The 144,179-nt window shown below is 39.8% G+C and overlaps 4 protein-coding genes and 1 pseudogene across 5 annotated transcripts; 2 read left to right on the top strand and 3 right to left on the bottom strand.

Moving 5' to 3' along the window:
• Positions 1 to 5,465: 5,465 nt before the first annotated feature.
• LOC142840051 (uncharacterized) lies at positions 5,466 to 44,380 on the bottom strand. The gene is made up of 7 exons (XM_075956531.1): positions 44,249 to 44,380; positions 39,573 to 39,680; positions 37,103 to 37,226; positions 36,852 to 36,912; positions 33,838 to 35,615; positions 33,718 to 33,758; positions 5,466 to 5,747 (listed from the first exon to the last, which is right to left on the bottom strand). The coding sequence occupies exons 1-7, from the start codon at positions 44,378 to 44,380 to the stop codon at positions 5,466 to 5,468; spliced, it is 2,526 nt and encodes an 841-aa protein (XP_075812646.1).
• A 4,815-nt stretch (positions 44,381 to 49,195) lies between these two features.
• Positions 49,196 to 54,286, top strand: LOC142840049 (uncharacterized). Its single transcript, XM_075956530.1, is given in 5 exon segments — positions 49,196 to 49,249; positions 51,254 to 51,380; positions 51,575 to 51,646; positions 52,091 to 52,102; positions 52,689 to 54,286. Coding segments are annotated over 5 exon segments (1,863 nt in total).
• A 26,923-nt stretch (positions 54,287 to 81,209) lies between these two features.
• Positions 81,210 to 84,090, bottom strand: LOC142839999 (uncharacterized). Of its 2 annotated transcripts, none has more exons than XM_075956452.1 (3): positions 84,057 to 84,090; positions 83,807 to 83,867; positions 81,210 to 82,659 (listed from the first exon to the last, which is right to left on the bottom strand). In XM_075956452.1, exons 1-3 carry the CDS (start codon positions 84,088 to 84,090, stop codon positions 81,210 to 81,212), a joined length of 1,545 nt encoding a protein of 514 aa, XP_075812567.1. The 2 variants fall into 2 exon arrangements, with proteins under 2 accessions (XP_075812567.1, XP_075812568.1); XM_075956453.1 differs by having other exon boundaries at positions 81,210 to 82,575.
• A 10,857-nt stretch (positions 84,091 to 94,947) lies between these two features.
• On the bottom strand, positions 94,948 to 112,757 carry LOC142840048 (uncharacterized). Its single transcript, XM_075956529.1, has 6 exons — positions 112,613 to 112,757; positions 112,365 to 112,425; positions 109,568 to 111,045; positions 96,781 to 97,000; positions 96,408 to 96,557; positions 94,948 to 95,194 (listed from the first exon to the last, which is right to left on the bottom strand). Exons 1-6 carry the CDS (start codon positions 112,755 to 112,757, stop codon positions 94,948 to 94,950), a joined length of 2,301 nt encoding a protein of 766 aa, XP_075812644.1.
• Positions 112,758 to 115,488: 2,731 nt separating this feature from the next.
• On the top strand, positions 115,489 to 120,039 carry LOC142840047 (polyadenylate-binding protein 2 pseudogene; annotated as a pseudogene).
• Positions 120,040 to 144,179: the final 24,140 nt, after the last annotated feature.

Raw genomic sequence — 144,179 nt, 5'->3', positions numbered from 1 at the left:
CTTTAGCTGCTGTGGCAGCAACAGCTGTGGCTGCCGATATCATGGGATGGGTAGATGGGTAGACGAGTAGAGGAACAATCCTTGGCACTCAGACCACCGCAGCCAGCTCCTCAGGAAACCAGAAACTCTTCAGTTGACAAGCCAGAATCTCTTTGATCTCTCGGCTCCGTCCTGTCTTCAGGCTTCTGGACAGGAAAATCCACAGCACGCACTAGCCGCTCAGGTACCCATATTGGATTGTCAGCATCCTGCGGGAAAACACAAACAGCCCCTCTTCCCCACACCAGTACAGGATCTGGACCATGCCAGGTGCCATCTGATAGATTCTTCCATTTGACATGAGGCATCCCGGAAGAATCTTGCCGCCAATGCCTGTCAGCGGCGGTATGAGATTGAGCATCAACAGTCAAAAAATTTAAAATGTATAAAATAAAAGATAAATGATCTCTGGGGGTGGAACCATATACCCCCTTTTTTGTTTTATGAAAATAGGCTTTGAGCGTATTATGCGCTCGCTCCACTACAGCTTGTCCTTGAGGATTATAAGGTATTCCCGTTTTGTGCGAAATAGAAAACTCAGAGCAAAATTTAGCAAAGCTAGTATAGGCTGGTCCATTATCAGTCTTAACAGTTTTAGGAACTCCCATGTAGGCAAATGCCTGGAGACAATGACTTTTAACATCCCGTAATCTTTCTCCTGTGTGAGCTGAGGCAAAAATGAGCTGAGAATATGAATCTACGGTTACGTGAACATATTGCATGCGCCCAAAAGAAGGAACATGGATCACATTCATTTGCCATAAATGATTAGGGGCAAGCCCACGAGGATTGACTCCCAAATGGGGAACAGTTAAAAGTTCTGTACACAGAGAGCACTATTTAACAATATTAGTTACTTGCTCTCGAGATATCTTAAAATGAAATCTTAAAGATCCAGCATTGAGATGAAAACGATTATGAGCTTTTTCTGCAGCTTCATAAGATTCCTGACTCACTACATAAATTTGATGAGTAAGCTGATCAGCCAAAGCGTTTCCCTCACTCAAAGGACCAGGGAGGTCAGTATGAGCCCGCAAATGCCCTACGTAAATGGGTACAGATCGTGCCCAAAGCAAAGTTTGAATAGCCAATAACTGCATCTGGACTCGAGATACAGAGGCAACATAAGCTGCAGTTTCCAGTGGTGCAAGAATTTTGCTTATATACTGACTGTCAGTAAAAAGGTTAAATGGAATATCAGCATATTTCTCTAGGGCCATCTGGACAGCAACCAATTCAGCCACCTGAGCAGAGTTAGTATTAACAGACTGAATATCAAAATCAGGAGGGGAGGCTACCACAGCTCTCCCAGTGGAAGATCCATCAGTAAACACATTTCGTGCCCCTGCCAGAGGCTGCAAAGAAATAATTTTAGGGAAACATACCGGATGATTTTTAAAGAAGGTGACTAACTCATCAGAAGGATAATGACTGTCTAACATGCAGGGATTAGTGCATAAAAGTAAAGTCCAATCTTCAGCAAAATTTTGCAACCAAATGCTGCCTGGGCATATGGTGTAATAACCTCATCAGGTAAAATTCCAAAAGTTTGCAAACTAAGCTTATATCCTTTCTGAATAACACGTAGCACAGCTGATGGGTATGAGATAACAATTTTTACAGGTGACACATGTTCATGCACCCACAGGATGTGTCCTTGCTGCCAAAAAAACTCCAGTAGGACTATGCTTGGAGGGTGAAATTATCAACAGCAGTGGCTGACTATAGTCAATATAATTAATATGAGCAGAGGCAAGATTTTCTTCGATTAAAGTAATACATTGCTTTGCTTGAGGTGTTAACTCACGAAAGGAGGTTGGGTCTGGATTCCCCTGCAGAATGTCAAAAAAGTGGTTTTAAGTCTCCAGTAGGAATTCCCAGACTGGGCCGGACCCAAGTCAGGTCCCCAAGCAACTTTTAAAAATAATTCAAAGTTTGTAGTTTATCTAGGCGAAGAGTAACTTTCTGTGGTTTTACTCCTGTCTGCAACAGCTGATGCCCCAAGTATTGATATGGAAACTGTTGTTGTACTTTTTCAGAAGCAATAACTAACCCAGCATGTGCTAGGCATTCTTGCAAGTCAGCAAAAGCCTCAAGGACTATTTCTGTGTCCTGTCCATCTAATAGGATGTCATGCAAATAATGACTTATATACAGTTGAGAATATACCTTATAGGGGCAATAACCTGTACCACAAACATTTGGCAAATTACAGAACTATTGGCCATACCCTGGGGCAATGTTACCCATTGGTAGCACTTGTATGGTTCTTTGAAATTTATAGATGGTACACTGAAAGCAAATTTATCAGAGTCTTTTGGATGCAAGGGAATGGTGAAAAAACAATCCTTCAGGTCAATAACTAAAAGATGATATCCTGCAGGAATACCTACAGGCTGAGGCAACCCAGGTTGAGTTGCCCCCATAATTTCCATGCAATCATTTACTGCTCTAATATCTTGCAATAACCTCCATTTACCAGACTTTTTCTTAATACTAAAGATAGGGGTATTCCTGGGAGAAGTGGATGGCACTATGTGTCCTGCTTCTAGCTGTTCCTGGACTAGAGTACGAGCAGCCTGTAATTTCTCCTTACTCAGGGGCCATTGTTCTATCCAAACAGGCTTTTCAGTTTTCCATTTTATAGGAATGCTTTCTGGCTGCTCTGCAATGGCCCCTAGGAAAAGTTTCCTAACCCTGCACTCTGTTCAGGTGACTGTTGTATTATTTTCTTGTCTGCTAAAATCTTCACATCCCCCTGCAGATTTTTGCCCAAACCCTGACCAGGGACAAAGCCCTGCTTCGATAGCATACGCTGCACAGGTTCTGTGGTCAGAACTGCTCCCATAGCTTGCAAAACATCTCTTCCCCACAAATTAAGAGGAAGGTGTTCCGGGACAAATGGTTTAAAAATGCCCTTATGGCCTTCTTTGTCCTCCCAATCTAAATATTGAGTACTGCACTCTGGAGAACTAGCCGTTCCTACTCCCTTCAAGGTCGTTGAGGCTGGCTGTAGAGGCCAGGCTGCAGGCCAGTGCTTTTTAGCAATCACTGAAGAATCAGCCTCTGTATCAGGAAGGCCTTGGAACCTTTTCCCATTTACTGTTAAAGTGAGGGTGGGGCGGTTCTCTAAACTAGAAACCCAAAAAGCTCCAGGGGATCCTGTGGAGCCAAATCCCTTGTCCCCTCGTTCTTGTTTAAAGAAAGGATTAGTAGAGAGAAACATGGGCAAACGCACTAATTGAGCTATTCTCGCTCCTTGAGGGATGACAAGGACTCCCATACCAGCTTCAATCATAATTTTAATTTCTCCAGTATAATCACAGTCTATAATTTCTGGTAAAATTTTGATTCCTTTGAGCGCAGAACTACTTCTACCCAAAATTATACCTACTGAACACTCTGGGATAGGTCCAAATACTCCAGTGCCCAAGGCCTGCACACCCATTTGTGGGGTCAATAGTGCTCAGGCGGAGGTACAGAGATCTAGTCCAGCACTTCCTCAGGTGCCTCGTACAAGGTTATTCTGGGGGAAACCTGCTTCAGCATTTTTGCCTGCCGTCTTTTTTGCAATTTTCCTATATTTTACCTCTCCATAACAAGTAATCTCCCCCTGAAAGACAAGCCCTGCAAAGCTGCATCCAGTCACTGGGTATAAGGTTGAGTTCTGCAAAGGATTCCAATAAAGCTACAGTGAAAGGAGCATGAGCTCCATAGTCCACAACTGTTTCTTTTAACTGCTTAATATCCTTAAAGGCCAGAGGGTTATGCTGCCTGGCCCTCCGTCCCTGCTGATCAATGTTTTCCACAACAGGATAAATCTGCTTCTCTCCACTTAGATTATTTAACCTGTCCCGGATCTCTCGGGTTTCTGCCTCTAAGTCCATAGGGGCAGAAGCAGTAGTGCAAGGATTTTGCGGAGGAGGTCTCATGGAGACATCTCCGTTTGCTTCCTTCCTTTCCTCTTTTTCTAACTTCCTTTTTATCAGTGCGATCTCCTTTTCTAAAATTTCTTCTTCTTCTTCTTCTTCTTCTTCTTCTTCTTCTTCTTCTTCTTCTTCTTCTTCTTCTTCTTCTATATCCTTTCTATTACTTCCTGTTCCTATAACTTCCTGTTCCTCAAAACTCTTAATAGAACTCACAGATTCTACTCCCCGAATCTCCTCAAGGGTTTTGTTTACACTCTCTAATTGCTCTTTCACTTTAACATCATCACTGAGAAGAGCATCTCTGACCAAGAGCCATAGTGAAAATATCGCCATGGGGAATTCTTGTGGCCCTCGCTCTTTCAGTGCATTTTGAAGATCAGCCTTTACCTGCTCCCAATCAGTAATATTAAAACCCCCTGATGTAGGAACCAGGGACTAAACTCTGTCTTAATAATCTCTTGTGCTTTCTCAACTTTAATACCGGTGCCTTTATTTTCCAAAAGACCTAACAACTGGCCTGTTAACCGGCCCTTTAACAATGGAACAGAATAACTTGCACCCATAACCAATTCACCCTCGCGGCACAATTTCTAAGCTGCTGGCCAGCCTTCCCGAGGGCGACCTCTCAGGGATCTCTACTTCTCGATCTCGCAGATGGGTCTAGTTGCCGATGATCATCCCAGCGGGGCCTCCAATTGTAACATCCGATTTGGTGTTACACCCTCGGTACAGTTCGCGCGCCACTGTACCGAATGTGAGTCGGGCAAGGGCCGGGAGGTTGAAAAGAAGACACGTAGAGACCAGGGTCATTCGAAAGGTGAGCAGCTGAGTACCACTTTATTCAGCCTTTGGGAAGTCCTCATCTACCTAACTGCAGCACAAGGATCTCCCCCCAGGCAGGTGGGAAATTACCATATTAACAATGGAGTGAATGCCCTGCAGCTAACCACCAGATGGGGCAGGCATAGCACAGAAACACACAGGAAGCTTAGTTAGTTGATCATAAACTGTCCCCGCGAATGCAGCACAGAAATAAGGGAGACCAGGGCACTACAGGCCTGCAACTGAGCGAAGGGGAAATGCTTGGGAAGTCATTTTCATCTTTCCCCTGTCCCAGCATAGATGCTGAGTACTGAAGTTTTCAGGGCTAGGGCCCGACCAGCTGGGCTCCTCAGGAACAAAGTGCTTCCTCTGGGGGAGGAGGAGGAAGAAGTCTGTCCTGTTCTGCTGGATATCAGGAAGAACCAGAGGTGCCTGGATTCTGGGTTTCTTTTGCTCCAGTACAGGAAAGAGAGAAGACAAAGGGCTTGGGGAGGGGCAGCCATCACCTCTTCCAGTGGTGAGGCTGCTTTCGGAATCAGGGAAACTGATGATGGCTAGGGGGCCCGGTGCCAGGTTCTGAATTCCTGCAGGTGGATTTTAACAAAGACAAACTGACATACAAAAACACAAAATACAATGAGACAGACATAAACTCAAAACCAGAAGTTGGTGCTCTCACCACCACTCTGGTGGAGAACTGAAAAAACACAAGAACAAAAAGACAGACATAGACTCAAAATCAGAAGCAGCGCGGCAACAAACTGATATTAACCTGGAAGGGAGTGGGCGATAAGGGCCACACTCCCTAGAAACTAAGATGACCTGGTCGCTCCTAGTTTCACAAATTGCCAGTGAAGCGTCCTCCACGGCTGGGCCAGGGAATGTTCCCGGACACGTCTGTCCCAAAGCCTGGTCCCCTTCAAATACTAGCCCTGCGCAGGTACAATGCTCAAGGTACTAATTCACAATTACACAGAAACAGAAACACAATACACAAACAGACAGACATAAAAATGAGCTCATTGCTTTATACCTCCAACTGGGTTTAGAGTGTGTCTGGCAGCGACTCGATTCCCGGTCAGGGAACCAAACGTTGGACTCTAGCATCCAAACACCGAGAAGGAGTCGCCCCCAGAGACCATCTCACATACCACAGCCAATGCAAAAGCATGAGGATTTTATTAATTCTGTCATGACAGGGTCCCCCAGCATTCGGGAAGCCGAGGGACCGAACCAAAACTTACATATATGGGTAATTGTTCAGGAACTGAGTACGTGCGAGTGTAGCTGTTACGTCCTTGGTTCTCAGGGGAGGAGGGGAAGCACTATGGCACAGAGGCTGAGAGGATTCAGAATTGTCAAAAATGGCTTCAGGATTGTCTTAAAGTCTTACATTATAAATTACATTATTTGTTTTATTTATTCTTTTTTGAGACAAGGTCTTATGCTTTGCCTGGTCTGGAACTCACTAGGTCAGTGTGCCTCTTTGGTATGGGAAGTCCCTTTGTATATGTGTTGCTTATGATGGTTAATGAATAAAGAAGCTGCTTTCAGCCAATGACTTAACAGAATGTAGCCAGACTGGAAAAGCTATATAGAGAAAGTAGGCATAATCAGAAGAGAAGCCTTGTAGCCACCACAGGAGAAAGACACCACCAAGCGGTGGTATTAAAGGCTTATGCCACTATACTCAGCTATGAATTACATCCTTTAAGATATGTGGCAAATATTTCTGTATCTTTTGTAAAGACACCTAAGCACAGTGTCTCTCTCTATTTAGTACCTAATCTTCTGTGTACACACTTCCCCCTCAATGTCTCTTTGGCTTTTGCTGAAATATTTTCCTGTAGTGTAACCAAGGATTCAATATTACCCAAGTGGTGGTTCCTAAATAGGGCTCTTCCCAAGGCATTTGTAGCAATTCTGGACTGGATCTGCCACTGAAGTTGATACAGAGGTGAAAGGGAAGTTACCAGGGCTCAGAGACATCTTCTGAGCATGCATGAGTCAGGGCTGGCATCAGTCTGGCTATGCTACTTTTAATTCAATCTCTGACAGGATATTATCTTCCCTTACACACTTAGTGTATCAGCTTTTCTTGATCTTGTGCATATTGTTAAATAAAGAGTTGGAGGGGTAATAAATCAATATGAACCTCTTACACAGTAATTGGAAAACAGGGTCCTTAAACATGAGATCGGTTAATCCTTCACTGGCAGCACTAGGAATCTAGTTTAAGAAAAATTGAAGGGCACAGCTATATCATGGTGGTGCCTACCTATAATCCTAGCACTTAGGAGACAGAAACAGGGAGATCAGAAGTTAAAGGCACTCCTCAAACACAAAGCAAGCTTAAGATCAGCCAGGGAAACATGAGACACATTCACACGCACATACATGCGCAGGTGCACATTCACACACACAAGAATAAAAGAAAAATATGCAGCACTCGAGAGGCAGAGGCAGGCAGATGTCTGTGAGTTCGAGAACAGCCTGGGCTACAAGAGCTAGTTCCAGGACAGACTCCAAAGCTACAGAGAAACCCTGTCCTGAAAAACCAAAAAAAAAAAAAAGAAAAATCTGGTACAGTTATGATTAATATGTACAAATTCTACTTACAGGACAAAATACATTAATCCAAGTTAGAAAAAAATTGCAAACTTGATGCTCAAGTAGAACAGAAATGTTTAAATAAATTTCTGTGGAGTAAAATGGTGAAATGCAAAAGATAGAAAACATTTTTAAAGAAATATTGGATTATAGGAAATTATCATGATGTAATCAATGGGAGGGGAAATATGCAGAGCATAAAATATTGCATTAACTTCTGACGAATCTTATTTTTTTTTAATTATTGTCCTATGGATATATGTTTAGGTCTAGAAAATTCTGGAAAATTGTGGTGAGATACTAATACTTGCTTCCTTTCAGGGCAATGTGGTTACAGATAACTACTCTTCTTTTCACCTTTTTAGTAACGTTAGATATTTCTAAATAAATATGACCTTGAACCAAAAAAATGATGGTATTCTTTTTAAGAAGGCAGGGGACACCTTGTTCCAAACAGATGGGCTCCATGAGGGTGTAAGTGATGGAGATGGTGATGCAAGCTCAGCCATGTGGGAAGATAGACAGAGAGGGTCAAAAATAAAAGTATGAAATATTGACAGGGATGAATAAAATAGTTGGGAGAAGGACATATGTGGGATAGAATATGGGATTTACCTATACTATTAGCCATCCTAGAAAAGGGTGAGGAAGAGGGAAGACTGTGGGCTTCAGGAGATTTCTTGGATGGGTAGAGATGCTACTGCCATCTACTGTGGTGCAAAAAATATGTGCAACACAGGTAGCCTGTGCTGGCGAACTCCTGCAGTCAATAGCCTTTAAGATACCTGCCCACCTTGGGCATCATCTCATGTACTATAAATGCAGACAAAGCCTCTTGGCTGTTGGATTTGGTTCCCATTCCCATTGCTCACAGAAGACTCTGGACTAGTATTCTTTCTGTTAGTTTATTTCCAGATGAGTAAACCTTTGTTATCTCTGTTCTGGACTATTTAGGAACTCTTTGTACAACAACAAATTGGTGACCATATGGCCGGAATCCTCACTATTGCTGGGTCTCTCCTGCAGCCTTCTCCCACCACACACAGCTGAACTACTTCTCTGCAACTTAACCACCTCCCCTCTGGCACACACCTGTGCACCATTGTGTTGGCCTCCTGGAAGACAACTTTACAATTTCCTTCTTCCTATGCCCAAGTGGCTTAGTCCTTCCTACTAAGTGGCTGACTTACTGCTGCTTGTGGCTTTTGGCTGAAACTCCTGTGCAGCTTCCAGCTTCTCTGGCTTCTGCCAACCCTACTCTGATTAGGCTGAGCTCTGACTCTGGGAGGAGGGGCTTCTCCAGCTTGCATTTTAGATCAGCAAATGCCTGACACAAGCTTTGTTCTGTAATCTCATGGCTCAAAGCTGTCTGCAAGCTCTATGTTCCTTGATGGTCTACCCAAAACAAATCTGTATGGGGATGTGCTGTTCTTAAGTAATTAACTAAATTTTGTTGTGTTTTGTTTTTTTTAAAGATTGATAGAGCATTGTATTTTTTATTTTTTTATATTTATTGATTGATTGATTTAAATTTTCTACCGCCTCCCATCCTTCCATTTCCCTCCCACTCCCTCTCCCCCTCTCTCTCCAGTCCTAAGAGAAGTCAGGATGCCCTTTCTTGTGGGAAGACCAAGGCCCCCCTCTCCATTCTAGGAAGGTGTGCATCCAAATAGACTAGGCTCACAAAAAGCCAGTACATGCAGTAGAATCAAAATCCAGTGTCATCATTGGCTTCTCAATCCACCCTCATTGTCAGCCACATCCAGAGAGTCTGGTTTGATAACATGCTTGTCCAGACCCAGTCCAGCTGGCCTTGGTGAGCTCCCACTCGATCAGTTCCAGAGTCTCCGTGGGTGGACGCACCCCCCTTGGTCCTACCTTCCTTTCTTATATTCTCCCTCCTTCTGCTCTTCATCTGTGCTTTGGCGACTCAGTCCAGTGCTCCAATGTGGGTCTCTGTCTCTATCTCCATCCATCACCCGATGAAGGTTCTATGATGATATTCAAGATATTCATCAGTGTGGCTATAGGACAAGGCCAGTTCAGGCACCCTTTCCTCTACTAATCAAGGACGTAGCTACGGACATTCCCTTGGACACCTGGGAAGCCCTCTAGAGCCAAGTCTCTTGCCAACCCTAAAATGGCTCCCTTAATTAAGATATCTTCTTCCCTGATCCCATATCCACCCTTCCTCCATCTAAACCCTCCCAGTCCCCCAAAATCTCTCCATACTCCCTTTTTCCCTTCTTTCTTCCCCTCTCCCCATCCATCAACTCCAACCCCTTCCCCATGCTCCCAACTTTTGCCTCGTGATCTTGTCTGCTTCCAATTATTAGGAAAATCTATATGTTTTTCTTTGGGTTCACCGTGTTATTTAGCTTCTCTAGGATCATGAACTATAGGCTCAATGACCTTTGTTCATGACTAGAATCCACTAATGAGGTAGTACATACCATATTCATCTTTTTGGGTCCTCTCACCACATAATAATCAAAACACTAAACATACAGAGTAAAGAAAGAATATTAAGAGCTGTAAAGGAGGGGGTTGGAGAGATGGCTCAGTGGTTAAGAGCATGGCCTGCTCTTCCAAAGGTCCTGAGTTCAATTCCCAGCAAATACATGGTGGCTCAGAACCATCTGTAAAGAGGTCTGACACCCTCTTCTGGCCTTCAGGTATACAGGCAGAATATTGTATACATAATAAATAAATAGTTTTTTTTTTTTAAAAAAAAAGAGCTGTAAAGGAAAAAGGCCATGTACCACTTAAGGCAGACCTATCAGAATTACACCTGACTTCTCATTGAAAACAATAAAAGCCAGAAGGTCACTGTCAAGATTTATGCAGACATTAAGAGACCACAGATGCCAGCCCAGACTACTATACCCAGTAAAACTTTCAATAACCATAGAAGGACAAAACAAGATATTCCAGGACAAAACTAGATTTAACCAGTACCTAGCCACAAACTCAGCCATACACAAAATACTAAAAGGAAAACTGAAGAAAGTTAGGTTAACCAACAAAAGCACAGAAAATTGATGGTCTCATAGCAGTAAATCCAAAAGAAGGGAAAAAGGCACGAATTAACATCACCAACAATGAATACTAAATTAATAGGAGATAGCAATCACTGGTCATTAATAACTCTTAATATAATGGAATCAACACACCTATATAAAGACACAGGCAAACACAATGGATACAAATTCAGAATCCATTCTCCTCCTGCATAAAAGAAACACATCTCAACCTCAAAGACAGACATTGTCTCAGAGTAAAGGGTTGGAAAAAGTATTCAATCAAATTGACCTAAGAAACAAGTGGCTGTAGATATCCTAATATCTAACAAGATAGACTTCAAGCTAAAATTGATCAGAAGAGACAAGAAGGTTATTTCATATTAGTCATAAGAAAAATCTATCAAGAGAAATCTCATTACTGAACATCAATGTCCCAAATATAAGGCCACGCTCATATGTAAAAGAAACACTTCTAAAGCTTAAAACATACATAAAACCCCACATACTAATAGTGGAAACTTCAATGTTCCCCTCTCACTACTGGACAGGTCATTCAGACAAAAAAGTAACAGAGAAATAAGGTATCTAACAGATGTTATGACTCAAATGTACTTAACAGACTTTTATAGAATATTCCTTTTAAACAGAAAAGAATATATTTTCTTCTCCATACCTGCTGGAACTTACTCAAAAATCAACCACATACTCAGTAACAAAACAAACCTCAACAAATACAAAAAAAAAATCAGAATACCCCTATGTACTTTATCAGATCATCATGGTTAAAAACTAGAAGTCAACAGCAATACTAATTTCATCAAATCCACAAACATGGAAATTAAACAATGCTAACCAGAATCATCAATGGGTCAAGGAAGAAAAAAAAGAAGAAATTAAAGAATTTCTAAAATTCAATGAAAATGACCACACAACATATCCAAATTTATGGGACACAATGAAAGTAGTGTTAAGAGAAAAGTTCATAGCACTAAATGCCTACATATAGAGGACAGAAAAATCCCACATTAGTGAATTAACAAAACCTTTGAAAACTTTTGAACAAAAAGTAGTAAACTCACCTAAGAAATTAAGACAGCAGGAAAAATCAAATTAAGAGCTGAAATCAACAAAATAGAAACAGAAAAAAACAATACAAAGAATCACTGAAACAAAGAGTAGGTTCTTATAGAAAATCAGCAAAATAGACAAAACTTTATCCAAATTAACCAAAAGGCAGAGAGAAAATATGCAAATGAACAAAATCAGAAATGAAAAGGGGGGCAGAACAACAGACATGGAGGAAATACAGAGAATCATCAGGTCATATTTTGAAAACTCCACAAAATTGGAAAACTTAAATGAATGGACAACTTTCTGGATAAATATCACTTACCAAAATTAAATCAAGACCAGATAAACAAATTTAACACACCTATAACTGCTGAATAAATAGAAACAGCCATCAAAAGACTCCCAACCAAAAAAAGCCCAGGACCAGATGGTTTCATCTCAGAATTCTACAAGACTTTCACAGAAGAACTAATACCAATACTCCTTGAATTATTTCACATAATAGAAACAGAAGGAACAATGCCAAACCCCTTTTTTGAGGCTACAATTACCCTGACACTCAAACCACAGAAAGACATTATAAAGAAAATTACAGACCAATCTCACTTGTGAACATTGATCCAAAAATACAAATAAAAAAAACAAAAAAACTGGCAAATCAAGTCCAAGAACACATCAGATCATTCATCCACTGTGATCAAGTTGGCTACATCCAAGAGATGCAAGAATGGTTCAACATACAAAAATCTCTCAGCATAATCCACCATATAAACGAACTGAAAAATAAAAACCACATGATCATCTCATTAGATAACGAAAAAGCATTAGATAAAATACAACATACCTTCATGATATAAGGAATATACCTAAACATAATAAATGCAATACTCAGCAAGCCAACAGCCAACATGAAACTAAATGTAGAGAAACACCCAGCAATTCCATTGAAATCAAGAACAAGACAAGATTGTCCACTCTCTTCATATCTATTCAATATAGTTCTTGAGGTTTTAGGTAGGGCAATAAGACACCATAAGGAGATCAAGGGACTACAAATCAGAAAAGAAAAAGCCAAATGCTCACTGTTTGTTGATGGCATGATAGTTTAAATAAGCGATCCCAAAATTCTACCAAGGAACTTCTACAACTCATAAACATTTTCAGCAATGTGGCATGATCCCGGATCAGAAAAAAAAAAAAAACAATATCTCTCCTATACAAAGATAATAAAAGGGCTGGAAAAGAAATCAGAGAAACAACACCCTTCACAATAACCAAGAGTAGAATAAAATATTTCGAAGTAACTCTAACCAAACAAGTGGAAGACTTGTATAACAAGAACTTTGAATCTTTGAAGAAAGAAATTAAGAAGAAAACAGAAAGTGGAAAGATCTCCCATACTTTATGCTAGGCAAAATAAACATAGTAAAAATGGCAATCTTACTACAAAAGCACTCTACAGATTGAATGCACTGCCCATCAAAATCCCAGAAAAATTCTTCACAGACCTCGAAAGAACGGTACTCAATTTCACATGGAAAAGAAAATATCCCAGGATAGCCAAAACAATCCTGTGCAATAAAAGAACTTGGGGAGGCATCACAATTCCTGACTTCAAACTTTACTACAGAGCTACAATACTGAAAACAGCCTGATATTGGCAAAAGAACAGACAGAAGATGAATGAACCAAATCAAAGAACCAGATATTAATCCATACACCTTTGAACACCTGATTTCTGACAAAGCAAAAAATATCAAATGGAAAAAAGAAAGCATATTTAACAAATGATGCTGGAATGACTGGATATCAACATGTAGAAGAATAAAAATAGACCCATACCTATCACCATGCACAAAACTCAACTCCAAATGGATCAAAGACCTCAACATGGAGCCAGCCTCATTGAAATTAATAGAAGAGAAAGTGGGAAGTACACATGAACACAAGGGCACAGGAGACCACTTCCTAAATATAACCCCAGCATCACAGACACTGAAAGAAACAATTAATAAATTAGACCTCCTGAAACTGAAAATCTTCTGTAAAGCAAAGGAGATGGTCAACAGGACAAAACAACAGCCTACAGAATGGGAAAAGATCATCACTAACCCCACATCAGAGGTCTGATCTCCAAAGTAGACAAAGAACTCAAGAAATGGGTCGTCAAAAGAACAAATAATCTAATTTTAAAAAATGGAGCACAGACCTAAACAGAGAACTCGCAACAGAGGAATCTAAAAGGGCTGAAAGACACTTAAGGAAATGTTCAACATCTTTAGTCATCAGAGAATTGCAAAACAACTCTGAGATTCTGTCTTATACCAGTAAGAATGGCCAAGATCAGAAACACTGATCACAGCTTATGCTGGAGAGATTGTGGGGAAAAGGGAACACTTCTGCATTGCTGGTGGGAATTCAAGGGGTACAACCTCTTTGGATATCAGTGTTGCGATTTCACAGAAAAGTAGGAAACAACTTTCCTCAAGACCCAATAATACCACTTTTGGGTATATAACCAAAGGATGCTCAAAAATGCACAAGGACATGTGCTCAACTATGTTCATAGCAGCTTTGTTTGTCATAGCCAGAACCTGGAAACAACCTAAATGTTCTTTGACCAAAGAATGGATAAGGAAAATGTGGTACATTTACACAATGGAGTACTACACAGCAAAAAAAATGACAGCTTGAATATTGCAGGAAAATGGATATAGCTAGAAAATATTATTTTGAGTGAGGTAACCAAGACACAGAAAGAAAACTGACACATATACTCACTTATAGGTGGTTTTTAAAAATAAAGGAAAGAAAACTAGCCTACAAACCACAATCCCAGAGAACTTAGACAACAATGAGGACATTAGGAGGGACTTACATAGATATAATGTACATGGGAAATAGAGAAAGACAGGATCTCCTGACTAAATTGGCAGCATAGGGACAATGGGGGAGTGTTAAAGGGGGTACGGAAAAGACAGAAAGGGGAGTAAAGTGAAATGTAGAACTCAAAAAATTCAATAAAAAAATACATTCCTAAAAATGTCATTTGGTCATAAAAATATTAGAAAACCCATTAGCCCAGACAATGAGAGCAACAATGAATAAATGGCACCGCCAGAAACTGAGAAGCTTCTGTAAAGCAAATGATACTCTCATTAAGACAAAAAGGCATCCTACTGAATGGGAGAAGATTTCACCAACCCCATATTAGACAAAGGACTGATCTCCAAAATATATAATGAACGCAAGAAACTAGACACTAGCCGGGCGATGGTGGCGCATGCCTTTAATCCCAGCACTCGGGAGGCAGAGGCAGCCAGATCTCTGTGAGTTCAAGACCAGCCTGGTCTACAGAGCTAGTTCCAGGACAGGCTCCAAATCCACAGAGAAATCCTGTCTCGAAAAACCAAAAAACAAAAAAAAAAAACCTAGACACTAAAATTCTAATTAACCCAATTTAAAAATGGGGAGCTGAATTGAACAGAGAATTCTCAACAGAAGAAGTTCAAAAGGCCAAAAGACACTTAAGGTCATGTTCAACTTCCTTAGTGATCATGGAAATGCAAATCAAAAAACTTTGAGATACTATCTTACACCTGTCAGAATGGCTAAAATCAAAAACATCAATGATAGCCTTTGCTTGAAAAGATGTGGAGTAAGGGAATGCTCACTCATCCACTGCTGGTGGGAATGCAAACGTGTGACACCATTTTGGAAATCAGTGTGGTGGTTTCTCAGGAAATTCAGAATCAACCTACCTCAGGATCCAGCAATACCACTCTTGGGAATATATCCAAGAGATGCCCAATCATGCTACAAAAGCATTTGTTCGACTATGTTTATAGCAGCACAGTTTGTAATAACTAGAACCTGGAAATAACCTTGATGCCCCTCAATGGAAGAATGGATAAAATGTGAAATATATATATATGAGTACTACTTAGTGGGAAAAAAATGACATCTTGAATTTTGCATGCAAATGGATGGAAATAGAAAACACTATCCTGAGTGAGATAACCCAGACCCAAAAACATGAATTTGGTACGTACTCTCTCATTTGTGGACTCTAGTCATAAACAAAGGATACTAAGCCTATAATTCACAAGCCTAGAGAAGCCAAATAACAAGGTGAACCCAAAGAAAAACACATATAAGTCCTCCTGGAAATTGGAAGCAAAAAAGATTTCCAGGCAATAGTTGTGAGCATGGGGCTGGGGGTAGGGGTGGGGGTGAAGTTGGCAGAAGGGGAAAGGGGAAGAGAGAAGGGAGAAGGGAAGGACTGGCAAGAGCTTGGGGGAGGGGGAGGATGGAGATGGAGGAAGGGCCCATATAGGAGCAGGGAAGAAGATAACTACATTAAGGAATGCATTTTAGGGTTGGCAAGAGACTTGCCTCTAGAGGAGGTCCCAGGTGTTCATGGGGATGTCCCCAGCTAGGTCCTTGGACAGCAGAGGCAAAGGTGCCTGAACTGTCCTTGCCCCACTATCACACTGATGTGAGATCAGACTATCACATTGATCTCGAATATCACCATAGAATCTTCCTTTGGCCACGATGGATGGAGATAGAGACAGAGACCCTCATCAGAACAACGGACTGAGCTCCCAAGGTCCAGTTGAAGGGCAGAAGGAGGGAGAACATGAGCAAAGAAGTCAGGACCTCGAGGGTTTGGTCCACCCACTGAGACAGTGTGCCTGTTCTAATGGGAGCTCACCAAATCCATGTGGACCGGGTATGAATGAGCACGTGATCAAACCGGACTCTCTGAATGTGGCTGACAATGGGGGCTGACTGAGAAGCCATTGTTAAAGGCACTGGGACTTGTTTTATGGCATATTCTGGCTTTTTGGGACCCTAGTCTATTTGGATGCACAGCTCCCTAGGCCTGGATGTCGGGGGGGGGGGGCCTTGGACTTCCCACAAGACAGGGTTCCCTGCCCTCTCTCAAGCAGGGAGAGGGAGGGAGGAGGTAGATTGGGGAGTGGGAAGGGATTTGCTGCAGCCTCTAAGCCATGGCTTGCACTGTTCTCACTATCTGGAATATTTTCATTTTTCCTACACTTGTAGTTGATCTGTCTCTTCTGGTTCTGTTTGCACACACCACATGCTTTCTGTCTCAGGAAGGGGGCAGCTACTGACCTATAAGCCTGTGAGTGAGCCCACCCCCAGAGAGATAATCTGTTAGGTTCTTTGTATGGGCTACAGCTTTAGATGTCTCCTTTGTGTTTACATCTCTACTTCAGAATCAGAAATGGTTTTAGAATTAGACAGTGTCAATCCTTCTCTAAATCCAAGCAGAACGTTAAAAGAATAACTCTAAACTTCTGTCTCATATCAATAGCCTTCTGCTATGGGACAGAAAGAAGATAGATTTTAAAGGAACATTTTACTTTCCTTCATGCCCATTTTGTCTATATCTTATATTTCACTAAAAATATGTCTACATGAATAATATTTACATTTTCAACAATGAACAGCTTCCAAGAAGAAGACATTGGCGCTCCACAATGTCTCTACCTGATTGATATGAAAGCATGATGCTAATAGCACTATGAGACCGACTTATGGGTACAAGCTGCAGATATGGTGCACCTTCTTACAATGTTCTGGCCACAATTCCAAATAAGAACTTCAGAACAACCCTATCAAATACTTAGAAATCATTTTACTTTTATAATATCACATAGAAAGAACATCTGGAAGCAATTCTAGAAGATGCCATCCCCTCTCCCAACAAAGGTTGTTTTCATTGTCAGGGACAACATTTAAGAGTTGATTATTACTCATATAGGGTTGGGTGAAATTATGTATACCCAGAGATCTCAAAAAAAGATGGAAAATTGAATGGGATAATAGGTAGATTACTTACTCACACTACTAATAATAGTTTGTAATAGAAGGAATAGTTGTGAACTATTATTTTTGGATAATTTACATTGGTATAGACTTTTCTTTGATACAAATTCAAATTATACTTATCATATAGAATATTTCTATTTTTGTTTAGAATGTTTGTAACACCTATGCAAAGTTATTTTCTCAGATTGTATCTATGCATGATTCTACCTGTTTAAAACATTTTGTTTATTGACACAATTTTATGAGATATTTATCATATTGCATTATATAATTCTACCTCTGATCAAGATACTTATACATGGTTTATATTTTGATATCATTTTCCTGCTTTACTGCATAGCTGGTTAAAGATTTTTTATATTCTGATAGGAAGTCTTAATGTTCAACATTGTAATGAGACTTTAGTTGATTGCTCAGGCAGTCAGTCGTCTCTGTCATCTACTACACTTTTTGCGGGCTGCTGGACTTAACTACCTGCCTACTCAAGTAATATTAATGCTCTTCTCAGGCCTTTGATGGGGCTGAAGATAAGATAATCATACTTACTAATCATCCTCTTGTGATCTAGCCCAGCCATTCCTACAAGACATGAATTCCTTAGGATAAAATGCTTATCAAAACATTAGTATATATTCCTTCCTTACTATTGATTATGCTTATAACTCTAACTTTATATTTGACATATGTTTCTTGTATACATAGTTTTTTTTTTTTTGGTTTTTTCGAGACAGGGTTTCTCTGTGGCTTTGGAGCCTGTCCTGGAACTAGCTCTGTAGACCAGGCTGGTCTCAAACTCACTTAGATCCGACTGCCTCTGCCTCTGCCTCCCGAGTGCTGGGATTAAAGGCGTGCGCCAACACCACGCGGCTTGTATACATAGTTTTGTATTGAGTTTGGAATTTTTTTTTCTTTCTTTTTATTTTTGGTTTTTCGATACAGGGTTTCTCTGTAGCTTTGGAGCCTGTCCTGGAAATAGCTCTTGTAGACCAGGCTGACCTCGAACTCACAGAGATCCCCCTGCCTCTGCCTCCCAAGTGCTGGGATTAAAGGCCTGCGCCACCACCACCCTGCCAAGTTTGGAATTTCTTATTTAAGCAAAAGGGTTAGGTGCTGGGAGAGCTTCTTCAGTCAATAGCCTGTAAGATACCACTCCACTTGGGCATGGTCTCATACATTATAAATCAATCTGTAAACTGTGTGGTCACTTTCTTCAATTCAGCTCTTGATTCTGGCTGCTAGATTCATTGGATACAACATCCGTTGCCCTGGGACTGGAGATATGGCTCAGTGGTTAAGAGCACTGACTGCTCTTCCAGAGGACCTGGGTTCAATTCCCAGCACCCACATGGTAGCTCACAACTGTCTGAAGATCCAGTTGCAGGGGATCTGACACCTTCACACATAAAAATAAAGTTAAATAAACCATAAAAATATTTTTTTTAAAAAAAAATCCATTGCCCTGTAGGTGCTCATCTGACCTATAAAAGCCCAAGATATTCTTATACTCTAACTTGGTATTTTCAAAAGTTAACGATTCAATTAGTACTCACATAGTTCAGGGTCTGTCACTCTGACTTGTACAACCTTCAAAATTCATAATAAAAACATGAACTCAGTGTTTAATGGTGAATTTAGAATGAATGCAGCTATATTAAGTAAAATCAAACACTTCTCTCTCTCATGTGTGTGTGATCATAGGTTTGGAAACATGGGGAGATATGGCATACACCTTCAATTTTCTTTTGGAAAATATGTGTGGATTGCTTTTACTTAAATGTCACAAATCAGTTTGCCTTGGAAAGAGGAATTATTTTATTCAGCTACAAAATTAAGCATATTTCAGCTATTCATTTTGTCCTTTGTATAATTCACCCATGAACTGCTGTTTACCAAGGATTTTTTAACTATCTTTTATTCAACTACTCTCCCTTCCAGTCCCCTTTCCCTTTCCCATGATCCACACGTTCCCAATTTACTAAGATCTTGTCTTTGTCTAAGTCTATATAGAATAGATTTATGTATATCTCTTTGTTTCCATTTTGTTGTCTATGTCCTTTGAGAATTGTAGACTGGTTGTCCTCTGTTTTATATTTAAATGCCACTTAGGAGTGAGTACATTTATATTTTTCTTTCTGGGTCTGGGTTAACTCACTCTTATCTTTTCTAGATCCAAAAATTTGCCCATAAATTTGAAGATGTAATTGTCTTTATCCATGTTAATTTCTTTGTCCATTCTTCAGTGGAAGGGATGTTTTTAGGTTCTGGCTGTGAACAAATAATATTGCTGTGAACATAGTTGACCACTAGTCCTTGTAGTATGCCTGAGTATCCACTAGGTACCTATCAAAAATGGTATTGCTGGGTTTTAAGATAGGTTGTTTCCTAATTTTCTTACTTTATAATTTTTGGTTTTCCAAGACACGGTTTCTCTGTAGATTTGGAGCCTGTCCTGGAACTAGCTCTTGTAGACCAGGCTGGCCTTGAAGTCAGAGGGGCCTGTCTCCGCCTCCCAAGTGCAGGGATTAAAGGCATGCCTCACAACCAGGCAGTTGGCTTTCTAATTTTCTGAGAAAACACCATATCAAAGTGGCTGACTCAGTTTGCACCCCCATCAGCAATGGAGGAGTGTTCCCTTAACCCCACATCCTGTCCAGTGTAAGTTGTCACCAATGTTTTTTATTTTGCCTATTATTACAGATATGAGGGAATTTTAGAGTTGTTCTGATTTTCATTTCTCTAATCGCTAAGGAGTTTGGAAATATCACTAATCTCTCAGTAATTTTAGATTTATAAGTTGAAAGTTGTTTATGTCTGTACTCCATTTAATATTGGATTATTTATTCTTTTGATGACTATTTCTTTTATTTCTTTATGTTTTAAAGATCAGTCCTCTGTCCAATGTGGGGTAGGTGAAGATCTTTTCCCATACTATAGGCTGCCTTTTTTGTATTTCTGATCATGTCTTTGGTTCACAGAAACTTTTGTTTCAAAAGGTCTCATTTATTAATTATTTCTCTCAGTGTCTGTGCTGCTGGGGTTATAATTTGAAAGTGGTCTCTTTTGCCAGTGTGTTCAAGTATACTTCCTATGTCTTTTATGTGGTTTAGGCTGTTTGGCTTTATGTTATGGTCTTTGATCCTTTTGGACTTGAGTTTTATTCATGATGATAGATGTGGATCTACTTTCATTCTTCCCCACATTGATATTCACTTGTGCCAGCATCATGTTAAATATGCTTTCTTTTTCCATCATATATTTTTTTGTTCTTTGACAAAATTCAGGTGTTGTAGGTGAGTGGATTGATATCCGATTCTTAGAATCAGTTCCATTGGTCCTCCTGTCTGTTTTTGTGCCAATACCAGGCTCTTTTCAGTACTGTAGCTCTGTAGTAGATTTAAGTCAGGGAATGTTATGACTCCAGAAATTATTTTTTGCATACAGTTGTTTTGCATATCCTGCATTTTTTTTTGCTTTACTATATGAAGTTGAGTATTTTTATTTTGAGGTCTGTGAAGAATTTTTCTGATGTTTACATGGGAATGGCATTGAACCTGTAGATTGTTTTTGGAAAGGTTTTCATTTTTACTATCTTGATTTCTACCTAACAGGGGCAAGGGACATCTTCCCATTCTCCGGTGTCTTCTTCAGTTGTTTTCTTCAAAGTTTTAATGTTCATTTCCTACAGTACTTTCACTTTTTTAGTAAGTGATTCCATAATATTTTATATTATTTCTGCCTATGGTTAACGGTGATAATTCCATAATATATTAATTCTAGCCAACTTTTTCAAAAAATATTCCTTGTAACCACCTTCTATCTACCTTCCTGATGACCATTCCCAATCTTCTGATAAACATAATTATACCCCAATTTCTAAGGTAGCTTTTAAACAAAACATACAAGTAAACGTATGAGAGATTTGACTCTTCAAGCCTCTCGTATTTCAGTTAATGGTATCCTTTGGGCTTAAAAACATCATTGAATTTTATGATTTTATGGTTCTGGTTTGAGAGCCAAATTGGGTTTCTTTCACAGGCCGTTTTTTAATGTTTTGGCTGTCTTCAGGGACATTTTTTTTTTACCTAGTTCTAGATTCAGAGATAAAGTGCTTTTCTTTGGCTCTGGTTTCAGGCCCAATGTTAGAATACCCTTGCTGTAACCCATAATACTTCATAAAAGGTTTTATGAAATACAATCCTGGTTTAAAATAGAATAAATAGAGGTATCATGATGCTTAAACAGATTGTGGACAGTATCAAATTTTTCTCTACACAATAGCTGCTTTTAGTTAACTGACTGTAAGTGGCTTAAGATCTTAAAGAATAATTTAAAATGAGCCCCTAGCTTTTTCCTCAGGTCCAAAAGATTATGATAATATGCACAAGCTTTATCAGATTGATTACACACAAAGTCTTACCCTCATAAGAAGCACAAAACAATATGACACTGAATTAGTTTATAGAGTTTCACTACAGTATGATGTTTTCTCATGTTTTTGAAGAATAAAGACATTAACTTCAGACTTTCTCCACAGGTAGGCTCATATTATGTATTTGGAGATGATTCAAGGAGCTGCCGGCCACAGCTGGCCTCAAATGGGGCCAAGGAAGATCCTCTATTAATCAATGACCTTCCTCCATCATTTCCCCTTTATCTGTTTAAACAAGTAGGAAAAGCTTTCACTTTAACATGGTAAAATTACATATAACAAAACAGTTACAATTTAGAATTACAATATTTACATCTATTTTATCTTTATCATAACTAAGGAATACTAAAACTATTCTTCAATTCCATCAAAGACTCCAGAAAGATACAATATTAGCTGGACGGTGAGAAATAAGCAACTTAGAAAACTCTAGAAATCACAGAGACATCTCACTTTCTGGACAGTCACCCAAAGTTCCTCTGTAAAGTTGGGGCATCCATCTTCGGCCTACAGTGCCATAGTTTCCAGCAGACATTTCAATGAAGCAGGAAATTTCAAAGGCAGTTCAGTCACTATCTGCTGTGTCCTGCAGAATGTCTCACAGACTCTTTCATGAATCAGGAACTCCGAATGATCATCTCACCTTTAGGCAAGTTCAGCAGTCCTCTCTCTGAGGATTTTCTGTGTCCAGTTTATGCAGTAGTCCAGGCAAGAGCAGTTTCTTGCCCAAATGGCTATCAAACTCCATAAGGAACCTCTTCGATGCCCATCTTCCTCTTGAAGCAGCTGATGTTGCCAGGAGCAGATGTGTCTCATTGCCATGCAAAACCCTAAGTTATTAAAATATTTTAAATGCCATATGCTGCAGTCTTTGAAAGATATGAAGAATGCCTATCTAAAATATATCTATGCACATCTAAAAAATCTAACATGACTACAAACTTGACTATTATAGATGAATATCTATTAATAACCTATATACATTACATTTTTAAATAAACTACACAATCACAATACCTTAATCAATATCAGAAATATATACACACATAACAAAATTGACCTTAAATTAGTATCAGTAAAGCAAGATTCATTTCAATCCAAATTATTTATATCTATATTATATCACCCTTTATATGTAAAAGAATATTTATAAACAATATTTGGGAATATGGACGTAGTTATTTCTCTCCAAACTGATTCCTGCTGTAAAGGGGTGCTGTTAGTCAGGTCTTTGAGGGTATAACCTGTGTGCTAGATTTGTCTCAGTTTGCAGATAAGTAATTTTCTGAAGGTGTTCACAGCAACCTTTCAGAAGGGCGCAGTCTATTATACCATATTAGAATAGAAGCAATCCATATGGTCTAATCCTGTGAAAACAAAAGAAGAATCTCTTTTCCAAAGTATCATATCCTTAGATCCAAATTCTGAAGTCAAGGTATTTTCAAAATATCTATCTTGGATGAGTTCAGCAGCATTTATAAACAAATACCTTTGAGCAGATGTTGGTCTTTCCTCACCATTAAAACAATTCAAAGAGCACAATAGCATAGAGTATCAAGATTCTCTGTGTATTTTCCATCTTTGAGCGGTTTTACTTTAACCTCTATTTCATTTATTTTTACTTTTATTTTATATTCTCTGTATATCTTTGTCCTGGAATAACTCTGTAGAGAAGGCTGTCCTTGAACTCTCAGAGATCTGCCTGTCTCTGCCTCCCAGGCATTGGGATTAAAGGTGTGTGCTACCACACCTTGAAGTCACAGAAGTCAATCTCCCTAGGCCTCCCAAGTGTTGGGATTAAAGGTGTGTACTACCAAAACCAAACACTCTCTTTCCTTTTTGTTTTTTACTTTAAGAACTTTAACTTTTAGCCTGCATATATTCTTAACACACTGTAAATCATTTAAAGGTTTTCTTTGTTTTTGAATCTCTCTTTACTATATATCTCCCTCTTTTTTTCTGACCACACAAGCTTTTAAACTACTGAGCAATATGGGCAGGATTAAAGCCGCGGCATTGGCGGCTAGATCCAGCCTTAGCTTTCAGCTTAACGGTGAAGGTACCAGCTTTAGCCATGTTTATTGCCACAAGTCTAAGGCGTTTCAAGGTCCCTGCCAGCAAGCAAGCTGGACCATTCTGCTCCCAGACCACACTCAATCAACTGCCTGCTTTAAGAGTCAGAGTCTGCCCTGGCAGGACAGCTCAGAACAGGGCATTTTAAAATGGCACTTTATTCCTGCTACTGCTGAAAACAAACAAGCATTCAGTTGGCTTTTATCAACACCATTTAAGTGTTTCTTGGCAGGATCTCTTAAGAGATGCAGGGTTTTGCAGCTAAAGCTCAGTCAGGAAGCCTCTCTTAGATGAGAGTGCTTGCTTGCCTCTAGCAAGCAGAGCAGAATGAGAAATTGCTGCTACCAAGAAAACATGCTTTACTCTATTCTTTCCCACGCTTTTTGTGGAAGCAGTTGTCCACATCGGCACCATTCTGTTGAAGGACCTTCGGGCCGCTTCCTGAAACCCAGCTCCCGGGTGCCTAGCTAGCTTATGCCCAAAAATAACAACACACAAATTGTATAAATGAAAACACTGCGTGGCCCATTATATCTAGCCTCTTCTAGGCTAAATCTCACATATTAATTTAGCCCATTTCTAATCTGTGTAGCAGCAAGAGGTGCGCTTACCGGGAAAGATTCAGCATGTCTGCCCTGGTGGCAGGCTGCATCGCATTTTCCCCGGACAGGAGAGGAAAAGACGTCGGCTTCACTTCCCTCTCCCTCCCGGCATTCTGTTCTGTCTACTTCAGCCACCTAAGGGCTGGCCTATCAACTGGGCAAGGCAGTTTCTTGATTAACCAATGACCTTCCTCCACCTACCACAAATTCCATTCATTAATATCTTTACAGTAGGTGCTATATTATGCCTTTCAAGAGTACAGGAGTTCTGTTCTGTAAAGGCCTTACCACACTGATTTCACTCCTAAGGTTTCTTTCTAGCATGCATTCTTTTATGAATGTGAACACTGTTTTCATATTCAAAGGTCTTAACACACTGATTGGATTCATAGGGTTTCTATCCAGTATGTGATCTTTTATGCCTTTGAAGTTGACTATAATATGCAAAGGCCTTGCCACACTGATTGCATTCATAGGGTTTCTCTTCAGTGTGTATTGTTTTATGTATTTGAAGACCACGAAGTTGGGTAAATGCCTTACCAACCTGATTACATTCATAGGGTTTCTCTCCAGTTATGTGTTCTTTTATGCAATTGAAGATGACTATGACTTGCAAAGGCCTTGCCACACTGATTACATTCATAGGGTTTCTCTCCAGTATGTGTTCTTTTATGCAATTGAAGGGAACTATGACGTGTAAATGCCTTACTGCACTGATTACATTCATGGGGTTTCTCTCCAGTATGTGTTCTTTTATGCAATGTAAGAGAACTATGACTTGCAAAGGCCTTACCACACTTATTACATTCATGGGGTTTCTCTCCAGTATGTGTTCTCTTATGCAATTGAAGATGACTACGATGTGCAAAGGCCTTACCACACTGATTACATTCATAGGGTGAAGGTGTAAGTCACAAACAATGCCACACCAATTTGGGATTATGATTAATAGGGTGATATTTATTTAAAGGGGAAAAACTTACAGATCACTGTCCCATGCAACAGCCCTCTACGCGACCAGGAGTCTAGTCGCCGGCGGAGCAGGAAGTGAAGAGAGAGAGGAGAGGGAAGTGGCCGCTTTTGTAAAGGGAGAGAGACCACGCCCCAAGGGGCTGGTATCTCAGCGGCGATAGGCTGGAGGAGTGGGAGGACCTCCCGCAACACCTCCCCCTTCTGTTTAAATAAGAGAGTTCTAAACCTACTATGAAATTATATACAATAAGTACAAATATCCTATTCTAACTAGCTTAGGTCTTGTATAATAAATAACTTGGCCAAGTCATGAGAGAAAGTAATTACATTTATATAGTCTTCAACCCCATCAAAGATCTGAGAAGGGAAATAATGTTACCTGGGTAATTAGGAAGTTCAGTAAAACAACTTCCAAAACATGCAACAAATCACAGAGACAACTAGCTACCTAGGCAATCACCCAAAGTCACATTAGCAGCGTTGAAGCAACGAACTTTGGCTAAGGCCTAACATAACTGACACACCATTTTCAAAGGCAAGCAACTTTCAAAACTATCTTACCCTGTCTTGGCAGGATAAGACAGCCCTGTTTTATCCATTGATGCATGCTCTGTATCTTTGTCAGTGGTTGAGGTATGGGCATTTCTTTGCCCCAAGGCCAGTTCTGCCAAAAAGAAATGCTCCAGGTGGAGTGTCTTTGGTGCTCAACATTCTCTCGGGAATAGAGTGGTGTTGCCAGGAGCAATTGTGTCTCACTACCACAAAACTCTGAGTTAGATTAATGGCCATTTTCTACAGCTCTTTGAAGAAGTTGAAGATTATCTATCTATACTGAGTATAATCTCTATATATCTAAAGAACCTGATTAGTCTAATTATAAATGACAAACTTAGATGACTATTAGTCTATATAATTCTCAATATCTATCTAACTTAAAGGCTAAGACAATAGGGCTGGAGAGATGGCTCAGTGGCTAAGAGCATTGCCTGCTCTTCCAAAGGTCTTGAGTTCAATTCCCAGCAACCACATGGTGGCTCACAACCATCTGTAATGAGGTCTGGTGCCCTCTTCTGGCCTGCAGACATACACACGGACAGAATATTGTATACATAATAAATAAATAAATATTAAAAAAAAGAAATGAGCTCTCCCTTTAAAAAAAAAAAGACTAAGACAATAAACGACTGTGAAACAAATGAGGACAATGACCTCCAAATATAAACAATGTACAAATATACATTGCAGTAGGTAAATGTATATCAATACACAAACATTATATAAGTATCTTAATCAGAGGTAGAAATGTACACTGCAATATGGTAAATATATACAATACAATATATGTCAATACATAAAAAATGTTTTAAACAGAGGTAGAAACATGAATGCATACAATAGTCAATACAATTTAACTTTGTATCAATATACAAGAATCTATATCAATATATTTGTCTAACAACAGTAACTCACAATTACAAATCTATTATCCCATCATCCCTCTTTTTTTTTTTCAAAATGATCCCTGAGCTTATAAAATTCCTCCCCCAACTCTCAATCGTATACTAATTATAATCAACCCCTAAATGATGCCCCTAAACCCAAGGGCAAACTTTACTGGGAGAGGGGACGTCGTCCTCTAAAATTACTTCCAGCTGTCATAGGGGCGACGTTCTTTCTGGGGGATCCTGTGAAAGTAAAATGATGGTTAAATTTCAAGATCAATGTCTTTTAAAATTGCCAATAGACTCTGAGTATTTTGTGCAGGTCTGGCCAAAATGTTGTATAAGATGTGCACCATTTCAGCTAACCAAGTTGGAACTGTCTTGTGCAGCTGGTATCCAAAGCAGGTCTTGTTGTAGCGCTATCAGTATCATGACGTCATATCAACCAGGTGGAGTTGTTGTTATGGGGCCCCATCTTCTTCCTGGAAACTTCAAATGTCACTTCAGGAAAAACTCATTGTTCATTATGAAAAACTTAAGCATTAATCATATAGACATATATATATATATATATATTCAATGAAAGACATGATAGATATATTCAATGAAAAGTATGATAGATATGAAGAAAAGCAAAGATGTTTTCTTTTTTTTTTCAAATATTTATTTATTATGTATACAATATTCTGTCTGTGTGTATGCCTGAAGGCCAGAAGAGGGCGCCAGACCTCTTTACAGATGGTTGTGAGCCACCATGTGGTTGCTGGGAATTGAACTCAGGACCTTTGGAAGAGCAGGCAATGCTCTTAACCACTGAGCCATCTCTCCAGCCCCGCAAACATGTTTTCTAAACTCATATTTCTTTCTGTCCCATATCATGGCTCTTGACATGAGACAGAAACTCCAGAAACTCTGGGTTTTTCTCTTACTAACAGGCTTGGAATTGGAGAAGGACTGAGCCAGAGTCCAACTTCAAAACCAGCTTTATAAATTTAGAAATATGGTTTAATATTACTTACACAACCCTTTCGGTTTTCTTGATATTTCCTATTGGGCAGGTATTTTTCCATCTGTCAGTATCCAAATATCCAGGGTCCCTTGAATTTTTCAAAGATGAGTGTTTTCCTGTGGAGATAAGAACAGAACCCTGCCCCCATTCTATATGTTTTTCTTACCATCTGTATGAATATCATCATTGTAGATAAGTTGTCATTTCTCCTTTCCAAGAGGTTTCTCCTCTTCAAATCAAAACTTTATTAATTTTGATGGTATCCACAATTTTTCTTCTCCTGTGGAAACAAGAGCAAAACCCCTTCCCCAACGTAGCACATCTCCTGGCTTCCACTGAGAGGTCAGCACATCTTTGAAATAAATCGGTTGATTTAGTTCAGCAGACTTTTCCATTATCCAATGTCTTTCTGCTGCTGTCGTTCCTTTCTCACTAGCGTTGAGAAAATTCAAGGTTAATAAAGCATTATGTAATCTATTTCTGGGGGTATTTTCAGTCCCTTTCTGTTTGTTCAGCATATCCTTTATAGTACGATTTGATCTTTCTATAACTGCCTGACCTGTAGGATTGTTTGGTATACCTGTAATGTGTTTTATATTATAATAATCAAAAAAGCATTTCATTTTCTTAGATACATATGCTGGACCATTATCTGTCTTTATTTGTGCAGGTATACCCATGATGGCCATAACTTCCAATAAATGTGTGATTACTGAATCAGCCTTTTCTGAGCTCAGGGCAGTAGCCCATTGAAAACCTGAATACGTGTCTATGGTGTGGTGTACATATTTTAATTTACCAAATTCCATAAAGTGGAACACATCCATCTGCCAGATTTCATTTCTCTTAGTACCCTTTGGGTTACTCCCTGCAGGCAACGGTGTTTGATTATAGAAAGAACAAGTAGGACATCTCTTTATAATGTCCTTAGCTTGTTGCCAAGTAATGGAAAATTCTTTCTTTAGGCCTTTACTATTGACATGATGCTTCTTATGAAATTCTGAGGCCTGCAACACACTTCCAATCAATAATTGATCAATCTCAGCATTGCCTTGGGCTAGAGGACCAGGCAGACCTGTATGGGACCGGATGTGTGTTATGTACATCGGACAAAGTCTGTTCCTGATTATGTCTTGTACCTGGATAAACAATGAAGTCAACTCTGTGTCATCTGGTATAAATTCAGCTGTCTCAATATGCAAGATAACTCTTTCTGCATATTGTGAATCTGTAACTATATTAAGAGGTTCTTTAAAATCCCTTAGCACCATAAGAATGGCATATAATTCTGCCTTCTGGACAGAATTATAAGGGCTTTGTTCCACCTTACCCAATTCATCTGACTTGTAACCTGCTTTCCCTGATTTATTTGCATCAGTATAGAAAGTACGGGCTCCAGTTATTGGAGCATCACGTACAATTCTAGGAAGAATCCAAGAAGTTCTTTTTATGAGGTTAAGTCTACCACTTTTGGGATAGTTGCTATTAATTTCTCCCAAAAAATTAGCACAAGCTCTTTGCCACGGTTCATTGTCTTCCCATAACTTTTTTATTTCTTCAGTAGTAAAAGGCACTATAATTTCTGCTGGGTCTATACCTGCTAGTTGACGAAGTCTCAGCTTACCTTTTATAATTAATTCAGAGACTTTTTCCACATAAGTTTTTAATTTTTTACTTGGTTTATTAGGTATAAATATCCACTCTAAAATAATATCTTCCCTCTGCATTAGAATCCCTGTAGGAGAAATTCTGGAAGGCAATATGACTAGGATGCAGCTAAGATTTGGGTTTACCCTGTCCACATGTGCCTCCTGTAATTTTTCCTCAATCATTGTCAGTTCCTTTTCTGCTTCAGCTGTCAGTTCTCTTGGACTATTCAAATCTTTATTACCATCTAAGGTTTTGTTTAAATGAACTATTAGATCAGGTGTTATCCCAACAGCTGGTCGTAGACTGGAAATGTCTCCTAGCAATCTTTGGAAGTCATTAAGAGTCTTTAAGCGGTCTCTCCTAATTTGTGCCTTTTGCGTTTTAATTTTCTCTAACCCTATTCTGTAACCTAGGTAATTAATAGAATTTCCTCTTTGAATCTTTTCAGGGGCAATTTGTAATCCCCACCTAGGCAAGACTTTCTTTACTTCTTCAAACATCCTTTCTAAAGTATCTTTATTTGAATCAGATAACAAAATGTCATCCATGTAATGATAAATGATGGACTTGGGGAATTGTTTACGAATTATTTCCAATGGCTTACTTACAAAATATTGGCACAGTGTAGGACTATTGAGCATACCCTGTGGGAGGACAGTCCACTGATATCTCTTATTAGGCTGAGAATTATTATAAGTAGGCACAGTGAAGGCAAATTTTTCTCTATCCTTTTCTTGTAACGGTATAGTGAAAAAACAATCTTTCAAATCAATAACTATAAGAGGCCATCCTTTTGGTAACAGAGAAGGCAAAGGAATTCCAGACTGTAGTGGGCCCATAGGTTGAATTACTTTGTTGACAGCTCTTAGATCTGTCACCATTCTCCATTTACCAGATTTCTTTTTTACAACAAACACAGGAGAATTCCAAGGGCTGGTTGATTCTTCAATATGGTGAGCATCTAGTTGCTCTTGCACCAGCTGTTCCAATGCCTGTAGTTTATCTTCAGCTAGAGGCCACTGTTTGATCCATATTGGCTTCTCAGTTAGCCATTTTAAAGGTAGGGCTGTTGGTACCTCTAAAGGTTTGGTATTTGCTGTATGTTCTTGTACAGCCTGAATGGCTGGTGACCTTTTTCCATAGTACCTCATCATATCCTTCACCGAATTATGAATTCCTGGAAATACAGGAATGTTAATCTGGGTATTCCATTGCTGTAGCAGGTCACGGCCCCATAAATTTATGGCAATATTGGCTATATATGGCCTTAGTCTTCCTATTTGCCCTTCGGGCCCTATGCATTCAACCCATCTTGTGCTTTGTTTTACACGAGATAGGGTTCCAATTCCTAGGAACTGAACATCTACCTCTTGAAGAGGCCAATTCGGATGCCAAGATTCTGGGGTAATGATACTTACATCCGCACCTGTGTCTAATAAGCCTTCAATAAAAGTGCCATTTATACAGACTCTTAGCTTTGGTCTTTGATCATTAATAGAAGTCTGCCAAAATATACGTTTACTCTGTCCTACTGGGTTTTTTGACTCATCCTCCACACGTAATTCATCATTTAGACCAGTATTACTTTTTACAGCAGAAATTGGAGCTTTTAATTTTCTTGGTGAGGCACGTTCTCCACTGTGACTGGGAATGACTGGGCCACTGTTGGCTTGGGGGCCTGCGAGAGGCCCCCCATGGAGTTTCCCGATGATATCGGATTGCCCCGTCTATCTGTTGTTGACCTACATTCGTTGGACCAATGCCTGCCTTTACCACATCTCCTACATATACCTGAAGGCCGAGGTCTCCTATTTTTGTCATTCCCAGAAGAGATATTATTCCTAGAAATTCTTTGCCTGCAATCCCTTTGTAAATGTCCTAATTTACCACAATTAAAACACCTGGCAGTTTGATGTCTCCTCATTGCTTTGGAAATCACTTCTCCTACCCAAGATTCATCATTATAGCTAAACGTCTCAACATTCATCGTATGCTGAATCCATTCATCCATAGGTGCTGATGTAGACTTTAAAGGCCCAATTATCTTTTTGCATTCTATGTTTGCATTCTCAAAAGCTAGAGATTCAAGAAGTATTCGTCTAGATTCTGGGTCTGTTACCCCTATGTCCAGAGCCTTAATCAATCTTTGCAAAAAGTCAATAAAGGGTTCTCTCTGTCCCTGCCTAATTCTGGTATATGATTCAACCCTTTTTGCTGGATCTTGTATCCTATTCAAAGCATTTAAAGGTGCTTGGTGACATAGACACAGTACTTCATCATCATAAAGAGCTTGGACCTGTGGATCAGCATATTCTCCTGCACCAAGAATTTGATCTTGGGACACCTCAATACCTTTTGCTCTTCCTTGCTGTTCCATATGTTTGGATTCTTCTCTGAAATAAATTCCAAACATCAAGGAAGGTCCCTTATCTAAAACTGCAGACACTAACTGATGGAAATCATGGGGGATAGCTCTAGCATTAGAAGCCCAAGTCTTTATCATTTCCTTTACATATGCATTGTGCAAGCCAAAATTAACAACAGCTTGCTTAATTTCTTTCAGATCATTCATTGCTATTGGTGTCCATCTAGCTTCTCTGACTCCCTTTGAGCCTTTAGAAGTTGACGCTTTGTCAGAATCAAGTATAGGGTATGTCGCTAGAACCCTGGGTAAGCCAGTTCTAATAGCTGGTGGAGGCATTGTATCCTGTCCTTGTGCCTCCTTACTCTGTTCACCAGCTGCAATAATTTCTCCAATCTTTTCAAATCTTTTTATCATTGTCTCTCTTAAATCCTGAATCTCTTGACCTGTATATATTTCCAGTGATTTCACTGAGGTATCAATTTTTTGGTCCCCATTCTGCACCTGTGATTCCAAAGCTTTAATTTTTTCCTTCAAAGATAACATGTCCTCCTTAGACTTTTCTTGTATATCATGTAGATTCCCATCTTGGAGGTACATTCTGTCTGTTACCTTATCAAAACTTTGTGATAAACTCTGAAGGTCAAATTCAATAGCCTGAACCCTTTCAGGTAACTTTCTAATACCCTTGGATATGGAATCAATTTTGTCTGTCATAGTATCCACTTGTTCAGATAACCTCTGATTTTCAATAATTTTAATCCTGTCAATTAGTTGTTCATTATTAGTTCGTAAAGATTCTATCATTCTTAGGAGTGCCATATTCATCCTTAATGATAGAATATGGAAAAGAAAACTGAAGCCTAGTAACAAGCAAATTAAGGTATTCCCATAATCATATAGACCTCGTATGATGTAATTCATTGTATTAGTAAATACAAAATTACTAATCCATTGTATTAGTGAAAACAAAGCAGTAAAATTTGCGTTAGAAACGAAAATTGCCATATTACCTATTGTCCAGCAGGTGGCGCTGTTTCAGAATCGCGATGAAAACATGGTCCTGTTTCAGTGCCTTAGTAGATGTTAAAAACTGGAAAACACAAGTTTCTCAACAAAGTAAATGTAATTAAATCAATTCCAGAGATGGAACCAGAAACCCAGAATCCAGGGGTAGAGAAGAGCAATCTGGAAGCTGCTTATGCCTCCACGTGACAGAGTCACCCTGAGGGGTTGCAGCTTTCAGCAACCGCGTGCTCTGGTTCGTGCCACTTTAAGAGCTGTGCTTGCAAGGGAGATTTAAAAACAACTCAGAAAAGAGCAAACCATGGGAGGCCAAGGCCGCCACTGCAAGGCACAGGTAGCGGCTGAGGAAGCAAGGGCTCCCGCCAAGCCGAACTTGCGGCCGCCAAGCCGAACTTGCGGCCGCCAAGCAGAACTCGCGGCTGCGAGCCGTGAGAGGTTCTAAAACCAAACGTTGGGTGCCAAAATGAAGGTGTAAGTCACAAACAATGCCACACCAATTTGGGATTATGATTAATAGGGTGATATTTATTTAAAGGGGAAAAACTTACAGATCACTGTCCCAGGCAACAGCCCTCTACGCGACCAGGAGTCTAGTCGCCGGCGGAGCAGGAAGTGAAGAGAGAGAGGAGAGGGAAGTGGCCGCTTTTTTAAAGGGAGAGAAACCACGCACCAAGGGGCTGGTATCTCAGCGGCGATAGGCTAGAGGAGTGGGAGGACCTCCCGCAACAATAGGGTTTCTCTCCAGTATGTGTTCTTTTATGCAATTGAAGAGAACTATGACGTGTAAATGCCTTACCACACTGATTACATTCATGGGGTTTCTCTCCAGTATGTGTTCTTTTATGCAATTTAAGGGAACTATGATGTGCAAAGGCCTTACCACACTGATTACATTCATAGGGTTTCTCTCCAGTATGTGTTCTTTTATGTCTTTGAAAAGCACTGTTGTAAACAAAGGCCTTAGAACACTGATTACATTCATAGGGTTTCTCTCCAGTATGTGTTCTTTTATGCACTTGAAGATGACTACGTTGTGCAAAGGCCTTACCACACTGATTACATTCATGGGGTTTCTCTCCAGTATGTGTTCTTTTATGCACTTGAAGATGACTATGAATTGCAAAGGCCTTACCACACTGATTACATTCATAGGGTTTCTCTCCAGTATGTGTTCTTTTATGCACTTGAAGATGACTATGACTTGCAAAGGCCTTACCACACTGATTACATTCATAGGGTTTCTCTCCAGTATGTGTTCTTTTATGCACTTGAAGATGACTATGACTTGCAAAGGCCTTACCACACTGATTACATTCATAGGGTTTCTCTCCAGTATGTGTTCTTTTATGCAATTGAAGGGAACTATGATGTGTAAATGCCTTACCGCACTGATTACATTCATGGGGTTTCTCTCCAGTATGTGTTCTTTTATGCAATTGAAGGGAACTATGACGTGCAAAGGCCTTACCACACTGATTACATTCATAGGGTTTCTCTCCAGTATGTGTTCTTTTATGCACTTGAAGATGACTACGTTGTGCAAAGGCCTTACCACACTGATTACATTCATGGGGTTTCTCTCCAGTATGTTTTCTCTTATGCAATTGAAGATGACTATGATGTGCAAAGGCCTTATCACACTGATTACATTCATAGGGTTTCTCTCCAGTATGTGTTCCTTTATGTTTTTGAAGAGCACTATTCTCAGCAAAGGCCTTAGCACACTCATTACATTCAAAGGGTTTCTCTCCAGTATGTGTTCCTTTATGAGTTTGAAAAGCACTGTTGTAAGCAAAGGCCTTAGAACACTGATTACATTCATAGGGTTTCTCTCCAGTATGTGTTTTTTTATGCACTTGAAGATGACTACGTTGTGCAAAGGCCTTACAACACTGATTACATTCATGGGGTTTCTCTCCAGTATGTGTTCTTTTATGCACTTGAAGATGACTATGAATTGCAAAGGCCTTACCACACTGATTACATTCATAGGGTTTCTCTCCAGTATGTGTTCTTTTATGCACTTGAAGATGACTATGACTTGCAAAGGCCTTACCACACTGATTACATTCATAGGGTTTCTCCAAAGTATGTGTTCTTTTATGCAATTGAAGGGAACTATGATGTGTAAATGCCTTACCGCACTGATTACATTCATGGGGTTTCTCTCCAGTATGTGTTCTTTTATGCAATTGAAGGGAACTATGACGTGCAAAGGCCTTACCACACTGATTACATTCATAGGGTTTCTCTCCAGTATGTGTTCTTTTATGCACTTGAAGATGACTACGTTGTGCAAAGGCCTTACCACACTGATTACATTCATGGGGTTTCTCTCCAGTATGTTTTCTCTTATGCAATTGAAGATGACTATGATGTGCAAAGGCCTTCCCACACTGATTACATTCATAGGGTTTCTCTCCAGTATGTGTTCCTTTATGTTTTTGAAGAGCACTATTCTCAGCAAAGGCCTTAGCACACTGATTACATTCAAAGGGTTTCTCTCCAGTATGTGTTCCTTTATGAGTTTGAAGAACACTGGATTGAGTAAAGTCTTTACCACACTGATTATATTCATAGGGTTTCTCTCCAGTAGGTGTTCTTTTATGCCTTTGAAGATGATTGTGATGAAGAAAGGTTTTATCACATTGCTTAATTTTCGAGCCTTTTTCTCCGGTAAGTGTTTTTTCATTCCTTAGAAGATGAGTGTTATAACTCAAGGCTTTAGCACAGTGAGAATATACGGAAAACGCGGCTCCAGTTTGATTTCTTTCAATCCTGCAAGGATAATTTACGCATGTTAAAGTTTCACCACATTCAATGGACTGTGAAACCTCATATCTATAGGAATTAACTTCACATTTTTTCCAATTGTAAAAAGGAATCAAACATTATGGTTCTATATCTTTGTTTTAAATCATGTTTTGTTCACCCATTAGGGGTCATTTTGCATCTCAAAAAATATTTGTGATGATAATTTCCTTTGTGCCATGGTTTACCTTTTCATCTATACCTATATTTTTCTATTAAATTTTTTACATTTTTGAAGAGAACTGCATACACTGAGTGCTTTACCAACTTTACTACATTTATAAATTTTACTATATCGTGAATCATTATACATTTGCTAAGTGAACTAAGACACCTAAAAGTATTTGCACAGACCTAGAACTCATGGTGGTTTTTTCATAATGTATGTTTAAGTATTAACAATGATGGTAGAAAATGAATTAACGTTGTATTCTTGTATCAAATTCAACAAGTATACTCTACATAGGAACTACATTTTATCTTCTTAATTGTTCTTAAGGAGAGGTATGCTAAATATTTGCATATCCCTATGCTCATACTCTTGTGTCAAGAGTAACATATGATATATATAGGAAAGGAAGAATAGTCAATAAAAGATTTCCACATTGAATCCTCACGGTTTGACTTTCTGTTCCTCAGAGGCTTGTGGTATAGGTATTAAGGTTTCTCCACAACACCTGCCCCTTGATCCTTGACTCCAACAGCTGCTTTCATTAAACTTAACACAGTCACAAAAACTATATGAGTAATACAAGACTTACTTACCATGGGCTATTGATTTAGTAGAAAGGTTTGCAGCTATATTCATCATCACTGAAATGTGTATACATTTTCTGTCATGAGTAACAAGAAACAAAAGGACTGGCAGATGTATAATCTAGCTCTCATGATTAATGCTAAAATCTGTTTAGTCATTGCTTCCCAGAATTTTTCTTAAATGAATGCCTTGCAAATGCAATTCATATACAGGAAATTGAGTTATATGGATTTGTGAGAATTTATTAACCATCAATTCATTTGAAGCTGTGCTTATTTACACTGTTGTTTTGTTTAAAAGTGTCATAACACATTACAAACTCATCAGAGGCACATTGTTATAAACTTGCATAAGAAAATTACCTTACATGCCTTCTACACCATTGACGATGTTTTTCAGTGTTATGGTCTTCCCAAATGTATCCTAAAATATAGTACCAGAATATGTATGTTATAGTATTTAACATTGTGAAATAATTAGCTTATTATCCTAAGAACTATGACTGTGTTGTTCACCTCATTCTCCTTCTTTCTAAATCAAATTACAGAACAACAACATAAACCAAGGAAGAGTTGTCTCCATATTTTGAAACATGAAAGAAATTTATTTTTACCAATAGTAGTGAGGTTCCTGTAGGTCTCGAGCATCACATCTTTGTAGAGATTCTTCTGGGAAGCATCCAGCAAATCCCACTCTTCCTTACTGAAGTTGATATGCACATCATCATAGGTCACTGCCTTCAAAAATATACCACACGTGTGTACAATGTAAGCATGACAGTGGCAACATTGGAATGCATACTTCTTTGAAAGTACAGTTGTATGATGCTGGTGTTACCCACTCTTATTCCATGACATAGACAGTCACTTTAGAATGATATTTAAAAGGAGAGTCAATTCTTTTATTTCTGTACCCTTTGTACCACCTTATAAGAGAAATATCTATGCATAGGGAGAGAAAAACAGAAAAGATCAACAGTACATTGTATGCATGAGAATATTGTACAAAAAAAACTACTGGCTACAGAAAGGAAGAATAGATGGACAAACTGGGTGTATTGAAGTATTGTGCCTTTAACCACAACACTCAGAAAACAGAGGTGGGAATATTTGTCTCTGAGTTGAATGCCAGTCAAGTCTAAGCAATCAGGTCCAGGAGAGGTGGAAATACACATTGAGACCCTGTTTCCATTGCAAACCGGAATGAAACAAACAATGGGATACAAAGAACTGAAAGACTTTTATTGAACTTTCCACAAAGAATTGTTTTCACTCCAGTTAATGACTCAGAATACTCAGGCAGTATTAATGTTATGAATACATGGCATCTTGGCAATCAGAGTGATGCCCTCTGTCAATTTTTAAAATTCAAGAAATTATGAAGCTCAGCACAGCAGTATATACTTGACATAAAAAATACCTACATTCTAGCACCATCATCCAATAACATAAAAACAAATAGAGCCAGGAATGATGCCTCCCTTTAGTTACAGGAATTGAGAGCCACACAGTTACTCAGATAAACAAACGAAACAATTAAAACAGCAGGTTACCAAACTTCAGAGGTCTGAATAACAACTGTTTCTGCTATATTTTATGTGATTTACAGATCGAGCCTATAATGATGTTAAAAGCATTTCAGTATAAGTAGGAAGCTGGCTGATTAATGTCAAGCACAACACAGTAGATTATTTATTTTTTTTATTTTTTGGTTTTTTCCAGACAGGGTTCCTCTGTGGCTTTGGAGCCTGTCCTGAAGCAAGCTCGGTAGACCAGGCTGGTCTCGAACTCACAGAGATCTGCCTGCCTCTGCCTCCCGAGTCCTGGGATTAAAGGTGTGCGCCACCATCGCCCAGCTAACACAGTAGATTTAAATGTCAGGAAATTACTTGAGGGTATTGAGATTCATTGGATACAATGAGAAATTTCATATAGAAAGGCTTATTCTCCTACTAAGGATCCACAGATAATTGAGAGAAAACGACTATGGAGAGAAACTTGTTCAAATACATGATCTTTTCTGGGAGGTGCACGCCTTTAATCCCAGCAGTCAGGAGGCAGAGGCAGGGGGATCTCTGTGAGTTCCAGAACTGCCTGGTCTACAGAGCTAGTTCCAGGACAGGCTCCAAAGCCACAGAGAAACCTTGTCTCAAAAAAAACTAAAAAAATAAATAATAATAATAATAAAATAAATAAATAAAAATAAAATAAAATTTATTTTGTCCTACATGGATTATGGTCCAAGATGCGAATTATGCTCTATCTACCTGCCGAACACAATGCACTCCTTTGTCCCCTTGACCTAAGCTTCACTGGATCACACCTTTGCAGCTAGTGGCAGGATTACATTAAAAGCATTCTAATCATGCATCGCTAGAAGATCAATATCATCATTTCCTACCAGTTCCTAAACTATTTGTAATCTTTAGAACACAAATCTGAAATTGGAATGCAATACTGACAACTTCTGGAATCTAGAGCTTCAGTTTTCTAATCTCTCTTCCCACTGCACACCAAGAGCAGTGTCCTTGTGTGTACTCTGAACAATCAGCATCATATCCTGAATTTCCAGAGTCTCCCCTGCCCCAATAAATTCATATACAGGGAGGCTCAGAGGATAAGGGCCACTGCCAACATGAACCACATGGATCAACATAACTACAGTCTTGCTCATGATCAGTCCAAGTCATAGCAGAAATGACAGTTCAACAGCTCTGAACACCCAACACTCACCACGGTATAGCTTGTGATCTTCCTTACTACTCCTTACACCAGAGGCAGAAGAGAATCATGGAAAGAACCCACAAACTGTCTGCCACTAGTACTCCTGATTTCTAACCCTTCCCAGAATTCCTCACAGGCTAGGGCTACCCAGCTGGGCCTCACAATATGAGCAGCTCCTCTATCAGAGATCAAATGACTCAGACAGAACAGTCCTTCCAGTTCTGCGCTGCCAGCCCAGCAGACAGGGACCTAGTTTAGAAAGACTGTATTTAGTACACCTTATTCTACTCTCCTACACCACATCCTGTTTCTCATCCAAAGCACAGGGTCCTTTCTGTGCACATTCCATTGCACACTCACTTTCCAGTGCAGCCATCCCACTGCCTCAGAAATGGCAAATCCGGCAGACATACACAGGTCACATTCATAAAGTAAACACTGTTCCTGTGTAATGTGTTTATTTTGTAACTGTTGTTAGACAAAAACAGACCATGAATTAGAAAACAATCAGGATCATGTTAGGGCTTGGAGGGAGCAAAGACAATGTGAATATGTTGTACTTTTAATCTTAAAAATTATTTTGAAAAGTTGAAACAGACTTTATGACCCTGTGCTCCAGAGACTAGGGATTTGTATTAGAGCACAATATATATTTCTCATGTATTTTCCCTAAAGATGAAGATCTTATTCCAGAAAAGTAATGGTCCTGTTAAGCAGGGACACAACATTTTACCCAGATCATCTATTTTGGATAACTACTGTAAATATCACACATTAGGTTTCAAGATAAGGTCAGTCCATACACAGATTGCCATTGTCTGTGGACTGCTAACAATGGTCAATCAGGATAACAATACAGCATCACAATTGACTACCTGATTCCACATAAGTAATCTCAGTGGAAAGAGGAAAGCTCTCACCCTCAGGCTAACCTCTCACTTCCTGTACTGTGTCTGCACCAGCTACAAAGTTGGTCAATGAGTTCAATTCTTATAACAATCCCTCTAGATTTCTATGTTCCCTGTAAAAGTCAGAAAGATCAACAGACTTTTAACTGCTCTATTTTTCTTTCTAACTGACTAGTGAAGGACAAACCTGGAAGGAGTTGCGGGACTGTCCTCCCAGAACTGGGCAGCAGAGGCAGAATTAGGTGTTCAAAATAATTCTCAATTTTTTTTTCGAGATAGTGTTTCTCTGTAGATTTGGTGACTATCCTGGAACTAGCTCTTGTAGACCAGGCTGGCCTCGTACTCCCGGAGATCTGCCTGCCTCTGCCTCCCAAGGGCTGGTATTAAAGGTGTGCGCCACCACCGACTGGCAAAATAATTCTCAATTACACAGCATGAGGCAAGCCTAAAGTATAGGAGACATTGATCTATATAGAAATCAACATACCTTGAAAGAAATGAAATGAAACTATTAATGACTTAGAAACTTTGGATAACAGAAACAAATAGAGATAAGAGCAGCAATACACTTAAGGAAAGTATTTGAGCCGGGCTAAGAGCAGCAATACACTTAAGGAAAGTATTTGAGCCGGGCAGTAATGTCGCACGCCTTTAATCCCAGCACTCGGGAGGCAGAGGCAGGCGGATCTCTGTGTGTCTGAGGCTTGCCTGGTCTACAAGAACTAGTACCAGGACAGGAACCAAAAGCTATGGAGAAACCCTGTCCGGAAAATCCAAAAAAAAAAAAAAAGAAAAGAAAAAGAAAAAAAGAAAGTATTTGAAAATGATACCAAAAAGTGATTTTTAAAGTGATCATAATGCACTTTTAGATGGGCTGTGTGACTCAGGCCTTTAATCCCAGCACTCAGGAAGCAGAAGCAGGCAGATCATTATTACTTTGAGGCCCACCTGGTCTACAAGATCTAGTTCTAGGACAGGCTCCAAAACTACAAAAAATCCTTTCTCAAAAAACCCAAAAAAGTACACTTTTAAGATTAAATAATATTTTCTATATTGACTTTAAAAAAGAGTAGGCTCTTCCCTAAGAGAGGGGATGTCATTAACAAGAGATAGATTGATGGTGCCGAAATACACATGTTGACTTTTGAGATCTGTAACCTGACACACAGAGTTAGGAAATGGCCTGTTTTGCAAATATCCAAGTAGACATAACTCTGTCAAGCAAGATTGATCATACCAAAAGCAATCTACAAATTGAATACAATGCTCATCAAAATCCCAGAAAAATTCTTCAAAGACTTCAAAAGAATGGTATTCAAATTCATATGAAAAAAACAAAAAACAAAAAAACACCCAGGAAAGCCAAAACAATCCTATACAATAAAAGACCTTCTGGAAGCATCACAATCCCTGACTTCAATCTTTACTACAGAGCTACAATACTGAAAACAGCCTGGTATTGCTGTAAGAACAGACAGGTGGAACAATGGAACCAAACAGAAGACCCAGATATCAACCCACACATCTTTGATCACCTGATTTTTGACAGGGAACCAAAAAAATATCAAATGGAAAAAAAGAAAGCATATTTAACAAGTGGTGCTGGCATAACTCGATATCAACATGTAGAAAAATGAAAATAGACCCATATCTATCACCATTCACAAAACTCAAGTCCAAATGGATCAAAGAACTCAACATGAAGCCAGCCACACTGAAACTTATAGAAGAGAAAGTGGGAAGTACACTTGAAGGCAATGGCACAGGGAAACACTTCCTAAATATAACCCCAGCAGCACAGACACTGAGAGAAACAATTAAATGGGACCTTCTGAAACTGAAAAGCTTCTGTAAATCAAAGGACATGGTCAACAAGACAAAATGACAGTGTACAGAATAGGAAAAGATCATCACTAACCCCACATCAGTCAGAGGTTTGATCTTTAAAATATACAAGGAACTCAAGAAATTGGACATCAAAAGAACACATCATTCAAGAAAAAATGGAGTAAAGACCTAAACAGAGAACAAAACAGAGGAATCTAAAATGGCTGAAAGACACTTAAGGAAATATTCAATATCCTTAGTTATCAGAGAAATGCAAATCAAAACAACTCTGAGACTATAACTGACACCTGAATATATGGCCAAGATCAAAAATACTGATGACAACTTATGCTGGAGAGGTTGTGGGGAAAAGGGAACATTTCTGCATTGCTGGTATGAATGCAAGCTGGTACAGCCCCTTTAGATATCAGTGTGGCAATATCTCAGAAAATTAGGAAACTACTTTTCTCACGACCCAGTAACACCACTTTGGGGTATATATCCAAAGGATGCTCAATCGTGCCACAAGGACATGTGCTCAACTATGTTCATAGCAGCTTTGTTTGTCCTAGCCAAAACCTGAAAACAACCTAAATGCTGCTCAACTGAAGAATGGATAAGAAAAATGTGGTACATTTACACCATGGAGTGCTACACAGCAGAAAAAATGATGACATCTTGAAATTTGCAGGGAAATGGATGGAACTTGCAAACATTATCTTGCATGAGGTAACCCAGACCCAAAAAGACAATTATCACATGTACTCACTCATAAGTGGTTTTAAAGCACAAAGCAAAGAAAGCCACCCTACAGACCACAAATCCCAGATCTTAGACAAAAATGAGGATGCTAAGAGAGACTTACAGAGCTCTAATCTACATGGGAAGTATAAAGTATAAAAAGACAAAATCTCCTGAGTAAACTGGGTGCATGCGGACCATGGGAGAGGGTTGAAGTGGGGAGGGAAAGGCAGGGAGTGAAGCAAAGAAAATTGTAGAGCTTAATAAATACCAATAAAAAAATCGATCATATCTGCAGAGGATAGTTGTCTAATTGCAAATTCAATGTTCCTTCAGTCAAGATAACCTTCCTAATCTGGACACCCACACAATCTGGTCTGTGTTCATTTACATGACATGAATTTACACATGCTGGGCAATTACAAACCTCTCCTGCTACCACAGTCAGGCGCTTTTTCATAGTGGTGGCTCCAACAGCTGATTGCCTATGCTGTGCCCCCTGCAGTGCACACAATAATCTATTCTTCCTATTGTGATCTGAGGACAGAAGAACTGCTCCATATGCAAATCCTTTTCCTGCTACAGCATTGGGCAGTCAACTACATGCCTCAAATGCATTATTTATTTACTGTTTTTTTTTTCTTTGAGACAAGGTATCTCTGTAGCTTTGATGACTGTCCTGGCTCTGTAGCTCTTGTAGACCAGCCTGGCTTCAGACTCACAGAGATCTGCATACATCTGCTCCCAAGTGCTTGGATTAAAGGCATGCATCACCACTGCCCAGCAAATACATAATTTTAATACTGTGAATTGGTACAGTCACTTAAGAACTTTGAGGGTGTAATATAGAGGACACTCAAGGTTGCCTAGGATAGCAACAAAGATGGACCAAATCTACCTGAGTCAACATAACAGAAGTTGACTCAGAAGCAATATTTCTATCAGTACAAAAATGCAGCTCTTCTAGAATTAATATGCCTTCCCAAGGAGAAATCACATCACACACTTAGGAGATTAAAAAGAAAAGTATCTTTAACGATGTTATGCATTGATCTCTGTCCAATGCTCAAGGGACAGAGGTTAGATAGATTGTGCATTCAATATATGCTGTTAGTCATAAGTATCCCTTAGGATAATGGTCCAGATTATACTCTGAACAATTGAAATAGAAACAGGAAACTTGCCAGTCAAAATATATAGGCAAAAATATTCTCAGAATATTTTCCTAAGTATGCCCGTGTTCTTTTACAGCAGGTCATTCTTCACTGACAGGGTTCTAAAAGCTCATTCCAGGATTGGCTCAAAAGCTTCAGAGAAACTTGAAAAACCAAAAAAAAAATGAAAAAAGAAAAATAGCCTCTTGCCAGGTGGTGGTGGCTTATACCTTTAATCCCAAGACACAGGGAGAAGAACCCTGTGCCTCTCTGTGAGTTCAAACCTAGCCTAGTCTATTACTTCCTAGGGGGAAATGAAAGAATTACATGATGTCAGCAGAAACTATGATACAATGTGACAAATTTAGGGAGAGGCTAGTCCAACAATTCTACACAAAGGGTATACCGGATATTTTTTGAACTCTTTGCTACGTCCAGAATGGCCTTGGTACTGAGAACCATAGCTCCATATGGTGGGAAACGTTGAGTTGTCAAGATCTGAAGTAACCCCTCCACAAAGGCCTGGGCACCAGACCATTATGGGCTCTCCAATGCACAGTGCTGGTTTTAGAGAAAGAGCTCTGTTTTAGTATCAATACATCAGGTCCTTAGGGAAACTAACAGGCTTATGTCCCAGGCTGTTACTAGGTCAGCAAGAATGTCCCTCCTCCCTGCCTGAGGTCCTAAAGGAAAGCCTTGATTGATCAGGCGAGTCATTCACACGACAGTGTTTTACATTTCAAATATATGTAACCGGTAATATTGCTCTTCTGACAGAACTATGCCTCTCTCAAAAAGAAAACTGGAACTTTATGGCATGCCAGGTCTTAAGGTTGATTGTGACCTGTAATGTTCCTTGAGCAGCTTGTTAACAGGTCTATTCTTTGATAATTGGGTGGGTCTAGTGATTTTTTTTATTTTTTATTTTTTTTGGTTTTTCAAGACAGGGTTAATCTGTGGCTTTGGAGCCTGTTCTGGAATTAGCTCTTATAGATCAGGCTGGCCTTGAACTCACAGAAATCAACCGGCCTCTGCCTCAAGAGTATTGGAATTAAAGGTGTGCACCACAACCACCCAGCAGTGACTTTTTATTTTTAACTCAGTGGTGGCTTCTTTGAAATGGTTTGAGTCAAATATCTGGACAATCCTGATAAACAATGTATACCTGGGTATTCTAATCTCTACCAGCCCTCATTAGCATAGACTCACAGTTTGGCTGTTTAGACGCATTTCTCCCTCTGATAAATTCTACTTTGTGAGACTTAATTATTTTTTAAGCATTGGTCAATCTGTTGTATCACCAATTCTACTCTTCTACATTATGACACAGTAGTGGAGAGCTACACGACATGTGAGATGCCTTTGATAACGTCCACAAATTTAAATATAAATTCAGATTATATTTAAAGCTTAAATGCAAAGTGCTCGATATTGAGAAGATACTGGAGAAACGAGGCTTCTCTGAGTTTGGCAACTTGTTTCCGTGAATGCAGGAACCCTGTTGAAGTTGACTAGGAAGGTGTTTGTACACGCACCTTCCTGCTCCCAATACTCTAAGCAGATGAAGCCACAGAGCAAAGTTATTCAGAGGCCTGCCCCTAGGTCCAGGAGTTAGCAGGGACCATGAGGGACTTCACAATACAGGCAATATGGCGGCAGGTTCCCACCCAGACCCATGGAGGTAACACCATAGTATTTTCTGCACCTCGCCCTCTGCTCCTCCCCATCAGGAGACAGCATTCCCTCACTCACCATGTTGTGCTTCTCCATTTTCCCAAAGTTCTCAGCTCATCGTCTCCCTGCAACAGCAACTGCACCCGAGAACAGGAATCCACTGGCGCCAGCTCCTCTTCAAAGCCAAAACTGAAGGCGGCTGCCTGGAAGAGACCTGCACTGCTTCTGACTGGCAGGTCATCTGGAGTGCTGATTGGCTAGTGAGTCCTGAGTGGCTAGAGCACCACCCATAGGGGTACAGTGTGCTTAAAGAGACAGAATACTGGCTCCTGTCCATTCCACTCACCCCAACAGAGAACTTCTCCATATCTGAGAACATATGCATTTTAATAGCACTGGCCCCTGGCTACTAAAGTAATCAATGTCATCTTCTTGCACTCCTAGGAACTTCCCTTTTTCTTCCAGCACACTGTGCGACTTGTACGGTGCACTGTGCTAGGCGGGTGGAGCAATTTCCTGTCCCACAGTTGTAAGGATGCCTATAATACTAACAACTAAAGAGAGTTTTAAAGTTACAAAATGAAATATTTGTTCTGTGGTCAGGACCTCACCCACAGCATATTTAGGTGGGATCCTAGAGGAGAAACACTTGGTTCCCAGTTTGCATGGGCTCCCCTGTCCTGAGTCCCAACATGGGATCAACCACTAGAGGGCGCTGTACTTAATAAAATGATGGATATTTTGATTTGTTTTCATTTCACCTAATTGAACTTCTATGTGCTAGCAGAGTTGCGCAATCTTAGGATTTTTTTTCTTACCAAGAAGGAAGCACAGAACACACAACAAACACTCTTAGGAGTTTATTAGAGGGGGCATGCAGAGACCTGGGAAGTTAGTGTTCAGAGACAGGGAGGAGGATGGCTCATCCAGCTTTTTAAAGCTTCCTGGTGCATGCACACAGGGGTTGACATGGCTCCATCATATGCAGATGATGGGGCTCATGCAAGCGGGCAAGGGTTTAGCTGAGTCATACGTGGTTTATGCAGGAGGGAATCTTTAACATCCCCAGGTGACTGAGGGCTTGTGTGCCCCTGCATGACCCCTAGAACCTAGAAGTACCAACCATATGTGGCTTAATCCATTGCAGTGACCACCTTACCAAGTGATGGGAAATGCCCATCATGAGCTGAATATTACTGGATCTATCAAGTTATAATGTAGGACATTTACAGCTACAACCAGTTATCAAATGGAAGTGCTATATTAGAGATCAGGACCAAGTAGGTCATGAAGACACAAGGAAGATACATGAAGAAATGGCCAACTTCCAAAGGTTTCTACTCCTGTTACTATGCCTTCTGCTGTCAAGCATACACCTATGGTCTATTCCCTATGATTGGTTGAATGAGGAAGAGATGACTAGGTAGTGGGATTTTCTGAGTTTGAGACCAGTCTGGCATACAGAATCAGTTCCACAATTACACAGAAAAATCCGGTCTTGAAATCACCAAAAAAAAAAAAAATCTGGAATCAAACAATAACTATGACCCAACTTCAATCAGCATCTTACATTCTAGCAGCAGCAATCACATATAAAGTATTTTGAAGAAAAAAAGTCTCGTTTTGCCTCTGTGCTTTGGCTCTGGCTACCAAGTTCATTCCTGTACTAGCATTAGTGCCTACGTCATTGTAATTTTGGTGAATACTTAAAATGAGCTGAGAAGTCAAGCTTTGTGGGCTGAACAACTACTGGATTCTTCAATTGATCTTAGAGAAAAGGCTGAGAAGCAATCTATTGGATTCTTCAATTGCCATTGGTAAGCAGCTGTTCTTAAGTTACCTGGACCACAGCTTGTAAGATATTCTAATAAGCTCACTTTTTACATCAATGGTGAGAATCATTCTACCTGTCCTGTTCATGTAGAGAATCTTGAATACTGCAGCTGTATATTTTATTCACCTGACTATGGAGGAAGATGTGCTGGCTGACAATAGTGCTCATTAAGACATTCTTTCTAGCTCCATTATTCTCTTCATATTCAAATTTCCATGAACACTACCCTTTTTATAATTATTCATTCGCCTGGAGTTTGCTTCGAATTTAAGGAAAAAAATCCATAAACAATGGAGTCATCATCCAGCTTTCCGATGGGGGAAAGACCAATCATCTTGAGACCTGGTTCCTGCTTTTCTCCTTCCTGTTGTGTAAAATCCCCGTGAAAACCATGTAAAAAGTACCTTCCGTTCATCTGATCTCAGAGTGAAGCCACAGAACAAATATTTCATTTTGTAATTTTATTTTTATTTATTTATTTTTTGTTTTTTCGAGACAGGGTTTCTCTGTGGTTTTGGAGCCTGTCCTGGAACTGGCTCTTGTAGACCAGGCTGGTCTCGAACTCACAAAAATCTGCCTGCCTCTGCCTCCAGAGTGCTGGGAAAAAAGGCGTGCGCCACCACCGCCCGGCAGGAAGCTACTTCTTTCAAAACCTTCTACACTTGTAGTCCAAGCTTGTTAGTGTCCTTCACAAATAAGAAATCACACCTTTCAGCATCACCCCATGTGTTGCTCTTGGAAACAAGAAAGAATCAAAATTTAAGATCATGAATTTTTAGTTTATGGTCACAGTTTGTCATTGTTGCAGGCATCTATGTTATGCAGAGTTAGAAGCCCAGTGAGGAGACTGTGAGAGTTCATTGCATGGAGCTCTGAGGATTGAAGCCTGGCGTTGTTGGTTGTTTTCTTTTACTTCTTTCTCCATTGAGAACCTGCTACCCATTTATCAAATAAATCTCACCCATGGAGGCTTATTTTTTTTTGTTTTTTGTTTTTTGTTTGTTTGTTTGTTTTTTGGTTTTTCGAGACAGGGTTTCTCTGTGGTTTTTGAGCCTGTCCTGGAACTAGCTCTGTAGACCAGGCTGGTCTTGAACTCACAGAAATCCGCCTGCTCTGCCTCCCGAGTGCTGGGATTAAAGGCGTGCGCCACCACCTCCCTGCTGGCTTGTATTTTCTTATAAATGACTGACCTTGCTTTGCTTTGGCTTCTTTCAAGGATGGTTATTTTTAACTTAATTTTTTCTTTCTATCTTTTCACTCTGGCCTTCATCTTTCTCTATTCTGTATTCCCTTCTTTATTTCTGACTCCATGGTTTGCTCTGTAGGTAGGTGAATGTCTCCTGTTGTTCACTCCTTTTCTTGCCTCGTCTTCCCTTTTTTCCTTCCAGAGTTCTCCTTTCTTTTATTCTCTTTGGCTGCCAGCCCTCTCTATGCTTTCTTGTCATTCTCTTGGTCATTCAGTTCTTTTCCATATAAACCAGGTATTTTAGATAGGCAAAGTATCACAACTTCACAGAGCGAAACCTAATGCAGCATAAAAATGGCAGCACTTCTTTGCATCATTAAATCAAAAGTTCTACAGCATGAACAAGTACAACACAATTAGAAATGTTATTTCACAACACACTGGGTTGCATTTTGAGCCCAAAGATGTTAAGATACCTAAGTTATGACACAACTTCCATGGAGACCTAGCTGATCATAGTGAGTGGAAGTTACCAAAGAGAGAAATGCATGAGAAGTTGCAAGAATAGGGCCATTTAAGTCATTTGAAACTGAAGCCATACATCTGACAAGAGAGCTACAGGATTTGATTTTTATCCTGCTCTGCTCCTGTCTCTTGCCATGGTCCGATCTTCCCTCACTGTGTCTCCATTTTTCTCTTTTGGAATGTTAATGGTATTTTGTGCCATTCTATATTGGCAATATGTAACTAGTTTTCATATTTTACAAGATGTTACTGTCAAGAGACAGAAGCTTCTCAGCTTCAGGATGTGCCATTTATTATCTGCGCTACTGTGGTTTTACGAAGGAAGTGGTCTACTGTGCCCATGTATCACAGGCTACTTCCCACTTTCTCTTCTATCAGGTTCAGTGTGTTCAGATTGATATTGAGATCTTTAATCCATTGGGACTTGAGTTTTGTTAATGGTGACAAACATGGATCTCTTTTTATTCTTCTACAGGTTGTCATCCAGTTATGCCAACACCATTTGTTAAAGATGCTTTCTTTCTTCCATTGTATAATTTTAGCTTCTTTGTCAAAAATCAGGTGTTCATAGGTTTGTGGGTTAATATCTGTGTCTTCAATTCAATTCCATTGGTCAACGTCTCTGTTTTTATGCCAATGCCACGCTTATTTTGTTTTTGTTTTGTTTTTTCAAAACAGGGTTTCACTGTAGCTTTGGGGCCTGTCCTGGAACTAACTCTTGTAGACTAGGCTCATCTTGAACTCACAGAGATCCACCTGCCCTGCCTCCCAAGTGCTGGGATTAAAGGCATATGCTACCAGCACCCAGCCAATACCAAGTTTTTTTCATTGCTGTAGAGTTTGATGTTAGGAGGGTCATGCCTCTGGAAGTTCCTTTATTGTATAGGATTGTATTGGCTATCCTGGGCTTTTTGATTTTCCATATAATGTTGATTATTGTTCTATCAAGATCTGTGAAGAATTTTGTTGGGATTTTGATAGAGATTGCACTGAATCTATAGATTGCCTTTGGTAGAAATGCCATTTTACTATGTTCATCCTACCAATCCAAGAGCATGGGAGATCCTTCCATTTTCTGGTCTCCTCTTCAATTTCTTTTTTGGAAGACTTAAAGTTTTTGTCAAATAGATCTTTCACTTCCTTGGTTAGAGTTACCCCAAGATATTTTATGCTATTTGTGGCTATCGGTAAAGGTGATATTTCTCTGATTTCCCTCTCCAGTTCTTTATCTTTGTGTATAGGAGGGCTACTGATTTTTTTTAAGTTGATCTTGTATCCTGCCACATAACTTAACGTATTTATTAGCTGTAGACATTCTCTGGTAGAGTTTTGGGGGTCACTAATGTACACTATCATATCATCTGCAAATAACGAAACTTTAACTTCTTCCTTTCCAATTTGAATCCCCTTGATCTCCTCATGTTGTCTTATTGTTATTGCTAGAACTTCAAGCACCACATTGAAGAGATATGATGAGCGTGAACAGCCTTGTCTTGATCCTGATTTTAGTGGAATGGCTTTGATTTTCTCTCCATTTAATTTGATGTTAGCTGTCAGCTTGCTGCATATTGCTTTTATTATATTCAGATATGATCCTTGTATCCCTCTTCTCTCCAAGACCTTTATCCTCAGTATGGGAGCAGGGCCTCTTGCCTGGCTCCAAGGCCCTCACAGAGAAAAAGTCCATGCATCATTCTTTGTAGGAACTTCAGTAAACATCTCTGAATTCTTTGATTTGTTCTTTCATTGATTTTATTCAATGGATACAGTGTCTTAATGTATACTTCCACCTGTCCTGAACATGATTCTATAGACTTGGCTGACATTCAAATCAGAGGAAAATATACCCACCTCTGCTTCTGAAATTCTGAGTTTAAAGGCCTGAGTCAATACACTCAGTTTGTCTACTGTATTTTTTTTGTGATTAGTATTTCTTCATACAATTTTCTCATGGGCACTATGTCCTATTGATCTATTTCCTTTGTCGCTCTATTAATAGTTCTTTTGTGAGGTGGTATCCCATTCAAAGGGTACAGAAATGACAGAGGTGACTCTCCTATTCAATTTCCTTCTAAAGTGATTGTCTGTGTCTTTGAAAAATATCAGAATTTTATGACTATACAGTCAAAGAAGTATACATTTACAATGTTGTCACCATCATGCTTTCTATACATGTGACTGAAATATTTTAGAGGGCAGTGACCTATGATGATGTGCATATCAACTTCACTCGGGAAGAGTGGAATTTGCTGGATCCTTCCCAGAAGAATCTCTACAAAGATGTGATGCTGGAGACCTACAGGAACTTCAGTACTATAGGTAAAAATGAATTTTCTTCATGTTTCAAAATAAGGGGATAATTTTTTTTGTTTAATGTTGTTCTTCTGTAATTTGATTTAGAAAGAATGAGTTGAATAAAGCAGTCATAAGTTCTAAGGGTCCCTTGAGATAACAGCTTAAATATTGCATAATTTTCAATAACTTAACATATATTTTCTGGTATTATATTTTAGAATGCATTTGGGAAGACCATAATAGTGAAGAACATTGTCAATTTTCTAGAAGACATGAAAGGTAATTTTCATGTGCAAGCTGATAACAGATATTACTTTTTAAGGCATAGCACCATGAGAGCTTTGTTGTAGATCTGCAAATAAATTTCTTTTTGCTACTCATAATACAAAAGTATACACATTGAAGTGATGATAAGTATATCTGCAAAATTTTGTACTAAACCAATAGCCCATAGTAAATCTTGTATTCCTTGTACACTTCTTGTGACTGTGCTAAGTTTAGTGAGAGAAGCAGTTAGAGTTGAATCATTGGCAGTTGTTCTGCAGAAACCTTGATATCTATACCATAAGTCTGTGAGGAACAGCAAGTTCCCTTAGAACTCCACGTGAAAATATTTTATTTGAAATTCTTCTTTACTATGTATACCATAGGTTCCTCTTGATACAAGAATATGAGCATAGGGATATAGAGAGATGTAGCATCACACACTCTAAGAATAATTAGATAACTGATAGTCCCCAGATGGAGTATACTTGTTGAATTGGATTAAATTATACAATTAATTGGTTTTCCACCATCACTGTTAATATATGAACAAACTCTCACTGCAAGAAGCCCTATGAGTTCTAGAACTGTGCAAATACTGTTGGGTGTCCTAGTTCACATAGCATATGTAATATGATTCACAGTATAGGAGAATTCATGAATGTTAAAGCTCTGAGTTTATCCAGTTCTCTTCACCTTTGTGTAAAATATCATAGAGAAAAAAGTTTCTGTGACTATAAAAAGGTAAGCCATAAAAGAAAGGCATTTGCCATTGGAGGTATCTTTCAAGTTGCAAAGCAGTGCCTAATCAAAGAGCAAAGCATGAGTTTAGACAGACTTACAAAAACATAGTATGATTCCTCCTTATAATTGGAACATATTATAAAATTCATAGAAATGTGTAGGCACAACAGTGTATTGAATGTGGTAAAGCTTTTACATGTGCCAATTATTCTTACAGGAGTGAGAGAATTCAAACTGGAGAGAAAACTTCAGTAAATTTTCAACGTGGTAAATTCTTGACATATGACAAGCAACTTAAATGGAATGAAAGAACACAAACTGGAGAGAAACCCTATGAATGTAATCAGTGTGGGAAGTCCTTTGCACAGCATAATGCTCTTCAATACCATGGAAGAACACATACTGGAGAAAAACCCTATGAATATAATGAGTGTGGTAAAGCCTTTGCAGCTCAAAGTACTCTTAAAAACCATAAAAGAACACATACTGGAGAGAAATCCTCTGAATGTAATGAGTGTGGTAAGGCCTTTGCAGCTCACGGCACTCTTCAAAACCATAAAACAACACATACAGGAGAGAAACTGTATGAATGTAATCAGTGTGGCAAGGCCTTTGCAGTTCACAGTAATCTTCAAAACCATAAAAGAACACATACTAGAGAAAAACCCTATGAATGTAATGAGTGTGGTAAGGCCTTTGCAGCTTACGGCACTCTTCAAAACCATAAAAGAACACATAGTGGAGAGAAACCCTATGAATGTAATCAGTGTGGGAAGGCCTTTGCACAATGCAGTAATCTTCAAAAGCATAAAAGAACACATACTGGAGAGAAACCCTATGAATGTAATCAGTGTGGTAAGGCCTTTGCATTTCACAGTAATCTAAAAAGCCATAAAAGAACACATACTGGAGAGAAACCCTATGAATGTAATGAGTGTGGTAAGGCCTTTGCAGCTCACGGCACTCTTCAAAACCATAAAACAACACATACAGGAGAGAAACTGTATGAATGTAATCAGTGTGGCAAGGCCTTTGCAGTTCACAGTAATCTTCAAAACCATAAAAGAACACATACTAGAGAAAAACCCTATTAATGTAATGAGTGTGGTAAGGCCTTTGCAGCTCACGGCACTCTTCAAAACCATAAAAGAACATATAGTGGAGAGAAACCCTATGAATGTAATCAGTGTGGGAAGGCCTTTGCACAATGCAGTAATCTTCAAAAGCATAAAAGAACACATACTGGAGAGAAACCCTATGAATGTAATCAGTGTGGTAAAGCCTTTGCATTTCACAGTAATCTAAAAAGCCATAAAAGAACACATACTGGAGAGAAACCCTATGAATGTAATGAGTGTGGTAAGGCCTTTGCAGCTCACGGCACTCTTCAAAACCATAAAAGAACACATACAGGAGAGAAACTGTATGAATGTAATCAGTGTGGCAATGCCTTTGCAGTTCACAGTAATCTTCAAAGCCATAAAAGAACACATACTGGAGAAAAACCCTATAAATGTAAAGAGTGTGGGAAGGCCTTTGCATCCCACAATAATCTTCAGAACCATAAAAGAACACATACTGGAGAGAAACCCTTTGAATGTAATGAGTGTGGGAAGGCCTTTGCAGCTCATCGTACTCTTCAAGTACATAAAAGAACACATACTGGAGAGAAACCCTATGAATGTAATGAATGTGGTAAGGCTTTTTCACAGTACATTATTCTTCAATGCCATAAAAGAACACATACTGGAGAAAAACCATATGTATGTAATCAGTGTGGCAAGGCCTTTGCATCTCACAGTAATTTTCAAAACCATAAAAGAACACATACTGGAGAGAAACCCTATGAATGTAATCAGTGTGGAAAGGCATTTGCAGCTCGCAGTACTCTTAAAAGGCATAAAATATCTCACTCTAGATAGAAACTCTTTGAACTTAATCAGTGTGGTAAGAGCATAGCACAGCTCAGTCATTTTCAAAGGCATAAAAGAACAGACAAAAAAGAGAAACCCGATGGATGTATTTCATGTGGTAAAGCACAGTACTCTTCAAAGGCTTAAAAGAACAAGAAACGGGATGAAATCAGCATGATAAAGCCTTTTCATGTCTTATTCATCTTCAAATGCATATATGTACACCTACAGGATAGAAACCGTAAATGGAATCTATGTGGTTAATCCTTTGTCACAATAATCTCCCAATACATTAAGCAATCCATCCTGGAAAGAAACTATGAATTTAATGAGTACACTCTTCAAAAAGATTTTTTAAAAATCATACTGCAGTGAAATTCTCTGAATATGTCCATTATGGCAATGTTTTGTACTCTATACAGGAGTAAACCTTTTTGTGTATACATCTGATAAAGCTTGTGCAAATTACAATATCCTTTGATTACCTAAAGAAGAACCTAAGGGCTTATTCTAAATTATGTTTTAAGATTCTTACAGTCAGCTAACTAACAACATTCATTCTGTAGAAAAAAAAATTAATAGTGTCAATGATCTGTTCAATATGATACCTCTTTATTTTGTTTGCAACAGCAAACTAATGAACAAAAGCTAATTCTTGAATTTATGAAATCCTATGGGTAGGAGAAAAGGCTAGTCAAACACATCCTGATCCAGAAATGAGATCTAAAATAAAACATGTTATCTCTGAATCTAGAACTGGTTATGAAAACAATATCACCCTGAAAACAGAACCAAAAAGATAAAAAGGGCCAGTGAAGAAAACACACTTTTGCTCTCAATCCAGAGCCAAAGAAACACACTCTTCCCTTGTTCAACTGAGCACCAAAGCAACCAATCTCTGAGCACAGAATTCTGCCCATGTCTCAGCTTGTTCAAACTCAGGGACTGAAATCTGACAAATTTCCACCTTCAAAATCTCCTTAGATCTGGTTTTAAGAAGCCCTGTATGATTCATATTGCTCATTCAGTTAGCAGCTGTTTCTTTCCACCCTGGCAGAGGCAGTCACTCTCTTCCCTCCCAAATAAATATCCTGACTGAGGTTTCTGTGAAGAACTTCTTTCACTGAAATGGATCAGAAACTCCCTAGTAGAGTTGAATTGAGACATAATTGATACTTCTACTTGAAAGTCACTTAGCCCAGAGGAGCACAGCAGCAATGGACACCTCTTTTGAGGCACTACGTTAGGGGAGTGGAGCAGATCAGTAACAGGCATTTCTGCTGGGAAACTCTCTTAGAAGAATGGAGCAGATCCCAGCTTTGATGGCTCTCTCTCAGAGAGGAACATCATTGCCTCATCTAGTGTGGTGCCCTTCTCTTCACAACTGTAGGTGTTTCCTGACTTCAGGGAGTAAGGGTACCTTTCCCTTCAGAACTGTAACTCTTGAGTTGTGAATTTGAATGATAATGTAACTTTTTAGATTTTATAATTCTTCAATTGCAAGACCTAAGTAATTAAGGTATAAGGATTTATGGATGGGTACTTGGGTCTTTTGTTTTGTTTTTCAAGACAAGGTTTCTTTGTAGCTTTGAGCCTATCCTGGAACTAACTAGTGTTGTAAATGTTTTAAATTCTATTTAGCTCACTTTTAAGTCTGAGGTAGGAACAAACTCAGAATGAAGAAGTTCATATTCATGAAAAAAATGTTAATGGCTTTAAACATCACAGATTTCTTTAGCTTCAAGAAAAATAATTTTTCATCATAGCCTTGCAAGAAGTAAATTACATACCATGTTCATTCAAAACTGATAGAGGAGATAATTGCATTGTGGTTTCTATTTTTAAGCATTTGAGGTAGTCACTAGAGTGTGCTGTACGTGTGGCAAATCCATTTAGTAAAGTTTAATTTGTAGACTTTATATTCCTTCTATGACTTTTTTCATCTTCTGTTGTGCCTGTACCTTGTGATAGGTATTTCTGCTGTAATGTATGTAATGGAGCCCTTATCATATAATTTTTCTCAATGGTTATTGAAATATCAGGCCACATTAAGCATACTTTCACAAAACAGTGGTGACTTATCCTTCTGGTTTGATTTTTTTCTTTTCACAAGTATTTCATTGAAATTTTGTTGTTTGATATCCATCTTATCTTGGATATCAGTAATGATTCAGGGATACATTTGAACTCATGAGTACAAGTCCAAGGGTAGATGATGAACTACCAATGTGCTGTTTTTTCAAGAGAATTTAACAATGTTAATTTAAAATGACTGATAAAAATTATAAGAAACATTAAATACCCAATGTGTGTATTCAAAGAAGTATTTTCATTTATCTGATATGGATGTAATAATTTATAAGAATCAGCAAACATCTGTGTATGTAATTCCATAGCTTGAGGTTCTATAGGAATTGAGGTAAGATTTCTAGTCTTGCTCCCAACAGTGCTTTCCCACTGAACCATTTCAGTGGTGCTCAAATCCCATTTGAATAAATATTACACTAGTAAAATATGTTCATTTTGAGGAGTAGACATTTATTTATAAAACTTTTTCAGAACCAAAATTATACACCAGGAAATTGCCTCATTTAGTAAAGATCATTGCTGCTAAGTCTGATGACCTGGGATCTATCTCTGGGTTATGCACAATACCTTTACAAGTTTTCTCATATTTCTTTACTTTAGCAGTTACCCATAGACACTCCTCCAACAGCTCATTCACTCATGAATAATTTTTAAACCCAAAGAAGTGCCATTGAGGTCATTTTTAGGCAAATATCTCCATAGGTTTAATCACTAGAATTCACAAAGTGGAAGTAGATGATAGACCCCTGTTAGCTTTCCTGTCAGTGCTACATACACATCATGGCACAGGTGTATTCACACAAACACACTCCAAACAATTTTATTTATTTTTTTATTTTATTTTATGTTATTTTTTTTTTTTCGTTTTTTGAGACAGGGGTTCTCAGTGGTTTGGAGCCTGTCCCGAAACTAGCTCTTATAGACCAGGCTGGTCTCGAACTCACGGAGATCTGCCTGCCTCTACCTCCTGAGTGCTGGGATTAAAGGCCTGCGCCACCACCATCTGGCTCCAAACAATTTTAAACAGATGGAATTAACAATGCAAAGAAAGTAACAAATTACTGAGACCATATGAAATAATTTGGCCATTTAAATTATAGAACTGCAAGAAACATTGCTATTCATCAAAACAAAGATGCTCCATTTTATATCTTATTATTTCTTTCTCTGATTCAATTCAATTAAAATTTAAATTCAGTGCATTTAAAAAAAATTTCAACTGGACATAGAATTGTATGGCTATAATTACAACACACAGCAGTGTGGGCTGGGCTGATCTCAGTGAGGCCAGCATATTCCCCAAAATAAATTCCTGGCATCCATGGCTATGTGGAGGTAACCTGTCTTAGAAATAAAAAAAACCCTTAAATTATGGATCTCATGTTCATAAAATATGAGTGGTCCTTGGTTGGCCAGGAAGTACAACCACCTTGTTTTCATTTTTTGGTGGCACCAACTATTGGTGACAGTAAAAATAAAATCACTTGTATGCTTGCACATAACAAATTTCTCTTATCCCGACTTTTGTTTATAGACCACAATTAACCATCATGCACTTAACTAATTCATCATTCTGAACTATCAATCAATCAGATACAATTAAAAACGGGAGATAGAGCATTCCACAGTAGAAGTCAGCAAACATATCTTTGGCTCCAGAACTTTGTGGTAAATTTTTATAGGGTCTAGTGTGTGGTAATCAAGTAGATCAGTGGTACTGACTAAGAAAGGGCATTTCTGGGAAGGAGTTGGAGGTAATTCCCAGTAATGCTGCCCAGAAATTATTCAAGATGCCGTCATGTTGAATAACAGACCAGACATGGGCTGGAGCCACAAACAAATGCATGACCTTGATACCTGTGGCTGTCTGTCATAGAGAATTAAATCAGGGCTCCACACATTTTTTTGATTTACAGAAATACAGGGAAAGTGGCCAGCAGGTGTATGACCTGAGCCCTCAGGTCAGATAGAGAAAGAAGACACACAAATAGTAAACTTAGGGTCTCTTAAGAGAGCTGCTTGATTTGTTGCTAATGCTGAGTCATGAAGCCCTTGGTTGAAGGAGGCAAGCTTCTGGTCACTGCTAACAAGCATAGCCCACCAAAGAAAAGGCAGTTACAAAGACGTTGCATTTGACTATGTTTTTGGGTGTTCAGAATTTTTTCCATATTATTTCAGATTTTTTGTGAAAGTTTTGGCTACACATTGGAATGCCATTTGTGAACAGACTTTTTTTCCTAACTAGCAGCTCAAGATTACCAAACAGAGGCTTTTAAGATTTTAAGAATTGAAAATGTTTACCCAAAGATCATAGTTATTACTAGCCTGCTCTTACATTTTAAGTTAACCCATATTCCCCATTTAGTGTCTTCCACTGGTAGAACATTTATCAGCATGGCACATTCATGTCTTCCTCCCTCTGCCTCATGCCCAGCTTCTGGCCAGTCAGTGTTTTTTTAAACCCATTTGAGTGACAAATCATTGGAGTACACAAGAGAATTATTCCAACATAGATGTTACTTAGAAATGGGATTTAGTTTACCAAAAACCTTGGTACTCATGGAACTGTGACTTCATTTTTATGTAAAACCAACTCAATGGCTGGGAAAGTTCATGTTACAAATATAAATAAGCATACACAAACATTTAGAAAGCTACACAAAGTTAGTATTGATTTGTATGTATATTTGTAGGTGCAAGTGTATATCTGTGTGGAGATGTATGTATGTGTATGATTCTGTATGTGTGTATGATGAGGAAGCTCTATTAAACAATCATGCCTAGTTAAGACATGGCTACCTGGAATCCAGGGACTTACCAGGTGCTCACTCTCTGCATATTTCTCACCGACACAGAGGATGTTGGACTCCCCATTCTTCTGGTGTGAGTTTCCCATTGTAACCATTAAAAATATAATTGTTATCCTTAAGCTGGCCTGGTTATTTCTCATATCGAGCTAATTCACAACATGCATGTTTATATGTGTGGAATACAAGAGAAAATCTGGTGTTATTCCTCTGATTTTCCCAAACTTATTTGTTATTTCTTTTGAGATAGAGTCTCTGATTACTCTGTGACTTTCCAAGTAGACTAGGCTAGCTGGCCAACAAGCCCTATGTAGCCAATATTCTCTGTGTCCCAGTACAGTATTAAAAGTCCTTGTGACCATACTTTTTTTTTCTTTTTCTCTTCAGCATGGATTCTGGGCCTCAAATTGATTTCCTTAAGCTTACAAGGCAGGCTCACCTGTCTTCTCATCCCCACACAACTTCAGGTTTTTTGTCCTCTCTCTTTGGTTTTGCTTTAGTTTTTTGAAACATTTTCATGTAGCCATGACTAGGTGCCTTTAAACACACTTATAATACCAGTGTTTATGAGACTGAGGCAAGATGTTGATAAACTTGATGTCAGCCTGTGCTACACTGTATGACCCAGTACCAAGTAAATAAATAGATACTACTCATTAGTATTGCCCTCTTCAGTGTCTCCTCAGTCCAGCATCAGGAGTGCCATTTTAGTTACCAATTAAGATTGCATCAATCTGCTGCCTGACATCCATAAATGGCTCCGCATTCCTCTCGAGATGATGAAGATGCTCATCAGCAGGGCCTCACTGCTGTCTGCCTGACTCCCTAGCTCCCAGTTTCTCCCCACTCTTTCATAGTCAATGCAATAAATAACCAAATGTGTCTTTCAATCTTACCGATACTCAGGATGTGACATATCAAACCATGAGCCTCATGGTAAAATATAAAATAATGGAAATGGGTTAATTTAAGATGCAAGTACTAGGTTGGAATAAACCTGAGCTGTTGGCAAAATAGTGTTGTAATTAACAATGTTTTATGTGATTATTCAGGTTTGGGTGGTCAGGAAACACAAGTGCACTCTCCGTTTACACATCATCCACACCATAGTGAGCTAGGCCTGAGCTCTAACAGTGGTCTGCTGTTGTGGAATATTATTTTCACTGTGTAAAGGTGTGCTACAATTTTCTACTACTTTGTAAAATGATGCAAACATGATACAGTTTTTGATTAAAGGGGATTAACCCGGGGGCAAGGGGCTTTACAGCAATCAATGGACAAGACGTTGTAGGGAGAAGCTAAGAGTAGCAAGTGTTCTTAAGCGGGCTGAGTAGAAGGACAGCACATTTCGGAAGGAGCACGCAATGAGAACATATTAGGTTGCTATTCAATGTCTTTGAATACTTCACCTCAACTTTTAAGACCTGTGTTCTATAGAAGGATAGAGACTTAGATATGTATTTCCTTACTCGCTTTCATAGCATCCCCTATCTCATGTCTCTATGAGTGTGAGGCTGGAGACCAAGGGACAAACTGCTGCTGGTAAATGTGGAGTTGCAATCATGGGTTGAGACAGCAGTTGCTTGAGGTACAGTCACTGGATTAAATGCAAAACATCAGTCTGGGGAACTGGAGAGATGGTTCAGAGGTTAAGAGCACTGACTGCTCTTCCGGAGGTCCTGAGTTCAATTCCCAGCGGAGACATGGTGGCTCACAACTATCTGTAATAAGACTGGTGCCCTCATATGGCTAGCAAGGAGACAGACAGAACACTGCATACACAATAAATAAATAAATAAATCTTAAAAAAAGAAAACAAAAATCAATTAAAAAATTGCAAACTTGATGCTCAAGTAGAACAGAAATGTTTAAATAAATTTCTGTGGAGTACAATGTTGAAATGCAACAGATAGAAAACATTTTTAAAGAAATATTGGATTCTTGGAAATTATCATGATGTAATCAATGGGAGGGGAAATATGCAGACCATAAAACATTGTATTAACTTTGGTCCTAATCTTATTTTTTTAATTATTATCCTATGGATATATGTTAAGTCTAGAAAATTCTGGAAAATTGTGCTGAGATACTAATAGTTGCTTCCTTTCTGGGCAATGGTTACAGATAACTACTCTTCTTTTCACCCTTTTAGTAATGTTAGATATTTCTAAATAAATATGACCTTGGACCAGAGAAATGATGGTATTCTTTTTAAGAAGGCAGGGGACACCTTGTTCCAAACAGATGGGCTCCATGAGGGTGTAAGTGATGGAGATGGTGATGCAAGCTCAGCCATGTGGGAAGACAGAGAGAGAGGGTCAAAAATAAAAGTAGGAAATACAGACAGGGATGAATAAAATAGTTGGGAGAAGGACATATGTGGGATAGAATATGGGATTTACCTATACTATTTGCCATCCTAGAAAAGGGTGAGGAAGAGGGAAGACTGTGGGCTTCAGGAGATTTCTTGGATGGGTAGAGATGCTACTGCCATCTACTGTGGTGCAAAAAATATGTGCAACACAGGTAGCCTGTGCTGGGGAACTCCTGCAGTCAATAGCCTTTAAGATACCTGCCCACCTTGGGCATCATCTCATGTACGATAAATACAGACAAAGCCTCTTGGCTGTTGGATTTGGTTCCCATTCCCATTGCTCACAGAAGACTCTGGACTAGTATTCTTTCTGTTAGTTTATTTCCAGATGAGTAAACCTTTGTTATCTCTGTTCTGGACTATTTAGGAACTCTTTGTACAACAACAAATTGGTGACCATATGGCCAGAATCCTCACTATTGCTGGGTGTCTCCTGCAGCCTTCTCCCACCACACACAGCTGAACTACTTCTCTGCAACTTAACCACCTCCCCTCTGGCACACACCTGTGCACCACTGTGTTGGCCTCCTGGAAGACAACTTTACAATTTCCTTCTTCCTATGCCCATGTGGCTTAGTCCTTCCTACTAAGTGGCTGACTTACTGCTGCTTGTGGCTTTTGGCTGAAACTCCTGTGCAGCTTCCAGCTTCTCTGGCTTCTGCCAACCCTACTCTGATTAGGCTGAGCTCTGACTCTGGGAGGAGAGGCGGCTCCAGCTTGCATTTTAGATCAGCAAATGCCTGACACAAGCTTTGTTCTTTAACCTCATGGCTCAAAGCTGTCTGCAAGCTCTATGTTCCTTGATAGTCTGCCCAAAACAAACCTGTATGGGGATGTGCTATTCTTAAGTAATTAACTAAATTTTGTTGTGTTTTGTTTTTTGTAAAGATTGATAGAGCATTGTATTTTTTATTTTTTTAAATTTATTGATTGATTGATTTAAATTTTCTACCTCCTCCCATCCTTCCATTTCCCTCCCACTCCCTCTCCCCCTCTCTCTCCAGTCCTCAGAGAAGTCAGGATGCCCTTTCTTGTGGGAAGCCCAAGGACCCCCTCTCCATTCTAGGAAGGTGTGCATCCAAACAGACTAGGCTCCGAAAAATCCAGGACATGCAGTAGAATCAAAATCCAGTGTCATCATTGGCTTCTCAGTCCACCCTCATTGTCAGCCACATCCAGAAAGTCTGGTTTGATAACATGCTTGTCCAGACCCAGTCCAGCTGGCCTTGGTGAGCTCCCACTCGATCAGTTCCAGAGTCTCCGTGGGTGGACGCACCCCCCTTGGTCCTACCTTCCTTTCTTATATTCTCCCTCCTTCTGCTCTTCATCTGTGCTTTGGCGACTCAGTCCAGTGCTCCAATGTGGGTCTCTGTCTCTATCTCCATCCATCACCCGATGAAGGTTCTATGATGATATTCAAGATATTCATCAGTGTGGCTATAGGACAAGGCCAGTTCAGGCACCCTTTCCTCTACTGATCAAGGACCTAGCTAGGGACATTCCCTTGGACACCTGGGAAGCCCTCTAGAGCCAAGTCTCTTGCCAACCCTAAAATGGCTCCCTTAATTAAGATATCTTCTTCCCTGATCCCATATCCACCCTTCCTCCATCTAAACCCTCCCAGTCCCCCAAAATCTCTCCATACTCCCCTTCTCCCTTCTCCCTTCTTTCTTCCCCTTTCCCCTTCCCTCAACTCCAACCCCTTCCCCATGCTCCCAACTTTTGCCTCGTGATCTTGTCTGCTTCCAATTATTAGGAAAATCTATATGTTTTTCTTTGGGTTCACCTTGTTATTTAGCTTCTCTAGGATCATGAACTATAGGCTCAATGACCTTTGTTCATGACTAGAATCCACTAATGAGGTAGTACATACCATATTCATCTTTTTGGGTCCTCTCACCACATAATAATCAAAACACTAAACATACAGAGTAAAGAAAGAATATTAAGAGCTGTAAAGGAGGGGGGTGGAGAGATGGCTCAGTGGGTAAGAGCATTGCCTGCTCTTCCAAAGGTCCTGAGTTCAATTCCCAGCAAATACATGGTGGCTCACAACCATCTGTAAAGATGTCTGGCACCCTCTTCTCCCCTTCAGGCATACAGGCAGAATATTGTATACATAATAAATAAATAAATAGCTTTTTTTAAAAAAAAAAAGAGCTGTAAAGGAAAAAGGCCAAGTACCATTTAAGGCAGACCTATCAGAATTACACCTGACTTTTCATTAAAGACAATAAAAGCCAGAAGGTCATTGTCAAGATTTATGCAGACATTAAGAGACCACAGATGCCAGCCCAGACTACTATACCCAGTAAAACTTTCAATAACCATAGAAGGACAAAACAAGATATTCCAGGACAAAACTAGATTTAACCAGTACCTAGCCACAAACTCAGGAAAACTGAAGAAAGTTAGGTTAACCAACAAAAGCACAGACAATTGATGGTCTCATAGCAGTAAATCCAAAAGATGGGGAAAAGGCACGAATTAACATCCCCAACAATGAATACTAAATTAATAGGAGAGAGCAATCACTGGTCATTAATAACTCTTTTTTTAAAGGTTTATTTATTTATTGTGTATACAACATTCTGCTTCCATGTATGCCCACACGCCAGAAGAGGGCTCCAGATCTCATTACAGATGGTTTTGAGCCATCATGTGGTTGCTGGGAATTGAACTCATGACCTCTGGAAGAGCAGCTAGTGCTCTTAACCACTGAGCCATCTCTCCAGCCCCCTCATTAATAACTCTTAATATACATGGAATCAACTCACCTATATAAAGACACAGGCTAACAGATTGGATACAAATACAGAATTCATCCTCCCCCTGCATAAAAGAAACACATCTCAACCTCAAAGACAGACATTGTCTCAGAGTAAAGGGCTGGAAAAAGTATTCAATCAAATTGACCTAAGAAACAAGTGGCTGTAGATATCCTAATATCTAACAAGATAGACTTCAAGCTAAAATTGATCAGAAGAGACAAGAAGGTCATTTCATATGAGTCATAAGAAAAATCTATCAAGAGAAATCTCATTACTGAACATCAATGTCCCAAATATAAGGCCACGCTCATATGTAAAAGAAACACTTCTAAAGCTTAAAACATACATAAAACCCCACATACTAATAGTGGAAACTTCAATGTTCCCCTCTCACCACTGGACAGGTCATTCAGACAAAAAATTAACAGAGAAATAAGGTATCTAACAGATGTTATGACTCAAATGTACTTAACAGACTTTTATAGAATATTCCTTTTAAACAGAAAAGAATATATTTTCTTCTCCATACCTGCTGGAACTTACTCAAAAATCAACCACATACTCAGTAACAAAACAAACCTCAACAAATACAAAAAAAAAATCAGAATACCCCTATGTACTTTATCAGATCATCATGGTTAAAAACTAGAAGTCAACAGCAATACTAATTTCATCAAATCCACAAACATGGAAATTAAACAATGCTAACAAGAATCATCAATGGGTCAAGGAAGAAAAAAAAAGAAGAAATTAAAGAATTTCTAAAATTCAATGAAAATGACCAAACAACATATCCAAATTTATGGGACACAATGAAAGTAGTGTTAAGAGAAAAGTTCATAGCACTAAATGCCTACATATAGAAGACAGAAAAATCCCACATTAGTGAATTAACAAAACCTTTGAAAACTTTTGAACAAAAAGTAGTAAACTCACTTAAGAAATTAAGACAGCAGGAAAAATCAAATTAAGAGCTGAAATCAACAAAATAGAAACAGAAAAAACAATACAAAGAATCACTGAAACAAAGAGTAGGTTCTTATAGAAAATCAGCAAAATAGACAAAACTTTATCCAAATTAACCAAAAGGCAGAGAGAAAATATGCAAATGAACAAAATCAGAAATGAAAAGGGGATCATAACAATAGACATGGAGGAAATACAAAGAATCATCAGGTCATATTTTGAAAACTCCACAAAATTGGAAAACTTAAATGAATGGACAACTTTTTGGATAAATATCACTTACCAAAATTAAATCAAGACCAGATAAACAAAGTAAACACACCTATAACTGCTGAATAAATAGAAACAGCCATCAAAAGACTCGCAACCAAAAAAGCCCAGGACCAGATGGTTTCATCTCAGAATTCTACAAGACTTTCACAGAAGAACTAATACAAATACTCCTTGAGTTATTTCACATAATAGAAACAGAAGGAACAATGCCAAACCCCTTTTTATGGCTACAAGTACCCTGACACTCAAACCACAGAAAGACATTATAAAGAAAATTACAGACCAATCTCACTCGTGAACATTGATCCAAAAATACAAATAAAAAAACAAAAAACTGGCAAATCAAGTCCAAGAACACATCAGATCATTCATCCACCGTGATCAAGTTGGCTATATCCAAGAGATGCAAGAATGGTTCAACATACAAAAATCTGTCAGCAAAATCCACCATATAAACTAACTGAAAAATAAAAACCACATGATCATCTCATTAGATAACGAAAAAGCATTAGATAAAATACAACATCCCTTCATGATAAAAGGAATATACCTAAACATAATAAATGCAATACTCAGCAAGCCAACAGCCAACATCAAACTAACTGTAGAGAAACACCCAGCTATTCCACTGAAATCAAGAACAAGACAAGATTGTCCACTCTCTTCATATCTATTCAATATAGTTCTTGAGGTTTTAGGTAGGGCAATAAGACACCATAAGGAGATCAAGGGACTACAAAACAGAAAAGAAAAAGCCAAGTGCTCACTGTTTGTTGATGGCATGATGGTTTACAAAAGCGATCCCAAAATTCTACCAAGGAACTTTTACAACTCATAAACATTTTCAGTAATGTAGCATGATCCCGGATAAGAAAAAAAAAACAATATCCCTCCTATACAAAGATGATAAAAGGGCTGGAAAAGAAATCAGAGAAACAACACCCTTCACAATAACCAAGAGTAGAATAAAATATTTCGAAGTAACTCTAACCAAACAAGTGGAAGACTTGTATAACAAGAACTTTGAATCTTTGAAGAAAGAAATTAAGAAGAAAACAGAAAGTGGAAAGATCTCCCATACTTTTTGCTAGGCAAAATAAACATAGTAAAAATGGCAATCTTACTACAAAAGCACTCTACAGATTCAATGCACTGCCCATCAAAATCCCAGAAAAATTCTTCACAGACCTCGAAAGAACGGTACTCAACTTCACATGGAAAAGAAAATATCCCAGGATAGCCAAAACAATCCTGTACAATAAAAGAACTTGGGGAGGCATCACAATTCCTGACTTCAAACTTTACTACAGAGCTACAATACTGAAAACAGCCTGATATTGGCAAAAGAACAGACAGAAGATGAATGAACCAAATCAAAGAACCAGATATTAATCCATACACCTTTGAACACCTGATTTCTGACAAAGCAAAAAATATCAAATGGAAAAAAGAAAGCATATTTAACAAATGATGCTGGAATGACTGGATATCAACATGTAGAAGAATAAAAATAGACCCATATCTATCACCATGCACAAAACTCAACTCCAAAAGGATCAAAGACCTCAACATGGAGCCAGCCTCATTGAAATTTATAGAAGAGAAAGTGGGAAGTACACATGAACACAAGGGCACAGGAGACCACTTCCTAAATATAACCCCAGCATCACAGACACTGAAAGAAACAATTAATAAATTAGACCTCCTGAAACTGAAAATCTTCTGTAAAGCAAAGGAGATGGTCAACAGGACAAAACAACAGCCTACAGAATGAGAAAAGATCATCACTAACCCCACATCAGAGGTCTGATCTCCAAAGTAGACAAAGAACTCAAGAAATTGGTCATCAAAAGAACAAATAATCTAATTTTAAAAAATGGAGCACAGACCTAAACAGAGAACTCACAACAGAGGAATCTAAAAGGGCTGAAAGACACTTAAGGAAATGTTCAACATCTTTAGTCATCAGAGAATTGCAAAACAACTCTGAGATTCTGTCTTACACCAGTAAGAATGGCCAAGATCAGAAACACTGATCACAACTTATGCTGGAGAGATTGTGGGGAAAAGGGAACACTTCTGCATTGCTGGTGGGAATTCAAGGGGTACAACCTTTTTGGATATCAGTGTTGCGATTTCACAGAAAAGTAGGAAACAACTTTCCTCAAGACCCAATAATACCACTTTTGGGTATATAACCAAAGGATGCTCAAAAATGCACAAGGACATGTGCTCAACTATGTTCATAGCAGCTTTGTTTGTCATAGCCAGAACCTGGAAACAACCTAAATGTTCTTTGACCGAAGAATTGATAAGGAAAATGTGGTACATTTACACAATGGAGTACTACACAGCAAAAAAAAATGACAGGTTGAATATTGCAGGAAAATGGATATAGCTAGAAAACATTATTTTGAGTGAGGTAACCAAGACACAGAAAGAAAACTGACACATATACTCACTTATAGGTGGTTTTTAAAAATAAAGCAAAGAAAACTAGCCTACAAACCACAATCCCAGAGAACTTAGACAAAAATGAGGACATTAGGAGGGACTTACATAGATATAATGTACATGGGAAGTAGAGAAAGACAGGATCTCCTGACTAAATTGGCAGCATAGGGACAATGGGGGAGTGTGTAAGGGGGTAGGGAAAAAACAGGAAGGGGAGTAAAGAGCAATGTAGAACTCAAAAAATTCAATAAAAAAATACATTCCTAAAAATGTCATTTGGTCATAAAAATATTAGAAACCCCAGTAGCACAGACAATGAGAGCAACAATGAATAAATGGCACCTCCAGAAACTGAGAAGCTTCTGTAAAGCAAATGATACTCTCATTAAGACAAAAAGGCATCATACTGAATGGGAGAAGATTTCACCAACCCCATATTAGACAAAGGACTGATCTCCAAAATATATAATGAACGCAAGAAACTAGACACTAGCCGGGAGATGGTGGCGGATGCCTTTAATCCCAGCACTCAAGAAGCAGAGGCAGCTGGATCTCTGTGAGTTCAAGACCAGCCTGGTCTACAGAGCTAGTTCCAGGACAGGCTCCAAAGCCACAGAGAAATCCTGTCTCGAAACACCAAAAAACAAAACAAAAAAAAAAAAACGTAGACACTAAAATTCTAATTAACCCAATTTAAAAATGGGGAGCTGGGCTGGAGAGATGGCTCAGTGGTTAAGAGCATTGCCTGCTCTTCCAAAGGTCCTGAGTTCAATTCCCAGCAACCACATGGTGGCTCACAACCATCTGTAGAGAGGTCTGGCGCCCTCTTCTGGCCTTCAGGCATACACACAGAATGTTGTATACATAATAAATAAATAAATAAATAAATATTTAAAAAAAATAAAAATAAAAATGGGGAGCTGAATTGAACAGAGAATTCTCAACAGAAGAAGTTCAAATGGCCAAAAGACACTTAAGGTCATGTTCAACTTCCTTAGTGATCATGGAAATGCAAATCAAAAAACTTTGAGACACTATCTTACACCTGTCAGAATGGCTAAAATCAGAAACACCAATGATAGCCTTTGCTTGAAAGGATGTGGAGTAAGGGGAATGCTCACTCATCCACTGCTGGTGGGAATGCAAACTTGTGCAACTATTTTGGAAATCAGTGTGGTGGTTTCTCAGGAAATTCAGAATCAACCTACCTCAGGATCCAGCAATACCACTCTTGGTAATATATCCAAGAGATGCCCAATCATACTACAAAAGCATTTGTTCGACTATGTTTATAGCAGCACTGGTTGTAATAACTAGAAGCTGGAAATAACCTAGATGCCCCTAAATGGAAGAATGGATAAAATGTGAAATATATATATGAGTACTACTTAGTGGTAAAAAAAAATGACATCTTGAATTTTGCATGCAAATGGATGGAAATAGAAAACACTATCCTGGGTGAGATAACCCAGACCCAAAAAAATGAATTTGGTACATACTCACTCATTTGTGGACTCTAGCCATAAACAAAGGATACTAAGCCTATAGTTTACAAGCCTAGAGAAGCCAAATAACAAGGTGAACCCAAAGACAAACATATATAAGTCCTTCTGGAAATTGGAAGCAAAAAAGATTTCCAGGCAATAGTTGTGAGCATGTGGCTAGGGGTAGGGGTGGGGGTGAAGTTGGGGGAAGGGGAAAGGGGAAGAGAGAAGGGAAGGACTGGCAAGAGCTTGGGGGAGGGGGAGGGAGGAGATGGAGGAAGGGCTGATATAGGAGCAGGGAAGAGGATAACTACATTAAGGAATGCATTTTAGGGTTGGCAAGAGACTTGCCTCTAGAGGAGATCCCAGGTGTTCATGGGGATGTCCCCAGCTAGGTCCTTGGACAGCAGAGGCAAAGGTGCCTGAACTGTCCTTGCCCACTATCACACTGATGTGAGATCAGACTATCACACTGATCTCAAATATCACCATAGAATCTTTCTTCGGCCGCGATGGATGGAGATAGAGACAGAGACCCTCATCAGAACAACGGACTGCGCTCCCAAGGTCCAGTTGAAGTGCAGAAGGAGGGAGAACATGAGCAAAGAAGTCAGGACCTCGAGGGTTTGGTTCACCCACTGAGACAGTGTGCCTGTTCTAATGGGAGCTCACCAAATCCATGTGGACCGGGTATGAATGAGCACGTGATCAAACCGGACTCTCTGAATGTGGCTGACAATGGGGGCTGACTGAGAAGCCATTGTTAAAGGCACTGGGACTTGTTTTATGGCATGTTCTGGCTTTTTGGGACCCTAGTCTATTTGGATGCACAGCTCCCTAGGCCTGGATGTCGGGGGGGGGGGGGGGGAGGGCCTTGGACTTCCCACACGATAGGATTCCCTGCCCTATCTCAAGCAGGGAGAGGGAGGGAGGAGGTAGATTGGGGAGTGGGAAGGAATTGGGAGGAGGGACGGAAGTGTAAATATTTGAATGGAAAAATAAAAAAAGAAGGAAATAAAGAAGGAATGAGCAAAACAAAATATTAGAAACCAAGGACACAGGAGGGAGATAATGAGAGGAGAAAATGGCTTTGAGCCTAAAGGAAAAGAGGGTTCAACTGCTCTTGAATGAGTGCTGAAAATAACTGCCTCACAAGGAGAACACAAGTGCTTGTGAGGTAGGGAGTTTAGGGAAGATCGAAACACATATTTGTCAATTGTGTGTGACTGTGAAAGTGTAGGAGAAATCTGGGATCTAGGCAGGCATGCAGGCAGCTGTGAGGTCCTGCTGATGAGCATCTTTTTCATCTTGAAAGCAGTGAGGAGCCATTTGTGACTGTCAGTCAGGAAATGATGCACTCTTAAATAGTACTTAAAATGGTACTCCCAGCTCCCCACTGAGGACACATTAAGAAGGGCAATACTAAAGTCTAGTATCTATTTATTTTCTTGGTACTGGTCATACTATGTAGCCCAAGATGACATTAATTTAACCATCAATCTGCCTTAACTTCACAAATGCTGGTATTATAGCTGTGAATGAATGAACCTAACCAAGAGTGAAGTCTTTTTCTTTTCTTCGAGACAGGGTTTCTCTGTAGCTTTGGTGCCTGTCCCGGAACTAGCTCAGTTACTGGGTGCGCGGCAATTGGAGGTCTTCCACCGAGATTTCATCAATTGGAGGTCCTAGCCGAGATATCGGGAACTAGGGAACGCTGAGAGGTCACCCTCAGAAGGTGAGGGTGGATTGGGGTATATGTGTTAATCTTGACATCCTTCACTCAGTTTGGCAGCAAGTGGAACCAACCAAGAAAGAGAGGTAAGCAAACAGGGTTTTCCCCAGCCAGATGGTATGTATGTATTGGGAATAGATAATGTTTATAGCTTAAAAAGATAAATGTGTACAGATGTATGATATGTTGATTGTGTTGTCTTTTGTGTTCTGGACTGGAGAAAGACATTTGATTCTAGGAACTGCTAAGAAAAGTATCTTGACTTTAAAATATGGGCTTAAGAATTTAATTTTTTTTTAAAGAGGTTCTGTTTTTGTCTCCACAGACAAAAAGAGCCTAAGGATTTATTCCATATTCATATGGTTTGAATCCCTGAGACCTTCTGAAATGTTGCAGTGGACTGTGAGCTGCGGCGGCTCCAAGCAGCGGCCACTGAGGGGCTGTGACACATGCAAACCCCGGGACCAGCCTCGAGGACCGATGAGGCAAGAACACTAGGCCCACTTCCAGCGCGGGCCTCAGGGCACAGAAGCTCAGCACAAATGCCACAAGGCCTGTTGGCCTGGACCTCTGTCCCAGCCCGGGCCAACCGGCCTGGATGGAATCTACCCCATCCCGATGGGGTCGGAGCCAACTGCTCCGCCCCACCGTGCCTCCACCTTCCAGCTTGGTGAGACCACAGATCCTGAATTTCTTGTAATCCCCTGATCTGAGTGCCTACAGCTGCTCTGAGCATGAGACCTTCAGGAGTTCCTGATGGCAGGAGGATGGTTTTTGGTGGGTTTGGCTGGGGCGTGGCTCTCTCCATATAAATCTGCCCCTGAACACAATAAAGGGGGCATTCTTGGGGAATTCAAGGATGACCTGTGTCACTGTCTCTCTGTCTGGTGTGTCTGTGTATTTTAACCTCCAGTCCCCTTGCCCAAAGCTAGTGAACTGCGTGCCAGCGCACAGAGCGCAGACACAGGGGCACAGGGCACGGCATTTGGAGGTCTCCACCTAGATATCGGCACTACATAACACAGAGTTATGCATGGATACACAGTAGAGTGGAAGGACAGAGGATGCAGGGTATTGAGAACAGAAAATGTGTTAAGGTCTTTTCCAACATGGATACAGGTTCTGTGACTTTGGGACAGTCTTCTAATTTTCTGTAGGTTACATTGCATCCATGTGAATAGTGAGGATAATATCCCTAAGAGGGTATTTATGGAAGTATGAATAGGCAGAATCACAGAGATCCAAAGGTGAATGAGAAATAAAGGTCTTTACTGTAGGACTTCTTGAAACCTCTAAATGGCTAATGTTTATTGGTGACTCTCCAAAAGCAATGTAGATTATGCACTTACAAACTTATCAGAACATATATCCACTTCACCTCTGGTCCTATGCCCAAGAAGAGCCCTGCAAATAGCATTTGAGAGCTGGTAGCCTGGATCAGAGGTCCTAAAACTTACTCACATACTGGAATTATTTGGAAGACTCTCAAAACACAGTGTGTTTTCCTTCCAGAGTTTCTGGCTTAGGGCAGATGTGTGTTGTTGCTGCTCTACTGGCACAGGGATGAATGGCTCTAAAGGTCCTGCTGACTTTGCTGCAGCCTCTAAGCCATGGCTTGCACTGTTCTCACTATCTGGAATATTTTCATTTTTCCTACACTTGTAGCTGATCTGTCTCTTCTGGTTCTGTTTGCCACACACCGCATGCTTTCTGTCTCAGGAAGGGGGCAGCTACTGACCTATAAGCCTGTGAGTGAGCCCAACCCCAGAGAGGTAATCTGTTAGGTGCTTTGTATGGGCTACAGCTTTAGATGTCTCCTTTGTATTTACATCTCTACTTCAGAATCAGAAATGGTTTTAGAATTAGACAGTGTCAATCCTTCTCTAAATCCAAGCAGAACGTTAAAAGAATAACTCTAAACTTCTGTCTCATATCAACAGCCTTCTCGTATGGGACAGAAAGAAGATAGATTTTAAAGGAACATTATACTTTCCTTCATGCCCATTTTGTCTATATCTTATATTTCACTAAAAATATGTCTACATGAATAATGTTTACATTTTCAACAATGAACAGCTTCCAAGAAGAAGACATTGGGGCCCCACAATGTCTCTACCTGATTGATATGAAAGCATGATGCTAATAGCACCATGAGACCGACTTATGGGTAAAAGCTGCAGATATGGTGCACCTTCTTACAACGTTCTGGCCACAATTCCAAATTAGAACTTCAGAACAACCCTATCAAATACTTAGAAATCATTTTACTTTTATAATATCCCATAGAAAGAACATCGCCCCCATGACATCTGGAAGCAATTCTAGAAGATGCCATCCCCTCTCCCAAAAAAGTTTGTCTTCATGGTCAGGGACAACATTTAAGAGTTGATTATTACTCATATAGGCTTGGGTGAAATTATGTATACCCAGAGATCCCAAAAAAAGATGGAAAATTGAATGGGATAATAGGTAGATTACTTACTCACACTACTAATAATAGTTTGTAATAGAAGGAATACTTGTGAACTATTATTTATGGATAATTTACATTGGTATAGACTTTTCTTTGATACAAATTCAAATTATACTTATCATATAGAATATTTCTATTTTTGTTTAGAATGTTTGTAACACCTATGCAAAGTTATTTTGTCAGATTGTATCTATGCATGATTGTACCTCTGTTTAAAACATTGTTTATTGACACAATTTTATGAGATATTTATCATATTGCATTATATCATTCTACCTCTGATCAAGATACTTATACATGGTTTATATTTTGATATCATTTTCCTGCTTTACTGCATAGCTGATTAAAGATTTTTTATATTCTGATAGGAAGTCTTAATCTTCAACATTGTAATGAGACTTTAGTTGATTGCTCAGGCAGTCAGTTGTCTCTGTCATCTACCACACTTTTTGCGGGCTGCTGGACTTCACTACCTGCCCTACTCAAGTAATATTAATGCTCTTCTCAGGTCTTTGATGGGGCTGAAGATAAGATAATCATACTTACTAATCATCCTCTTGTGATCTAGCCAAGCCATTTCTACAAGACATGAATTCCTTAGGATAGAATGCTTATCAAAACATTAGTAGATATTCCTTCCTTAATATTGATTATGCTTATAACTCTAACTTTATATTTGACATCTGTTACTTGTATACATAGTTTTTTTTTGGTTTTTTCGAGTCAGGGTTTCTCTGTGGCTTTGGAGCCTGTCCTGGAACTAGCTCTGTAGACCAGGCTGGTCTCGAACTCACTGAGATCCGACTGCCTCTGCATCCCGAGTGCTGGGATTAAAGGCGTGCGACACCACCGCCCGGCTTGTATACATAGTTTTGTATTGAGTTTGGAATTTCTTTTCTTTTTTTTTTTTTTTTTTTTTTGGTTTTTCGAGACAGGGTTTCTCTGTGGTTTTGGAGCCTGTCCTGGAACTAGCTCTTGTAGACCAGGCTGACCTCGAACTCACAGAGATCAGCCTGCCTCTGCCTCCCGAGTGCTGGGATTAAAGGCGTGCGCCACCACCACCCTGCCAAGTTTGGAATTTCTTATTTAAGCAAAAGGGTTAGGTGCTGGGAGAGCTTCTTCAGTCAATAGCCTGTAAGATACCACTCCACTTGGGCATGGTCTCATACATTATAAATCAATCTGTAAACTGTGTGGTCACTTTCCTCAATTCAGCTCTTGATTTTGCCTGCTAGATTCATTGGATACAACATCCATTGCCCTGGGGCTGGAGATATGGCTCAGTGGTTAAGAGCACTGACTGCTCTTCCAGAGGACCTGGGTTCAATTCCCAGCACCCACATGGTAGCTCACAACTGTCTGAAGATCCAGTTGCTAGGGATCTGACACCTTCACACATAAAAATAAAGTTAAATAAACCATAAAAATATTTTTTTAAAAAAAATTCATTGCCCTGTAGGTGCTCATCTGACCTATAAAAGCCCAAGATATTCTTATACCCTAACTTGGTATTTTCAAAAGTTAACGATTCAATTAGTACTCACATAGTTCAGGGTCTGTCACTCTGATTTGTACAACCTTCAAAATTCATAATAAAAACATGAACTCAGTGTTTAATTGTGAATTTAGAATGAATGCAGCTATATTAAGTAAAAACAAACACTTCTCTCTCTCATGTGTGTGTGATCATAGGTTTGGAAACATGGGGAGATATGGTATACACCTTCAATTTTCTTTTGGAAAATATGTGTGGATTGCTTTTACTTAAATGTCACAAATCAGTTTGCCTTGGAAAGAGGAATTATTTTATTCAGCTACAAAATTAAGCATATTTCAGCTATTCATTTTGTACTTTGTATAATTCACCCATGAACTGCTGTTTACCAAGGATTTTTTAACTATCTTTTATTCAACTACTCTCCCTTCCAGTCCCCTTTCCCTTTCCCATGATCCACACGTTCCCAATTTACTAAGATCTTGTCTTTGTCTAAGTCAATATAGAATAGATTTATGTATATCTCTTTGTTTCCATTTTGTTGTCTATGTTCTTTGAGAATTGTAGACTGGTTGTCCTCTGTTTTATATTTAAACACCACTTAGGAGTGAGTACATTTATATTTTTCTTTCTGGGTCTGGGTTAACTCACTCTTATCTTTTCTAGATCCAAAAATTTGCCCATAAATTTGAAGATGTAATTGTCTTTATCCATGTTAATTTCTTTGTCCATTCTTCAGTGGAAGGGATGTTTTTAGGTTCTGGCTGTGAACAAATAATATTGCTGTGAACATAGTTGACCACTAGTCCTTGTAGTATGCCTGAGTATCCACTAGGTACCTATCAAAAGTGGTATTGCTGGGTTTTAAGATAGGTTGTTTCATAATTTTCTTACTTTATAATTTTTGGTTTTCCAAGACACGGTTTCTCTGTAGATTTGGAGCCTGTCCTGGAACTAGCTCTTGTAGACCAGGCTGGCCTTGAAGTCAGAGGGGCCTGTCTCTGCCTCCCAAGTGCAGGGATTAAAGGCATGCCTCACAACCAGGCAGTTGGCTTTCTAATTTTCTGAGAAAACACCATATCAAAGTGTCTGACTCAGTTTGCACCCCCATCAGCAATGGAGGAGTGTTCTCTTAACCCCACATCCTGTCCAGCGTAAGTTGTCACCAATGTTTTTTATTTTGCCTATTATTACAGATATGAGGGAATTTCAGAGTTGTTCTGATTTTCATTTCTCTAATCGCTAAGGAGTTTGGAAATATCACTAAGTGTCTCTCAGTAATTTTAGATTTATAAGTTGAAAGTTGTTTATGTCTGTACTCCATTTAATATTGGATAATTTATTCTTTTGATGACTATTTCTTTTATTTCTTTATATGTTTTAAAGATCAGTCCTCTGTCCAATGTGGGGTAGGTGAAGATCTTTTCCCATACTATAGGCTGCCTTTTTTGTATTTCTGATCATGTCTTTGGTTCACAGAAAGTTTTGTTTCAAAAGGTCTCATTTATTAATTATTTCTCTCAGTGTCTGTGCTGCTGGGGTTATAATTTGAAAGTGGTCTCTTTTGCCAGTGTGTTCAAGTATACTTCCTATGTCTTTTATGTGGCTTAGTGTGTTTGGCTTTCTGCTATGGTCTTTGATCCATTTGGACTTGAGTTTTATTCATGATGATAGATGTGGATCTACTTTCATTCTTCCCCACATTGATATTCAGTTATGCCAGCAACATGTTGAATATGCTTTCTTTTTCCATCATATATTTTTTGGTTCTTTGACAAAATTCAGGTGTAGTAGGTGAGTGGATTGATATACGATTCCCAGAATCATTTCCATTGGTCCTCCTGTCTGTTTTTGTGCCAATACCAGGCTATTTTCAGTACTGTAGCTCTGTAGTAGATTTAAGTCAGGGAATGTGATGACTCCAGAAATTATTTTTTGCATACAGTTGTTTTGCATATCCTGCATTTTTTTTTTTGCTTTACTATATGAAGTTGAGTATTTCTATTTTTGAGGTCTGTGAAGAATTTTTCTGATGTTTACATGGGAATGGCATTGAACCTGTAGATTGTTTTTGGAAAGGTTTTCATTTTTACTATCTTGATTTCTACCTAACAGGGGCAAGGGACATCTACCCATTCTCCGGTGTCTTCTTCAGTTGTTTGCTTCAAAGTTTTAATGTTCATTTCCTACAGTACTTTCACTTCTTTAGTAAGTGATTCCATAATATTTTATATTATTTCTGCCTATGGTTAACGGTCAGATTTCCATAATATATTAATTCTAGCCAACTTTTTCAAAAAATATTCCTTGTAACCACCTTCTATCTACCTTCCTCATGACCATTCCCAATATTCTGATAACCATAATTATACCCCAACTTCTAAGGGAACTTTTAAACAAAACATACAAGTAAAGGTATGAGAGATTTGACTCTTCAAGCCTCTCGTATTTCAGTTAATGGTATCCTTTGGGCTTAAAAACATCATTGAATTTTATGATTTTATGGTTGTGGTTTGAGAGCCAAATTGGGTTTCTTTCACAGTCAATTTTTTAATGTTTTGGCTGTCTTCAGGGACATTTTTTTACCTAGTTCTAGATTCAGAGATAAAGTGCTTTTCTTTGGCTCTGGTTTCAGGCCCAATGTTATAATACCCTTGCTGTAACCCATAATACTTCATAAAAGGTTTTATGAAATACAATCCTGGTTTAAAATAGAATAAATAGAGGTATCATGATGCTTAAACAGATTGTGGACAGTATCAAATTTTTCTCTACACAATAGCTGCTTTTGGTTAACTGACTGTAAGTGTCTTAAGATCTTAAAGAATAATTTAAAATGAGCCCCTAGCTTTTTCCTCAGGTCCAAAAGATTATGATAATATGCACAAGCTTTATCAGATTGATTATACACAAAGTCTTACCCTCATATGAAGCACAAAACAATATGACACTGAATTAGTTTATAGAGTTTCACTACAGTATGATGTTTTCTCATGGTTTTGAAGAATAAAGACATTAACTTCAGAGTTGCTCCACAGGTAGGCTCATATTATGTACTTGGAGATGATTCAAGGAGCTGCCAGCCACAGCTGGCCTCAAATGGGGCCAAGGAAGATCCTCTATTAATCAATGACCTTCCTCCATCATATCCCCTTTATCTGTTTAAACAAGTAGGAAAAGCTTTCACTTTAACATGGTAAAATTACATATAACAAAACAGTTACAATTAAGAATTACAATATTTACACCTATTTTATCTTTATCATAACTAAGGAATACTAAAACTATTCTTCAATTCCATCAAAGACTCCAGAAAGATACAATATTAGCTGGACGGTGAGAAATAAGCAACTTAGAAAACTCTAGAAATCACAGAGACATCTCACTTCCTGGACAGTCACCCAAAGTTTCTCTGTACAGTTGGGGCATCCATCTTCGGCCTACAGTGCCATAGTTTCCAGCAGACATTTCAATGAATCAGGAAATTTCAAAGGCAGTTCAGTCACTATCTGCTGTGTCCTGCAGAATGTCTCACAGACTCTTTCATGAATCAGGAACTCCGAATGATCATCTCACCTTTAGGCAAGCTCAGCAGTCCTCTCTCTGAGGATTTTCTGTGTCCAGTTTATGCAGTAGTCCAGGCAAGAGCAGTTTCTTGCCCAAATGGCTATCAAACTCCATAAGGAGCCTCTTCGATGCCCATCTTCCTCTTGAAGCAGCTGATGTTGCCAGGAGCAGATGTGTCTCATTGCCATGCAAAACCCTAAGTTATTAAAATATTTTAAATGCCATATGCTGCAGTCTTTGAAAGATATGAAGAATGCCTATCTAAAATATATCTATGCACATCTAAAAAATCTAACATGACTACAAACTTGACTATTATAGATGAATATCTATTAATAACCTATATACATTACATTTTTAAATAAACTACACAATCACAATACCTTAATCAATATCAGAAATATATACACACATAACAAAATTGACCTTAAATTAGTATCAGAAAAGCAAGATTCATTTCAATCCAAATTATTTATATCAATATTATATCACCCTTTATATGTAAAAGAATATTTATAAACAATATTTGGGAATATGGACGTAGTTATTTCTCTCCAAACTGCTTCCTGCTATAAAGGGGCGCTGTTAGTCAGGTTTTTGAGGGTATAACCTGTGTGCTAGATTTGTCTCAGTTTGCAGATAATTAATTTTCTGAAGGTGTTCACAGCAACCTTTCAGAAGGTCGCGGTCTATTATACCATATTAGAATAGAAGCAATCCATATGGTCTAATCCTGTGAAAACAAAAGAAGAATCTCTTTTCCAAAGTATCATATCCTTAGATGCAAATTCTGAAGTCAAGGTATTTTCAAAATATCTATCTTGGATTAGTTCAGCAGCATTTATAAACAAATATCTTTTAGCAGATGTTGCTCTTTCCTCACCATTAAAACAATTCAAAGAGCACAATAGCATACACTATCAAGATTCTCTGTGTATTTTCCATCTTTGTGCGGTTTTACTTTAACCTCTATTTCATTTATTTTTACTTTTATTTTATATTCTCTGTATATCTTTGTCCTGGAATAACTCTGTAGAGAAGGCTGTCCTTGAACTCTAAGAGATCTGCCTGTCTCTGCCTCCCAGGCATTGGGATTAAAGGTGTGTGCTACCACACCTTGAAGTCACAGAAGTCAATCTCCCTCTGCCTCCCAAGTGTTGGGATTAAAGGTGTGTAGTACCACAACCAAACACTCTCTTTCCTTTTTGTTTTTTACTTTAAGAACTTTAACTTTTAGCCTGCATATATTCTTAACACATTGTAAATCATTTAAAGGTTTTCTTTGTTTTTGAATCTCTCTTTACTATATATCTCCCTCTTTTTTTCTGACCACACGAGCTTATAAACTACTGAGCAATATGGGCAGGATTAAAGCCGTGGCATTGGCGGCTAGATCCAGCCTTAGCTTTCAGCTTCACGGTGAAGGTACCAGCTGTAGCCATGTTTATTGCCACAAGTCTATGGCGTTTCAAGGTCCCTGCCAGCAAGCAAGCTGGAGCATTCTGCTCCCAGACCACACTCAGTCAACTGCATGCTTTAAGAGTCAGAGTCTGCCCTGGCAGGACAGCCCAGAAGAGGGCATTTTAAAATGGCACTTTTTTCCTGCTACTGCTGAAAACAAACAAGCATTCAGTTGGCTTTTATCAACACCATTTAAGTGTTTCTTGGCAGGATCTCTTAAGAGATGCAGGGTTTTGCAGCTAAAGCTCAGTCAGGAAGCCTCTCTTAGATGAGAATGCTTGCTTGCCTCTAGAAAGTAGAGCAGAATGAGAAATTGCTGCTACCAAGAAAACATGCTTTACTCTATTCTTTCCCAAGCTTTCCCACGCTTTTTGTGGAAGCAGTTGTCCACATCGGCACCATTCTGTTGAAGGACCTTCGGGCTGCTTTCTGAAACCCAGCTCCCGGGTGCCTAGCTAGCTTATGCCCAAAAATAACAACACACAAATTGTATAAATTAAAACACTGCTTGGCCCATTATATCTAGCCTCTTCTAGGCTAATTCTCACGTATTAATTTAGCCCATTTCTAATCTGTGTAGCAGCAAGAGGTGCGCTTACCGGGAAAGATTCAGCATGTCTGCCCTGGTGGCAGGTTGCATCGCATTTTCCCCGGACAGGAGAGGAAATGACGTCTGCTTCACTTCCCTCTCCCTACCCGGCATTCTGTTCTGTCTACTTCAGCCACCTAAGGGCTGGCCTATCAAATGGGCAAGGCAGTTTCTTGATTAACCAATGACCTTCCTCCACCTACCACAAATTCCATTCATTAATATCTCTACAGTAGGTGTTATATTATGCCTTTCAAGAGTACAGGAGTTCTGGTCTGTAAAGGCCTTACCACAATGATTTCACTCCTAAGGTTTCTTTCTAGCATGATTTCTTTTATGATGTGAAGACTGTTTTCATATTCAAAGGTCTTAACACACTGATTGGATACATAGGGTTTCTATCCAGTATGTGATCTTTTATGCCTTTGAAGTTGACTATGATGGGCAAAGGCCTTGCCACACTGATTGCATTCATAGGGTTTCTCTCCAGTGTGTATTGTTTTATGTATTTGAAGACCACGAAGTTGGGTAAATGCCTTACCACACTGATTACATTCATAGGGTTTCTCTCCAGTATGTGTTCTTTTATGCAATTGAAGATGACTATGACGTGCAAAGGCCTTACCACACTGATTACATTCATAGGGTTTCTCTCCAGTATGTGTTCTTTTATGCAATTGAAGGTGACTATGAGTTGCAAAGGCCTTGCCACACTGATTACATTCATAGGGTTTCTCTCCAGTATGTGTTCTTTTATGCAATTGAAGGGAACTATGACGTGTAAATGCCTTACCGCACTGATTACATTCATAGGGTTTCTCTCCAGTATGTGTTCTTTTATGCAATGTAAGAGAACTATGACGTGCAAAGACCTTACCACAATGATTACATTCATGGGGTTTCTCTCCAGTATGTGTTCTCTTATGCAAATGAAGATTACTATGATGTGCAAAGGCCTTGCCACACTGATTACATTCATGGGGTTTCTCTCCAGTATGTGTTCTTTTATGCAATTGAAGGGAACTATGACGTGTAAATTCCTTACCGCACTGATTACATTCATGGGGTTTCTCTCCAGTATGTGTTCTTTTATGCAATTTAAGGGAACTATGATGTGCAAAGGCCTTACCACACTGATTACATTCATAGGGTTTCTCTCCAGTATGTGTTCTTTTATGCAATTGAAGATTACTATGATGTGCAAAGCCCTTACCACACTGATTACATTCATAGGGTTTCTCTCCAGTATGTGTTCTTTTATGTTTTTGAAAAGCACTGTTGTCAGCAAAGGCCTTAGAACACTGATTACATTCATAGGGTTTCTCTCCAGTATGTGTTCTTTTATGCACTTGAAGATGACTACGTTGTGCAAAGGCCTTCCCACACTGATTACATTCATGGGGTTTCTCTCCAGTATGTGTTCTCTTATGCAATTGAAGATGACTATGATGTGCAAAGGCCTTACCACACTGATTACATTCATAGGGTTTCTCTCCAGTATGTGTTCTTTTATGTTTTTGAAGAGCACTGTTCTCAGCAAATGCCTTAGCACACTGATTACATTCATAGGGTTTCTCTCCAGTATGTGTTCCTTTATGAGTTTGAAGAACACTGTATTGAGTAAAGTCTTTACCACACTGATTATATTCATAGGGTTTCTCTCCAGTATGTGTTCTTTTATGGCTTTGAAGATGATTGTGATGAAGAAAGGTTTTATCACATTGCTTAATTTTCGAGCATTTTTCTCCGGTATGTGTTTCATTCCTTAGAAGATGAGTGTTATAACATAAGGCTTTAGCACAGTGAGAATATACGGAAAACGCCGCTCCAGTTTGATTTCTTTCAATCCTGCAAGGATAATATACACATGTAAAAGTTTCACCACATTCAATGCACTGTGAAACCTCATATCTATAGGAATTAACTTCATATTTTTTCCAATTGTAAAAAGGAATCAAACATTATGGTTCTATATCTTTGTTTTAAATCATGTTTTGTTCACCCATTAGGGGTCATTTTGCATCTCAAAAAATATTTGTGATAATTTCCTTTGTGCCATGGTTTACCTTTTCATCTATACCTATATTTTTCTATTAAATTTTTTAGATTTTTGAAGAGAACTGCATACACTGAGTGCTTTACCAACTTTACTACATTTATAAATTTTACTATATCGTAAATCATTTTACATTTGCTAAGTGAACTAAGACACCTAAAAGTATTTGCACAGACCTAGAACTCATCATGGTTTTTTCATAATGTATGTTTAAGTATTAACAATGATGGTAGAAAATGAATTAACGTTGTATTCTTGTATCAAATTCAACAAGTATACTCTACATAGGAACTACATTTAATCTTCTTAATTGTTCTTAAGGAGAGGTATGCTAAATATTTGCATATCCCTATGCTCATACTCTTGTATCAAGAGTAACATATGATATATATAGGAAAGGAAGAATAGTCAATAAAAGATTTCCAGATTGAATCCTCACGGTTTGACTTTCTGTTCCTCAGAGACTTGTGGTATAGGTATTAAGGTTTCTCCACAACACCTGCCCCTTGATCCTTGACTCCAACAGCTGCTTTCATTAAACTTAACAGTCACAAAAACTATATGAGTAATACAAGACTTACTTACCATGGGCTATTGATTTAGTAGAAAGGTTTGCAGCTATATTCATCATCACTGAAATGTGTATACATTTTCTGTCATGAGTAACAAGAAACAAATGGACTGGCCGATGTATAATTTAGCTCTCATGTTTAATGCTAAAATCTGTTTAGTCATTGCTTCCCAGAATTTTTCTTAAATGAATGCCTTGCAAATGCAATTCATATACAGGAAATTGAGTTATATGGATTTGTGAGAATTTATTAACCATCAATTCATTTGAAGCTGTGCTTATTTACACTGTTGTTTTGTTAAAAAGTGTCATAACACATTACAAACTCATCAGAGGCAGATTGTAATAAACTTGCATAAGAAAATTACCTTGCATGCCTTCTACACCATTGACGATGTTCCTCAGTGTTATGATCTTCCCCCATGTATCCTAAAATATAGTGCCAGAATATGTATGTTATAGTATTTAACATTGTGAAATAATTAGCTTATATCCTAAGAACTATGACTGTGTTGTTCACCTCATTCTCCTTCTTTCTAAATCAAATTACAGAACAACAACATAAACCAAGGAAGAGTTGTCTCCATATTTTGAAACATGAAAGAAATTTATTTTTACCAATAGTAGTGAGGTTCCTGTAGGTCTCGAGCATCACATCTCTGTAGAGATTCTTCTGGGAAGCATCCAGCAAATCCCACTCTTCCTTACTGAAGTTGATATGCACATCATCATAGGTCACTGCCTTCAAAAATATACCACACATGTGTACAATGTAAGCATGACAGTGGCAACATTGGAATGCATACTTCTTTGAAAGTACAGTTGTATGATGCTGGTGTTATCCACTCTTATTCCATGACATAGACAGTCACTTTAGAATGAAATTTAAAAGGAGAGTCAATTCTTTTATTTCTGTACCCTTTGTACCACCTTATAAGAGAAATATCTATTCATAGGGAGAGAAAAACAGAAAAGATCAACAGTACATTGTATGCATGAGAATATTGTACAAAAAAACTACTGACTACAGAAAGGAAGAAAAGATGGACAAACTGGGTGTATTGAAGTATTGTGCCTTTAACCACAACACTCAGAAAACAGAGGTGGGAATATTTGTCTCTGAGTTGAATGTCAGTCAAGTCTAAGCAATCAGGTCCAGGAGAGGTGGAAATACACATTGAGACCCTGTTTCCATTGAAAACCGGAATGAAACAAACAATGGGATACAAAGAACTGAAAGACTTTTATTGAACTTTCCACAAAGAATTGTTTTCACTCCAGTTAATGACTCAGAACACTCAGGCAGTATTAATGTTATGAATACATGGTATCTTGGCAATCAGAGTGATGCCCTCTGTCAATTTTTAAAATTCAAGAAATTATGAAGCTCAGCACAGCAGTATATACTTGACATAAAAAATACCTACATTCTAGCACCATCATCCAATAACATAAAAACAAATAGAGCCAGGAATGATACCTCCCTTTAGTTACAGGAATTGAGAGCCACACAGTTACTCAGATAAGCAAACGAAACAATTAAAACAGCAGGTTACCTGAGGACTGAATAACAACTGTTTCTGCTATATTTTATGTGATTTAGAGATCGAGCCTATAATGATGTTAAAAGCATTTCAGTATAAGTAGGAAGCTGGCTGATTAATGTCAAGCACAACACAGTAGATTTATTTTATTTTATTTATTTTTTTGGTTTTTCCAGACAGGGTTCCTCTGTGGCTTTGGAGCCTGTCCTGGAGCTAGCTCGGTAGACCAGGCTGGTCTCAAACTCACAGAGATCTGCCTGCCTCTGCCTCCCGAGTCCTGGGATTAAAGGTGTGTGCCACCATCGCCCAGTTAACACAATAGATTTAGATGTCAGGAAATTACTTGAGGGTATTGAGATTCATTGGATACAATGAGAAATTTTATATAGAAGGGCTTCTTCTCCTACTAAGGATCCACAGATAATTGAAAGAAAACCACTATGGAGAGAAACTTGTTCAAATACATGATCTTTTCTGGGAAGTTGTTCATTCAGTCAGGTACATTGTGAACCCGGTTACTATTAGTTCATGGTCAACAATGGAAAAAAATGCATTTAGTCATTTCAATGATTCCCATTTAATGTTGCTTGAAGAAGGATGCTTTAAAGAAATACAACACCAGCTCAGAATTGAGAAATAAATGTATACTTATTTAGGGATGGACTCAAATCAGAAACTTGTGCTTGAACAGAGATCAGAATCTGAATCACACAGCCAGAAAAGAGGCCAAACTCATGCTCTACATTGGCAAGTATAGTATAAGATGCCACGCCCCAATGGGCAGGAAACCACTGCCTGTAATTCTTTCTACAGCATCTCCCCCTTTTGTATAAATAAGAGAGTTCTAAGCCCAATACAAAATTATATACATTAAGAACAATATATTCAACAATTTTCCCATCCTAACTAGTTTAATTCTTGTTTAATAAATAATTTGGACAAGTTATGAGAGGAAAGTAACTACAACTATCTAGTTTTCAACCCCATTGAATCTGAGAAGGGAAATAATACTTGAGTAAGCAGGAAGTGCAATCAAGCAACTTTTCAAAATGTGCAACAGGGCTGGAGAGATGGCTCAGAGGTTAAGAGCACTGACAGCTCTTCCAGAGGTCCTGAGTTCAATTGCCAGCAACCACATGGTGGCTCAGAGTCATCTATGGTGAGATCTGATTCCCTCTTCTGGCAAGCATACATGGAAGGAATGTTGTATACATAATAAATAAATAAATCTTTAAAAAAAACAAAATGTGCAACAAATTACAGAGATAACTGGCTACCTGGGCAATCATGCAAAGTCTCATTTGCAAAGTTGAAGGGACCAACTTTTGCAAAGACCTAGAATAACTGACAGATCATTTTCAGAGGGAGGAAATTTTTCAAAACCATCTTACCCTGTCTTGTCAAGATTTAACAGACCTGTTTATCCATATTCAGACATCATCTATCTTTTCAGTAGTTGAGGCATGAGCATGTTTTTGCCCAAAAGACAGTTTTGCCAAGAAAAAAACAAGCTCCAAGTGGAGTGCTTTCGGTGCTCAACATTCTCTGGGGGAATAGATCCATGCTACCAGGAGCAATAGTGCCTCACTTCAAAAGAACTCTAAGTTAGTTAAATGCCATATTCTACAGTTCTTTGAAGTGTTTGAAGATTGCCTATCTATGCAGAATATAATCTCTACTTATCTAAAGAACCTGATTATTCTAACTATAAGTATGACAAACATAGATGACTTTTTTTTTTTGGTTTTTCGAGACAGGGTTTCTCTGTGGTTTTGGAGCCTGTCCTGGAACTAGCTCTGTAGACAAGGCTGGTCTAGAACTCAGAGATCCGCCTACCTCTGCCTCCCGAGTGCTGGGATTAAAGGCGTGCGCCACCACTGCCCAGCTCCTGTTCTCTCCTTTACCAATAATAGAAAATGGGTTGACTGTTTCACCAAAATTTACAATATTCTCTTGAAGTCTTCTGATGTTTTTCTACTGCAACCCAAAATCCTATACCAATTATAACCAACCCCTAAATGATGTCCCTAACCCTGAGGATAAACTTTGTTGGGAGAGGAGAGGAAGTCTTTTAGAATTACTTCTAGCTGTCATGGGGGCGATGTTCTTTCTTTAGGATCCTGTGAAAGTAAAATGATGGTTAAGTTCCAAGATTACTGTCTGGTATAATTGCAAATAGTCTGACTATTTGGTAAGGTTTTTCTGAGCTTCCTATAAGAAGGTCAATCCAGAACATTGTAAAAAGGGTACCATTTCAGCTAAGATGGAACCATCTTGAGCATCTGGTACTCAAAACAGATCTTATAGTAGTGCTATTATCATCCTGATGTAATGATATCAAGCAATTTGACTTGTTGTGGGGCCCCATCTTCTTCCTGGAAATTTAAAAATTACTGCAGGAAAATACATTGTTCATCGTGGAAGACTTACACATTATTTATATAGACATATACAGACATACATATTCAATGCCATGTACAATAGAGACAAAAATAGATATTAAGAGAAGTGAAAATTTTTCCTAATTTTAAAAGTAACTACTTATTTATACATTTTACATTGATATAGATATGGATGCTTCCTTTTGATACAAACTTGACATTATTTTTGTTACAACATACTGTCTATGATGTTATATTCTTACTCAAGATATTTTACCTAATACAATTCACTTAAACATACAATGAAATTTTCTCGTCCTCAAAAGTTTTATCATAAACAAATTAGGATATAAAGTACTGCAGGTTAGTAGTTTGTTACTTAATATAATTGAAATTATACTCAAGTTAGCTTTGTTTTCAACATTATACAGAATTTTATTAGATGATTCAACTGAATATACTTTAGAGAAAATGTTTGCTGAAGTAAAGCAAACTTTGTCTCCTTGGGGATTAAAAATTTACAAAATATTCTGAAAATATACAAAAAGGAGAATCTATTAATTATTCAGCATGTAAAATGCTTTTACAAAAATTTGAGCCCTAAATTTAAAAATTAGGAGAGATTATTTGTGAAATCTTAATAATTTTCTGAAATTGCTGCAAGGCATTTACCATCTATAGTCCACTATTTGGGTAAAAATTTCAAAACAGTAATTAGAACCAAACTATAAAGGGTGACAAAGATTTAAATAGTCAAAGAGAATTATCATCTAAAGCAGAGAAAAAAATTGGATTAGTGGAAATAAAATTATAGGACGCACATATGGATGGTTTGGATCTGAAGTTTGGTTACATTCAAGACATTTTTCTTGATACAGGGTTTCTCTGTAGCCTTGGAACATGTACTGGAAGTAGCTCTTGTAGACCAGGCTGGCCTCAAACTCCACCTGCCTCTGCCATCCAAGTGCTGGGATTAAAGGCATGAGCCACCACCTCATTGTCTTCATTTTAGGCATTTTAACCTCTACGCATTCCCCTATAGGAATTTTACAGCAGAGGAAAAATATTATTTTATTTTATTTTTTATTTATATTTATTTATTTATGTGCATTGGTGATTTGCCATGGGTGTTGGGTCCCCTGGAACTAGAATTATAGACAGTTGTGAGCTACCATATGGGTGCTGGGAATCGAACTCGGGACCTCTGGAAGAGCAGTCGGTGCTCTTAACCGCTGAGCCATCCTGAAAGATATTATTTTAAAATCAATATTTTTCGCACATAAACAGACAAAAAGCTAAAAATTCATGTGGAAAAATCTGAGTTGATATTAAAAAGAAAATTGAAACATCATCTATTAGCAAGAATTGACCAAGGGAGGAGGACAACAGGCCAAAGATCCAAATAGTAAGGAGGGATGAGTCTCAACGTTGATCTAGATCGTGAAGCTAGAAGGCACACCTTCAATTTGTGTCCCACCTTCTGCTGGAAGGACAATGGAAGAAGAAACATGGGGTATTATTTCTCTCTACCAGGGAGCCTTGAGTGCCAGCCTCAGTAACCCCAGAGTGCTTAGAATTGGATGTGTACAACAGGCAAGGATCTGAGTGTAAAAGTTAAACTGAAGTACATTACCACTGCATCTTCTTTAGTTTTCATGCAAGGGTAAAGAAATGAACTGAAGAATGGTAAAGAAAAGAAAAGAAGGAGAAGGGGAAGGGACTGAGAGGAAGGAAAAGGAGAGTAAGGGAAAGAAGTAGAAGTAGTGAGGAGAAGAAGCGTAAGAGTAAAGGTTGATCTCCACGAGGTTTCTAGTCTTTACATAAGAATATTCCCCAAGCAAGAACAATGATAATAGGCATGTCAGCATGACAAAAACAGGCAGGTAGAACCTGACACAGCAGTACTCCTGAACACATGACCAGACCCAGGAAAGAGCCGGCTTTCAAGGGGAAGTGCCAATATTCCAAATCGTTAGATAAGGTTCATAAACAAGCCTGAATCCTGAATCCACCCATTCTCCTTATCTAATCTCTTTGTGATAACCAGTTTTTGGAATGCCCAGATTTGTTTTTTAGCAAAGGTGGGGCATGCTGTCTTACTGCTCAAGGCCTGCCTTCTATAGAAATTTCTATGTGGTCTGTTAGAGGGTAAATTTGTGGGACTGACCGATGTCAATTTGACTGTTAGAAAAAGGAATGAATGTTATCACTCTAAATCCCACTGTTGTGGGGAGGCAAGTTCACACCATTGCCCACAGAAGTCACACTGCTGAGGTATTTTGGGAACAAATCCCATTTCAAAGGGAAGAATCATGGCTCCACAAATTAACACAGGTACGACAGTGACTTTTCCAAAAGAGAAGTATTCCCAGACCTCAGAAAAATGGGTTGCTCCATGTTTGGGTGGATGTATACACTTCCTGTGGATCTGCCTAGTGCTCTGTCACATGTGCATTCCCTGTACAGTCCTGTGGACTCTGACATCGCTGCATTTCCTCACCTTGTCAGCACATGTATTCCTTCATTGTCAGTGAAGTCTACTTTGGGATTCCAGCATATACACAAAACCGCTGAGACACCCAGTCTGGTGGGTCTGAGCTAGATTCTTGAACCTTCCATTCACTGACAGCCATTTTTGGACTGCCCTCTGAAAGTTATTCCAAAAAAATCCCCATATGAACACAGATAGATAGATAGATAGATAGATAGATAGATAGATAGATAGATAGATAGATAGATAGAGAGATGGATGGATGGATGGATGGGTGGGTGGGTGGGTGGGTGGGTGGGTGGGTGGATGGATGGACAGACAGATAGATATGATAGATGAATGGAGAGAGATTTAGTCCATAAGTTCCATGACTCTAGAGAACCCTGACTAATATACTGTGAGTTCCAGTCAATTAAATTTTTAAACTTTTAGTTTCTAATTTTTCTATTTATACTCTAACTACACATCAGAAACATTTTAGCAAAAAGTTTAGTATCACATTATAAACATTTTAAGACAATAACCCTTTATACTGTAATTGTAGAAGTTTAAGACAATTCTGAAGCCATTTCTGACAACTCTCAGTACTTCCCCACCTCCCCTGGGAACCAACATAACAGCTAAGCATTATGAGATGTTACAAGCATGTACTGAGAGGTGTTGGGAACTTTCCATCTCCCTGAATAGGGAGGGGCAAGATATCCCTTAGGCGTTGACTCAGCTACTGACATTTTGACTTAGTCCCTGGGAAGGGGCAAAGTGACCCTCAGAAGTTTCTTTTTACCTCACCTCATCTGGCAACCACTCTCCAGCCAATTATTGGTATTTGCCCTTTTGAATAAGCCAATCATAATAGTTAAAGAACACCCCCCAGACACCCCTTCCTTCTATGGTTTTCCCCTTTAAAAATAGCCTGTTCCATACATTCAGGGTCTTCTGGCCTCCTGACTGCTGGAAGACCCTGTCATGATGGAATTAATAAAATTTTCATGCTTTTACATCAGCTGTCATGAGAGATGGTCTCTTGAGGTAACTCCTCCTCCTCTTCCTCCTCCTCCTCCTTCTCAGTGATTGGACACTATGGTCCAATATAATAAGGTAAAAAAAAAGTCAAACAGTGAAGCACTGAGTGCTATTTCTGACAAAAGAAAACTATAAAACAGTATGAGGCATTAGATCTACGCAAGATTTGGTTATTTGTTTTAATCAAGTTGAGAGGTACTTGTTAGTAGAAAGTGATTTACCTATTAGTTTATTTTTGCATTCATGTGTCTATTAAAATAGAAAAGTCAAGTAAATTGATGCTTACAAGGAAAATCAAAGCTTGTACCACCAAAGCATGGGAAAGTAAACTCTGTCTCCTGTTGTAAAGCCACATTTAGAATTGTACTTGAATGACGGCAATGGAGAGATGGTACTGTGGTTAAGAGCACTCACTGCCTGCTCTACTAGAGGAACTCGGCTCAGTTCTCAGCAACCACATGGAAGCTCACAACTGTCTATAGTTCCAGTTCTAGAGGACATGACACTATCGCACAGACATCCATGAATGCAAAGCATGATGCACATAACATAAAATAAATACATTTAACATACAGAATGAAATTCACCATTACTTTCTAAATGGAGGTCTCATCTAGTGTCATCTATACTTAATGGATTTTCAGAGGTATGTGTGCATGCTTCAGTAGCTAAACATGAAGGGATAAAATTGGAATAAAACACTCTAAAACTAAGTGTTAATAATGATGTCAACTCTAAAAATCAATATACCTAAGAAACTTTTGTGGGATTTTTGAAAGTAAATGGTTTGATGAAATTTATTTTACATATCACTCTAGTACAACATCTAATTGTTCTTTATTATAAAAAGGCAGAGTCAGATATTGGAATAAATTCTGAAAGATCAGAGAAGTAAAGGAGTCAGAGATCTTTTATGTCTACTGAATCCTCAGACCAAAGTGGGCAAGATTGTGTCTCCATGAAGACTCAGATTGAATGCTGTGGGCTCCTGTCCCCTCCCACGATATATTCCTCACTCTACCAAGTCAATTTGAGCAGTATAGGTGTTAACTCTTCATTGAAGTTCTGGTAGAATTCCTCTCTGAACTCATCCAGCCCTAGGGTTTCTTTTGGGGTGGCTGGGAATGAGACTCTGATTTTCTTTTTTCCGTTTCCTTTTCAAGACATAGTTTCTCTGTGTTGCTTTGCTGCCTGTCCTGGAACTAGATTTTGTAGACCAGGCTGGCCTTGAACTCACAGAGATCTGCCTGCCTCTGCCCCCAAGTGATGGAATTAAAGACATGTGCCACTACCGCCCAGCTGGAGAATCTGATTTTCTTTCTTTCTTTTTTTTTTCTTTTTTTTTTTTTGGTGTTTCGAGACAGGGTTTCTCTGTGGCTTTGGAGCCTGTCCTAGAACTACCTCTGTAAAACAGGCTGGTCTCGAACTGACAGAGATCCACCTGCCTCTGCCTCCCGAGTGCTGGGATTAAATGCGTGCACCACCATCGCCTGGCGAGAATCTGATTTTCAAGTCACAATAAGACATATGTATCTTTAGTAGGTAGAGCCCAGTTACTATAAATTTTACATAAATCACAGATCTTGCTTAGAGTATGTGATGAATTAATTCATGTAATGGAATATGATTTTAAGATGTGTCAAATGCATTTATGCTGTGGAATATTTGTTTAATGATGCAAAGATGTATTGCATTCATTTTTTTCATTTGTTTAACTCTATAAAGCTGTGTTAATGTGCCTGTCTAAAACACCTGATTAATCAAATATAGACCTTAATAGCCAATGGCTAGACAAGAGAAAGAAATATGTAGGGCTTGTGGGCAGAGACAATAAAGAGGGAGAGATATCTAAAATTGCAAAAATATGAGAAATGAAGAAGAGTAAGAGTCCATGAGCAAGCTACCCAGCCACCTGGTCAGCTACAGAGTCAGAAGGAAAGAGATATATAAAAAGCAAAAGAAAAAATCTCAGAGGTAAAATGTAGTTAAGCAGAAATGGGATAATTTCTTGGTGGTAGCGCATTGTATCACGTGGGCTCGGTTTGCTAGAGGCAGAGGAAGGTTTCCTTTAAGAGAGGGTTCCTGACTCAGCATTAAAGGCAGAAACCTTATAGTTCTTTAAGGAAGATATACCATGAAATATTTAAACTGTATTCATAAGCAGTCAGCTGCAGGCTTCTTGGTGTCTTCATGGACCTAGAAACTCCAGAGTTGTGATAATAAACCTGTCTCTCTTCAGTGCCTCCTCAGTGAAGCTAGACTCTCAGCAATCTATGGAATGCAGTGCAGCCAGCCAAAAAAGATGCAGCTTTAATCCTAGCCACGCTGCTAAGCAGATTAAAAACTCATTTGCTGACCTCAGAAGAACTCTAAAGCACAGACTGAGAGGACACACAGTGGAACAGTGGAACAAGAGGTGTGTGAGCACACACGCCACTTGGCACCCACTCTCCAGGCCCTTGGCTCCACGCAAAACCTTGGGCCCTTCCCCACCTGCATCAGCTTCTCTAGTCAGCCAGCTGGTAAGATTCCTACAGGTAGTGTGCTCCAAATCCACCACCCTCTCTATTGCACCCTGTAAGCTACAAGTCCCACTCCACCCCCAAACCTTCAAATCTCCTGTGACCTAAGAAAAACTTGCAAGCACAGGCTGCTACTGTTAGACTCTAGCGTCCAAACACTGAGAAGGAGTCGCTCCCAGAGACCATCTCACACACCACAGCCGATGCAAACGCATGAGGATTTTATTAATTCTGTCATGACAGGGTCCCCCAGCATTCGGGAAGCCGAGGGACCCCGAATAGCTGGTAAAGTCAACTTTTAAAGGGGCCACAGAAGCAAGGGGGGTTGTTCTTTGACTATTCTGATTGGCTTATTTGAAAGGGCTATTACCAATAATTGACTGGAGAGCTGTTGCCAGATCAGATGAGGTAACAGGTCATTTTGACCCCGTTTCCCAGGGGACCGAATCAAAACATACGTATATGGGTAATTGTTCAGGAACTGAGTACGTGCGTGTGTAGCTGATAGGTCCTTGGTTCCCAGGGGAGGAGGGGAAGCACTATGGCACAGCGGCTGAGAGGATTCAGAATTGTCAAAAATGGCTTCAGGATTGTCTTAAAGTCTTACATTCCCTCCTCTTATTTGGTCAAATATCTCAATCTTGAGATATTAGTAAATTTGGAGGACCAATTGGATCTATACACAGAGATTAACAAACCAGTGTTGTAGGCCCATCATAGATCAATAGAAGGCACCAGGTCTGTTGTCCTGGGACTTGGGAGAGTTAGGTTTGTTCCCAATTATAGGACGTATGAGAGGTGATATTGTTGAAACTGCCAGATGAGGCTATTCCCTCATAATAGGGAGGTCCTGCTTACAAGCATAGCCAGCAAGATTGTGTCAAGCTGGGGTCAGTACTATTTAGCAAAGAAAAGGCTCCGACTATCAGATTATACAGTCGCTGGCCTGTATTAGAGCTTGCCAGCAGTGGAGCAAGGGTTGCAGAAGGGTTCTTAGCATTAGGAGTGGGGCCTAAGGCCCTGGCAAGGGGGGCTACTTCGGCAGGGGCTAGCTGGCCCTGGTCAGGCAATACCGGGTTGGGCCCTAGTACTATGGTCATTGGAGGTGTTACAACAACTCATAGGGTGAACAGAATCCCTATGTCTTTTTTTTCTGAATCATACAACTATAAAGTATTGCCTATTATCTGGTTAGCTCTTTTTTTTTTCTCAGTGAAAGTGATTGTTTTTTCTGGTGTGGTACGGGTGAAAGAGACTAAGTCCTTTTTGTTAACCCTCAACCAGGAGATATTGACATTGGTTTTACATCCCCAGGCAGCATAATAAAATATTTTAGCCCCCCTCCCACATACTGCAGAGTTTGCTTCCCCCCCCCAGACAAATATATCATTCAGAATATTTGTATGCAGGATAAAAGTTTCTGGGGTCTGCTTAGTATTTTCCCAAGAGTAATTTGCTAAAACACACAGGTCAAAAGTTAGCTGGGGGAACCAGGCATCCAGGGGATGAACTGCAGTGGCTAGCCTTAAGGGTGGCCCAGTCTCAAAGTTAATCAGGGTCCAGGTTAAGTAGTCCTGGGTCGTTCTGTGGAGGTGTAGGCTTGATGTGAGAGGCAGGCAGGCTGTAATACTGTCCACTTTGAGGGCAGTAGGTGTAGGGTCCCTTCCAGCGAAGTCCAAGATTCTGAGACCGGTGTCTTAGAACGTACATAGAATCGCCAACCTCGAACGGGTGTGAGATTTCCGGGTGCTCGGGCTGGTGGTGGGAGGTGCCAGCAAAGAAGCAGGGAAAATAGCTTAGTCCAGCGAACAGCAGCAGGAATAGCTAGGGCCCCTTTAGGGAGGGTCTAGTCTGGCCGGCAGCATCAGGTTCTGGTCAGATAGTACTTGGTTTTAAATACTATCTCATGCCCCAAGTCCTTCCCGACACCCATGGAGACAGTCCCGCTGCTCGCCCCTGGGAGACAAGTGGGGTTGATGTCACAGGTCCCTGTGCTCCACATGGAGCATTGTTTTCAGGAAGTATCTATGTTCTGGACCCCTGTGCCCAAATATTTTCTCCAGGGGTAAGTCTGCCAGCCTCCAGGGGCAGCTGTGGGGGATATGAATCTCAGATATCCCAGGAGGCTAGCTCTGCCACTAGTTGACAGAAATTAGGGGTAAGGGCAGGGGTATCAAAGCAAGGGATTGAGGAGGCATAGATTGTAGGTATGAGCGGGCAGCTGCTGTTCTGGCTGTGGGGTGCTGTAGCTTTCCTCATGTCCCTCCGGATATACCTCAGGTGTCAATTCTGGAATGAATGCGAGATTTCCAGGTGTCAGGGTGGCCAGGGGTCTCTATGCCTGGGCTCGGAGATCTGGAGAGCCTTCAACCGCGCCTGCAGCTGGGGTTTGTGAGCAAATAGGTCATGAGGGGCCTTAGGAAACTAAGAGGGGAGTCCCTGATATTGGATGTCATAGGGGGTTAGTCCAAGCTGAGACGGTGTGTTTCGTACACAGAACAGGGCTAGGGGAAGGAGCTGTACCCAGTCTCTAGTGCCAGATTCCAAAGGCTAATTTGGTAAGGGTCTTTATTTATCCTTTTTACCTGTCCTGAACTCTGGGGTCTGTATGCATAGTGTAATTTTCCCCATGCCCTGACTTTTCTGAGCAACAAGGCAGTTTTACCATCAACCTCGATTACCTTGAGCAGGCCAAACCTCGAGAAGATTTCTTCTTTGATCTCCTTAGTCCTGGTAAGAAAAAGCTTCTCTGCCTTCCGGCCGATGTCCCTTTAAGTAGGCTGCTCAGCTCATTCACCATTGCTGCCCTGTCTTCTTCAGCAAATCCTACCAGCATACGTCACCAAAACCGGCTCTGCTTGGGCATTGCAGTACCCCAAGCTTCCCACAGCTGAGGTCTGGGAGCTGGGAGCAGTTGTTCTCTGTGAAACTTGCAAGCAGCTTGGGAAGGCCATTTGGAATTGGGCTCCAGCATCTCCCAGCCCCTCCTCATTTCAGTCAGTTGCTACCTGCCGGGCCGGTGGCTGTAAGCAGAGATCCCAGGCTTGGGCTGTGACCAAGGCAGCTGGGAGGAGGATTCAGCCTGCAGTGGCTGCAAAGCCTTCCTCAGCGAGGTGGGCATGGCAAAGGCAGAGAGCAGCCTGCTATTCTTTATAGCCCTGGAGAACAGTAGGGGAAGTCAAAGTCTCCAACAGGTCTTTTTGTAATAATAGTGTGGGACACTCAGGAATAATCAGCCATCCTTTCGTCCATAGGCAAATGCTTTAGACATAGCGAGGGGGAACTCCTCCCCCCTTTTCCCCCATACACCCCAGAACTGGACACCAGGGTGTACAGTGTAAACAAGGGGGGGGGGGATTTCAGTACTGTCACTGTGGATACTGCGTAGGCCTCTCAGGTGGGCAGAGCATCGCTTCAGTAGCCGGCTGTACTCGGTGCCGTTCTCCGACCCGCTTCTGCTCAGCAGCTGCTTTGGGAAGTGTCTCGAGCCCAAAGTCCTGTAGTCCATTTTTCCTCACTGAAGTCCACATTCGACCACTCAGGGGCTGCTCTGTCTGAGGTGTGCAGTCTCTGCAGGTGTCATCTTCTGTTGCCTCCTTATCTGTCTAATTTTTTTCTTTACTAAGTCCTGGAGGGAGCATCTCTGCAGTCCCACCATTCTCTGCAGCTTGCTACGAATATCTGATGCTGACTGGCCTATAAAAGACATCACTGCATTGGCTTGGCAATCTGCTGCCATGGGATCAAAAGGGGTTTACACCCTGTACCCCTCCAATAGTCTTTCTAAAAATCCTCTAGGAGTACTATCAGACCTTTGTACTATTGCTCTTACCTTAGCCAAATTAGCAAATTAGTGGGGTGATTTGCAACCCCCCCCCTTTCTTTAGACCTGCCAATTGGACTCTGGCAATAAAGACGGAGCTGCTCCCTACCAGCTGGAGTATTGAAGTCCCATCCTCTATCTTGTCCGGTGATTGGGTTGGCCTGCTGTCAGCTCCTGGGATATTGTTTTTCCTCTGTGGTTAGGAGCACCTGTAAGAGCTGTTGGCAATCATCCCAAGTGGGGTTATGAATAACCAGAAGAGATTCTATAAGCCTGGTCACAGCCTGAGAGTTTCAAGAAAAGGAAGGGTTATAAGTAAAGATTAGAGGCAGAAAAGAGCAGTATTGTAATTGGCCTGTGTAACACCCGATTTGGTATTACACCCTCGGTACAGTTCCCTCGCCACTGTACCAAATGCTAGTCGGGCAAAGGCCTGGAGGTTGAAAAGAAGACACAGAGAGACCAGGGTCATTCAAAAGGAGATCAGCTGCATGCCACTTTATTCAGCCTTTGGGAAGTCCTTATCTACCAAACTGCAGCACAAGGATTTCCCCCCAGGCAGGTGGGAAATTACCATATTAACAATGGAGTGAATGCCCTGCAGCTAACCACCAGATGGGGCAGGGTTAGCACAGAAACACACAGGAAGCTTAGTTAGTTGATCATAAACTGTCCCTGCAAATGCACCACAGGAATAAGGGAGACCAGGGTATTACAGGTCCCCCTTTTGTATAAATTATGGCTAGGCCTGTCTTGGGTGGCATTGGACGTCAGGCAATACCCCTTACCAGTCATGGGAAAGCATCCAGGTCAAAACACATTTCCTGTCTTAGGTTGAGGCAGCCCCCCAAAAGCCTTTCCCGTCTTTGGCTCATTAGTCATCCATCACCGAGTTCAGCCAGATTTGTGCTGAAAGATTCTCTGGGGCAATAGCTAAGAGGACTTGCCACGTGGCAACATTGACCTGAGCTTGCCTTTGGCTCTGGCATCACAACCATGAAGATGATGCTCCAGCACATGTAAGCATCCCTTAAGGAGACTGTGCCTGCTCAATTCTTAATAATTTTGCCCAAATTGGAGCCCTTTAAGTAAGATCTCAGTGCTGGTGAAAATAACCCTGGTATAGCTAACTAGAATATTTTTAAAGGCCAATTTGTAAATTGTACACCTCAGGGTCCATGAATAACAGCAATAAGCTTATTACTGTAACCTCTAGCAGTGGTCTTTAACCACAACCAAGAGCAAAATTAACTGCAATATTCATTTGTAAATTTAGCTCAATTTGAATGGCTATGGCATTTGCAACCTGCCCTGAGAAGGTATCCTTTGTGCTAGCAGGAAGCAACTGACTGACTAAAAAATCCAGCAGCTTTAGCTGCTGTGGCAGCAACAGCTGTGGCTGCCGATATCATGGGATGGGTAGATGGGTAGACGAGTAGAGGAACAATCCTTGGCACTCAGACCACCGCAGCCAGCTCCTCGGGAAACCAGAAACTCTTCAGTTGACAAGCCAAAATCTCTTTGATCTCTCGGCTCTGTCCTGTCTTCAGGCTTCTGGACAGGAAAATCCACAGCATGCAGCAGCTGCTCAGGTACCCATATTGGATTGTCTGCATCCTGTGGGAAAACACAAACAGCCCCTCTTCCCCACACCAGTACAGGATCTGGACCATGGAGGTGCCATCTGATAGATTCTTCCATTTGACTGAAAGACCCACTGGACACCCCCTCCCAGAATCCGCAGCTGGCCTGCTCTCATGAGAACATCCCGTTTGCTTAGGGAAACAGGATGCCTATAGTCAGCACAGGTGCCCAACTTATGAAAGACCCCCACCTAGCAGCATTAAGTTAGCAGCAGCAATAACGCTATTTTACAAGGCTTGAATTTTTGAGCAACATAACTGAAAGCTAGGACAGGGGAGTTCAATTTAGAGATAAGGGCGTTGGTCAAGTTAGGGGCAAGGGCCGTTGAGCCAGACAAGATATCTATGGTCGACCATCTGGACTGCCAGCAGGGGACTTGGGGTCCATAAGAACAGTTTGTACCCTAGATGGGCTGAGTCAGCATGCATATCTGATTTCTTGGAAACCACAGAACTGTACTCAGTTTGAACCCAAGCCTTATTCAAATTGCCCAATCAGAACCATGTAACTATGCCTCTCGCTTCTGTAATCGCGCTTCTGCTTCCCTACCCTATAAAAAACCCACTGCTCCAACCTGAAGGCGCGCAAGTCCTCCGAAAGACTTGCTGCCCGCAGGTACCTGTGTTTACTTAATAAACCTCTTGCTGTTTGCATCCACACAAGTGGCCTCGCTGCTCCTTGGGAGGGTCTCCCCAGACTGAAAGGCAGCCCACCTTGGGGGTCTTTCATCTTGGTGCATTGGCCGGGAATAGGAGACCCCCGCCCAGGGATCATTGACCCACCAAAGGGAGGTAAGCTGGCCAGCAATCGTTCTCTGTGAATATCTGTGCTTCTGTGTTTCTGTGTTTGCGCCTGCGACCGTATCTGTACTAGTTAGCTAGCTAGAATCTGTATTTGGCAAGTTTGCGGAGGAGCTGACGAGCTCGTACTCCCGACTGCAACTCTGGGAGACATCCCAGAAGTGTCTGGGGCCAAATTTGTGGCCCGTCCATATTCTATGAATCCTACCAAGATAGGAACTGTTTGGGGGGGGGCACCCCCGCTGTCTGAAGGGTATGTGATTCTTCTGGGAGACGAGAGATCCGGACTCTCGCTGTCATCGTCTGAACACTTGCTTTTGGTTTTACGCCGAAGCCGCGCCACACATCTGTATTGTCTGTGTATTTTTGTGCTTAATATGTTCTTTGTTTTGTACATCTGTTTGTACTTGAATCTAAATCTGGTACCATGGGCAGTAAGTAACCATCTCTTTGACCCTAACTCTGTGAAAATCCAAAAGGAACACTGACAGCCTGCCCCTCCTTCACTTCTCTAGGCTGTGCTGCTGAACTGCCCTGCTCGCTACTGAGGCTATGTTCAAAATTCAATTTATATTGTTGCCCTTATGCTAATGTCTTTAATTTGTTTGGATTTCAGTTTTGTACATAGAGATGAATATGGAACTATTTTCATTCTTCTACATGATAATGTCTAATTAATTCTTAAAGGGAGAAACTGACAGTCAAAATGTTGGGCTCATGGCAAATCTCAGGGGGGGGCTGCAAGGCACCCCACTAATTTGGCCAAGGTAAGAGAGGTTCTCCAGGGGCCAGTTAAAATCTGTGTTCCTTAAATGATTAATAAAGTTTACAGGCATTTTACCCAACCTCTGAAGGTCAGCAGACAGCAGTAGCCATGGCCTACATAGGACAGGCAACATCAGATATAAAAAAAGATACAGCAAGTAGATGGGTTAAAAGATTGTACTTAGTAAAATTTGGAGGAAAAAATGTTAAATAAGGGACAGAGAAAGAAAGACAGGACTCAGACAGATAAGGAGCCTGGGCAACAGAAGATCAAAGACAAATAAAGAGGGACACTGGAACTGAGTAAAAAGACAAATAAATGACTTGTTCCTCCCTGGTCACTTGTGAATGTATGACCAAAGCCTTTTGTTGACCAAACGAGGGACTTTTGCTTTCGATGCTGTTTTCAGTTCTGCAGGAGACGCAGGCTGCTTGTCTGCCTCTGCTTCTACCACGCCCTCCTCACCAGGATGACCACCTCTCCCTGCCATCACCGCTGAAGAAATCCTCACCTCCTAGCAACTGCCTTGATGCTGTGCTTGCTCTAAAGCCTGCATGAGCCCTGACTGCTCACTCTACAGTCTTGCTCCCCTCACACATGTCAGACCGCGATACAGCAGTAACAATGCTACCACAGATGCCCTCCTGTGCCAGACTACTGCTCCTGTGCTGGGCTGACGTCGATGGACTATGGATCCTGCCAGCATCTGCATAAAGGACAGGTGAATGGCAAAATGGCAGACTAAGCTGTGCCAGGCAGAGCCGAAAATGAGGGTGAAGCTTGCCTGGGGCACAAGGCTGGTGGTCCAAGCTGAGCAGACACACAAGACTGAAGGTAAGCAGAAGACAGGGGCAGCATTGTTGGACAGGAAGGAAATGATCTAGGCCAGTACCCTCCCTTCAGGGATGGCGGCCCGACCAGAACGCTGAACTTGTGGCTTTGATACAAGCTCTACAGATGGCAGAGGGAACGTCTATACTAACAGCAGGTATGCTTTTACCCTCACCTATATACACAAAGCAATATACATCTGCAGAAATTTTGAGCCTCCAGGAGGCCACACATTTGCCAAAGAAGATAGCCATCATACATTGACCAAGATTGAGACACCCAATATAATGGCTAAGAAGATCATAAAAAAAATCATCCTAAGGTTGGGGATGCCCAAGATGATCGTGTCCCATAATAGACCTGCCTTTGTTGCCCAGGTAAGTTAGGGTCTGGCCAAGATATTGGGGATCAATTGGAAATTAAGCTTACCAACCCCAAAGCTCAGGTCAGATAGATAGGATAAATAAAATTCTAAAAGAACAAATTGACATAATTGGCCCTGGAGACCAGCAAAAATGACTGGACAGACCTCCCTCCCTCCTGTCCTGTTCTGGGTTCAAAACACCCCGGCATCGTTGCCACTAGTTCTGTTGCCTGGCTAGTTAGCTGCTGCTCATGTATCTGCTGACAATGGCTGACATCGATGATGAAATCCTGAGCTCAAGGCTTGCACAGGGCAGACACATCTGCTATAAGATGGGCTTACATCACCTTTAAGGCTCTTCTTTCCTAAAGTCAGAAACCCACAGGGCTCTGCTCATTTTTTTTAATGTCTTTTAAAGCACAATATCAGACAGCGGAAGCAAAAGGCAATTCTGTTCTGTTCCTCCTCTGTGTGTCTGGGACCTATTGACAGGAATTATTTTGTACAGTTTGAGACTTTTCCAGATCAGACCGTTTTGTGCAGATAACTGCAGAGAGAAGCAAACACACCTAAAGCCTCCTTATCTCTTGACAGGTTTTTTTTTCCTAAAGCCTGGGTATTTATGTCCTCATTGGCTGTCCTCTGGCTTTAGGGCTTTTTGTTTATTTTGAACATTTGTCATCCTGTATTGCATTTTCTCTCATTGTTTGTTAAAGTTCTCACAATGGACACAACCCTGTACATTTGGATAAAGCTGATGTTACAGGATGCAATGGAAACCCGTAAATGCCATGTGTTGCCAGCTGGACCGAAACTGACCTCTCCCGCACATTCTCTGGAGTTGAGGATCAACACTCCCGGTGTCTACAGTAAAAGAGATTTGTCTTCATAATACTGGAACTTGTCTCTTATGAGAAGGCATCCATGTGTTTCTTAAGGCTGAGTTAAGCTCTTTGTAGTCAATAGACTATTATTGCCAGAGTGTTGGGTGCTATTCTCTGGTATACAGTGGTTCACAATGTCTATCATGTAGTTACTTTCAAGCCTCATTCAGATAACTTTGCTAAGAGATATTCTGCACACCCTAGAGATGTTCTACTATCTTCTCAACAAGGATAGTTTAAAGGATGGTTTAATAAATCGCCATGGTTAAAAAACCTTAATTTCCACTATAGCTGGGCCCCTATTTATTTTACTTCTTATCTTTACAATCGACTCTTCCATTTTAAATCGCCTGGTGCAATTTATAAATGACAGACTTTCAGTTATCCAAACCATGGTACTCTCCCAGCAATATCAGATATTAAAGCAGAATCACGTAGAGGTTTTTGAACATATGGATTTATGATTAAATCTATGAAAAAGAAAAAGGGGGAAATGAAAGACCCTCTGGTACCCCCTCCCAGAACCCGCAGCTGGCCTGCTCTCATGAGAACATCCCGTTTGCTTAGGGAAACAGGATGCCTATAGTCAGCACAGGTGCCCAACTTATGAAAGACCCCCACCTAGCAGCATTAAGTTAGCAGCAGCAATAACGCAATTTACATGGCTTGAATTTTTGAGCAACATAACTGAAAGCTAGGACAGGGGAGTTCAATTTAGAGATAAGGGCATTGGTCAACTTAGGACAAGGGCGGTTGAGCCAGACAAGATATCTATGGTTGACTATCTGGACTTTAACATACATAAAACCCCACATACTAATAGTGTAAACTTCAATGTTCCCCTCTCACCACTGGATAGGTCATTCAGACAAAAAATTAACAGAGAAATAAGGTATCTAACAGATGTTATGACTCAAATGTACTTAAGAGTTTTATAGAATATTCCTTTCGAACAGAAAACAATATATATTCTTCTCCATACCTGATGGAACTTACTCAAAAATCAACCACATACTCAGTAACAAAACAAACCTCAACAAATACAAAAAAAAATCGGAATACCCCTATGTATTTTATCAGATCATCATGATTAAAAACTAGAAGTAAACAGCAATACTAATTTCATCAAATCCACAAACATGGAAATTAAACAATGCTAACCTGAATCATCATTGGGTAAAGGAAAAAAAAAAGAAGAAATTAAAGAATCTGTAAAATTCAATGAAAATGACCACACAACATATCCAAATTTATGGGACACAATGAAAGTATTGTTAAGAGAAAAGTTCATAGCACTAAATGCCTACATATAGAAGACAGAAAAATCCCACATTAGTGAATTAAAACCTTTGAAAACTTTTGAACAAAAAGTAGTAAATTCACCAAAGATTCAAGACACCAGGAAAAATCAAATTAAGAGCTGAAATCAACAAAATAGAAACAGAAAAAAACAATACAAAGAATCACTGAAACAAAGAATAGGTTCTTATAGAAAATCAGCAAAATAGACAAAACTTTATCCAAATTAAGCAAAAGGCAGAGAGAAAATATGCAAATGAATAAAATCAGAAATGAAAAGGGGGGCATAACAACAGACATGGAGGAAATACAAAGAATCATCAGGTCATATTTAAAAACTCCACAAAATTGGAAAACTTAAAGAAATAGACAACTTTCTGGATAAATATCACTTACCAAAATTAAATCAAGATCAGATAAACAAATTAAACACACCTATAACTGCTGAATAAATAGAAACAGCCACCAAAAGACTCCCAACCAAAAAAAGCCCAGGACCAGATGGTTTCAGCTCAGAATTATACAAGACTTTCAAAGAAGAACTAATACCAATACTCCTCGAGTTATTCACATGATAGAAACAGAAGGAACAATGGCAAACCCCTTTTTTGAGGCTACAATTACCCTGATACTCAAACCACAGAAAAACATTATAAAGAAAATTACAGACCAATCTAACTCATGAGCAAAATACAAAAATACAAAAAAAAAAAAATACTGGCAAATCATTTCCATGAACACATCAGATCATTCGTCCACCATGATCAAGTTGGCTACATCCAAGAGATGCAAGAATGGTTCAACATACAAAAATCAGTCAGCATAATCCACCATATAAACAAACTGAAAAATAAAAAACACATGATCATCTCATTAGATAACGAAAAAGCATTAGATAAAATACAACATCCCTTCATGATAAAAGGAATATACCTAAACATAATAAATGCAATACTCGGGGGCTGGAGAGATGGCTCAGTGGTTAAGAGCATTGCCTGCTCTTCCAAAGGTCCTGAGTTCAATTCCCAGCAACCACATGGTGGCTCACGGACATCTGTAATGAGATCTGGTGCCCTCTTCTGGCCTGCAGATGTACACACAGACAGAATATTGTATACATAATAAATAAATAAATATTTAAAAAAAAAATAAATGCAATACTCAGCAAGCCAACAGCCAACATCAAACTAACTGTAGAGAAACACCCAGCTATTCCACTGAAATCAAGAACAAGACAAGATTGTCCACTCTCTTCAAATCTATTCAATATAGGTCTTGAGGCCCTTGGTAGGGCAATAAGACATCAAAAGGAGATCAAGAGACTACAAATCAGAAAAGAAAAAGCCAAATGCTCACTGTTTGTTGATGGCATGATAGTTTACATAAGCGATCCCAAAATTCTACCAAGGAACTTGTAAAACTCATAAACACTTTCAGTAATGTAGCACAATTCTGGATCAGAAAAAAAACAATATCCCTCCTATACAAAGATAATAAAAGGGCTGGAAAAGAAATCAGAGAAACAACACCCTTCACAATAACCAAAAGTAGCATAAAATATTTCAAAGTAACTCTAACCAAACAAGTGGAAGGCTTGTATAACAAGAACTTTGAATCTTTGAAGAAAGAAATTAAGAAGAAAACAGAAAGTGGAAAGATCTCCAATACTTTTTGCTAGGCAGAATAAACATAGTAAAAAGGCAATCTTACTACAAAAGCACTCTAGAGATTCAATGCACTGCCCATCAAAATCCCAGAAAAATTCTTCACAGACCTTGAAAGAACAGTACTCAACTTCATATGGAAAAGAAAATATCCCAGGATAGACAAAACAATCCTGTACAATAAAAGAACTTAGGCCTGGAGTGATGGCTCAGAGGTTAAGAGCACTGACTGCTCTTCCAGAGGTCCTGAGTTCAATTCCCAGCAACCACTTGGTGGCTCACAACCATATGAAATGAGATCTGGTGCCCTCTTCTGGCCTGTAGGTGTACATGCAGACAGAACATGTGTTAACATAATAAATAATTTAACAAAAAAAAAAGAACTTGGGAAGGCATCACAATTCCTGACTTCAAACTTTACTACAGAGCTACAATACTGAAAACAGCCTGGTATTGGCAAAAGAACAGACAGCAGATGAATGAACCAAATCAAAGAACCAGATAATAATCCATACACCTTTGAACACCTAATTTCTGACAAAGCAAAAAATATCAAATGGAAAAAAGAAAGCATATTTAACAAATGATGCTGGAATGACTGGATATCAACATGTAGAAGAATAAAAATAGACCCATATCTATAACCATGCACAAAACTCAACTCCAAATGGATCAAAGACCTCAACATGGAGCCAGCCTCATTGAAATTTATAGAAGAGAAAGTGGGAAGTACACATAAACACAAGGACACAGGAGGCCACTTCCTAAATATAATCCCAGCATCACAGACACTGAAAGAAACAATTAATAAATTAGACCTCCTGAAACTGAAAATCTTCTGTAAAGCAAAGGAGATGGTCAACAGGACAAAACAACAGTCTACAGAATGGATAAAGATCATCACAAACCTCACATCACAGGTCTGATCTCCAAAGTAGACAAAGAACTCAAGAAATTGGTCATCAAAAAAACAAATAATCTAATTTTAAAAAATGGAGCACAGACCCAAATAGAGAACTCTCAACAGAGGAATCTAAAAGGGCTGAAAGATACTTAAGGAAATGTTCAACATCTTTAGACATCAGAGAATTGCAAAACAACTCTGAGATTCTGTCTTACACCTGTAAGAATGGCCAAGATCAGAAACACTGATCACAACTTATGCTGGAGAGATTGTGGGGAAAAGGAAACACTTCTGCATTGCTGGTGGGAATTCAAGGGGTACCACCTCTTTGGATATCAGTGTTGCAATTTCACAGAAAATTAGGAAACAACTTTCCTCAAGACCCAATAATACCACTTTTGGGTATATAAACAAAGGATGCTCAAAAATGCACAAGGACATGTGCTCAACTATGTTCATAGCAGCTTTGTTTGTCATAGCCAGAACCTGGAAACAACCTAAATGTTCTTTGAGCGAAGAATTGATAAGGAAAATGTGGTACATTTACAAAATGGAGTACTACACAGCAAAAAAAATAATGGCAGGTTGAATATTGCAGGAAAATGGATATAGCTAGAAAACATTATTTTGAGTGAGGTAACCAAGACACAGAAAGAAAACTGACACATATCCTCACTCATCGGTGGTTTTTAAACGTAAAGCAAAGAAAGCTAGCCTACAAACCACAATCCCAGAGAACTTAGACAACAATGAGGACATTAGAAGGGACTTACATAGATATAATGTACATGGGATGTAGAGAAAGAAAGGATCTCCTGACTAAATTGGCAGCATAGGGGGCTGGAGATATGGCTCAGCGGTTGAGAGCACTGACTGCTCTTCCAGAGGACCCGGGTTCGATTCCCAGCACCCACATGGCAGCTCACAACTGTCTGAAAATGCAGTTCCATGAGATCTGACACCTTCACACAAACGAATATAATAAAGTTAAATAAAAAAAAGTAAAAAAAAAATTTAAAAAATAAATAAATAAATAAATAAATAAATAAATAAATTGGCAGCATAGGGACAATGGGGGAGTGTTAAAGGGAGTAGGGAAAAGACAGGAAGGGGAGTAAAGAGCAATGTAGAAGCCAAAAAAATCAATAAAAAATACATTCCTAAAAATATCATCTGGTCATAAAAATATTAGAACCCCCAGTAGCACAGACAATGAGAGCAACAATGAATAAATGGAACCTCCAGAAACTGAGAAGCTTCTGTAAAGCAGATGATACTCTCATTAAGACAAAAAGTCATCCTACTGAATGGGAGAAGATGTTCATCAGACAAAGACTTATCTCCAAAATATATAATGAACTCAAGAAACTAGACACTAGCCGGGCGATGGTGGCATATGCCTTTAATCCCAGCACTCGGGAGGCAGAGGCAGGCGGATCTCTGTGAGTTCAAGACCAGCCTGGTCTACAGAGCTAGTTCCAAGACAGTCTCCAAAGCCACAGAGAAACCCTGTCTCGAAAAACAAAACAAAACAAAAAACAAAAAAAAAAAACTAGACACTAAAATTCTAATTAACCCAATTTAAAAATGGATGGGGAGCTGAACTGAACAGAGAATTCTCAACAGAAGAAGTTCAAATGGCCAAAAGACACTTAAGGTCATGTTCAACTTCCTTAGTGATCACGGAAATGCAAATCAAAACAACGTTGAGATACCATCTTACACCTGTCAGAATGGCTAAAATAAAAAACACCAATGATAGCCTTTGCTTGAAAGGATGTGGAGTAAGGGGAACGCTCACTCATCCACTGCTGGTGGGAATGCAAACTTGTGCAACCGTTTTGGAAATCAGTGTGGTGGTTTCTCAGGAAATTCAGAATCAACCTACCTCAGGATCCAGCAATACCACTCTTGGGAATATATCCAAGAGATGCCCAATCATGCTACAAAAGCATTTGTTCGACTATGTTTATAGCAGCACTGTTTGTAATAACTAGAACCTGGAAATAACTCTCTCAAGCAGGGAGAGGGAGGGAGGTAGATTGGCCTGCAGGCATACACACAGACAGAATATTGTATACATAATAAATAAATAAATAAATATTAAAAAAACAAATTATTTATATCTATATTATATCACCCTTTAAATGTAAAAGAACATTTATAAACAATATTTGGGAAGATGGACGTAGTTATTTCTCTCCAAACTGCTTCCTGCTGTATAGGGGCGCTGTTAATCAGGTCTTTGAGGGTATAACCTGTGTGCTAGATTTGTCTCAGTTAGCAGATAAGTAATTTTCTGAAGGTGTTCACAGCAACATTTCAGGAGGGCGTGGTCTATTTTACCATATTACAATAGAAGCAATCCATAGGGTCTTATCCTGTGAAAACAAAAGAAGAATCTCTTTTCCAAAGTATTATATCCTTAGATCCAAATTCTGAAGTCAAGGTATTTTCAAAATATCTTTCTTGGATTAGTTCAGCAGCATTTATAAACAAATATCTTTTAGCAGATGTTGCTCTTTCCTCACCATTAAATCAATTCAGAGAAGACAATAGCATACAGTATCAAGATTCTCTGTGTATTTTCTATCTTTGTGCGGTTTTACTTTAACCTCTATTTCGTTTATTTTTACTTTTATTTTATATTCTCTGTATATCTTTGTCCTGGAATAACTCTGTAGACCAGGCTGTCCTTGAACTCTCAGAGATAAATTAAAACACTGCTTGGCCCATTATATCTACCCTCTTCTAGGCTAATTCTCACATATTAATTTAGCCCATTTCTAATCTGTGTAGCACCAAGAGGTGCGCTTACCGGGAAAGATTCAGCATGTCTGCCCTGGTGGCAGGCTGCATCGCATTTCCCCCCCCCCCCGGACAGGAGAGGAAATGACATCTGCTTCACTTCCCTCTCCCTCCCGGCATTCTGTTCTGTCTACTTCAGCCACCTAAGGGCTGGCCTATCAAATGGGCCAAGGCAGTTTCTTGATTAACCAATGACCTTCCTCCACCTACCACAAATTCCATTCATTAATATCTCTACAGTAGGTGCTATATTATGCCTTTCAAGAGTACAGGAGTTCTGTTCTGTAAAGGCCTTACCACACTGATTTCACTCCTAAGGTTTCTTTCTAGCATGCATTCTTTTATGAATGTGAAGACTGTTTTCATATTCAAAGACCTTACCACACTGATTACATTCATAGGGTTTCTCTCCAGTATGTGTTCTTTTATGCACTTGAAGATGACTATGACTTGCAAAGGCCTTACCACACTGATTACATTCATAGGGTTTCTCTCCAGTATGTGTTCTTTTATGCAATTGAAGATGACTATAATGTGCAAAGGCCTTACCACAATGATTACATTTATAGGGTTTCTCTCCAGTATGTGTTCTTTTATGTTTTTGAAAAGCACTGTTGTCAGTAAAGGCCTTAGAACACTGATTACATTCATAGGGTTTCTCTCCAGTATGTGTTCTTTTATGCACTTGAAGATGACTACGTTGTGCAAAGGCCTTACCACACTGATTACATTCATAGGGTTTCTCTCCAGTATGTGTTCTTTTATGCACTTGAAGATGACTACGTTGTGCAAAGGCCTTACCACACTGATTACATTCATAGGGTTTCTCTCCAGTATGTGTTCTTTTATGCAATTGAAGATGACTATGACTTGCAAAGGCCTTAGCACACTGATTACATTCATAGGGTTTCTCTCCAGTATGTGTTCTTTTATGCAATTTAAGGGAACTATGACGTGCAAAGGCCTTACCACACTGATTACATTCATATGGTTTCTCTCCAGTATGTGTTCTTTTATGTTTTTGAAGAGCACTGTTCTCAGCAAAGGCCTTAGCACAGTGATTACATTCATAGGGTTTCTCCCCAGTATGTGTTCTTTTATGCACTTGAAGATGACTATGACTTGCAAAGGCCTTACCACACTGATTACATTCATAGGGTTTCTCTCCAGTATGTGTTCTTTTATGCAATTGAAGATGACTATAATGTGCAAAGGCCTTACCACACTGATTACATTCATAGGGTTTCTCTCCAGTATGTGTTCTTTTATGCAATTGAAGGGAACTATGACGTGTAAATGCCTTACTGCACTGACTACATTCATGGGTTTTCTCTCCAGTATGTGTTCTTTTATGCAATTTAAGGGAACTATGACGTGCAAAGGCCTTACCACACTGATTACATTCATAGGGTTTCTCTCCAGTATGTGTTCTCTTATGCAATTGAAGATGACTATGATGTTCAAAGGCCTTACCAAACTGATTACATTCATGGGTTTTCTCTCCAGTATGTGTTCTTTTATGCACTTGAAGATGACTACGTTGTGCAAAGGCCTTATAACACTGATTACATTCATGGGGTTTCTCTCCAGTATGTTTTCTCTTATGCAATTGAAGATGACTATGATGTGCAAAGGCCTTACCACACTGATTATATTCATAGGGTTTCTCTCCAGTATGTGTTCTTTTATGTTTTTGAAGAGCACTGTTCTCAGCAAAGGCCTTAGCACACTGATTACATTCATAGGGTTTCTCTCCAGTATGTGTTCCTTTATGAGTTTGAAGAACACTGTATTGAGTAAAGTCTTTACCACACTGATTATATTCATAGGGTTTCTCTCCAGTATGTGTTCTTTTATGCCTTTGAAGATGATTGTGAGGAAGAAAGGTTTTATCACATTGCTTAATTTTCGAGCATTTTTCACCGGTATGTGTTTTTTCATTCCTTAGAAGATGAGTGTTATAACACAAGGCTTTAGCACAGTGAGAATATACGGAAAACGCCGCTCCAGTTTGATTTCTTTCAATCCTGCAAGGATAATTTACGCATGTAAAAGTTTCACCACATTCAATGGACTGTGACACCTCATATCTATAGGAATTAACTTCATATTTTTTCCAATTGTAAAAAGGAATCAAACATTATGGTTCTATATCTTTGTTTTAAATCATGTTTTGTTCACCCATTAGGGGTCATTTTGCATCTCAAAAAATATTTGTGATGATAATTTCCTTTGTGCCATGGTTTACCTTTTCATCTATACCTATATTTTTCTATTAAATTTTTTACATTTTTGAATAGAACTGCATACACTGAGTGCTTTACCAACTTTACTACATTTATAAATTTTACTATATCGTAAATCATTATACATTTGCTAAGTGAACTAAGACACCTAAAAGTATTTGCACAGACCTAGAACTCATCGTGGTTTTTTCATAATGTATGTTTAAGTATTAACAATGATGGTAGAAAATGAATTAACTTTGTATTCTTGTATCAAATTCAACAAGTATACTCTACATAGGAACTACATTTTATCTTCTTAATTGTTCTTAAGGAGAGGTATGCTAAATCTTTGCATATCCCTATGCTCATACTTTTGTGTCAAAAGTAACATATGATATATATAGGAAAGGAAGAATAATCAATAAAAGATTTCCACATTGAATCCTCACAGTTTGACTTTCTGTTCCTCAGAGACTTGTGGTATAGGTATTAAGGTTTCTCCACAACACCTGCCCCTTGATCCTTGACTCCAACAGCTGCTTTCATTAAACTTAACACAGTCACAAAAACTATATGAGTAATACAAGACTTACTTACCATGGGCTATTGATTTAGTAGAAAGGTTTGCAGCTATATTCATCATCACTGAAATGTGTATACATTTTCTGTCATGAGTAACAAGAAACAAATGGACTGGCAGATGTATAATCTAGCTCTCATGTTTAATGCTAATATCTGTTTAGTCATTGCTTCCCAGAATTTTTCTTAAATGAATGCCTTGCAAATGCAATTCATATACAGGAAATTGAGCTATATGGATTTGTGAGAATTTATTAACCATCAATTCATTTAAAGCTGTGCTTATTTACACTGTTGTTTTGTTTAAATGTGTCATAACACATTACAAATGATCAGAGGCACATTGTTATAAACTTGTATAAGAAAATTACCTTACATGCCTTCTACACCATTGACGATGTTTTTCAGTGTTATGGTCTTCCCAAATGTATCCTAAAATATAGTACCAGAATATGTATGTTATATTATTTAACATTGTGAAATAATTAGCTTATTATCCTAAGAACTATGACTGTGTTGTTCACCTCATTCTCCTTTCTAAATCAAATTACAGAACAACAACATAAACCAAGGAAGAGTTGTCTCCATATTTTGAAACATGAAAGAAATTTATTTTTACCGATAGTAGTGAGGTTCCTGTAGGTCTCGAGCATCACATCTTTGTAGAGATTCTTCTGGGAAGCATCCAGCAAATCCCACTCTTCCTTACTGAAGTTGATATGCACATCATCATAGGTCACTGCCTTCAAAAATATACCACACATGTGTACAATGTAAGCATGATAGTGGCAACATTGGAATGCATACTTCTTTGAAAGTACAGTTGTATGATGCTGGTGTTATCCACTCTCATTCCTTGACATAGACAGTCACTTTAGAATGAAATTTAAAAGGAGAGTCAATTCTTTTATTTCTGTACCCTTTGTACCACCTTATAAGAGAAATATCTATTCATAGGGAGAGAAAAACAGGAAAGATCAACGGTACATTGTACGCATGAGAATATTGTACAAAAAAACTACTGACTACAGAAAGGAAGAAAAGATGGACAAACTGGGTGTATTGAAGTATTGTGCCTTTAACCACAACACTCAGAAAACAGAGGTGGCAATATCTGTCTGAGTTGAATGCCAGTCAAGTCTAAGCAATCAGATCTAGGAGAGGTGGAAATACCCATTAAGACCCTGTTTCCATTGAAAACCGGAATGATTAATCCCAGCACTCGGGATGCAGAGGCAGGCGGATCTCTGTGAGTTCGAGACCAGCCTGGTCTACAAGAGCTAGTTCCAGGACAGGCTCCAAAATCACAGAGAATCCCTGTTTTGAAAAACCAAAAAAATAAAATTTCCCCTCCAACCCAAAATCCTATACCAATTATAACCAACCCCTAAATGATGTCCCTAACCCTGTGGACAAACTTTGTTGGGAGAGGAGAGGAAGTCTTTTAGAATTACTTCTAGCTGTCATGGGGGCGATGTTCTTTCTTTAGGATCCTGTGAAAGTAAAATGATGGTTAAGTTCCAAGATTACTGTCTGGTATAATTGCAAATAGTCTGACTATTTGGTAAGGTTTTTCTGAGCTTCCTATAAGAAGGTCAATCCACAACATTGTAAAAAGGGTACCATTTCAGATAAGATGGAACCATCTTGAGCATCTGGTACTCAAAACAGATCTTATGGTAGTGCTTTTATCATCCTGATGTAATGATATCAAGCAATTTGACTTGTTGTGGGGCCCCATCTTCTTCCTGGAAATTTAAAAATTACTGCAGGAAAATACATTGTTCATCGTGGAAAACTTAAACATTACTTATATAGACATATACAGACATACATATTCCATGACATGTACAATAGACACAAAAATAGATATTAAGAGAAGTGAAAAATTTTCCTGATTTTAAAAGTAACTACTTATTTATACATTTTACATTGATATAGATATGGATGCTTCCTTTTGATACAAACTTGACATTATTTTTGTTACAACATACTGTCTATGATGTTATATTCTTACTCAAGATATTTTACCTAATACCATTCACTTAAACATGCAATGAAAATTTCTAGTCCTCAAAAGTTTTATCATGGCGCACGCCTTTAATCCCAGCACTCGGGAGGCAGAGGCAGGTGGATCTCTGTGAGTTCGAGACCAGCCTGCTCTACAGAGCTAGTTCCAGGACAGGCTCCAAAGCCACAGAGAAACCCTGTCTCGAAAAACAAAAAAATAAAAATTAAAAAAAAAAATGTTTTATCATAAACAAATTAGAATATAAAGTACTGCAGGTTAGTAGTTTCTTACTTAATATAATTGAAATTATACTCAAGTTAGCTTTGTTTTCAACATTATACAGAATTTTATTAGATGATTCAACTGAACATACTTTAGAGAAAATGTTTGCTGAAGTAACGCAAACTTTGTCTCCTTGGGGATTAAAAATTTACAAAATATTCTGAAAATATACAAAAAGGAGATTCTATTAATTATTTAGCATGTAAAATGCTTTTACAAAAATTTGAGCCCTAAATTTAAAAATTAGGAGAGATTATTTGTGGAATCTTAATAATTTTCTGAAATTGCTGCAAGGCATTTACCATCTATAGTCCACTATTTGGGTAAAAATTTCAAAACAGTAATTAGAACCAAACTATAAAGGGTGACAAAGATTTAAATAGTCAAAGAGAATTATCATCTAAAGCAGGGAAAAAAATTGGATTAGTGGAAATAAAATTATAGGACGCACATATGGATGGTTTGGATCTGAAGTTTGGTTACATTCAAGACATTTTTCTTGATACAGGGTTTCTCTGTAGCCTTGGAACATGTACTGGAAGTAGCTCTTGTAGACCAGGCTGGCCTCAAACTCCACCTGCCTCTGCCATCCAAGTGCTGGGATTAAAGGCATGAGCCACCACCTCACGATCTTCATTTTAGGCATTTTAACCTCTATGCATTCCCCTATAGGAATTTTACAGCAGAGGAAAAATATTATTTTATTTTATTTTTTCTTTATATTTATTTATTTATGTGCATTGGTGATTTGCCATGGGTGTTGGGTCCCCATGAACTAGAATTATAGACAGTTGTGAGCTACCATATGGGTGCTAGGAATCGAACTCGGAACCTCTGGAAGAGCAGTCGGTGCTCTTAACGGCTGAGCCATCTCTCCAGCCCCCAAAAGATATTATTTTAAAATCAATATTTTTCACACATAAACAACAAAAAGCTATAAATTTATGTGGAAAAAATCTGAGTTGATATTAAAAAGAAAATTTAAAATTCATCTACTAGCAAGAATTGACCAAAGTTAAATCATAGACTGTTTTACTAATGTTAAAATTGAATCATAATGGACAGCAAGTAAACACTGGCAAAGTGCTTGCAGTAATTTCTTGGGAGAGATTAACAACAAATATCTCTTTTGCCATAATATTAATAATCATAATGATCATCCTGAGTCATTTCAGACTTAAGGAAGCCTTTTGAGTTCAAGCATGCCTGCTGTACTTCTTCCAGTAAACTTGAGGGATGTGAATAACATCTGCGTTAGCCAAGAGAAAAAGCATTTTGCACAGCTGAAAGAGTGCATTTTTTCTATTAAGATTTGGGCTCGTGCAGGCCAGCCAAGGGTACTCCTTGTTAGTGATTAGAAGCTGCTTAGCTGAATCAGATAATGCACAGGTTTGAGCTGCCTCCAAGCACAGTGCAGGGAGGTGGGGAGCTGGGTGTACTGCTTTTTGATCTGCCATTTGGCTATATTTAGTATATATGCTGGCTGAGAAATAAACTCAGGCTGTTTTCTATTGACCTTTCTCCTCTAGGTCTAACCTATGATCCTGTCTTCATTTCTCTTAATCTAACTTTTCCTAAGCCTCGGCATCCCCTCCAAGGGAACCCCTAGGTGAATTTTGCTAGACTGATTAAATGGGGTATCCTGTCTCTGTAAGTCCTCAGACTGAATGCTGTTTCTACAAAGACTCAACCCTCAGCTCCTCTCTCGTACCACCTTATATTCTTCTCTCTGTCCAGACATGTCACTTCCTATCTGCAACTCCTTAGTGATGGGATTAAAGATATGAGACACCAGCATTTGACTCTACAACAAACTAGTGTGACTACTGGGATTAAAGGTGTGTGTCAGACTTGCCTGTGGTGTAAGGCTGGCCATGGCATCTGTTTTACATTATGATCATCAGGCAAGCTTTATTATTAAAATATAAATGAAAAAATAAAATTAAATAATTAGAAGCAAGCATATGAGATCAAGAAGAGAAATGTAAAACTGTTTATCACCAAAGAGTATAAGAAATATTCTGAGTGGCTGGAGAGATGGCTCAGTGGTTAAGAGCACTGCCTGCTCTTCCAACGGTCCTGAGTTCAATTCCCGGCAACCACATGGTGGCTCACAACTATCTGTAAAGAGGTCTGGTTCCCTCTTCTGGCCTGCAGACATGCACACAGACAGAATAATGTATACATAATAAAGAAAGAAAGAAAGAAAGAAAGAAAGAAAGAAAGAAAGAAAGAAAGAAAGAAAGAAAGAAAGAAAGAAATATTCTGAGTACAAAATGGTGAAGGTCCATCATTTTCAAAGACAATGAATGATATGATGAAATTATAGTTCACAAAATCAGCAATATAGATGACACTATTGTCAAAACAAATGACAAAGACAAATATATATATACATATATATGTTTCTTTTTTTGTGGTTTTTCTAGCCAGCGTTTCTCTGGGGTTTGGAGCCTGTCCTGGAACTAACTGTTGTAGACCAGGCTGGTCTCCAACTAGCAGAGATCCGCCTGCCTCTGCCCCCCGAGTGCTGGGATTAAAGGTGTGTGCCACCACTGCCCAGCTCCTGTTCTCTCCTTTACCAATAATAGAAAATGGGTTGACTGTTTCACCAAAATTCACAATATTCTCTTGATGTCTTCTGATGTTTTTACTTTACAGAAAATAGTTTTGATTACTGAAAGCATCTCATTCTCTTATGATAATAAAATGATGTATGTTAGGATCACTACCATGTTGTTTCTTACAATTGGTGATTGAATCCAAGTCTGCACCACAGTGAGGAAATGAAATTTTTTTAAATGGAATTTCAAGAGAACAACTTTTTAAAGAATCAGTGTACATGTAAAGCAACTTGCTTTACTCCAACTGCTCTATAAGTTCCAAGCACTTTTGAAAATAAGGTTACTGATATTTTTGTGTGTTTGTGCATGACAGAGAATATCATACACACACACAGACACATACATACATACACACACAAACAGGTGACATACAGAAAGGAAGGTTGCTGAATTGGGAATATTAGAGATTTGTTAACTGTAGGCCCATATTTCTGTATGGTGTAGCAGCCAAGCATAAAAGCCATAGGCCTGGTAAGAGCTGATCACGTAGCTCAGCAGACAAGTTGTCTCTGCATAACAATAGCAAGAATGTATAGTTCCTCTCTTCTTTTGTTACAAATGTAGATTTCCTGAGGAGAGGTATTGGCTGAAACTGGTCATAATGTTTGGTGCCTATTTCTTGGTAATTTGGAGGAAGTCTTAAAGAGATGCTAATTCATGGCCTGTTAGACAGCTAGCATACACTTAGGTGAGGACCTGACTAAAAGCCCATTCACCTGGTTGCCTAGGAGATAGCCTAATGTTGTTTTCCCACTCAATAATAAACAAAAAGAGATCTTCCAGAGATCTTGCCCTACAAGGATGACCCTGTAAATTGCGTCTGATCTTTCCTCGTGACTCCATTCCAGTCCAGTTAGGGAAAATAATTATCTGTGTTGGACCCACATGGGCTTCAACAATTAACCTATCAACTAGCATGTAGGTATTTGAATTCAGGTCATCCACATAAAGAATATGTGCGGATCGACCTGCCCAGACACATAAAAGCTTTTATCCAGTAAGTCGTCTTTCTCAGATTAATAAAAACAAGAAAAACAAAACATAAAAAAGAAAAAGATGACTCTTATGAAGACGATCTATAAAAATTATGATTTTGTGTATGATAAGTTTTTACCATTAAATGAATACAAATAGCTTTGCCCAACAATTTATAACTGGACAACTTATAATAAACCAATATTCACAGTGGAAACACTCAGAAAGCTCAAGGGATTATGTATTGATTATACCAACACTTAAGTAGCAAAGATTCACACATGAAGATAGCAACAACTGGAAAACATAGAAATGCCAGGAAATGGAAAGAAGCAGGCATCAAAGATGAATAAAAGCAGTCTTTTAACATAAACTTTCCAAAAAACAATAATGACCTGATAAAATTAGAAATTTTCTGAATAAAATTGATGAAGGTCCATTATTTTAAAGATAACTAATAATATATTTAGATTATAGTCAGATTACAGAAAAAGTCGTGTAAAAAATCATGTATGACTTCTATACTTTCCACAATTAAACATAAATAAAAAATGTGCACAATTTTTGTGAAAGCATTAAGGGGAAGGATATAAAAAGGCAAAAGCAGATGCAGAAATCTATAGTCAACTTTTAATCAAAAGACCAAAGAAAACTTAGGCAAGGAAAAGTGTGATCTTGACCAATGTTACCCAGCTACGTTTGATTGTATGTGTACAGAAATTAAATAAACACTGGGCTGGAGAGATGGCTCAGAGGTTATAGCACTGGCTGCTCTTCCAGAGGTCATGAGTTCAATTCCCAGCAACGACTTGGTAGCTCACAAATATCCATAATGAGATCTGGTGCCCTCCTCTGGCATGTGGGCATACATGGAGGCAGAATGTTGTATGCATAATAAATAAATAAATCTTTAAAAAAAAGAAATTAAATAAATACAAACTGCACAACTTTCAAAAAGTTATATCAAAGTAACACTTAAACTGTTGTTTCTGGCTGGGCGGTGGTGGCACATGCCTTTAATCCCAGCAATCTAGAGGCAGAGACAGGCGGATCTCTGTGAGTTTGAGGCCAGCATGGTCTAAAGAGCTTGTTCCAGAACAGGCTCCAAAGCCACAGAGAAACCCTGTCTCGAAAAACCAACAAAAAAAAAAAGAAACCAAAAAAACAAAAAAACTGTTGTTTCTGACCTCCAATTATTGATACGTCTTCCAAAGACAGAAACCTCATGATATAGTTGCTCTCTTTGCAAACAGAGGAGATCTATTGTGATGGCTCCCCAGCCCCTTGTGTTTTCTTCTGGTTTCAGATAAATGCTGCTCCACTGATGCCCAATCTCAAACAACCTAGAAAAATGATTTAAGGGGCAGTGGGGGAAGCAGGTGGTTGGAGATTCTTGCATGAGCAGTGGGCCCGGGGACTTTGGGGAGCCTGAGAGGGAGAGAGCCAGGGGTGCAGGGGAGCATGGGAACAACCTTCCCAAAGAGCACTGATCCTGTGCCCCCTCTCCAGGTTCTGGGCACACCTGGGGACTCCCTGGCAGCCAGAAGCAGGAAGAAGAGCCAGTACTACTTAAGGTGAACCCCAGGGATAGCATAATTGAGGGTCCAGACGTAGATGTGATCAAAGGTTCCGGGAGTCAGGGAGATAGAGGAAGAGGATGAGAAGTTAAACAAGCTACAAAATGAGGTAGAGAAGAAGATGAATAAGAATACAACCCCAAAATAAGAGTACAACCCCAGGCAATGCTGGCTCAGTGATCATCTCTTGAGGAGAAGATGGAGGCTGATGCCAGTTCCATCTATGTTGGCAATGTGGACCATGGTGCAACAGCAGAAGAGCTGGAAGCTCACTTTCATGGATGTGGTTCAGCCAAACATGTTACTACAGTCTGTGCCAAATTCAGTGATCTTGCCAAAGGGTTTGCCTATGTAGAATTCTTAGACAAAGAGTCAGCGAGGAATTCCCTAGCTTTAGATGATTCCCCATTTAGAGGGAGACAGATTAAGGTGATTCCCATCAGCACAACAGATGGGTTTCCAATATGCCCAATACCGTACATGAACTGCCAATTAGAGCAGCTCCCAGTCTTGATTCTGGGATAAAAAAAAAAAGTTAAAAGAAAAGAAAGACAGAAGATGGAAAAATATTTTTTAAAAAAGATATACTGTGGAAGGGGGAGAATCCCATAACTAACTGAGGAGGGACCTACTCTGTGTAGTAGGCCAGGCCCAGGGACTGGGGCAGTGGTGACATGTTCCCTCTGGAGATTCAATATAGACACTTCTTCTTTGCTTTTTTTTTTTTGTTTTTGTTTTTACTTTTTTTTATTTTTTTATTTTTTTCGTCTCCTTTTTTTTCTTTGTTTTGTTTTTCTTTTCCTTTTTTCCTTTTTTTCCTCTTTCTTTCCTTTTTTATTTTCCTTTTTTCTTATTTTTTTTTATTTTTTTGTTATCTTTTTTCTTTATTTTTTCTTCTCTTTTTTCTCTTTTCTAATATAGACACTTCTTAAATGTGCAACCTGCTCCCTGTTTGCGTGATCCACCTCATTCTCTTTGGGCCTGCTCAAGGGTAGGTGGGAATGGGTGGTTGGAGGGCATTTTTTCAACCAGAGCTCTGGAAGGGCACCAATCTGTTCAGCTTGTTTCCTTCCCTCATTTTCTCCCTGCCTTTCGCAGACCCTGCCTGCCTTCTCCTGTCCTTTCAGGTCTAGACAAAGTCTGCCTTTCTTTCCTATGGGCTCCTGCTCCTCAAGATTTTCTGGTGAACTATTGTTTACTTTATTGTTTCTTTTTCTGTCTTCAGTGTCTTTCTTTGCAGGTTTTTGTAGCAGAAAGAACTCACTCCAGAGGATTCAGTGTGAATTACACTTTCCCTTGGAGAAATACACTACTTTGTTTTGGGAAGTTTTGCAGTGTATTTTTGTTGTTGTTGTTGTTCAAGGAGGAGGAAGCTGAATTTTGTTTATTTATTTTTTTTTAAATATTTATTTATTTATTATGTATACAATATTCTGTGTGTATGCCTGAAGGCCAGAAGAGGGCGCCAGACCTCTTTACAGATGGTTGTGAGCCACCATGTGGTTGCTGGGAATTGAACTCAGGACCTTTGGAAGAGCAGGCGATGCTCTTAACCACTTGAGCCATCTCTCCAGCCCCCTTTTGTTTATTTTTTTAAACTCATTAAAAAGGAATGGGGTTTAGGCTGGGTGGTGGTGGCACACGCCTTTAATCCCAGCACTTGGGAGGCAGAGGCAGGTGGATCTCTGTGAGTTTAGACCAGCCTGGTGTACAAGAGCTAGTTCCAGGAAAGGCTCCAATCCAGAGAAACCCTGTCTCGAAAAACCAAAAAAAAAAGGGGGGGATGGGGTTTTTAAAAAAACTGTGTCATGAATAAACTTGTTTATGAAAAGAAAGAAATATGATTTAAAATTTATTTTCTCCTACATGGATTATGGTCCAAGATGTGAATTATGCTCTATCTACCTGACCAACACAATGCAATCCTGAGAAATGTCTGCAGATCACAAACTCCTTTGTCCCCTGGAACTAAGCTTCACTGGATCACATGTTTGCAGCTAACGGCAGGATTACATTAAAAGCATTCTAATCATGCATCGCTAAAAGATCAATATCATCATTTCTTACCAGGTCCTAAACTATTTGTAATCTTTATAACACAAATCTGAAATTGGAATGCAATACTGACAACTTCTGGAATCTAGATCTTCAGTTTTCTAATCTCTCTTCCCACTGCACACCAAGAGCAGTGTCCATGTGTGGACTCTAGACAATCAGCATCATATCCTGAATTTCCAGAGTCTCCCCTGCCCCAACAAATTCATATACAGGGAGGCTCAGAGGATAAGGGCCACTGCCAACATGAACCACATGGACCAACATAACTACAGTCTTGTCATGATCAGTCCAAGTCATAGCAGAAATGACAGTTCAACAGATCTGAACACCCAACACTCACCACGGTATAGCTTGTGATCTTCCTTACTACTCCTTACAGCAGAGGCAGAAGAGAATCATGGAAAGAACCCACAAACTGTCTGCCACTAGTACTCCTGATTTCTAACCCTTACCAGAATTCCTCACAGGCTAGGGCCACCCAGCTGGGCCTCATAATATGAGCAGCTCCTCTATCAGAGATCAAATGACTCAGACAGAAGAGTCCTTCCAGTTCTGCCCTCCCAGCCCAGCAGACAGGGACCTAGTTTAGAAAGACTGTATTTAGTACACCTTATTCTACTCTCCTACACCACATCCTGTTTCTCATCCAAAGCACAGGGTCCTTTCTGTGCACATTCCGTTGTACACTCACTTTCCAGTGCAGCCATCCCACTGCCTCAGAGATGGCAAATCCTGCAGACAAACACAGGTCACATTCATAAAGTAATCACTGTTCCTGTGTAACTGTGTTTATTTTATAACTGTTGTTAAACAAAAACAGACCATGAATTAGCAAACAATCAGGATCATGTTAGGGCTTGGAGGGAGCAAAGACAATGTGAATATGTTGTGCTTTTAATTTCAAAAATTATTTTGAAAAGTTGAAACAGGCTTTATGAACCTGTGCTCCAGAGACTAGGGATTTGTAATAGAGCACAATATATATTTCTCATGTATTTTCCCTAAAGATGAAGATCTTATTCCGAAAAGTAATGGTCCTGTTAAGCAGGGACACAACATTTTACCCAGATCATCTATTTTGGAGAAACTACTGAAATATCACACATTAGGTTTCAAGATAAGGTCAGTCCATACCCAGATTGCCATTGTCTGTGGACTGCAAACAATGGTCAATCAGGATAATAATACAGCATCACAACTGACTAACTGATTCCACATAAGTAATCTCCGTTGAAGGAGGAAAGCTCTTACCCTCAGGGGAACCTCTCAGTTCCTGTACTGTGTCTCCAACAGCTTCAAAGTTGGTCAATGAGTTCAATTATTATACCAATCCCTCTTCATTTCTAAGTACACAGTAAAAGTCAGAAAGTTCAACAGACACTCATTAACTGCTCTATTTTTCTTTCTAACTGACTAGTGAAGGACAAACCTGGAAGGAGTTGCAGGACTGTCGCCCCAGAACTGGGCAGCAGAGGCAGAATTAGGTGTTCAAAATAATTCTCAATTTTTTTTTTCGAGACAGGGTTTTTCTGTAGATTTGGTGACTGTCCTGGAACTAGCTCTTGTAGACCAGGCTGGCCTCGAAGTACCAGAGATCCACCTGCCTCTGCCTCCCGAGGGCTGGGATTAAAGGTTTGCGCCACCACAGCCCGGCAAAATAATTCTCAATTACACAGCATGAGGCAAGCCTGAAGTATAGGAGACATTGATCTACATAGAAATCAACTTAACTTGAAAGGAATGAAATGAAACTATTAATTACTTAGAAACATTGCATAGGGGTTAGAGAGATGGCTCAGTGGTTAAGAGCATTGCCTTCTCTTCCAAAGGTCCTGAGTTCAATTCCTAGCAACCACATGGTGTCTCACAACCATCTGTAATAAGGCCTGCAGACATACACAGACAGAATATTGTATACATAATAAATAAATATTTAAAAAAGAAAGAAAGAAACATTGGATAACAGAAAACAATAGAGATAAGAGCAGCAATACACTTAAAGAAAGTATTTGAACCAGCGGTGGTGGCCTTTAATCCCAGCATTCAGGAGGCTGAGGCAGGCGGATGTCTGTGAGTCTAAGGCTAGCCTGGTCTACAAGAGCTAGTACCAGGACAGGAACCAAAAGTTACGGAGATCCCGAATTTCCTGAGAAACCGAAACACTGACTGATGAAGAAAGTATGGAATATATACACACTAGAGTACTACGCTGTGGTAAAAAACAATGACTTTTCGAATTTTGCATGAAAATGGATGGAAATAGAAAACACTATCCTGAGTGAGGTATCCCAACCCAAAAAGATGAACATGGGATGTACTCACTCATAAATGGTTTCTAGCCATAAATAGGGGTCACGGAGTCTACAATAGGTGAACCTAATGAAGCTAAGTAAGAAGAACCTTCATCTGGTGATGGATGGAGATAGAGACAAGGACCCAAACTGGAGCACTGGACTGAGCTCCCAAGGTCCCAATGAGGAGCAGAAGGAGGGAGAACATGAGCAAAGAAGTCGGGACCACGAGGGGTGCACCCACCCACTGAGACAGTGGAGCTGATCTACTGGGAGCTCACCAAGTCCAGCTGGACTGTGACCGAAAAAGCGTGGGATAAAACTGGACTCTCTGAACATGGCGAACAATGGGGGCTGATGAGACACCAAGGACAATGTCACACGGTTTTGAACCTATGCAATGTGCTGGCTTGGTGGGAGCCTAGCCAGTTTGGATGTTCACCTTCCTAGATATGGGGGGGGGGACCTAGGACTTACCACAGGGCAGGGAACCCTGACTGCTCTTTGGACTGGAGAGGGAGGGGGAGAGGAGTGGGGGAAGGGGAGAGGGGTGGGAGGAGGGGGAGAAGAGTGGGAGGAGGGGGAGGGAAATGGGAGGCTGGGAGGAGGTGGAAATTTGTTTTTTTTATTCTCCTTTTACCAATAAAAAAAAAAGTTACAGAGAAACCCTGTCTCGAAAATCAAAAAAAAAAAAGAAAGAAAAAGAAAAAGAAAAAAAGAAAAAAGAAAGTATTTGAAACTGATACAAAAAAGTGATTTTTAAAGTGATGATAATAATGCACTTTTAAATGGGCAGTGTGACTCAGGCCTCTAATCCCAGCACTCAGGAGGCAGAAGCAGGCAGATCATTGTTAGTTTGAGGCCAACCTGGTCTACAAGAGCTAGATCTAGGACAGGCTCCAAAACTACAAGGAAAACCTTTCTCAAAAGACCAAAAAAAGGTGCACTTTTAAGATTAAATAAAATTTTCTATATTGACTTTAAAAAAGAGTACGCCCTTCCCGCGGAGAGGGGATGTCATTAACAAGAGATAGGTTGATGGTGCCAATATACATATGTTGACTTCTGAGATCTGTAACCTGACACATAGAGTTAGGAAATGGCCTGTTTCTCAAATCTCCAAGTCGACATAACTCTGTCAAGCAAGATTGATCATATTTCTAACCAAATTGAATTTCTTACCAAATTACAGATTGAATACAATGCTCATCAAAATCCCAGAAAAATTCTTCAAAGACTTCAAAAGAATGGTATTCAAATTCATATGAAAAAAAAAACAAAAAAAAACAGGAAAGCCAAAACAATCCTATACAATAAAAGAACTTCTGGAAGCATCACAATCCCTGACTTCAATCATTACTATAGAGCCACAATACTGAAAACAGCCTGGTATTGGCGTAAGAACAAACAGGAGGAACAATGGAATTGAATAGAAGACACGGATATCAATCCACACATCTTCGAACACCTGATTTTTGACAGGGAACCAAAAAAATATCAAATGGAAAAAAAGAAAGCATATTTAACAAGTGGTGCTGGCATAACTCGATATCAACATGTAGAAAAATGAAAATAGACCCATATCTATTACCATGCACAAAACTCAAGTCCAAATGGATCAAAGAACTCAACATGAAGCCAGCCATACTGAAACTTATAGAAGAGAAAGTGGGAAGTACACTTGAAGGCATTGGCACAGGCAACCACTTCCTAAATATAAACCCAGCAGCACAGACACTGAGAGAAACAATTAAATGGGACCTCTTGAAACAGAAAAGCTTCTGTAAAGCAAAGGACATGGTCAACAAGACAAAATGACAGCCTACAGAATAGGAAAAGATCATCACTAACCCCACATCAGACAGAGGTCTAATCTTTAAAATATACAAGGAACTCAAGAAATTGGACATCAAAAGAACACATCATTCAATAAAAATGGAGTAAAGACCTAAACAGAGAACTCAACAGAGGAATCTAAAATGGCTGAAAGAGACTTAAGGAAATATTCAATATCCTTAGTCATCAGATAAATGCAAATCAAAACAACTCTGAGATTATAACTGACACCTGAATATATGGGCAAGATCAAAAATACTGATGACAACTTATGCTGGAGAGGTTGTGGGGAAAAGGGAACATTTCTGCATTGCTGGTATGAATGCAAGCTGATACAGCCCCTTTACATGTCAGTGTGGCAATTTCTCAGAAAATTAGGAAACTACCTTTCTCAAGACCCAGTAATACCATTTTGGGGTATATATCCAAAGGATGCTCAATCGTGCCACAAGGACATGTGCTCAACTATGTTCATAGCAGCTTTGTTTGTCCTAGCCACAACCTGGAAACAACCTAAATGCTGCTCAACTGAAGAATGGATAAGAAAAATGTGGTACATTTACACCATGGAGTGCTACACAGCAGAAAAAATGATGACATCTTGAAATTTGCAGGGAAATGGATGGAACTTGCAAACATTATTTTGCATGAGGTAACCTAGACCCAAAAAGACAATTATCACATGTACTCACTCATAAGTGGTTTTAAAGCACAAAGCAAAGAAAGCCAGCCTACAGACCACAAATCCCAGATCTTAGACAAAAATGAGGATGCTAATAGAGACCTACAGAGCTCTAATCTACATGGGAAGTATAAAGTATAAAAAGACAAGATATCCTGAGTAATCTGGGTGCATGCAGACCATGGGAGAGGGTTGAATAGGGGAGTGGAGAGGCAGGGAGTGAAGAAAAGAAAATTGTAGAGCTCAATAAATACCAATAAAAAAATCAATCATATCTGCAGAGGATAGTTGTCTAATTGCAAATTCAATGTTCCTTCAGTCAAGATAACCTTCCTAATCTGGACACCCACACAATCTGCTCTGTGTTCATTCACATGACATTAATTTACACATGCTGGGCAATTACAAACCACTCCTGCTACCACAGTCAGGCACTTTTTCATGGTGGTGGCTGCAACAGCTGATTGCCTATGCTGTGCCCCCTGCAGTGCACACAATAATCTATTCTTCCTATTGTGGTCTGAGGACAGAAGAAATGCTCCATATGCAAATCCTTTTCCTGGGACTGCATTGGGCAGTCAACTACATGCCTCAAATGTATTATTGTATTTTATTTTATTGGTTTTTTTTTGAGACAAGGTATCTCTGTAGCTTTGGTGACTGTCCTGGAACTGGCTCTTGTAGACCAGCCTGGCTTCAAACTCACAGAGATCTGCATGCATCTGCCTCCTGAGTGCTTGGATTAAAGTCATGCATCATCACTGCCCAGCAAATACATAATTTTAATACTGTGAAATGATACAGTCACTTAAGAACTTTGAGGGTGTAATATAGAGGACACTCAGGGATGCCTAGGAAAGCAACAAACAGGGACCAAGGCCACCTGAGTCAACATAACAGAAGTTGTATCAGAAGCAATATTTCTATCAGGACAGAAATGCAGCTCTTCTAGAATTAATATGCCTTCCCTCTGAGAAATCACATCACACACTTAGGAGATTAATAAAGAAAAGTATGTTTAATGATGTTATGCGTTGATCTCTATCCAATGCTCAAGGGACCGAGGTTAGATAGATTTTTGGATTCATTATATGCTGTTAGTCATAAGTATCCCTTAGGATAATGGTCCGGATTATACTCTGAACAATTGAAATAGAAACAGGCAACTTGCAAGTCTAAATATATAGGCAAAAATATTCTCAGGATATTTTCTTAAGTATGCCCGTGACCTTTTACAGCAGGTCATTCTTCACTGACAGGATTCTAAGGTGAAGATCAGAAGGGAAGAGAAAGACTGGACTGGACAAGTCAAAGATAAAAAAGATAGGGTGGAGAGGTGTTGCGGAAGATATGTGCAGCCTAGTAAGCTTCTTAAGAAAAATAGCGTCTTAGCAGAGCAATGGTGGGACGTGCCTTTAATCCCCGCCAGCAGATCTCTGTGAGTTCAAGGCCAGCCTAGCCTATAAAAGCTTGTTCCAGGACTGGCTTAAAAGCTACAGGGAAATTTGAAAAACCAAAAAAAAAAAAAAAGAAAAATAGCATCTTGCCAGGTGGTGGTGGTTTATACCTTTAAACCAGAGACACAGGGAGAAGAACCCTGTGCCTCTCTGTGAGTTCAAAGCCAGCCTGGTCTGTTACTTCCTAGGGGGAAATGAAATAATTACATGAAGTCAGCAGAAACTATGATGCAATGAGACAAATTTAGGGAGAGGCTAGTCCAACAATTCTACACAAAGGGTATACAGGGTATTTTGAAATCTTTGCTACGTCCAGAATGGCCTTGGTACTGAGAACCATAGCTCCATATGGTGGGAAAGGTTGAGTTGTCAAGAACTGAATCAACCCCTCCACAAAGGCCTGGGCACCAGACCATTATGGGCTCTCCAATGCACAGTGCTGGTTTTAGAAAAAGCTCTCTTTTAGCATCAATACTTCAGGTCCTTAGGGAAACTCACAGGCTTATGTCCCAGGCTGTTACTAGGTCAGCAAGAATGTCCCTCCTCCCTGCCTGAGGTCCTAAAAAAAAGCCTTGATTGATCAGGCGAGTCATTCACACAACAGTGTTTTACATTTCAAATATACGTAACCGGTAATATTGCTCTTCTGACAGAACTATGCCTCTCTCAAAAAGAAAACTGGAACTTTATGGCATGCCAGGTCTTAAGGTTGGTTGTGACCTGTAATGTCTCCTTGAGCAGCTTGTTAACAGGTCTATTCTTTGATATTTGGGTGAGTCTAGTGATATTTTTTTATTTTTTATTTTTTTTTTTGTTTTTCAAGACAGGGTTAATCTGTGGCTTTGGAGCCTATTCTGGAACTAGCTCGTATAGATCAGGCTGGCCTTGAACTCACAGAAATCGACCGGCCTCTACCTCAAGAGTATTGGAATTAAAGGTGTGCACCACCACCACCCAGCAGTGACTTTTTATTTTTAACTCTGTGGTGGCTTCTTTGAAATGGTTTGGAGTCAAATATCTGGACAATCCTGATAAACAATGTATACCTGGGCATTCTAATCTCTACCAGCCCTCATTAGCCTAGACTCACAGTTTGGCTGTTTAGACGCATTTCTCCCTCTGATAAATTCTACTTTGTGAGACTTAATTATTTTTTAAGCATTGGTCAATCTATTGTATCACCAATTCTACTCTTCTACATTATGACACAGTAGTGGAGAGCTACACGACATGTGAGATGCCTTTGATAACGTCCACAAATTTAAATATAAATTCAGATTATATTTAAAGCTTACATGCAAAGTGCTCGATATTGAGAAGACACTGGAGAAACGAGGCTTCTCTGAGTTCGGCAACTTGTTTCCGTGAATGCAGGAACCCTCTTGAAGTTGACTAGGAAGGTGTTTGTACACACAGCTTCCTGCTCCCAATACTCTAAGCAGATGAAGCCACAGAGCAAAGTTATTCAGAGGCCTGCCCCTAGGTCCAGGAGTTAGCAGGGACCATGAGGGACTTCACAATACACGCAATATGGCGGCGGGTTCTCACCCAGACCCATGGAGGTAACAACATAGTGTTTTCCGTACCTCGCCCTCTGCTCCTCCCCATCAGGAGACGGCATTCCCTCACTCACCATGTTATGCTTCTCCATTTTGCCAAAGTTCTCAGCTCATCGTCTCCCTGCAACAGCAACTGCACCCGAGAACAGGAATCCACTGGCGCCAGGTCCTCTTCAAAGCCAAGACTGAAGGCGGCTGCCCGGAAGAGAACTGCACTGCTTCTGACTGGCAGGTCATCTGGAGTGCTGATTGGCTAGTGAGTCCTGAGTGGCTAGAGCACCACCCATAGGGGTACAGTGTGCTTAAAGAGACAGAATACTGGCTCCTGTCCATTCCACTCACCCCAACAGAGAACTTCTCCAGATCTGAGAATACATGTATTTTAATAGCACTGGCCCCTGGCTACTAAAGCAATCAATGTCATCTTCTTGCACTCCTAGGAACTTCCCTGTTTTTCCCAGCACACTGTGTGACTTGTAGGGTGCACTGTGCTAGGCGGGTGGAGCAATTTCCTGTCCCACAGATATAAGGATGCCTAGAATACTAACAACTAAAAAGAGTTTTAAAGTTACAAAATGAAATATTTGTTCTGTGCCTCATGCTGAGGTCAGATGAACTGAATGTACTTTTTACATGGCTTTCACAGGGATTTCACACAACAGGAAAGAGAAAAGCAGGAACCAGATCTAAATCAAGATGATTGGTCTTTCCCCCATCGGAAAGCTGGATGATGACTCCATTGTTTATGGGCTTTATTCCTGAAATTCGAAGCAAACTCCAGGCAAATGAATCATAATAAAAAGGGTAGTGTTCATGGAAATTTGAATATGTAGACAATAATGGAGCTAGAAAGAATGTCTTCACGAGCACTATTGTTTGCCAGCACTTCTTCCTCTTTAGTGAGGTGAATAAAATATACAGCTGCAGTATTTAAGATTCTCTACATGACCAGGACAGGTAGAATGATTCTCACCATGGATGTAAAAAGTAGGCTTATTAGAATGTGTCACAAGCTGTGGTCCACGTAATTTATGAACAGCTGCATACCAATGGCAATTGAAGAATCCAATAGCTTGCTTCTCAGCCTTTTGTCTAAGATAAAGAGAAGAATCCAGTAGTTGTTCTGCCCACAAGGATCTGTGACTCAGCTGGTTTTAAGTATTCACCAAAATTACAATGACTAATGCTAGTAAAGGGATGAGTTTGGTAGCCAGTGCCAGAGCACAGAAGCAAAAAAAAAGATTTTTCTTCTTCAAAATACTTTATACGTGACTGCTGCTGACAGAATGTAAGATGCTGATTAAAGTTGGGTCATTGGGCTGGAGAGATGGCTCAGTGGTTAAGAGCATTGCCTGCTCTTCCAAAGGTACTTAGTTCTATTCCCAGCAACCACATGGTGGCTCACAACCATCTGTAATGAGGTCTGGTGCCCTCTTCTGGTCTGCAGACATACACACAGACAGAATATTGTATACATAATAAAAATAAATAAATAAATAAAGTTGGGTCATAGTCTTTGTTTGATTCAGTTTTTTGGTTTTTTGTTTGTTGTTTTTTTTGTGACTTCAAGACAGGATTTTTCTGTGTATTTGTAGAACTCATTCTATAGCCTAGACTGGTCTCAAATGTAGAAAATCCCACTACCTCTGCTCATGAGTGATGGTGTTAAAACTGTTCACAGACATGGGTGGGAGAGATGGCTCACTGGTTAAGTGTGCACAAACACTAAGCAGCTTAAGGTGGGTCCTATCATCTCAAATTATACAGATTAATGGAGGATTTTCTCATTTCAAAAACCTTAAAGTAAAATCTCTCTCAGATATAATCAATTCTTTGTGTATCAGATGATCCTAGAGGTAGTCAGTTTTGACAACCCAAAACAGCTATTTCAACAGCCAAGACAGAAGAAATGATAAAAAAAAATCTTGCCTGCAGGAGGCACAAAGAGCGTGGGAATTGTTTTCCTAACAGTGTTTTTCCTCAACAAATAAAACATGGAGATTTTACGTAGGGAGTCTGAACATGTTCATGCAATGTTCTCCCTTGTTAAGACTGCTCAGTTAGCAAATCTACATCTAACCACAATCACAATGTAAACGCAGAGATATTTAGGGACATTCTTACCTCAAAATCATGTAGGAACAAAAGTAAATTAGACAAATGATGGAAAGAAATGCCTCTGGCATGTTCATACTGTACCATAAGGTTTTAGTTGAAATTCAAGTAGATGACACTGTGGAAAGTCGACTATCAATCCTGATGTTAATTCTAAAAGTTAACTTTACCAACACCATAATTTTCACAAACACAAAAGATAGAGAACACAAAACCAGAAAATGTCAAGGAAAAGTAATCTAACAGCCCTCTATAAAGTGCTTCTGCAGGAGCAGTTATGATGGTCTCTATTAAACTCAGTGAAAGCTGCTTTTGCTCTGTACAGACAGACGAGGCAGAAGGCCACAGCTGCTACATAGTCTACAAACAAAAAAAAATTCCACAACCCAGGAAAACAAGAAACCTGAATAACATCCAGAAAAGGAGCTGTAGAGAATTGGAACAATATTACCTCTTAAACTCATTTGAAATATCTGCCCCTGCTGCCCATAAAAGCATTTGCAAAAATAAATATACTCAAATGTGCAAGCACATACGATTAATTCAATTCACTGGGAAAAACCAAACATTTGCCAGTGGGTCAATGAAATTACTTGGCACAAGTGAGAAGTGTTACGTCTGGAGTTTAGCCACCAGCCCCTGGCATTCATCCCAGTATCCCCGGCCTGGGAGTTGCATTATCCTGGACTCCAAATCCCAGGATACCAGGTACTGATCCCCCATGGAGGAGTCAGGAACTCTCCCACAGCATATTTAGGTGGGATCCTAGAGGAGAAACACTTGGTTCCCAGTTTGAATGGGCTCCCTCTGTCCTGATTGCCAACATGAGGTCAGCCAGTAGAGGGTGCTGTACTTAATAAAATGATGGATATTTTGATTTGGTTTCATTTCACCTAATTGGACTTCTTTGTGCTAGCAGAGCTGCGCAATCTTAGGATTTTTTCTTACCAAGAAGGAAACACAGAACACACAACAAACACTCTTAGGAGATTATTAGAGGGGGCGTGCAGAGTCCTGGGAAGTCAGTGTTCAGAGACAGGGAGGAGAATGGCCCATCCAGCTTTTAAAAGCTTCCTGGTGCATGCACACAGGGGTTGACATGGCTCCATCATATGCAGATGATGGGACTCATGGCAGCGGACAAGGGCTTAGCTGAGTCATATGTGGATCATGCAGGAGAGCACCTTTAACATCCCCAGGTGACTGAGGGCTTGTGTGCAACTGCATGACCCCTAGAACCTAGAAGTACCAACCATATGTGGCTTAATCCATTGCAGTCACCACCTTACCAAGTGATGTGAAATGCCCATCATGAGCTGAATATTACTGATCTATCAAGTTATAAAGTAGGACATGTACACCTGCAACCTGTTATCAAATGGAAGTGGTATATTAGAGATCAGGACCATGTAGGTCCTGAAGACACAAGGAAGATACATGAAGAAATGGCCAACTTCCAATGGTTTCTACTGTTACTATGCCTTCTGCTGTCAAGCATACACCTATAGTCTATTCCCTATGATTGGTTGAATGAGGAAGAGATGACTAGGCCCTGGCTGATGGTTCAATACATCATGCACAAACCACCCAGAATTAGGCAGCTGCAGGATTACAATCCCTGGCTGGGACAACCCTGAAAGATGCTTGTGAAAGGCAATGTTCACAGTGGGCAGAAAATCAAACAATACACATTTGAATGTGGTTTATTTGGAAGGAGAAATGATCTAATCAACAACTAACAATGCACTGATTGATAAACTTTATCCAGTGGTTTGACTGGATGCTGAGGGAATTAGTAAAGAGCATAATTAGAAAATTGGTGAGAGAAGACATCTAAGGAAGGAGGATGTGAATAATCTCTGTGAAAGGGAAAGGGGAATAAAGATCCTTGAATTCCATGTAAATGCTGATCAAAAGGTGAATGCAGCTGAGGAGGAGTTCCATATTCAAGTAGACAGGATGACTCTTCCGTGTACAGTCAGCCTCTTTTTCCAGATAGTCATGTCAGTGTCCAATGGGCCCATGACCAAAGTGGCCATATTGACAAAATGGGAGACAGGCATGGGCTCAACAACATGGACTTGCACTCATCATGGCTGACTTGGCTACAGCTTTTGCTGAGTTGCCATATCACACATCAGCAGACACCAAAACTTAGCCCCATATATGACACCATTACTAGGGTGAACAGTCACCAACCTGCTGGCAGGTTGACTACACTGAGAAACTTCCTCTGTGAAAAGGACATTTGGGGTTCAAATGCTCTTAAACCAACAGAATAAAGAAAGAATAACAACCTTAGGCAGGGGTGATATATCCAGATTATCATGGGGAAATTGGATTGTCTCTTCACAATAGAGATAAGAAGGATAATATGTCCAGAATGCAAGAGATCATTTAGGGCATCTCCTTTTGATACCAGGACTTGTCATTAAGATAAATGAGAAACAAAAACAGTGTAATCTAATAAGTATGGCAAACATCACATATCCATCAAGAATGAAGGCTTGGGTCACTTCTCTCGCAAAAGACCCAAGACCTTGTGAAGTGCTTGCAGAGGTTGGGAGAAATACAGAATGGGCAGCAGAGTGTGGCAGTTCTAAATACATCTAAAGTCACGTGACTATTCCAGCAATGAGAACTTTAACTGATATGAGTGTTTCTGTCTTATTTTGTTGATAATGCATTTGTAAAGTTATTTCTGTCCTTTAAATTTCCTTATCATATGTTGCAACATCAATTAAGAGAATATTTGTGGTTATCAGAAGTTTGAGATACTAGAAAGATATTCTCCAAGAGACATTGCCACTATTCTAAATATATAATTATTTGTATTTGGCATAATTATATTATGTTTAGTCATAATTATAACTCGGTTATTGATTTTCATTTGGAAATTAATAATGTGATATGATTGTTTTCCAAGTTGACAATGGATTGATCATGATAGTTGTTCTTGGTTTTAAACTTTATTATATCAGGAATAAACTACAATTCAAAAAGGAAGGGCATAGTTATGATCTGGACCTTAAGGGAAGAGGAAAACAGGCCAATGATCCAAATAGTAAGGAGGGATGACACTCAACTTTGATCTAGATCTTGAAGCTAGAAGGCACACCTTCAATTTGTGTCCCACCTTCTGCTGGAAGGACAGTGGAAGAAGAAAGATGGGGTATTATTTCTCTCTACCAGGGAGCCTTGAGTGCCAGCCTCAGTAACCCCAGAGTGCTTAGAATTGGATGTGTACAACAGGCAAGGATCTGAGTGTAAAAGTAAAACTGAAGTACATTACCTCTGCATCTTCTTTATTTTTCATGCAAGGGTAAAGAAATGAACTGAAGAATGGTAAAGAAAAGAAAAGAAGGAGAAGGGGAAGGGACTGAGAGGAAGGAAAAGGAGAGTAAGGGAAAGAAGTAGAAGTAGTGAGGAGAAGAAGCGTAAGAGTAAAGGTTGATCTCCACGAGGTTTCTAGTCTTTACATAAGAATATTCCCCAAGCAAGAACAATGATAATAGGCATGTCAGCATGACAAAAACAGGCAGGTAGAACCTGACACAGCAGTACTCCTGAACACGTGACCAGACCCAGGAAAGAGCCGGCTTTCAAGGGGAAGTGCCAATATTCCAAATCGTTAGATAAGGTTCATAAACAAGCCTGAATCCTGAATCCACCCATTCTCCTTATCTAATCTCTTTGTGATAACCAGTTTTTGGAATGCCCAGATTTGTGTTTTAGCAAAGGTGGGGCATGCTGTCTTACTGCTCAAGGCCTGCCTTCTATAGAAATTTCTATGTGGTCTGTTAGAGGGTAAATTTGTGGGACTGACCGATGTCAATTTGACTGTTAGAAAAAGGAATGAATGTTATCACTCTAAATCCCACTGTTGTGGGGAGGCAAGTTCACACCATTGCCCACAGAAGTCACACTGCTGAGGTATTTTGGGAACAAATCCCATTTCAAAGGGAAGAATCATGGCTCCACAAATTAACACAGGTACGACAGTGACTTTTCCAAAAGAGAAGTATTCCCAGACCTCAGAAAAATGGGTTGCTCCATGTTTGGGTGGATGTATACACTTCCTGTGGATCTGCCTAGTGCTCTGTCACATGTGCATTCCCTGTACAGTCCTGTGGACTCTGACATTGCTGCATTTCCTCACCTTGTCAGCACATGTATTCCTTCATTGTCAGTGAAGTCTACTTTGGGATTCCAGCATATACACAAAACCGCTGAGACACACAGTCTGGTGGGTCTGAGCTAGATTCTTGAACCTTCCATTCACTGACAGCCATTTTTGGACTGCCCTCTGAAAGTTATTCCAAAAAAATTTCCATATGAACACAGATAGATAGATAGATAGATAGATAGATAGATAGATAGATAGATGGATGGATGGATGGATGGATGGATGGATGGATGGGTGGGTGGGTGGGTGGGTGGGTGGGTGGGTGGGTGGGTGGATGGATGGATGGACAGACAGATAGATATGATAGATGAATGGAGAGAGATTTAGTCCATAAATTCTATGACTCTAGAGAACCCTGAATAATATACTGTGAGTTCCAGTCAATTAAATTTTTAAACTTTTAGTTTCTAATTTTTCTATTTATACTCTAACTACACATCAGAAACATTTTAGCAAAAAGTTTAGTATCACATTATAAACATTTTAAGACAATAACCCTTTATACTGTAATTGTAGAAGTTTAAGACAATTCTGAAGCCATTTCTGACAACTCTCAGTACTTCCCCACCTCCCCTCGGAACCAACATAACAGCTAAGCATTATGAGATGTTACAAGCAGGCCGGGCGGTGGTGGCGCACGCCTTTAATCCCAGCACTAGGGAGGCAGAGGCAGGCGGATCTCTGTGAGTTCGAGACCAGCCTGGTCTACAGAGCTAGTTCCAGGACAGGCTCCAAAGCCACAGAGAAACACTGTCTCGAAAAACCAAAAAAAAAAAAAAAGAAAAAGAGATGTTACAAGCATGTATTGAGAGGTTTTGGGAACTTTCCATCTCCCTGAATAGGGAGGGGCAAGATATCCCTTAGGCGTTGACTCAGTTACTGACATTTTGACTTAGTCCCTGGGAAGGGGCAAAGTGACCTTCAGAAGTTTCCCTTTACCTCACCTCATCTGGCAACCACTCTCCAGCCAATTATTGCTATTTGCCCTTTTGAATAAGCCAGTCATAATAGTTAAAGAGCAACCCCCAGACACCCATTCCTTCTATGGTTTTCCCCTTTAAAAATAGCCTGTTCCATACATTCAGGGTCTTCTGGCCTCCTGACTGCTGGAAGACCCTGTCATGATGGAATTAATAAAATTTTCATGCTTTAACATCAGCTGTCATGAGAGATGGTCTCTTGGGGTAACTCCTCCTCCTCCTCAGGGATTGGACACTAGGGTCCAATATAATAAGGTAAAAAAAAAAAGTCAAACAGTGAAGCAAAGGATTGAATGCTATTTCTGACAAAAGAAAACTATAAAACAGCATGGGGCATTAGATCTACGCAAGATTTGGTTATTTGTTTTAATCAAGTTGAGAGGTACTTGTTAGTGGAAAGCTATTTACCTATTAGTTTATTTTTGCATTCATATGTCTATTAAAATAGAAAAGTCAAGTAAATTGACGCTTACAAGTAAAATCAAAGCTTGTACCACCAAAGCATGGGAAAGTAAACTCTGTCTCCTGTTCTAAAGCCACATTTAGAATTGTACTTGAATGATGGCAATGGAGAGATGGTACTGTGGTTAAGAGCACTCACTGCCTGCTCTACTAGAGGAACTCGGCTCAGTTCTCAGCAACCACATGGAAGCTCACAACTGTCTATAGTCCCAGTTCTAGAGGACATGACACTATCGCACAGACATCCATGAATGCAAAGCATGATGCACATAACATAAAATAAATACATTTAACACACAGAATGAAATTCACCATTACTTTCTAAATGGAGGTCTCATCTAGTGTCATCTATACTTAATGGATTTTCAGAGGTATGTGTGCATGCTTCAGTAGCTAAACCTGAAGGGATAAAATTGGAATAAAACACTCTAAAAGTAAGTGTTAATAATGATGTCGACTCTAAAAATCAATATACCTAAGAAACTTTTGTGGGATTTTTGAAAGTAAATGGTTTGATGAAATTTATTTTACATATCACTCTAGTACAACATCTAATTGTTCTTTATTATAAAAAGACAGAGTCAGATATTGGAATAAATTCTGAAAGATCAGAGAAGTAAAGGAGTCAGAGATCTTTTATGTCTACTGAATCCTCAGACCAAAGTGGGCAAGATTGTGTCTCCATGAAGACTCAGATTGAATGCTGTGGGCTCCTGTCCCCTCCCACGATATATTCCTCACTCTACCAAGTCAATTTGAGCAGTATAGGTGTTAACTCTTCTTTGAAGTTCTGGTAGAATTCCTCTCTGAACTCATCCAGCCCTAGGGTTTCTTTTGGGGTGGCTGGGAAAGAGACTCTGATTTTCTTTTTTCCTTTTCCTTTTTCAAGACATAGTTTCTCTGTATTGCTTTGCTGCCTGTCCTGGAACTAGATTTTGTAGACCAGGCTGGCCTTGAACTCACAGAGATCTGCCTGCCTCTGCCCCCAAGTGTTGGAATTAAAGACAAGTGCCACTACCGCCCAGCTGGAGAATCTGATTTTCTTTCTTTCTTTCTTTTTTTTTTTTTTTTTTGGTGTTTCGAGACAGGGTTTCTCTGTGGCTTTAGAGCCTGTCCTAGAACTAGCTCTGTAGAATAGGCTGGTCTCGAACTCACAGAGATCCACCTGCCTCTGCCTCCCGAGTGCTGGGATTAAATGCGTGCACCACCATCGCCTGGCGAGAATCTGATTTTCAAGTCACAATAAGACATATGTATCTTTAGTAGGTAGAGCCCAGTTACTATAAATTTTACATAAATCACAGATCTTGCTTAGAGTATGTGATGAATTAATTCATGTAATGGAATATGATTTTAAGATGTGTCAAATGCATTTATGCTGTGGAATATTTGTTTAATGATGCAAAGATGTATTGCATTCATTTTTTTCATTTGTTTAACTCTATAAAGCTGTGATAATGTGCCTGTCTAAAACACCTGATTAATCAAATATAGACCTTAATAGCCAATGGCTAGACAAGAGAAAGAAATATGTAGGGCTTGTGGGCAGAGAAAATAAAGAGGAAGAGATATATAAAATTGCAAAAATATGAGAAATGAAGAAGAGTAAGAGTCCATGAGCAAGCTACCCAGCCACCTGGTAAGCTACAGTGTCAGAAGGAAAGAGATATATAAAAAGCAAAAGAAAAAATCTCAGAGGTAAAATGGAGTTAAGGAGAAATGGGCTAATTTCTTGGTGGTAGCGCATTGTATCATGTGGGCTCTGTTTGCTAGAGGCAGAGGAAGGTTTCCTTTAAGAGAGGGTTCCTGACTCAGCATTAAAGGCAGAAACCTTATAGTTCTTTAAGGAAGATCTACCATGAAATATTTAAACTGTATTTATAAGCAGTCAGCTGCAGGCTTCTTGGTGTCTTCATGGACCTAGAAACTCCAGAGTTGTGATAATAAACCTGTCTCTCTTCAGTACCTCCTTAGTGAAGCTAGACTCTCAGCAATCTATGGAATGCAGTGCAGCCAGCCAAAAAAGATGCAGCTTTAATCCTAGCCACGCTGCTAAACAGATTAAAAACTCATTTGCAGACCTCAGAAGAACTCTAAAGCACAGACTGAGAGGACACACAGTGGAACAGTGGAACAAGAGGTGTGTGAGCACACACCCCACTTGGCACCTACTGTCCAGGCCCTTGGCTCCACGCAAAACCTTGGGCCCTCTCCCACCTGCATCAGCTTCTCTAGTCAGCCAGCTGGTAAGATTCCTACAGGTAGTGTGCTCCAAATCCACCACCCTCTCTATTGCACCCTGTAAGCTACAAGTCCCACTCCACCCCCAAACCTTCAAATCTCCTGTGACCTAAGAAAAACTTGCAAGCACAGGCTGCTACTGTTAGACTCTAGCGTCCAAACACTGAGAAGGAGTCGCCCCCAGAGACCATCTCACACACCACAGCCGATGCAAACGCATGAGGATTTTATTAATTCTGTCATGACAGGGTCCCCCAACATTCGGGAAGCCGAGGGACCCCGAATAGCTGGTAAAGTCAACTTTTAAAGGGGCCACAGAAGCAAGGGGGGTTGTTCTTTGACTATTCTGATTGGCTTATTTGAAAGGGCTATTACCAATAATTGACTGGAGAGCTGTTGCCAGATCAGATGAGGTAACAGGTCATTTTGACCCCGTTTCCCAGGGGACCGAATCAAAACATACGTATATGGGTAATTGTTCAGGAACTGAGTACGTGCGTGTGTAGCTGATAGGTCCTTGGTTCCCAGGGGAGGAGGGGAAGCACTATGGCACAGCGGCTGAGAGGATTCAGAATTGTCAAAAATGGCTTCAGGATTGTCTTAAAGTCTTACATTCCCTCCTCTTATTTGGTCAAATATCTCAATCTTGAGATATTAGTAAATTTGGAGGACCAATTGGATCTATACACAGAGATTAACAAACCAGTGTTGTAGGCCCATCATAGATCAATAGAAGGCACCAGGTCTGTTGTCCTGGGACTTGGGAGAGTTAGGTTTGTTCCCAATTATAGGACGTATGAGAGGTGATATTGTTGAAACTGCCAGATGAGGCTATTCCCTCATAATAGGGAGGTCCTGCTTACAAGCATAGCCAGCAAGATTGTGTCAAGCTGGGGTCAGTACTATTTAGCAAAGAAAAGGCTCTCACTATCAGATTATACAGTCGCTGGCCTGTAATAGAGCTTGCCAGCAGTGGAGCAAGGGTTGCAGAAGGGTTCTTAGCATTAGGAGTGGGGCCTAAGGCCCTGGCAAGGGGGGCTACTTCGGCAGGGGCTAGCTGGCCCTGGTCAGGCAATACCGGGTTGGGCCCTAGTACTATGGTCATTGGAGGTGTTACAACAACTCATAGGGTGAACAGAATCCCTATGTCTTTTTTTTCTGAATCATACAACTATAAAGTATTGCCTATTATCTGGTTAGCTCTTTTTTTTTTCTCAGTGAAAGTGATTGTTTTTTCTGGTGTGGTACGGGTGAAAGAGACTAAGTCCTTTTTGTTAACCCTCAACCAGGAGATATTGACATTGGTTTTACATCCCCAGGCAGCATAATAAAATATTTTAGCCCCCCTCCCACATACTGCAGAGTTTGCTTCCCCCCCCCCAGACAAATATATCATTCAGAATATTTGTATGCAGGATAAAAGTTTCTGGGGTTTGCTTAGTATCCTCCCAAGAGTAATTTGCTAAAACACACAGGTCAAAAGTTAGCTGGGGGAACCAGGCATCCAGGGGATGAACTGCAGTGGCTAGCCTTAAGGGTGGCCCAGTCTCAAAGTTAATCAGGGTCCAGGTTAAGTAGTCCTGGGTCGTTCTGTGGAGGTGTAGGCTTGATGTGAGAGGCAGGCAGGCTGTAATACTGTCCACTTTGAGGGCAGTAGGTGTAGGGTCCCTTCCAGCGAAGTCCAAGATTCTGAGACCGGTGTCTTCGAACGTACATAGAATCGCCAACCTCGAACGGGTGTGAGATTTCCGGGTGCTCGGGCTGGTGGTGGGAGGTGCCAGCAAAGAAGCAGGGAAAATAGCTTAGTCCAGCGGACAGCAGCAGGAATAGCTAGGGCCCCTTTAGGGAGGGTCTAGTCTGGCCGGCAGCAGCAGGCTCTGGTCAGATAGTACTTGGTTTTAAATACTATCTCATGCCCCAAGTCCTTCCCCAAACCCATGGAGACAGTCCCGCTGCTCGCCCCTGGGAGACAAGTGGGGGAGATGTCACAGGTCCCTGTGCTCCACATGGAGCATTGTTTTGGGGAAGTATCTATGTTCTGGACCCCGTGCCCAAATATTTTCTCCAGGGGTAAGTCTGCCAGCCTCCAGGGGCAGCTGTGGGGGATATGAATCTCAGATAGCCCAGGAGGCTAGCTCTGCCACTAGTTGACAGAAATTAGGGGTAAGGGCAGGGGTATCAAAGCAAGGGCTTGAGGAGGCACAGATTGCAGGCATGAGCGGGCAGCTGCTGTTCTGGCTGTGGGGTGCTGTAGCTTTCCTCATGTCCCTCCAAATATACCTCAGGTGTCAATTCTGGAATGAATGCGAGATTTCCAGGTGTCAGGGTGGCCAGGGGTCTCTATGCCTGGGCTCGGAGATCTGGAGAGCCTTCAACCGCGCCTGTGGATGGGGTTTGTGAGCAAATGGGTCATGAGGGGCCTGAGGAAACTAAGAGGGAGGTCCCCAATATTGGATCTCATAGGGGGTTAGTCCAAGCTGAGACGGGGTGTTTCGTACACAGAACAGGGCTAGGGGAAGGAGCTGTACCCAGTCTCTAGTGCCAGATTCCAAAGGCTAATTTGGTAAGGGTCTTTACTTATCCTTTTTACCTGTCCTGAACTCTGGGGTCTGTATGCACAGTGTAATTTTCCCCAGTCTTACCTATGCCCTGACTTTTCTGAGCAACAAGGCAGCTTTACCATCAACCTCGATTACCTTGAGCAGGCCAAACCTCGAGAAGATTACCTCTTTGATCTTCTTAGTCCTGGTAAGAAAAAGCTTCTCTGCCTTCCGGCCTATGTCCCTTTAAGTAGGCTGCTCAGCTCATTCACCATTACTGCCCTGTCTTCTTCAGCAAATCCTACCAGCATACGTCACCAAAACCGGCTCTGCTTGGGCATTGCAGTACCCCAAGCTTCCCACAGCTGAGGTCTGGGAGCTGGGAGCAGTTGTTCTCTGTGAAACTTGCAAGCAGCTTGGGAAGGCCATTTGGAATTGGGCTCCAGCATCTCCCAGCCCCTCCTCATTTCATTCAGTTGCTACCTGCCGGCTGGTGGCTGTAAGCAGAGTTCCCAGGCTTGGGCTGTGACCAAGGCAGCTGGGAGGAGGATTCAGCTGGCAGTGGCTGCAAAGCCTTCCTCAGCGAGGTGGGCATGGCATAGGCAGAGAGCAGCCTGCTATTCTTTATAGCCCTGGAGAACAGTAGGGGAAGTCAAAGTCTCCAACAGGTCTTTTTGTAATAATAGTGTGGGACACTCAGGAATAATCAGCCATCCTTTCGTCCATAGGCAAATGCTTTAGACATAGCGAGGGGGAACTCCTCCCCCCTTTTCCCCCATACACCCCAGAACTGGACACCAGGGTGTACAGTGTAAACAAGGGGGGGGGATTTCAGTACTGTCACTGTGGATACTGCGTAGGCCTCTCAGGTGGGCAGAGCATCGCTTCAGTAGCCGGCTGTGCTCGGTGCCGTTCTCCGACCCGCTTCTGCTCAGCAGCTGCTTTGGGAAGTGTCTCGAGCCCAAAGTCCTGTAGAGCCATTTTTCCTCACTGAAGTCCACATTCGACCACTCAGGGGCTGCTCTGTCTGAGGTGTGCAGTCTCTGCAGGTGTCATCTTCTGTTGCCTCCTTATCTGTCTAATTTTTTTCTTTACTAAGTCCTGGAGGGAGCATCTCTGCAGTCCCTCCATTCTCTGCAACTTGCTATGAATATCTGATGCTGACTGGCCTATAAAAGACATCACTGCATTGGCTTGGCAATCTGCTGCCATGGGATCAAAAGGGGTTTACACCCTGTACCCCTCCAATAGTCTTTCTAAAAATCCTCTAGGAGTACTATCAGACCTTTGTACTATTGCTCTTACCTTAGCCAAATTAGCAAATTAGTGGGGTGCTTTGCAACCCCCCCCTTTCTTTAGACCTGCCAATTGGACTCTGCCAATAAAGACGGAGCTGCTCCCTACCAGCTGGAGTATTGAAGTCCCATCCTCTATCTTGTCCGGTGATTGGGTTGGCCTGCTGTCAGCTCCTGGGATATTGTTTTTCCTCTGTGGTTAGGAGCACCTGTAAGAGCTGTTGGCAATCATCCCAAGTGGGGTTATGAATAACCAGAAAAAATTCTATAAGCCTGGTCACAGCCTGAGAGTTTCAAGAAAAGGAAGGGTTATAAGTAAAGATTAGAGGCAGAAAAGGGCAGTATTGTAATTGGCCTGTGTAACACCTGATTTGGTGTCACACCCTCAGTACAGTTCCCTCGCCACTGTACCAAAGGCGAGTTGGGCAAAGGCCTGGAGGTTGAAAAGAAGACACAGAGAGACCAGGGTCATTCAAAAGGGGATCAGCTGCACGCCACTTTATTCAGCCTTTGGGAAGTCCTTATCTACCTAACTGCAGCACAAGGATTTCCCCCCAGGCAGGTGGGAAATTACCATATTAACAATGGAGTGAATGCCCTACAGCTAACCACCAGATGGGGCAGGGTTAGCACAGAAACACACAGGAAGCTTAGTTAATTGATCATAAACTGTCCCCACGAATGCACCACAGGAATAAGGGAGACCAGGGCATTACAGGTCCCCCTTTTGTATAAATTATGGCTAGGCCTGTCTTGGGTGGCATTGGACGTCAGGCAATACCCCTTATCAGTCATGGGAAAGCATCCAGGTCAAAACACATTTCCTGTCTTAGGTTGAGGCTGCCCCCCAAAAGCCTTTCCCGTCTTTGGCTCACTAGTCATCCATCACCGAGTTCAGCCAGATTTGTGCTGAAAGATTCTCTGGGGCAATAGCTAAGAGGACTTGCCACGTGGCAACATTGATCTGAGCTTGCCTTTGGCTCTGGCATCACAACCATGAAGATGATGCTCCAGC

Source organism: Microtus pennsylvanicus, chromosome 22, assembly GCF_037038515.1.
Source record: "Microtus pennsylvanicus isolate mMicPen1 chromosome 22, mMicPen1.hap1, whole genome shotgun sequence".
Classification (NCBI taxonomy): domain Eukaryota; kingdom Metazoa; phylum Chordata; class Mammalia; order Rodentia; family Cricetidae; genus Microtus; species Microtus pennsylvanicus.
This window is presented reverse-complemented; position numbering and strand designations above follow the sequence as displayed.

Coding starts and splice junctions, on each gene's coding strand:
- LOC142839999 (XM_075956452.1), bottom strand. CDS start 84,090: ATGCTCGAGACCTACAGGAACCTCACTACTATTG. Junction 83,868..84,056: donor CAGGAACCTCACTACTATTG/GTAAAAATAAAT, acceptor ACTATATTTTAG/GATACATGGGGGAAGATCAT. Junction 82,660..83,806: donor TGGTGTAGAAGGCATGCAAG/GTAATTTTCTTA, acceptor TTATCCTTGCAG/GATTGAAAGAAATCAAACTG.
- LOC142840051 (XM_075956531.1), bottom strand. CDS start 44,380: ATGGTCTGGTGCCCAGGCCTTTGTGGAGGGGTTACTTCAGATCTTGAC. Junction 36,913..37,102: donor CAGGAACCTCACTACTATTG/GTAAAAATAAAT, acceptor ACTATATTTTAG/GATACATTTGGGAAGACCAT. Junction 33,759..33,837: donor TCAAAGACATAAAAGAACAC/ATACTGGAGAGA, acceptor ATTGCATAAAAG/AACACATACTGGAGAGAAAC.
- LOC142840048 (XM_075956529.1), bottom strand. CDS start 112,757: ATGTGTGGTATATTTTTGAAGGCAGTGACCTATGATGATGTGCATATC. Junction 112,426..112,612: donor CAGGAACCTCACTACTATCG/GTAAAAATAAAT, acceptor ACTATATTTTAG/GATACATTTGGGAAGACCAT. Junction 111,046..112,364: donor TGGTGTAGAAGGCATGTAAG/GTAATTTTCTTA, acceptor TCATCTTCAAAG/GCATAAAAGAACACATACTG.